The following is a 144,179-nucleotide window of genomic DNA, read 5'->3' as shown; positions in this document are numbered from 1 at the left end:
GTGGTCAGTGTAAATCTTCTCATTACATTGGTGCTTGGTGTAGAATCCCTTCATTCACACTAGTGGCCAGTGTGAATGTCGTCCTTACATTGGTGGTCAGTGTAAATCCCTATTTACATTGGTGGTTACTGTAAATCTCTCCTCACATTGGTGGTTACTGTAAATCCCTCCTTATATTGGTGATTACTGTGAATGCTCATATTACATTAGTGGTCAGTGTAAACCGAAATTACATTAATGTTCAGTATAAACCCATATTACATTGATGACCAGTGTTAAAGCTCCTCTTTATATTGGTAGTCCGTAAAAAAAAAAAAATCAGCATTGCCATTGATCCCACCCTCCCCTCCCCCCAGCACTGCCACTGGTCCCAGGAGTCCTAGGAGTTTTCTGTCTATTAATGGGTCCCCTCACCTCCGCAGTCCATGGTGTGCAGGCAGTGAGGAGATGATGTGCTGTAACCTCTAGCAACCAATCAGTAAGCAGTAATGATGTGCAGTAACTTCTAGCAACCAGTGTTGATGTACAGTAATCTCTAGCAACCAATCAACAGGCAGAAATCATGTGCTGTAACCTCTAGCAACTAATCAGTGAGCTGTAATGTGTGCTGTAACCTCTAGCAACCAGTCAGTGAGCGGTAATCATACACTGTAACCTCTGGCAACCAATCGCAATCACTGCCTGTTCTGATTCAGTAAACGGATTTTGAGTCTAGCTGCTATTTATTGTACGTCTCAGAGCAGGTGGAGAGCGAAAAACTGCAGGGAGGGGGGCCCAAGAAAGTTTTTCCCCAGGGTCCAATCAATATTAAAGACGGCCCTGGTTGCAGTGCTCCCCTCCTTCCTCCCCTCTTGTTTATATGTCACACATAGCGATCTCCCCGCTGTGTCATGGAGCTGAGTCTGAAATGTACTTCGGCCGCGCTGTGACAAGGGTCCCGCCCTCCTCCTCCTAGACCTGCCTATCACACGAGCTGGTCTAGGAGGAGGGCGGGACTTTTGTCACAGTGTGGCCGAAGTACATTTCAGACTCAGCTCCGTGATACAGCGGGGAGACCGCTGTGTGTAATACAGATACTGACTGGTGAGGCATATTGATAGGCACATTGAGGCTTATTGACGGGCACAGTGATGCTGCATTAATGGGCACAATGAGGCTTATTGATGGGCACAGTAAAGCTGCATGGACGGGCACAGTGAGGTTTACTGATGGGCACAATGAGGTTGCATGGATGGGCACAGTAAAGCTGCATGGACGAGCACAGAAAAGCTGCATGAATGAGCACAGTGAGGCTGCATGGACAGGCACATTAAGGCTGCATGGATGGGCACAGTGAGGCTTATTGATGGGCAGAATGAGGTTGCATGGTTAGGCACAGTAAAGCTGCATGGACAGGCACAGTAAAGCTGCATGAATGGGCACAGTGAGGCTGCATGGACAGGCACAGTAAGGCTGCATGGATGGGCACAGTGAGACTGCATGGACGGGCACAGTAAAGCTGCATGGATGGGCACAGTGAGGCTGCATAAATGGGTGCAGTGAGACTGCATGGACGGATGCAGTAAAGCTACATGGATGGGCACAGTGAGGCTGCATGGGTGGGCACAGTGAGGCTGCATGGACAGGCACAGTAAGACTGCATGGATGGGCACAGTAAGGCTGCATGGATGGGCACAGTAAGGCTACATGGATGGGCACAGTGAGACTGAATGGACGGGCACAGTAAAGCTGCATGGATGGGCACAGTGAGGCTGCATAAATGGGTGCAGTAAGGCTGCATGGAGGTATGCAGTAAGGCTGCATGGATGGGCACAGTGAGGCTGCATGGGTGGGCACAGTGAGGCTGCATGGAGGTATGCAGTAAGGCTGCATGGATGGGCACAGCGAGGCTGCATGGGTGGGCACAGTGAGGCTGCATGGATGGGCACAGTAAAGCCGTATGTATGGGCACAGTGAGGCTGCATGGATGGGCACAGTGAGGCTGCATGGATGGGCACAGTGAGGCTGCATGGATGGGCACAGTGAGGTTGCATGGATGGGCACAGTGAGGCTGCATGGACAGGCACAGTCAGGTAGGCTGCATTGATGGGCACAGTGATGCTACTTTGACGGGCACAGTGAGGCTGCATTGATGGGAACAGTGAGGCTGCATTTCATGGGCACAGTGAGGCTGCATTGATGGGCACAGTGAGGCTGCATTGATGGGCACAGTAAGGCTGCATTTTATGGGCACAGTGAGGCTGCATTTGATGGGCACAGTGAGGCTGCATTTGATGGGCACTGATGAGGCTGCATTGATCTCTTGTATGATGCCCACAGCTCTGACATCCCCTGTAATATGTACGCAACCTCTGACCATCTCTTGTCTTATATCATGTCTGCAGTCTGGGGGGGAGTCTGGAGAGGAGTCAAAAGTGGGAGTGCCACCAGGATGGGGGTCATGGGAGAAGTCAGACGTGTGTGGACTGTGGAGAGGAGACTATAGGATAAAACCAGAGCCACCAAGCTTAAGCCGACTGACTGAGCCCTGCATGGTGCACCTGAGAGAAGGTTAGTGATAGCGCCACGCCAAGCCAGTCTGAGGGGGGGGGGGGGTCACTGATGTTAGGAGGGGAGTGAATACAATAATGTAAGGGGCCACCGATATAAAGGTTCCTCCTCATATCAGTAACCCACCCCCCCTTACCTTAGTGTATTCTTTCTGTGGAGGGTGGTCTCTCACCAGAGTCCCCCCCCATACTCCTGGTGTCCCACTTGATGATTGCTCCACTTTTAAATGGCATTTGCTATATATAAAGCCCTATGTGCTTTCATATCTGTCTTCTCTATATATATATATATAATACACTCTTCAAATGTGCTTTAAAATGCACAGTATTCCCTTTTATGAATAAGAAAATGACATAATGATCTTGGGCTGGTATAATAATGCTATGGGGCTGGTATGAATTTTTTTCCAGTGCTGGTTTTTATTCCCAGTCCGGCCCTGCCTGCCATAATCAGACACAGCACGAGTTGTTTTGGCAGCAGATTTCAGCCAATGATTTCCTCCGAAACCTACTGTAGCCAATCACACATAGAACTTTGGATTACTGTGAACAGTGATCTGCCTGTTTCTTCTCCCTGAAAAGCAGCGCACATTACACACATTGAACATTGTTAGGCACACAATTAACTCCTTGATTGCCCCTAGAAGTTAACCCCTTCCCAGCCAGTGTCATTAGTACAGTGAATAGTATTATCACTGATCACTGTATTAGTGACTAGCGATTTCAGTGTCAGTTAGTGACCTTCCCAGCCAGTGCTTGTCGGCCACCCTATCACAGTCCCACTATAAATTGCTGATCACCACCATTACAGTATAGCGTCTATAGCTGCGTAAATTCCAGTATACTGTATATACCATAGTTTGCAGACTTTTGCGCAAAACCAATTAACATACATTTATTTATTGGGATTTGTTTTTTTACCAAGGACATGTATCAGAATATATTTTGGCCTAAATTTATGAACATTTTTTTTTGTTTTTTGTATTGGATATGTTTTATAACAGAAAGTAGAAAATATTGTTTTTTTTTCACACTTTTCTGTGTTTTTTTGTTTATATAATAAAAAAATAATCCCAGATTAATCCCAAATACCACCAAGAAAAAGCTCTATTAGAGGGGGAAAAAATTATATATATTTCATTTGGGTACAGCGTTGCATGACCGCGCAATTGCCAGTTAAAGTAGCGCAGTACTGAAAAGCAAAAAAAAATGCCTGGTCATAAAAGTGGTAAAACCTCCCAGAGGTCAAGTGGTTAATCTTCTTCATCCATCTGTAGACATTGCTCTTGTCAAAGGTGTCATCTTCGTAAACAATCTGTAGCCTTCTGTGGACGTCGGACAACCTGCACCCCTCCTTTATCAAGACCTCAATGTTGGCACATTGCTTCTGCTTGGAATCCATTATTTACATTTAATGAAACAGAAGAAGAGCTCCTAAGAATAGTTACTCTACCAACATGTGAGATTTGAATGACCTATGTAAATTAATAAAAAAGTTATGCCCACTTTTGCATTTCTTTCAGTACAGCCCTCATTGTTTTTTGTCTGGATTTTGCATATCTTCTCATATTCATCAATATTTGTAGGATCTTGGAGGAATGGATTCTCAGACACAACAAAGCAACTCCAGACATGTACCCTAAAAATGACCAGCCAGGCCAAGGTCCTGAGGAGTGCTCCACACCGTACTTCCCGTGTTACAGGAATAAAGACCTCCTACGAAACTCTACCAGATTTGGATACATCTACTCTAAATACAAGGGGATGTAATGCGCCTTTGAAGCAAGTCTTATGAGACTGGGATCTGCTCCTTGTGTGATGGGAACGAGTGTGTAACCTCAGAACCACACCAAGCTCTCATATCAAATCTGTCTAATCATTTCACTTCAAAAATCCTCCATGATTTCTTTCCAGTTCTTTCTTATTTTGTAAATCATAAACACACTCTAACTAAAGAATTACAATCATGAAAAGAAACCTACCAATACAGTCTTTATTTGAAATCACTACTTATTTGACTTTGATTGAGATACTGTGACCCCTTGAAATTTTCCACGTTTTGTTATGTTACAACCAAAAACGTAAATGTATTTAAATTGGGGTTTTATGTGATAAATCAACACAAAGTGGCACATAATTTAGAAGTGGAAGGAAAATGATAAAGGGTTTTCAATTTTTTTTTACAAATAAATATGTAAAAAGTGTGTGTATGTGTGGGGGGGCATTTGTATTCAGCCCCCTTTACTCTGATACCCCTAACTAAAATCTAGTGGAGCCAATTGCCTTCAGAAGTCACCTGATTACTAAATAAAGTCCCCCTGTGTGTAATTTAATCTCAGTATAAATACAGCTGTTCTGTGAAGCCCTCAGAGGTTTGTTAGATAACCTTAGTGAACAAACAGCACCATGAAGGCCAAGGAACACACCAGACAGGTCAGGGATAAAGTTGTGGAGAAGTTTAAAGCAGGGTTAGGTTATAACAAAATATCCCAAGTTTTGAACATCTCACGGAGCTCTGTTCAATCCATCATCGGAAAATGGAAAGAGTATGGCACAACTGCAAACCTACCAAGACATGGCCGTCCACCTAAACTGACCGGCCGGGCAAGGAGAGCATTCATCAGAGAAGCAGCCAAGAGGTCCATGGTAACTCTGGAGGAGCTGCAGAGATCCACAGCTCAGGTGGGAGAATCTGTCCACAGGACAACTATTAGTCGTGTTCTCCACAAATCTGACCTTTATGGAAGAGTGACAAGAAGAAAGACATTGGTGAAAGAAAGCCATAAGAAGTCCCGTTTGCAGTTTGCGAGAAGCCATGTGGGGGACACAGCAAACATGTGGAAGAAGTTGCTCTGGTCAGATGAGACCAAAATTGAACTTTTTGTCTAAAAGCAAAACACTATGTGTGGTGGAAAACTAACACTGCACATCACCCTGAACACACCATCCCCACCGTGGCAGCATCATGTTATGGGGATGCTTTCTTTAGCAGGGACAGGGAAGCTGGTCAGAGTTGATGGAAAAATGGATGGAGCCAAATACAGGACAATCTTAGAAGAAAACCTGTTAGAGTCTACAAAAGACTTGAGACTGGGGCGGAGGTTCACCTCCCAGCAGGACAACGACCCTAAACATACAGCCAGAGCTACAATGGAATGGTTTCAAAATTTGGACCTCTTTGAAATAGTGACAGACCTACATCTAGTTGCTTGTAAACTAATGCTAAAAAGCCAATATGAAAAAAAAAGCGTAGATTTGGATAACACCGATTGGTCAAAAGATAGCGTGAGAGAATTTAAAGCTGTATGCGATTTGACACTCCTTCTTCAGGAGAGTAATACATCTGATTTGAGTGATCAGTTAGATCTTGACAAACTTTTTGAGGAAGTAAACAAATCAACACAAAACACCACTAGTTTGTTAAAAAAAAAACCTTCTATGAGATTTCCATCTCTAAATACGAACCCAAGTGTTGCTGTGTTTCTAAAACAGACAATTAAAGACATTTGTAGGCTATCCAGCAGGAAGAACACTCCCTCCAATCTGTCAATGGAAGAAAACCAAGCTCTACAATCCCTACGTAACAATGATTACATCATAATCAAACCATTGGATAAGGCGGGTAATGTTGTCCTAATGGACAACCTGGCCTACACTCTGATGTGTAAGAAAATTCTGGATAACACAAATTGGTATCGGCCATTCCTACTAGACTCATAAATAAGTACAATCTAAACCTTTATGAGATAGTGGATCGAGCTTATGAAGGTGGGACTAAATGCAAAGATCTTTTTGAATTTATTAGAACTAAGCACCGTAGGGTGCCTACCTTTTATAGTCTACCCAAAATCCATAAAAATTCCACTACACCTACAGGTAGACCAATTATCTCCGGCAATGGAGGCATTTCAGAGAAGCTGAGTAGAGTTATTGATTCCTATTTACAGCCCCATGTCATTTCCTTGCCTTCCTTTTTTAAGGATATTATACATTTTTTACAAATAATTAACAAATGTACTATCCCAAAGGACTCTCTTCTCGTCATAATTGACGTTGAAGCTCTATACAGCTCCATTCCCCACTCTTGTGGCCTGGCAGCTGTTACAGAAAGTCCTATAGCAGGGGTCAAGACACGACAGGGCTCTAAATGAGTTCATTCTAAAAGGATTGGACTACATCCTCAATCACAATTATTTTCTCTTTGACTGTTCCCACTACCTCTAGGTGCAAGGCATAGCGATGGGGACATTTGTGCCTCATCCTACGCCAATTTGTACCTGGGGGAGTGGGAACAATATCTCTTTGGAGGTGAGGATCTTGTCGAGTACCTGGGCCACATATTTACGTGGCTCAGGTACATCGATGACATCTTCATCATATGTGAGGGATCAAAAGATACCTTGAAGGAGTTCTTCCAGAAATTCAACATTGACAAATAAAATTTAATTTTTGCAATGGCATACGACAAACAAACAATCACTTTCTTGGATGTCCAAATAATTTGTGACTCAGAAGGAAGATTAGGCAGTACTCTGTATTGAAAAAGCACTGCTGGTAACACAGTATTGCATGCTGAAAGCTTTCATCCCACCTCGCTAAAGAACTTGATCCCCTATGGACAGTACCTTCCGTTGCGAAGAAACTGTTCCAATGATGAGCTAGTTAGATAAAAAGCGGGAAACTTCAGGACAGATTACTAGCACGGGGATATAGTCGTTTGTGCCTACGGAAGAACTACAATAAGACGGTTGGTCAGTCACGTCAAAATCTCCTATTTAAACTAAAACCAAAAAAGAATCTCAATTTTGACCCCATGAGGATCATCATGCGCTATTCAAATCAACACACACAAATCAGAGTAACTATTTAAAAACATTGGTTGATTAACAGATGACCAAAGAATAGAGCAATTTATATCAATCAATCCATTGATCACCTACAGAGGAGGCTCCTTCCCTTGTGGACATGGCTCACATTGTCACCTCATTAGGAGAGAGAAATCTTTCCTACTTCTTAATTGCGAAATGTTTGATCCTAACATTCCACAACACACTACATTTGGCCGCCGTGTAAACAACCTTATATAGTGTGGGGCATGGACTTGCCCCTGAGGCATGATTGGCCAAATGCATCCTGCCTTTTGGCCAATCATAGCTCTCACAGCACATTGCGCTGTGATTGGCCAAAGCATGCAGGTCAGCCGTCAATAATTTGCAGTGAACGCCCCATATGTTCGTTTGTTCTGTGAACAAAGGAACACCCGATGTTTGAGTCAAACTTACGTTCGATACGAACATTGGCACCGTCCCTATCTCTCGCAACCTCCTTCCGAATTCCTCTTCCATGATGGCTGGTATCTGTACCTTGGATGCAGGTGGAGGTTTGGATGTCCCAGACTGCAGGAGGCATCCCACTGCTTGCCACCAATGTGACGGACCCCGGACAACCTGACTAGGTATCTCTGCCAAGAAGCTGCTTCCCAAAGCTCCAGAAAACGAGATTAGTAAATCTGATTATAGTTACCCCAAGAACTAGGCAATACCAGTTTTAGAGTAAACCAGAAGAAGAACTGTTTATTTGAACAAGAATACAGGCTTTTATACGCTTGAGAAGGACATTACCCCCCCCCTGATCCTATTACCCTAACAATACAACCTGCACATAGGAATATAATTACAACGGACATATACTATAAACATGACCTTAATTAGTCACCTGGATGATTCAGTGCCCACCCAGACTATTCAGGTCAGACTTGCCATCAGCCACACATTACAATACACATTAACATAAGTATAAACACAGCACACCTTCAGAGAATAGCAGGAGACCCCAATAGCAGACTGTTCATCTCCTACCTACAATAGTCTGAGGCAAAGCACATACAATCTTCCATCATTCTGATACAGTGGAATTAATGTATCATAGATTTCTTGAGGGATATTGTTGATAAATATTACTGTCCCATCTGCAGTAATCCAAACTGCACTCTTAGTGTCCGATAAGTAATGGTCCATTATTTGCTTGGTCACCCTGTGCCCTTAATAGACACAGGGTAACTTACACATAAGAGGGACAAAGGCATACTTGCCAACAGTCCCGATTTTCCCGGGACAATCCCGATTTTGGGACCCTCGTCCCAATTGGAGGCCGTCCCGATTAAAATCCTGGGATTTTGCTTTTGTCCCGGGAAATTAGGACAGTTTTTGGCACCGGAGCTGCTTCTGGCCCAAAAAATATGGCCACCGCTACCGCCGTGAGATTTATTTTCTGTTTCCCCCTAGCTCTCAGCTCAGATCCCAACTCCACCCCTCCAGCCCTCTACACTGCAGCTCCCCCCACTCTCCCTCACAATGTTATTCGGCCGTCTACTGCCCCGCCTCTTTCCACGCCCCCTTTTTTTACAGTGTTGTACTGAGACAGTTTTTCCCCATGAAACCTGGGGGCGTGCACGGGGGCTTGGGGCGGCCGAATAACATTGTGAGGGAGAGTGGGGGGAGCTGCAGTGCAGAGGGCTGGAGGGGCGGAGATTAGGGGTGTACTCACTTTTGTTGCCAGCAGTTTAGACATTAATGGCTAGGGTCACAGACGCCTGGGTGAAGAAATATTTCTGGCGCACCCACTATGGCAACGACTCAAACACAGAGATGCTCCCCTAAGAAGTCTTCATTACCCTGGGATCCTCCCATGATCTTTTAACAATAAAGAAAATACAGGAAGAGCGTACACTAATGAGACCTGGAGGGGAGTCTCTCTGATGCGCACAGAGAGGGCTTCTGTTAGAGAGTCTGTTAGAAAGAGCCCCCAGACATAGTACAGGACACGGTCAAAGACTGCAGACATGCTACAGGAGATGGTCAGAGAATGCAGACATAGTACAGGAGATGGTCAGAAAATGCAGACATAGTACAGGAGATGGTCAGAGACTGCAGACATACTACAGGAGATGGTCAGAGACTGCAGACATAGCACAGGAGATGGTCAGAGACTGCAGACATAGCACAGGAGATGGTCAGAGACTGCAAACATACTACATGAGATGGTCAGAGACTGCAGACATGCTACAAGAGATGGTCAGAGAATGCAGACATAGTACAGGAGATGGTCAGAAAATGCAGACATAGTACAGGAGATGGTCAGAGACTGCAGACATAGTACAGGAGATGGTCAGAGACTGCAGACATACTATAGGAGATGGTCAGAGAATGCAGACATAGTACAGGAGATGGTCAGAGACTGCAGACATACTACATGAGATGGTCAGAGACTGCAAACATACTACATGAGATGGTCAGAGACTGCAGACATGCTACAAGAGATGGTCAGAGAATGCAGACATAGTACAGGAGATGGTCAGAAAATGCAGACATAGTACAGGAGATGGTCAGAGACTGCAGACATACTACAGGAGATGGTCAGAGACTGCAGACATAGCACAGGAGATGGTCAGAGACTGCAGACATACTATAGGAGATGGTCAGAGAATGCAGACATAGTACAGGAGATGGTCAGAGACTGCAGACATACTACATGAGATGGTCAGAGACTGCAAACATACTACATGAGATGGTCAGAGACTGCAGACATGCTACAAGAGATGGTCAGAGAATGCAGACATAGTACAGGAGATGGTCAGAAAATGCAGACATATTACAGGAGATGGTCAGAGACTGCAGACATAGTACAGGAGATGGTCAGAGACTGCAGACATACTGTAATACAGGAGATGGTCAGAGACTGCAGACATAGCACAGGAGATGGTCAGAGACTGCAGACATACTACATCAGATGGTCAGAGACTGCAGACATACTATAGGAGATGGTCAGATAATGCAGACATACTACAAGAGATGGTCAGAGACTGCAGACATAGTACAGGAGATGATCAGAGACTGCAGACATACTACAAGAGATGGTCAGAGACTGCAGATATAGTACAGGAGATGATCAGAGACTGCAGACATAGTACAGGAGATGATCAGAGAATGCAGACATAATACAGGAGATGATCAGAGACTGCAGACATACTACAAGAGATGGTCAGAGACTGCAGACATGGTACAGGAGATGGTCAGAGACTGCAGATATAATACAGGAGATGGTCAGAGACTGCAGATATAGTACAGGAGATGGTCAGAGACTGCAGATATAATTCAGGAGATGGTCAGAGACTGCAGATATAATACAGGAGATGGTCAGAGACTGCAGATATAATACAGGAGATGATCAGAGACTGCAGATATAATACAGAAGATGGTCAGAGACTGCAGATATAATACAGGAGATGGTCAGAGACTGCAGATATAATACAGGAGATGGTCAGAGACTGCAGATATAATACAGGAGATGGTCAGAGACTGCAGATATAATACAGAGACCGCAGTTCCTATGGACGTTAGTAGATAATGGCCGATCGGCCCTCTCACCTGATCCAGCGATACAGCAACGGTTCCTCTGATCAGGAGTCAGCTCACTCTGAATTGCCCGTGGTGACTCGGCTGGGTAGCACTCAGATCTGTATTCTGGCAATGACTCCATTCCTTTCTCCGACAGGGAAGGCGCTAGGCTGTGTGGCTTTCCATCTGGTGGTGCAGGGCAGCGGGGTTCTCTCTCTGATGGTGTTCTCTCAGCACTGTCCTCTCCCTCTGGAGTCCTGGGTGTACTTCCCTGAAAGCTTTCCCGGGCTCTTGTCTCGCTGTCTCTCCCATTCAGCTGAGCCTGCTGTGTGGGCTGCAGTTTCCGTGTTACAGTGGGGCTGCCAGTCCTCTGGACTACATGTCCCACAATCTTCTTCTCTGCTCCTTTTTCTATTCTATTTCTTCCCTGGCTGATATGAAGGCGGGGGAAGAAACATAGTGGGCGGCTGTGCTGGCAAGCACCGCTCACTAGTACAGCAGCACATGCAAGGAGGAGAGGGAGGGGGAAAAGAAGAGCCCACAGCTGCAGTGGCATTACTAGGGTTGCTGTCACCAGGTGCGGTAAAACATTGGTGTCACCCCTCTCCACCAACTATAGTCGCCCCTTAGTACAGACCCCCCTCCAGACCCCCCTCCACTAATTATAGACCCCCCTCCGTCAGTGCAGATCCCCCACTAAGTATAAACCCCTCCCTCAGTACAGACCTTCCTCACTACAGACCCCCCTCCATCAGTATAGACCCCCCAGGACAAACCACCCCCCTCCATTAGTACAGACCCCCCCAGGACAAACCACCCCCCTCCATTAGTACAGACCCCCCTCAGGACAAACCACCCCCCTCCATTAGTACAGATCCCTCTCAGGACAAACCACCCCTCCATTAGTACAGACCCCCCTCAGGACAAACCACCCCCCTCCAGACCCCCCCAGGACAAACCACCCCCCTCCATTAGTACAGACCCCCCTCAGGACAAACCACCCCTCTCCATTAGTACAGACCCCCCTAGGACAGACCCCCCCTCCATTAGTACAGACCCCCTCAGGACAAACCCCCCCCCAAAAGGTACAGACCCCCCTCAGGACAAACCACCCCCCTCCATTAGTACAGACCCCCCCCCCAGGACAAACCACCCTCCTCCATTAGTACAGACCCCCCCTCAGGACAAACCACCCCTCCATTATTACAGACCCCCCTCAGGACAAACCACCCCCCTCCATTAGTACAGACCCCCCTCAGGACAAACCACCCCCCTCCATTAGTACAGACCCCCCAGGACAAACCACCCCCCTTCATTAGTACAGACCCCCCAGGACAAACCACCCCCCTCCATTAGTACAGATCCCCCTCAGGACAAACCACCCCTCTCCATTAGTACAGACCCACCCAGGACAAACACCCCAAAGGTACAGACCCCCCTCAGGAAAAACCACCCCCCCTCCATTAGTACAGACCCACCCAGGACAACCCCCCCAAAGGTACAGACCCCCCTCAGGACAAACCACCCCCCCTCCATTAGAACAGACCCCTCCCCAGGACAAACCACCCCCCTCCATTAGTACAGACCCCGCTAGGACAGACCCCCCTCCATTAGTACAGACCCCCAGGACAAACCCCCCCACCTCCATTAGTACAGACCCCCCTCGGTACAAACCACCCCCCCTCCATTAGTACAGACCCCCCCAGGACAAACCACCCCCCCCTCCATTAGTACAGACCCCCTCAGGACAAACCACCCCCCTCCATTAGTACAGACCCCCCCAGGACAAACCACCCCCCTCCATTAGTACAGACCCCCCAGGAAAAACCACCCCCCTCCATTAGTACAGATCCCCCTCAGGACATACCACCCCTCTCCATTAGTACAGACCCCCCCAGGACAAACCACCCCCCCTCCATTAGTACAGATCCCCCAGGACAAACCACCCCTCCATTAGTATAGACCCCCCCAGGACAAACGACCCCCCTCCATTAGTACAGACCCCCAGGACAAACTACCCCCCTCCATTAGTACAGACCCCCCAGACAAACCACCCCCTCCATTAGTACAGATCCCCCCAGAACAAACCACCCCCCCATTACTGCACACATCCCCAGAACAAACCACCCCCCATGCCATTAGTACAGACCCCCCAGGATAAACCATCCCCCCTCCATTAGTACAGACCCCCCCAGAACAAACCACCCCCCCTCCATTATACAAACCCCCCTCTGCGTTAGTACAGACCCCCCCCCAGGACAGACCCCCAGGACAAGCCCCCCCCCCTCCGGTAGTACAGACCTTTGTGAGATACCTATGTACATGGGATTTTTTTGTTTTTTTATTTTTAATAAATTTGCAAAGATTTCAAACAAACTTCTTTCACGTTGTCATTATGGGGGATTATTTGTAGAATTTTGAGGAAAATATTGAATTTAATCCATTTTGGAATAAATCTGTAACATAACAAAATGTGGAAAAAAGTGAAGCGCTGTGAATACTTTCCCACTGCTCTGTATAATTAGCAGTAATTAAGGAATGGGTGTGACCTGATTTCCCATTATGGCTGCTTGCTGACACCTCCGCCCTCACCATACCGCGGGGTGCCGCATGGTGGCTCACAGGCGACATCACATTATGATTGTGAAATGTAGCAATACCACATGAATGTTTTTATCAGAGTGAATGCATGGCACACAATGGTAGTTACTTCTTTTCTGGACCCAACACTTTGTATTTTGGCCTGATAGCTCCGCCTATTTATTCCACGTTTACTTGCTATCCTGGGGCAACGTATGGATAGGTCTACCTGTCCCTGATTCGGAGGGACTGTCCCTATATTGGAACCAAATCCCTTTGTCCCTCGATATTCCTTATAGGTCCCTCTTCCTGGTCTGAGATATAGACCTCTACAAAAAAAGAAAAGGAAAAAAGAAAAGAAAATACACTATAAAAGTGTATTTATTGAAAAAAAAAGAAAATACGCTATAGAAGTGTATTTATTGAAAAAAAAAAAAAGAATCAAAAATATACTGTGATAGTGTATTTATTGGAAAAAAAGGAAGAAAATACACAATAGAAGTGTATTTATTAAAATAAATAAATAAATAAATAAATAAATAGAAAGAAAAGAAAATACACTATAGAAGTATATTATTTATTGAAAAAAAAAGATATAGACCTCTACAAAAAAAGAAAAGGAAAAAAAGAAAAGAAAATACACTATAGAAGTGTATTTATTGAAAAAAAAGAAAAAACACTATAGAAGTGTATTTATTGAAAAAAAAAAGAACATACACTATAGAAGTGTATTTATTAAAAAAAGAAAATACACAATAGAAATGTATTAAAAAAAAAGAAGAAGAAGAAGAAGAAAAGAAAGAAAAGAAAATACATTGTAGAAGTGAATTTATTGAAAAAAAAATGAAAATACACTATGGAAGTGTATTTATTGAAAAAAAAAAAGAATCAAAAATACACTATGATAGTGTATTTATTGGGGAAAAAAAAGAAGAAAATACACCGTAGAAGTGTATTTATTGAAAATAAAAAATAAATTAAAAAAAAAAAAACACTATAGAAGTGTATTTGTTGAAAAAAGAAATACACCATAGAAGTGTATTTATTAAGAAAAAAGAAAAAGAAAAAAAATACACTATAGAAGTGTATTTACCGAAAAAAAAAGAAAAAAAAAAAGAAAATACACTACGGAAGTGTATTTATTGGGGAAAAAAGAAAGAAAATACACTATAGAAGTGTATTTATTTAAAAAATAAATAAAATAAAAGAATTGAAAATATTTTATGATGGTGTATGTATTGGAAAAAACAGAAGAAAATACACTGTAGAAGTGTATTTATTGAAAAAAAAAAGAAAATACACTATAGAAGTGTATTTATTGAAAAAAAAAAGAACATACACTATAGAAGTGTATTTATTGAAAAAAGAAAATACACAATAGAAGTGTATTTTAAAAAAAAAAATAATAAAAAGAGAAAGAAAAGCAAATACACTGTAGAAGTGAATTTATTTAAAAAAAATACACTATAGAAGTGTATTTATTGAAAAAAAATGAAAATGCACTATGGAAGTGTATTTATTGAAAAAAAAAGAATCGAAAATACACTATGATAGTGTATTTATTGGGAAAAAAAGAAGAAAATACACTGTAGAAATGTATTTACTGAAAATAAAAAAAAAATAAAAAAAAAATACACTATAGAAGTGTATTTGTTGAAAAAAGAAATACACCATAGAAGTGTATTTATTGAGAAAAAATAAAAAAAAAAATAAAATACACTATAGAAGTGTATTTATTTAAAAAAAAAAAAATAAAAGAATTGAAAATATTCTATGATAGTGTATTTATTGGACAAAATGGAAGAAAATACACTCTAGAAGTGTATTTATTGAAAAAAAATAAAAAACTCTATAGAAGTGTATTTATTGAAAAAAATAGAACATACACTATAGAAGTGTATTTATTGAAAAAAGAAAATACACAATAGAAGTGTATTTAAAAAAAAATAATAATAAAAAAAGAAAGAAAAGAAAATACACTGTAGAAGTGAATTTATTGAAAAAAAATAAAAATACACTATGGAAGTGTATTTATTAAAAAAAAAAAAAAAAAAGAATCGAAAATACACTATGATAGTGTATTTATTGGGAAAAAAAAGAAGAAAATACACCGTAGAAGTGTATTTATTGAAAATAAAAAAAAAAATAAAAAAAAAATACACTATAGAAGTGTATTTGTTGAAAAAAGAAATACACCATAGAAGTGTATTTATTGAGAAAAAAGAAAGAAAATACACTATAGAAGTGTATTTATTGATTAACAAAAAAAGCAGAGCCATTCATCCTGTGAGGAACTGCATTTCCATTCATTCTGTGTGAATGGGGACAAAATCGAAAGTGTTTAGACTATTTTCTCTCCAGTTTGAACGTTATTCATTTATAAGGAATAAAGAAAATCAGGAAGACACCTTGTTATGGCCACTAGATGGAGCTGGCGATGAGAGCAAATAGGTATTTATTTCCTCTGATCATTAGCCCCATCTAGCGACCATAGTGTGGTATTTTTCTGATTCACTCTGTTTTTATGAATAAATACCATTCAAACTGGAGAGAAAATAGTCTAATAATCAGTTTTGCCCCCATTCACACACAACAGATGTGTATGCAGTTTCACAGGATGAACAGCTCTGCAATTTGTTTTATTTTTATTTATTTATTTATTTATTTATTTATTTTATAAATACACCTCTAAGTAACTACCAAAAACCTTAGTTTGCCCCAAACCTCTTATACAACCACTAAAATAATGGATATTGTTATTATGGGTAAATATGTGTGGGTTTAACAAATTATTTTTGAAAGTAAATAAGCATTTATTTCCTGTGATCGTCATCTCCATCTAGCGACCATAATAAAGTATTTCCGTGGCTCACTCTGTTCTTTATGAATGAATAACATTTGACCTCAAGAGAATATAGTCTAATAACATTCAATTTTGTCCCCCTTCACACAGAACACATGGCCATGCAGAGGAGGTCTAGTGCTAGAATTATTGCTCTCGCTCTAACGATCACGGCGATACCTTACATGTGTGGTGTGAACACCGGTTTCATATTCAGGCACGACTTACGTATGCGTTCACTTCTGCGTGCGAGCTCGGCGGGACGGAGGCGCTTTAAAAATTTTTTAAATTATTTATTTTATTATTTATTTTCCGGTTCATCCATCGAGGATACACGTCACTACTTTGACATTAAATACTGGGGTTATGGCAGCAGCTAGTTGCTGTAACCCCGGTATTTTTTTAAACAGCGGGCGGTCCGCTTTAACATAAAAGTGGTCTCAGTGGCGGATTCACCGCGAGATCACTTTTATGGGCGGCGGGAGAGGTGCCCCCTCCACGCCTCTTTCCATTAATTTCCGCCCCTTTCCAGAGCCGTCGGTAGCGGCGGAAAGGATCTGATCCCCGGGACGGATTGGGACAAGATGGCCCCCACCTGACTCTATGCCCTTGGAGAACCGGAGCGACATCAAATGTCACTTCTGCCCTCCTGCTTTAAAGAGACATTAAAAAAAAAAAAAAAAAAAACAACATTTTTTTTTTTAATTTGTTTTATTGCTTTTAAGTGTAAATATGAGATGTGAAGTCTTTTTGACTCCAGATCTCACATTAAAGAGGTCCTGTCATGCTTTTTTTCTATTACAAGGGATGTTTACATCCCTTGTAATAGGAATAAAAGTGATAAAACATTTTTTTTTAAAAGGGATAGTGTAAAATAAAATAAAAAATATAAAGTAAAATAAATAAGAAAAAAAATTAAAAATGTAAAGCGTCCCGTGCCTCTGAGCCCGCGCACAGAAATCAAACGCATACGCCAGTCGCGTCCACATATGTAAACGGTGTTCAAACCACACATGTGAGGTATCGCCATTATCGTTAAAGCGAGAGCAATAATTCTAGCACTAGACCCCCTCTTTAACTCTAAATTGGTAACCTGTAGAAATTTTTAAATGTCGACTTATGGAGAATCCTAAGTATCAAAGTTTTGTTGCCGTTCCACGAGCGGGTGCAATTTTGAAGCATGACATATTGGGTATCAGTTTACTCTGCGTTAACATTATCTTTCACATTATAGAAAAAAATTGGGCTAACTTTACTGTTTTCTTATTTTTTAATTAAAAAAAGTATTTTTTTTTTTGTGTTTTTTTAAAATTGCGTTTGTAAGACCACTGTGCAAATACAGTGCGATAAGTATAGCAATGACCTCCATTTTATTCTCTAGGGTCTCTGTTAAAAAAAAAAAAAAAAAAAATTATATTTTATATATATATATATATATATATATATATATATATATATATATATATATATATATATATATCGCAAAAAATACTGATTTTAACTTGTAAACAACAAGTGTCAGAAATAGGCTTGGTCCTTAAGTGGTTATTTATTTATTTATTTTTTGATATTTGTTTTTTTCTATTACAAGGAATGTTTACATTCCTTGTAATAGAAATAAAAGTGATAAAAAAAATAATTAAAGGAACAATGTAAAAATAAAATAAAGCACCCCCCCAATCCCATGCTCGCTAATACAAATAAGGATGACAGGTCCTCTTTATGGAGAGATATGGGGTAAAAAAGTCCCCAAATCTCTCCTTTACCTTTAAAAGCAAAAGATAAAAATTAAAAAAAGGAACATTTTCTATCAAATATTTACCGTAATTTTCCTTTTCTGATGGGCTCCATGGTAGCATAAGTTCAGGAAGCCCCGCCCTCGCTCCTACCCCATAGGACCCCACTCCCGTAAAATTTCAGGCTGAGCTAGAGGCCGCATTCCGTGACTAGCCTACTCATGGCACTGGGAGGGAACTTCTGCTGCCATGGAGACCATCAGGAAAGAAACATTAAGGTAAGTATTTGATAGAAACTTTTCAGTTTTCCTGCCAGGCTCCATTGCAGCATACGTTCGGCAACTAACTAGCCCAAAAAACAAGGGTGGTATGCCGAAAAAAGTAAGGTTTCCAACATAACACTCATTTTGTAATCAGTGGGGCGTAGCCTTTTTGGGCTCCGCTCATGCGTTCAATTTCCTGTGGGAGGGGTCCCATGATCTGTCACCATACTTATGTCCATCGGTTGTCAAGTTAGGTTATCTCTGAGGAAGGGGGCATGACCCTCGAAACGTGTCAGCTGTCCATTTGATCCTAGGACGTACTGTATTGCATTCCAGCTGGAGCAGATCTGTGTTGCTTGATGTTTTTTACTTGCATATGCGTATCAATTTGTCTATGTGAATTAAATAAAAGTTATCTATGGTAATGCACGAGGTGGGCGTGCCTTCCTGTGTGTTTTTTGCAGTTGGTTCTAAAGATTTCCCGGCCCGGAGGAGGGCTGCACCCTTACTGGGCATTTTGGAAAGAAGTGCGATAGAAGTGTACCACTGGGTTTAACTCTAAAGTGTTTTTGGACATTTATAGATACTAACAGTATAAAGAAGCTAGCTACACCCCACAATGAGCTAGAACAGTCTCAATAGAAGAATGCCACCCCCTTACAAATATTCCTGGTGCCCTTTCACAGGGAGCCCACGAAGCCTACACACTCCTGGTTGAGTGTGTGGTGACTGCTTCTGTAGGAATCAAGCCCCAAGCTCTATAAGCCTATTGGCTAGCTGGAATGACCCATCCAGTGAAGATTCTGGATGATGTCTCCATCCCGCTGGTTCTGCTAGAGAGAGTGACAAATATGTCAAAAGCTCTGAGCAAAGCTATAGCTTGAGAGCATGCTGGAAGTATCCCAATATCCATAGCATGGAACCAGTAATCCTTGGTGGTCCTGCACATGAGAGGAACAAAACTCTTCTCGTAGGATGCCGAAGCCACCTTAGATTTCAACCCAGTATGGATATAAACACTACCGATACTAAGCAGAATGCCAACAAGGATCCCTCATGGCAAAAAGGCCCAGATTCTGGCAAACCTCTAACTGAGGAAAAAAGGGCCCTTAGAGAGGCTACCTTCATGACCAAACCTTTACTCAAATCTGGACTGAAAGAGATCTCATCTGGAGAAGAAAACTGCCATTGGATCCTAAAGATCCTGATTCTGGCAAACTTCCTGCTTGAGGATGTAGCCCTTAGAGAGACTGACATCATGGCTCAATCCTTACTCCAACTGGACTGGAGGTGATCCCATCTGGAGCTGTAAGTCACCAAAGGATCCTTCCTAGCCTAAAGCTTTGATCTTGGCAAACTTCTCAGCTGAAGAGATAGCCTTAAGACTGCATGTCTTCATAGCTCCTTCTTTACCCAAGCTGAACTGAAAAGAGATCTCATCTGGAGCTGGCAAAGAAGTCCAGAGCAAGTAGTAAACCTCACCAAGAAGGTCTTGGCTCTCCTTCGAGACTCAAATGCAACCCCCCCATCAAATTATTGGATGAGTAAGGGATAATCTACCCATAAGACATCGGATATGACAGGGACTGCAGAGGTCTGGCCTTTAGGAGAGCTATAGGATCAGTTAAAGACCAGAATGCACCTGACCAGAGGACCGAAGCAAAAGAAAACAAAGCAGTCCAAACTAAACAAGCTTTATTCAAATCCTTTTGTATGATTTATAGATATTAGCTTAGAGAAACAACAGCCAAGCCGGATCAGTCTCTTCCTGCCAGGATAAGAAACTGGAAGAGATGAACAAGGTTGGAGTATTGTAGTCTGCGACAGAAGATCTCATTCGAGAGAAAGGACTTATTTCCGATACACCAGTATCAAAGGCAGGAACCAAGGCTGTTTGGCCAATGAAGAATTACTGCAATAATTGCCATGTTTTTTTTAGCAACAGACCCCAAAAAAACGTACAGTATATGGATCAGACTGGAGGGAAAGGCTTGTGAGACCTTTCCTAGTCTGTCACAGCATCCGAACCCGGGACATGGCCTAGGCCCCTACGGAAAAGCTTTTCAGCTTGTAACAGTAAGGAGACGCTAGCAGATCTAACTCTGAAATCTTGCCCAAAGATAAAATCAACTCGGAGGAACTTGATTGTAGGAACCACTACATAAGTTCTGATTGTAGACTCAAATGAGATGATAGAGAAATTCTACTCCACCCAGATTACAGTCATCTCTACCTTTTCTCAGTGGACTGACCCTGCAGGTTCTGACCTGCCCCCAGATGTAGGACACAGTGGCAGCCCATCCATTAGGGGCACCCGGGCGCCACCCCCTCTCTCCACGCTACCCCCTATATGCAATGGATAGATTCATGCATAGCATGAATCTATCCATGGCCGCCACAGCCACTCCCTATTCATGCGTCTGGCCCCTTTCAGGGCACCGGACGCATGAATTACAGCAGCAGGGTTTTTTTTAAGCACCTGATTAGAGCCAGAGGCTCTAATAGGCTTCAAAATAGGGTGGGCTTGGGTCGCAGAGAATGGGATCCCACCCAGGTGTGTTACAACAGTGAATGAATATCCGCTGTTGAAACACTGATCCTCAATCTGGCCAATCAGAAGTCAGTGTGAGACCCGTTTTCCGATTAGCCGAAAAGAGAAGACTCCCGATCGGCAGCCGAGGAGGAGGAGGAGGAAGGAAACATAAGCTGCCGCTGCGATGACCCGTGGAGAGCAGGAGAACGGGAGGCCGCCACCACCGAGCAGGGGAAGCCGCCGGTGATGTGGTAAGTGCTACCGACCGGGAGGGTGTAACATAGTGTTTGGCGCCCTCCCAAAAAAAATTCCACCGGCTACCACTGGACACCACTGTGATGTTGTTCAGCCTCACTGAAGTCTAAAAAGCCTGCTGCCAGGTGACAAAAAGGAAAGGGAGCATAAAAGATCTGGCAAGAAAACCAGAATGTTCAAAACAAATTCCAGACAGGGAGTTCCACTGACAAAACAACTTCCTGATAAGGGGGAGTTCCACTGGCAATAACAGAAGATTTATTACTGTGCCAGCACCCGAGGCTTCATCTGCCTGTTTGTGAGACACTAATAGCTGGGTGCATGATCAACGGTGGAGAAAAAAATCTTTTCAGAGCAGGAGGGCCATTTCCATTGAGCCCACCTTAATTTAGGAACGGGAGAGACAATGGTCCTGATCATCAGGCATTGAGACGCTGACAGGTGAAGAGAGGAAAGCCAGGATTACCCAGTGTCCTACCACCAGTATGCTTTAGTGGCAAAAACAATGTATCCTGAACCATGATGGATTCGTGTTTTTTCACCTTAATGCATCACCACCATCGGTGACAGTGGTGGTGAAGGGGGTATGATCAGTGGCAGTGGTGGGGATGAGGGGAGGTGGGATCAGTGGCAGTGTCATCCTCCCCCACCACCACCTCTGCCTCTTACTGATGCCATCCCCCCACCACCACCACCACAGATCTCATCCCTATCCCCCCCAATCACCTCTACTGTACAGGTGATGGGGGGATAGGGATGGGATCTGTGGGGGTGGGCGGGGTGGGATCAGTAAGAGGCAGCTGGGGTGGAGGGTGGGATCACTTCCCCCTCAAAATTCATGTGCCTCCAGAGATGCTTCTGTGTCATGGGGTCTCCTCACAGAGGGGAGAGCTCCTCCCTCTTCACTCTATTGGTGTCAGCTGACTTTCTCTTTCAGTGTTCGCTTCTGCCTTCCTACATGGCTTCTCCCTGGTGAAGTGATAGTGCTCTGCTTAGCCTCCCCCCCAGCGACCGCCCCCCCAATGTGGTGGAGTGAAGGGCGAGCTCCACAGTTGCACAGCCAGAACAGGCAGGCGGGCCCCACACAGTAGCTTAGACAGAAGGAGTGGGAGGGCCCGACAGGCCCCCCCCACAGTGGCGGAACTCCAGGGCCCAGTTGCAAGTGCGACTGCTGCGACCCTGGTAGTTCCGCCACTGCCTTAAGGACAAGTCCAACACGTAAAGTTACCACCAGAGGACGCTACATCCCCCAAGGACACACCCAATCAACATGATTGAGTATACCCCTGAAGGGCACAACATCCCCCAATGACAACTGCATGTATATGGCTAAGTTAATGAAGGCCACGTTAACCAGACAGGTGATTCATAATGCTGGGAAAATCTCTTCTTCATAAGCGCCTAATCTAACCTCCTGCTTGGGGTTTGACCTGAGCAACCCAGTACTGCAAGGTGCTGACCACTAAGACATTCTGCTGTTCTGTTCAATTTGCACCCTTCTTCAAGAATGAGCTTCTAGCTTAAATATAATGGGGGAAAGAGGCAATGCACTCCTTTGGAAGTGCTAAAACACTTGCATTGCAGGTACCTAGGTTCCTAACAGCCTTATAAATGGGAGGTACAAAAACCTGCTTTAAGCCCAGGTTCACACTGACAGGGGGCATGAAATTGTTTAATTCCCGCATGTCAGTCCCAACTTCAGGGACCATTTCAGAGATATCTTCTGGGACTTCTGTGAATCGGTGCGGTGCCGCAAATTTGGTGTCGTGCCGATTCGGAAGGTGCCACTGCTGGAAATAGCCGCCAATTTGGCATGCAATTTGTTATGTCGAAACGCATTCCAAATCGCTGCAATGTGAACCAGGGCAAAGATCATCCTCATCTTCTTTTTTAGGAATTGTATGAACAGGGTTCAGTTGGCCAGTTGACTGTTCCTGCAAGGAAAAAAAGCTTGACATTTTCAGAGGAGGATCCTTGCACAGGGAGAGCTGTAACAGACTCCTTTAGAGTGTCTTGACCACCTGTGGCAACCTGTTGGTCGCTTTCATCTTCCTCCCTGGATGCCTGAACAAAGCAGAAAATTCATACAGGGTTTTGCCAGCCAAGGCGTGAGTAGCAAAGGCCCAGTTTACGGTGTGCAAAATAAAAGAACAAAGCCGATAACCGGCTTCTGTTACATGGACATCGGTCCCACACAGTGCCCACCAGTGCTGCCAATCGGTGCCCACGAGTACTGCCAATCAGTGCCCACCAGTGCTGCCAATCAGTGCCCATCAGTACCTAATCGGTGTCAGCTATCAGTATCACCTTTCAGTGCCTTCCAGTGAAGCCTATATTGAAGCCCATTAGAGCCACTGGCTCTAATCGGTGCTTCAAAAAAAAAACAGCCCCTCCGCACTGGAATCCATGCGCCGGTGTCCTGAAAAGGGACGGATGCATGGATAGGGGACGCGGCAATGTACAGGGGGGAGGCGGCCCCTGTGCGCCCTTAATGGACAAGCCGCCCCTGGTGAGCTCACTCACCCAAGGAAGGAGGCTCAGGCATTGTCACCTTTCCTCCACAATGTATATTCGGATTGCTGGACTTCAAAATTTCCCGCCCACACATCCCAGACACAGAAGGATATGGGCAGTAGGTGCAGATCGAGCCCTCTCTCTTTTCTCAGGTCGGTAGGGGAAAGGGGGGAATGAGCTGGCTCTGGGCAGTGTGTAGGGCCCGGGGAATCTACGTTGCAGTGGGTGATTAGTGCGTGCCCAGTGCGGATGCCTATGGGTCTGAATAATGTGTCCGGTTTTCAGGCAGTCTGAAACTCGGACACATAATTCAAAACCTGGCACATCCAGGTGAATGCAGATAATAGTGTGGCCTCTGTAGTAAAATAATGAGGTAAGCAAAGTTACATGTACCATCATCCAGGAATGAATAAATAAGCAAAATTGGGAGCCTGATCCCCAGTCAGGCGACCAAGAAATTGGGGGCGTATTGGACTATTGCGGTACAGTACACAAAACGATATAGAGAATATACCAATAATGTAAAAAGTGTAATCGATTTTATTGATGCAAAGGACAAATCATAAGTAATACATTAAAGCAAAAAAAAAGATGAATACAAATTACAAAACAATGGGGTCATGAGTTTGCAGTAAGACAATTGATCTCAGAAATATTCCTCGACTAGTTTCGCGGACAAAACCGCTTCGTCAGGAGGGAATCTGAAGATGGCAAATTCTGACTAAACAGTCTAAACCTAACAATTCAGAAAAGGTACAGTGAGATTACACAGAAAAAATATAAAATTGATAATAAGGTTGTTGCAGCATCAGAATTAAACAATGTAATAGAAATTGGGGGGGGAAAGGGACAAGTCTGCTTACCCATGTCCCAACAGACCCCGAGCGCAGAGCTCCTCCACCCAAGGTAATCTCCCACGGCGACCCGGGGGAGCTGCAAAGATGACGAGGATAATAAGAATAAAAGTAATAATAAAGTAGTTGGATATGTAAAGTTGCCAAGGGGAGCCGGTGATATAAATGGTAAGGAGGATTGATACTTAAGTGAAAGTGTACAGAGTGATAGGGTGAATTACATAATGCACAAATTAGGTGAAAATAGTGCATGGAAATGTGAAGCAACAATAAAAGAATCTGGTAAGCAGGTGGGATAGTGTTGGATAAGGTGAGGGAGGGTGAATGAAAGCAGAAGAGTGATGAAATTAAACCGGGAGTGGGAGTGAAGCGTGAGAAAGAATAGGAACCTGGGGACAGGGTAGAAAAAGGAAGGAGGGGAACAAGGGAAAGAAAAGGGGGGGGGGGAGAGGAGGGGAGGGAGGGGGGGGGAAAGGGGGAAAGGGGAAGGGAAAAAAGGAAGGAAGGAAGGAAGGAAGGAAGAAGGGAAGAAGGGAAACCAAGAGTGGTAGCAGTGAAGGGGAAGGGAGGCAGATTGTAGGGTGTGAAAGAATAAGGGCAATAATACCTGGTGCTGATGTAAACATATGGGGGTGCCAGACAAGGCACTCAAAACGGAGCCGGTATCGTGCCAGGCCAGAAAAGAGGTAGTTTGCAAAACGGGTAACAGGCGGAGGCATATTACAGCGTATTTGCCCGTGCCTGGAGTATCTAGAGGGGAAGGCAAGGTTAGGATATAACCACTGCTGGTGCCCATGGGTACAGGACTAGAGTAAAAAATAGGATAAAGAATCCCCTCTGACTTACAAAGTTTTGGCCATCATGCACGATCCCCCGGACCAAGAGCCGACCGTCAACAAACAGGCAAAGCCTGCTATATGTAGCTCCCAACCAAATGACGCTAACCACACGCCGGACGGCGCCGGCGCATGACGTCACAAGGTCAGAGGTCCCACACAGCGCGCACGCGAGGAGATCGCGCCCACGCACATGCGCACTTACCCTTAAGCAGACAGGGACGAAGTCCCTACCAGGACAAGTGCAAGAGGGGGGGGCGGCCCTGAGTCAGAGACCGACCCCTCCGCCAGGGATCTCACCGAGTCGCCGCAGAGAAGCATAGGGGGAGGGCCAAGCATCGGCTTCCAGCTAGGGAACATAAAGGGGAAGCAGAAGGTCCCAGTAAAAAAGCACTTGGAAACCAATTGATAATACAAACAGTAATAAGGCATAATGAAATGGTAGAAATGATTAAAAATGACATAATAGGACATAAGAAGGTAAATTAGGGATTGATAATACCCTAGGACGCTGATGCTGGTCACCAACATGGCATAGACCCATTTTAACCCAACAACATAATAAAATATGTGTATAAGTAACGGAGGGCCAGGGACAACAACCACAAGATTGGGTAAACCATGTGGAGAGTAAGGCGGGTAGCCAATAATTAGTGTCTAGCCGACCTAATGGGCGTCTGTCATGGAGGGATGCATCAGGGATAATTATAAAGAAGGTAGTGATATAACGCAGGTAATAATAATACGATACGATACCGGCTCCGTTTTGAGTGCCTTGTCTGGCACCCCCATATGTTTACATCAGCACCAGGTATTATTGCCCTTATTCTTTCACACCCTACAATCTGCCTCCCTTCCCCTTCACTGCTACCACTCTTGGTTTCCCTTCTTCCCTTCTTCCTTCCTTCCTTCCTTCCTTCCTTCCTTTTTTCCCTTCCCCTTTCCCCCTTTCCCCCCCCCCTCCCTCCCCTCCTCTCCCCTCCTCTCCCCCCCCCCCCTTTTCTTTCCCTTGTTCCCCTCCTTCCTTTTTCTACCCTTTCCCCAGGTTCCTATTCTTTCTCACGCTTCACTCCCACTCCCGGTTTAATTTCATCACTCTTCTGCTTTCATTCACCCTCCCTCACCTTATCCAACACTATCCCACCTGCTTACCAGATTCTTTTATTGTTGCTTCACATTTCCATGCACTATTTTCACCTAATTTGTGCATTATGTAATTCACCCTATCACTCTGTACACTTTCACTTAAGTATCAATCCTCCTTACCATTTATATCACCGGCTCCCCTTGGCAACTTTACATATCCAACTACTTTATTATTACTTTTATTCTTATTATCCTCGTCATCTTTGCAGCTCCCCTGGGTCGCCGTGGGAGACTACCTTGGGTGGAGGAGCTCTGCGCTCGGGGTCTGTTGGGACATGGGTAAGCAGACTTGTCCCTTTCCCCCCCCAATTTCTATTACATTGTTTAATTCTGATGCTGCAACAACCTTATTATCAATTTTATATTTTTTCTGTGTAATCTCACTGTACCTTTTCTGAATTGTTAGGTTTAGACTGTTTAGTCAGAATTTGCCATCTTCAGATTCCCTCCTGACGAAGCGGTTTTGTCCGCGAAACTAGTCGAGGAATATTTCTGAGATCAATTGTCTTACTGCAAACTCATGACCCCATTGTTTTGTAATTTGTATTCATCTTTTTTTTTTGCTTTAATGTATTACTTATGATTTGTCCTTTGCATCAATAAAATCGATTACACTTTTTACATTATTGGTATATTCTCTATATCGTTTTGTGTACTGTACCGCAATAGTCCAATACGCCCCCAATTTCTTGGTCGCCTGACTGGGGATCAGGCTCCCAATTTTGCTTATACATCCAGGTGAATCTCGGATGGGTGGCAACCCTAGGTCCAGGCTCGGGCAAGGTTGCAACCATATGGTTGGGATCAGCTCACATGCCTGGACTGGCACCCGGCTCAGCCTCTCAGTGAACCGCCAGTGAGCGTGGGGGAGTGGGGCGGAGCAGAGAGGCAGTGACTGACAGTCAGCAGCTCTCTGCTCAGGGAGTTCTGAGAACCGAGCGATCGGCGGTGTTTGATCCCTCAGTTCTCAGTGTTGGAGCCGCCAGGGAACCGATGCTGCATCCACCTAGGTAAGTATGATTCTGGAAAAAAAGGGATTCCTATACTTCTTTTTTAATCAGCAGCCTCAGCTCTGGGTGTCTCCATATACCTGCACAAAGAAGAAAGAACCGCCCAACATAGTGTTTTATCTTTATATTACATTTATTATATATACACACAGTGTTATAAAATAATCAACATATGGACTAAGTTATAAAATAATCAACATATGGACTAAGTTATCCCACTAGACAGCGCTAGTGTTGAGCAAAAACTTGTGGCCAACAACACATATATGGACAGTCTTAAATCAGAAAAAAGTCCTCTAAAAGAAAACCCTTATAAAGGGAAGTGATGACAAGTTCAGGGTGCGATTCAGATAATCAACAGGTGATCTTGAATAAACCTCAATCCTCCACCGATCACTGTAAGATCCACCCAGGTGACACACACTCTCCCCCTAGGGGGTTAAACTCACCAGATAAGGGGAGTAATAAAGCCTTCAGAGTCAACGCTCTTTAGAGATAGTGGGTTGCCATCATCACTCTAGATAGGGTCACAGGTTTGCAGGGCTCATAATGAATCAAAAAAACAGAAAGAAGGTGCACATAGCGTAATCCTGTTTATTGATTCAAACCCGTTGCACACAGACAGACTAAAAAACCCCCCCCTTCAATAAAATACGTACATCAAATAAAACGAATAGTGAGCAATCAATCAAAAGGCAGGTAATGTCAGTATGTGCACTTCACCCGAAAATCGTCAGCGCCGCTACACAGGAAAGGCGCGATACTTCCTGGTTGTGTAGATGACTCAGGTGGAGCGCACACCTCACTTCCGGCGTCGTGTTGGCCACGCCCTGACGCGTTTCGTCATATCCTTTGACTTCAACAGAGGGCATCCTCTGTTGAAGTCAAAGGATATGACGAAACGCGTCAGGGCGTGGCCAACACGACGCCGGAAGTGAGGTGTGCGCTCCACCTGAGTCATCTACAGAACCAGGAAGTATCGTGCCTTTCCTGTGTAGCGGCGCTGACGATTTTCGGGTGAAGTGCACATACTGACATTACCTGCCTTTTGATTGATTGCTCACTATTCGTTTTATTTGATGTACGTATTTTATTGAAGGGGGGGGTTTTTAGTCTGTCTGTGTGCAACGGGTTTGAATCAATAAACAGGATTACGCTATGTGCACCTTCTTTCTGTTTTTTTGATTCATTATGAGCCCTGCAAACCTGTGACCCTATCTAGAGTGATGATGGCAACCCACTATCTCTAAAGAGCGTTGACTCTGAAGGCTTTATTACTCCCCTTATCTGGTGAGTTTAACCCCCTAGGGGGAGAGTGTGTGTCACCTGGGTGGATCTTACAGTGATCGGTGGAGGATTGAGGTTTATTCAAGATCACCTGTTGATTATCTGAATCGCACCCTGAACTTGTCATCACTTCCCTTTATAAGGGTTTTCTTTTAGAGGACTTTTTTCTGATTTAAGACTGTCCATATATGTGTTGTTGGCCACAAGTTTTTGCTCAACACTAGCGCTGTCTAGTGGGATAACTTAGTCCATATGTTGATTATTTTATAACTTAGTCCATATGTTGATTATTTTATAACACTGTGTGTATATATATATATGTGTTTTCTTTGATTTGAGACAGCTGCTGCCCATTAGATTGTCTCTCTGCCCAGACAGACACAGGGGAGTTCAATCTGCTTTATGTTTAAATGTTATTTGCATATTGGTATGTATGTATGAATATGCATTTTTGAATATTGATTTATTCCTTTTTTAATATATCTATATCTTGGGTCTGTTTGGGAATCTGGCGCTGAGCGGTGTTTGCAGGCCTGGTGAAACACTTTTATATACTTATTACATTTATTATGACGTAAAAAACTTAGAGATGTAAAGTCACTTCTGAAGGGTGCTTCCGGCGCACCTCCCTGTATCACACATATAATGAGAATTCAACAGAATATGCAGTAACATCAATAATTCCCACCTGTGTAGTTACCACACAGTATATAGACAACCAAAAGAGTAGTTGATGCTTGTAACCAGTGGCGGCTGGTGCTAAACATTTTTGGGGGGGCTTAAAAAAAAACCCTCCAGGTCCGCACTCACCACGGTCATGGCTCCCCTGATATGGCTCCCCTCCATAGCTTCTGTGTTAACCCGGTCTTCTTTCCGGGTTCCAAATCTTCAGCCTCCAGAAGCCGGAAACCGGAAGTGACATGATGGCAAATATTGATTCGCTGTTCGCTAAAATCACAAGTGGGAGGGTTCGGGGGCGCAATGCTCTGCGCCCCAGAGGACATCCTAAAACAAGCCAATTACAGCCTCAGGTTCTAATCACATGCTTGTACAAAAATGATGGACCCAACAGAAACACATTAGGCCGGCGCCCCGCACAGTGCAGTAAGCACACACTTAGATGATAAATGATAATATGACTAACATTTTTTTAACTTTAAGATGTTACAAAAATGTTAGTCATATTCTCAGTTATTTAAAAATAAATCATTCTATGATTATGCAAAATAACTTTGGGCACTGGGGGGGGGGCCTTGGGGGGCGGCGCCCCTGCGCCCCTTATGGATCGGACGCCACTGCTTTGAACAGATTTCCAGTGGAGGGAGAGGTTCAGTCAACAGTGAGCGAATTTAAACATGCCTGGGACACACCTAGATTTCAAAATGCACCTGTAAGGAACACCTTCCATACAGGTGCATTTTGAAATCTAGGTGTGTCCCAGACATGTTTAAATCCGCTTACTGTTGACTGGTTCACTCCCTCTTCTGGAAATTTCTTCCAAGCAGCGGTGTATTTTGGTTTTGTTCTGCCCTAGGCAAGACTAAAAATCGCCCCCCCTCCCCCATTTAAATTTGTCCCACTCCAGCCACGGTATACTGTTCTTGTCTCAGGGTCTGATGGGGAAGCTGTAGCCATTCCCAGTGAACAGCTGCGGCTTCCTCATCAGACCCAGATGAGCCACACATAGAATTACTGACCATGATCTGACGTTCGCGGTGATACCTCACATGTGTGGGAGGATCGCTGTTTGCCTGCCTGCGGGATCAACACGTGCGTTTGCCTTAGCACATGGGCACCGGGGGGGGGGGGGGGGGGGGAATAGGGGCACTTTAATTATTTTTTTAAAACAATTTATTTTTTTTATTTTTTTTTTTACACTGTTGCTTTAATTTTTACATTTTTTTAGCACTTTTATTGCTGTCACAAAGTGTGTAAACATCCTTGTGACAGTAATAGGGACATAAAACATATTCCACAACCTCCATAAGTCAGAGTATACTTCGTGTTTTTTTTTTTTTTTGTGCGGACAACATGAGATCTTCCATTTTGTTGAGCCAACTTCCAACAGTGGGGGGGGGGGGGGGGGGGTGATGCGTTCTTCCATTTAAGAAGGATGCATATTTTAGCAGCATTTACCAGGTGCCGTAAGGTGGATTTTTTTATACTTTCTAGCCGGGATAGTTGTAACATGCTGTAGAAAGAAGGCTGGATCCTCTGGTATTTTGTGGTCAGTGAATTATTGCCTAGTGTTCCGTACTTCCCGACAGTAGCATTGTACCTCCCTCCTCCTGGCATCTCCAACAGCGATCTGGCGCGTCGGGATAAAATTTGTGTAGCATCTGTGGGGTATGGTGCCATCACGTCAGTATCTTAATATAATTAGTCTCTTGAATCTTAGTGCAGATAGAGGATTTTACTGAGAATCTAATCATATTTTGTTTTTGACTCTCTGTGAACTTACAGTTTATCTCCCTTTCCCATTTCTCTATCCAGGGAAGGTGTGGTATCTCTGGGGGGGGGGGGGGGGTATTTAGTAGGCTATACATCTTTGAGAGCACTTGTGGTAACGTCCCGTCTCCTGAACAGTACTCTTCAAATGTGGACAGTTGTCTGCTGAACCTGTCCGGGGGCTGTAGAGAGTGAAGAAAGTGATGTAGTTGTGGGGCACTCCAAAATGGCAGATGGAAGGAGCCTGTGGTCTCCATTAATATTAAAATAGACGGCCAGCTGTTTGGTCACCTACCTAATTTTTTTTATGTCGTCACTGGACATCCTGCTCTGTGCCGCTAAGGATGCTGCTCCGATCCGAAAAGAATGTAGAGGTAAACTTACATTTTTGCAAACCCAAAACAGCAAGATGTTTTTTTTCAAAACAGCTTCAAACTGAAATTTAGTAACTAGGGTACCATCCATATGTAACAAAAAAATGACCCGCAATATGAGGGCGCCTAGCTGTGTATTGGCGTAACGTAAAGACAGGGCAAGTAATTTCTTTAGTACAAGGCAGGAGAACTATCCACTGACCTTTACCTAATTGATCCATCTTAGATCTATTAATAAAAACCTTAATAATATTGCTATCAACTGCAATGTGCTCATTTTTAATACCAGACGAACTTAGTTTATTAACAGGCGTTAGCTCCGAAATCCTTAATGCCCCAAAAAAGGATACCACAAAAGCTGCTCTGAAAAGCAAAGCCTCATATGTAGAAAAACAAATGGAAGGGAAGGGCCCTGACAAATTTTTTCAAGCAGTTATGGGTCTCCTTTCATCCGGTGTGTATTTTTCTTTCTTATAGGCTTTTAGGCTTATAGGCTTATAGGCTTTTAAAGCCTGTCTGACCGAAAAATAACCGGTACAAGCTGGAAGCTTCTTAAGGCGAAGAAAGAAATGCCCGCTAATATTTTCACTATGTGACTCGGGTCAAATTCTGGTTCTTTAAAGATTCCAAAAAAAACAAACATGAAATTTTCCAATGGAGTTTTCGATACAATGTCATTCTTTATACAGAACTTTTCCCATTTGTCCCAAGCTTTAGAATATTCCTTCCAAATTTGAGGAACCACTGAATTCTTAATCGCTTGGGAGACCAATGTCAGATCAGGTCCCAAAGGTGAGCTGGGCAAGGATGACTCTCCAAATCGGCATTGGGAAGCAGCTCACGAAAACGACTTATTTGAATTCGAGAGAGTGAGTCAGCGATGTTGTTATCACCATCAGGAGTAAATTTCGCCTTCACCCATATGTTCCATTTCAAACATAAGAAAACGAAAGCCTTGTCAACACGATTGCATTTTCCGCAGACAAAAACCTCGGACTTTTGTCCGAAGGCGTGTGCCTGGATTTTGTCTTGCATACAAACGGCAAGGAATTGTCAGCCAACAAACACGAACGTAGTGACGTACTACGTGGTTTTACAGCTCCCTTTGGCCTCCTTCTGCTAATTTTGTGTTAGTAGAAGTTTGGTGAGTGTTGATTCGTGCTTTTCAGTTTGCACTTTTCATTTCGTGCTTTTCAGTTCGTTTCTGAACGGCTGGTCATCAGCCAGCCATGTTGTGGAATTGGAGGAGATAACGTGTTTTTTATTATTGGCCTTGGAGTAATTGCTTTGACCCAAGTCCAGTCCAGGAACAGGAAGAGTTCTAGGACCAAAAATTGGTTGCTTTATTAATTGTGACCAATTATGTACCTTTGCTGCGGGAGCTCCAGGAGAATAATCCGGATGATTTTCGGAATTATCTCTGGATGACGGACCCCTGCTTTCACCTACTCTTGGCATTGCTGATCCCCTATATTTAAGAAGCAGGACACATGCATGAGGCTTTTATTTTTTGGTTGAATAATAATGATTTGATTTGTTATATTTTCTATATTTTTGGATGCATAGAATGCACTTTTTGGTTAAGTTCTATTGGCAGATATCATGTCTAATTTTAATGAATTAAATGCCTCTGGCGAAATTGGCTAAAAGCTGATTTAATGTCAGCTTTTGCCAGTAACGCTCCCTGACCCACTGATCTTATTTTTTCAATTGTGTCTTTGAAAGATCCATACGTTACTGTACAAAGAGAATCATCTATTTCATCATTTAATGAATTTCCAGTGGGAAAACATATATGATGAATGATTCTGAATGTATTTGGTTCTTTCTTGGGAACGAGACCTAAAGGGGATATCCTAACATTTTTAAAAAAGAAGGACAAACAAATGGGCCTGCAATCCTATCTTCAGCTAGTTCTTTATGCAATTTTTCCCATACTATCTGGAGGGCCCTAGCAACAGATTTTAGATTTCTTTTTTTTTTTTATAATTTATTCTTTATTTAATTTTTTCCAATACAAAATTCAATAGCACAATAACCATTACAATCATAAAAAGGACAAGTACATCAATTATATTTTCGTACTCCAGTGTTGCAATGCATGACATACATTCTCTTCTCCCCTCCCACCCCCTCTTTTCCCAGCCCATGTTAAGCATGTAGTCTCTATATGTTTACAAATGTATTAGTTACTCTATTATTTTGTTCTATTCTCATACCTTCCCCTATCTTAAGTTTAAAAGGAAAAGTAGATATACAGTCAGGTCCATAAATATTGGGACATTGACACAATTCTAATCTTTTTGGCTCTATACACCTCCACAATGGATTTGAAATGAAATGATGTGCTTTAACTGCAGACCTTCAGCTTTAATTTGAGGGTATTTACATCCAAATCAGGTGAATGGTGTAGGAATTACAACAGTTTGTATATGTGCCTCACACTTTTTAAGGGACCAAAAGTAATGGGACAGATTAACAATCATCCATCAAACTTTCACTTTTTAATACTTGGTTGCAAATCCTTTGCAGTCAATTACAGCCTGAAGTCTGGAATGCATAGACATCACCAGACGCTGGGTTTCATCCCTGGTGATGCTCTGCCAGGCCTCTACTGCAACTGTCTTCAGTTCCTGCTTGTTCTTGGGGCAAGTATAACGTTTTTTCATAGTAATCACTAAAGATGGCCAATATTTCTGAGATACAGGAAGTAAACTCTCCTCCTGTTGCCCTAATTGTAGAGATGGTGGAGGGGGGAGAGAATTGGATTTCACCAATTGTGCCAACATTCTTCCCACCCTTTCTCCCTCTCCAAAAGCACATTGCTTCTAGAAGAGCAGTCTGTTCTCAACCTTCTTTGTAATTGCTATTTAGTAATTTTGTTGTTTATCTAACCATATTTTTTATTTTAGATTTCTAACTAAAGAACAACCCTCACCTTGAAATGAAAGTAACGGGAAACGAAAAGAAAATCCCTGAATTAAAAATCTAGCTTTCTCCTTGCTTGGGTATTTGTCCAACCACTGGAGCATAATTACCAGTTTCACCGGTAATCAGTGGCGTAGCGTGGGTTGTCAGCACCCGGGGCAAGGCAAGTAATTTGCGCCCCCTAACCTGCGGACTTTTAGCACTCCCCGAGTCCCTTCAAATACAATAGTACTGACCTACCTGATTCCTATACTGACCACTACACCAACCTAATTGATTTCAACACTGACCAACCTGATTCCTATACTGACCATTACACACTAAACTGACCACTATACTACACTGTCCACTACACTGAGAACTACACTGACCACTATACTACACTGTCCACTACACTGAGAACTACACTGACCACTATACTGTACACTACACTGACCACTACACTATACTGTCCACTACACTGACCACTATACTGACCACTACACTATACTGTCCACTACACTGACCACTATACTATACTGTCCACTACACTGACCATTATACTATACTGTCCACTACACTGAGAACTACACTGACCACTATACTGTACACTACACTGACCACTATACTATACTGTCCACTACACTGAGAACTACACTGACCACTATACTGTCCACTACACTACACTGACCACTATACTATACTGTCCACTACACTGAGAACTACACTGACCACTATACTACACTGTCCACTACACTACACTGACCACTATACTATACTGTCCACTACACTGACCACTACACTATACTGTCCACTACACTGACCACTATACTATACTGTCCACTACACTGAGAACTACACTGACCACTATACTACACTGTCCACTACACTACACTGACCACTATACTATACTGTCCACTACACTGACCACTACACTATACTGTCCACTACACTGACCATTATACTATACTGTCCACTACACTGAGAACTACACTGACCACTATACTGTCCACTACACTATACTGGATAGTAATAGCAGGTAATGTGGCGCTTACTAATAAAAAAGAAAATAATAATGACGCTTCGTGAATTAAAGCCATAAAAACGAAAAAAATAGCTAAAACGTGCAATTAATAATCTTATCACAAAATAACCTAATGTATAAAACAATTACTTGGCTATTCCAAAGGGAAGGATCCAAAATAAATAGTGTCCTTGAAATTAATCTCTCATATAAATTGTATAGCAAATGATTAACAAAGCAATGCTATAACAATACATGAATGAATGTGCAAAAACAGTAATCAGCTTTCTGAACGATGTTCAATGGTGTCCTAGGAAGATGACTAAACTCACATATATGCCAATAAATCCAATAAGTCCAAACCATGGAGGTAGGAACATCAATAAGTGAATAAGAACATGCACCAGTGGCATAAACGCATGTGCGAACTAATGTGCATCAAAGGTAAATACTGTGCAAACAATTAATTGTGCAAAGTAATTGTGCAATAAATGACAATAATCTGTGCAAATGTATAACAATATAAAGTGCAAATGGCAATGAAAATAAGGTTAAAAAAATAGTCCAAAAATAACTCCCAGTAAGGGAATAATGTGATTACACAAATAAGGAAATTTGCCATTTGCACTTTATATTGTTATACATTTGCACAGATTATTGTCATTTATTGCATTTAAGGCGCCTCTCTCTCCTGCCCCCCCCCCCCCCCCATTTCTCACCTTCAGACTCCGGAGGATAGGAGGAGGAGGAGGAGGAGAAGACAGCGGCCCCAGTGCTTGTCTCCCCTGCGCTCCGGCCTCCATGTTCAGTGTTTCCCGGCGCACTGTGATTGGGTGTATGGGGGTCATGTGCAGAGGCGGGACTTCAGGAGCAACCGCAATCGTGGACAGGCCAGCCCCACGCCGCACATGACCCTCATACGCCCAATCACAGGGCGCGGGACACTGAACACAGTGGCCGGAGCGCAGGGGACACAGGAAAATTAAATTAGGAGGAGGCAGCCAGTAGTGACACTACTGGCACGAAATTGCGCCCCCCTAAATGTCGCGCCCGGGGCCACGGCACCCACCGCACCCCCCCGTCCACGCTACACCACTGCTGGTAATACCTTTGCCTATGGACACATATGCTGCTGGCCCCCTCACAGTGCCATGAGAACGTCTGCCTCTCCTTCTCTCCTTGTTGGCCGCCCAGACATGATGGGGGGGTGCTTATTAACAAAATGTAATAAAGATGTGGAAATGTGTACGTGGATGCACTTTAGTCAACAATGGAAAATGGTGTTCGGTGCACTTTAACTTAAGTACTCACTACACAGACACACTCCACTGATACACTATAATATACTGCAGTAAAACTGCACTAATGCACTGAATTATACGGCATTAATTGTGTACTAACGCACAGAAATATACTGCGTTAAACGTGCCAAGAAAATATCCCCTACACCATTACACCACCACCACCAGCCTGAACCGGTGATACAAGGCAGGATGGATCCATGGCACCAAATTCTGACCCCACCATCTGAATGTCGGAGCTGAAATCCAGACTCATCAGACCAGGAAACATTTTTCCAATCTTCTATTGTCCAATTTTGGTGATCCTGTGCCAATTGTAGCCTCAGTTTCCTGTTCTTAGCTGACAGGAGTGACACCCAAATGTGGTCTTCTGCTGCTGTAGCCCATCCGCTTCAAGGTTGGATGTGTTGTGCGTTCAGAGATGATATTCTGATGGTATAGCTTGGGTGTAACGAGTGGTTATTTGAGTTACTGTTGCCTTTCTATCATCTGGAACCAGTCTGCCCATTCTCCTCTGACATCAACAAGGCCATTTTCCGCCACACAACCTCCGCACACTGGATATTTTCTTTTTTTCCCACCATTATCTGTAAACCCCGAGAGATGGTTGTGTGTGAAAATCCCAGAAATACTCAGACCAGCCCGTCTGGCACCAACAAACATGCCACGTTCAGAGTCACTTCAATCCCCTTTCTTCCCCATTCTGATGCTCGGTTTGAACTTCAGCAAGTCGCCTTCACCACGTCTAGATGCCTAAACGCCTTGAGTTGCTGCCATGTGATTGACTGATTAGCAATTTGTGTTACCGAGCAATTAAACAGGTGTACCGAATACAGTGGCCGGTGAGTGTATACTCAATGTCAAAAGTGTCATCAAAGTCCGCAAAAAAATTGTCAAAGAAATGAAATAATAATGAAGGTGAGTGTCTCTTTAAGTGACTTCCAAATGGCTCACATAAGCTGTGCTCTTATGAAATTAGAGCCCTCCACCAGAGGTCCTCTCACCTGAAGGGATGTGACCACACTATTATGTATGGTCAATATGTATGGTCAATATGTCAATATGGTCAATATTATGTATGGTCAATATTATGTATGGTCAATATGTATGTATGGTCAATATGGTCAATATTATGTATGGTCAATATGTCAATATGGTCAATATGTATGTATGGTCAATATGTATGTATGGTCAATATGTATGTATGGTCAATATGGTCAATATTATGAATAGTCAATATGTATGTATGGTCAATATGTCAATATGGTCAATATTATGTATGGTCAATATGCACCTCATATGATCAATATGCACCTCACTTTGAGGACTAACTTAGGAAAAACAGCACTTCTTAATTAGCAGCCTCAGCTCTGGGTGTCTCCTTATACCCACACAAAGAAGAATGAACCGCCCCACATAGTGTTTTATCTTTATATTACATTTATTATGACGTAAAAAACTTAGAGATGTAAAGTCACTTGTGAAGGGTGCTTCCAGAGCACCTCCCTGTATCACACATATAATGAGAATTCAACAGAATAATCAATAACATCAATTCTTCTCACCTGTGTAGTTCACACCTCCCAACTTTTTGAGATAGGAACAAGGGACACCTATTAGCAAAAACATGTAGGCATAGGACACGCCCCTCTGCCACGCCCCCGTAAAGGAGAATTAACCTAAAAAAAAAGATTAGTTAAACCCACAATGGCTTTTTTTTTTTTTTACCACTACTATTTCTTTATATTGGCTTTTGAAATTTACAGATGCAGCAATTTAGATTTCAGATGAAAGGTTTAGCACCGGGAAACACTTTTTGAACAATAAAAAGTGCATTTTATATACAACTATATGGATCAGACCAAAATGAGGGACAAATGAGGAGGAATGAGGGACATTTCTCCAAATCTGGGACAGTCCCTCCAAATCAGGGACAGTTGGGAGCTATGGTAGTTACCACACAGTATATAGACAACCAAAAAAAGTAGTTGATGTTTGGAACAGATTTCCCGTAGAGGGAGAGACTCAGTCAGCAGTAAGCGGATTTAAACATGCCTGGGACACACCTAGATTTCAAACTACACCTGTAAGGAACACCTTCCCTACAGGTGCATTTTGAAATCTAATACATGTTTTCCCTACAGGTGCATCTGGGTGTGTCCCGGGCATGTTTAAATCCGCTTGCTGTTGACTGGCTCACTCCCTCTTCTGGAAATTTCTTCCAAGCAGAGGTGTACTTTGGTTTTGTTCTGCCCTTGGCAAGACTAAACACCCCCCTATCTAAATTTTTCCCACCCCACCTGCGGTATACCGTTTTTGTCTCGGGGTCTGATGGGGAAGCCGCAGCCCTTCCCAGTGAACAGCTGCGGCTTCCTCATCAGACCCAGATGTGCCACATAGAGAATTAATGCCCAATATCTGACATCCGCCTTGATACCTCACATGTGTGGGGCGATCGCTGTTTGTTTATTTTTTTCAATTATTTATTTATTTTTATTTTTTTCATTTTTACATTGTTGCTTTAATTTTTTATAACTTTTTTTATCACTTTTATTGCTGTCACAAGGAATGTCAACAAATAGGGACGTGACAGGTCCTCTTTATGGAGAGATCTTAAGTCTATAAGACCCCAGATCCCTCCTCTGTCCTTAAAAGCATTCAAAACACCAAGATCCGTGTTTTTGAATGCTTTCGATTTTTTAAAACTGGCGCGGATGGTTTCCGAGGAAACCGGAAGTGACGTCATGTCATTGCTTCCGGGTTACTGTTATGAACGGCCGATCAAAGCAGATCCCGGCTTTGCTTGGCTGTCCGGCCAGCTGGTGGATGCTGCGGCTGATCGCTCGGGTGTCCCGGTGAGACAGAAGAGTCTGAGGGAGCCGTGGTAGGTGGCGGGGGGACGTCTCCTCACGTTGCTTGTAATAGCAATTGAGGGGCTAGTAAGCCGCTCTAATTGCTATTGTTAGGGTTAGAGTTAGGCGAACATCAAAAATGTCAGGGCATTTGACCGTTTGCTCGGACCGCCGAACAACCACAATGCACTGCGCCGCTGCACGGTGCATTGGAAGCCCTGATTGGCTGAAGCAATGAAAGCTTTGCCCAATCAGGGCACAGAGCACTGTCAGAGCCATGATTGGACGATGTCATGATGGCTCTATCTAATCATGGCTCATTGCTCTTAGTCCTGCCCCCACACTATAAAACTTTTCTTTCCATATCAGCCATGTGCAGTGTGATATTGGTGTGGAGAGAGATAGAAAAGGGCTCTGTTCAGTGCCGCTACGAGTTAGTGTGTTATTGTCATTCTATTGTGAGTGTAGAGTATCCGTTCACTGTGAATCTAGTAATAGTTCAGCGGGAATGTAGTGCAACCATTCATTTTTACTTTAGTGTCAGTTTATTTTGTCAGGACAGGTTTTCTGCAGTATATTGCAATGCATTGCTGCACCTTTATCGCAGTATATTGCAGTGCGTTAGTGAATGTTTACAGCTATATATTGCCGTGTGTTAGTGCACGTTTACTGCAGTATATAGCAGTGTGTTACTGCACCTTTATCGAAGTATATTGCTGTGCGTTAGTGCATGTTTACAGCTATATATTGCTGTGCGTTAGTGCACGTTTACCGCAGTATATTGTAGTGCGTAGGGATGGGCCGAACAACCCCCTGTTGAGTTCGCACCAGGACTTTAGCACATCGGAAAAGTTCGGAACCGAATAACGAACCCCATTGAAGTCTATAGGACCCGAACGTGAAAAATCAAATGTGTCCATTTTGAAGGCTTATATGCAAGTAATTGGGCAAGTAATTGGGCATACAATGGCTATGGGGGTCCAGGTATTGCCCTGGGGGACATGTATCAATGGAAAAAAGTTTGTAAAAAAAAAAAAACGTCATTTTTTTAACAACTTCCCATCCCAGCCATCGTCACATGACGTTCGCAGGAGGGATCTCCCATCCTGAGCGGGCATCATATGACGTCCTCGGCTTCCCGACCGTCTAGGGGGGGCGCGTGTGCGTGCCCGCTGCGTCACTTGGGAGCCGATGTGTGTACCTGCAATTGCCCGATAACAGAGCAGGACCGTGGATCTGTGCAAACACACAGATCCATGTTCTGTCAGGTGAGAGGAGACCGATGGTGTGTTCCCAGTACGGAGGAACACCAATCGGTCTCCTCTCTTTGAGAGTCCCCTCCCCCTACAGTTAGAATCACTCCCTAAGTAACAAATTTAACCCCTTGATCGCCCCCTAGTTAACCCCTTCCCTGCCAGTGACATTTTTACAGTAATCAGTGCATTATTATAGCTCTGATCGCTGTATAAATGTGAATGGTCCCAAAATAGTGTCAAAAGTGTCCGATCTGCCTGCCGCAATGTCACAGTCACGATAAAAAAACGCAGATCGCCGCCATTACTAGTAAAAAAAATAAAATAAATAAAAATGCCATTAATCTATCCCCTATTTTGTAGACGCTATAACCTTTGCGCAAACCAATCAATATATGCTTATTGCGATTTCTTTTTACAAAAAATATGTAGAAGAATACATATCAGCCTAAACAGAGGGAAAAAAAATTGGGATATTTATTATAGCAAAAAGTAAAAAATATTGTATTTTTTTAAAACTTGTCACTTATCTTTTGTTTATAGCGCAAAAAAATAAAAACCGCAGAGGTGATCAAATACCACCAAAAGAAATCTATTTGTGGGGGGAAAAGGATAAAAATGTCATTTGGGTACAATGTTGCATGACCGCGCAATTGTCATTCAAAGTGTTACAGCGCTGAAAACTGAAAATTGGCCTGGGCAGGTAGGGGGTGAAAATGGCTGTTATTGAAGGGGTTAAATGAGCAGTGAAACAGGTTTTTCGTTACAGGTGTATTGAAATCTGAAACAGGTTTTTCCCTACAGGTGCACTTTGAAATGTAGGCGTGTCCCAGGCATGTTTAAATCCGCTCAGGCTTGGTTCACACCTATGCAGGTTGCAGTTTGCATATTCCAGGGTGTATTTTGCCTTTTTCAATACATTTTTTTTTGATCCATTGAAGTCTATGGAACCAAAAACCAGAAAAAAGTCCCTGGCCCTTTCCATAAAATGCCCAGGTGTGAACATGACCCATAGGGAAACCATGCTAAATGGACTGTAGTGTGTTTCTGCAAAACTGAACATGCACTAAAAAATGCATAGGTGTGAACCAGGCCTTTCTGGTGACTGGCTCACTCCCTCTACTGGAAATTTGTTCCAAGTGGCGGCGTATTTTGGTTTTGTGCTGCCCTAGGCAAGACTAAAATTGGACGCCCTCCAACCCCCCCCCCCATCTAAATTTGTCCCACCCCAGCCGTGGAATATACCGTTCTTGTCTCAGGGTCTGATGGGGAAGCTGCAGCCATTCCCAGTGAACAGCTGCGGTTTCCTAATCAGACCCAGATGTGCCATAGATAGAATTACTGCCCAATATCTGACATTCGTGGTGATACCTCACATGTGTGAGACGATCGCTGTTTGCGTGCGTGCGGGATCGGCGCGTGCGTTCGCCTTTGCTTGGGAGGTACGGGGGCACTTTCATTTTTTTTTTAATTATTATTATTTTTTCAATTTTTTTTTCAATTTCTACACTGTTGCTTTAATTTTTTTTTTTTTTATCGCTTTTATTACTTTCACAAGGAATGTACACATCCCTTGTGACAGCAATAGGGATGTGACAGGTCCTCTTTATGGAGAGATCTGGGGTCTTTGAGACCCCTAAATTCCTCATCTGCACTTAAAAGCATTCAAAACGCCAAGATCTGTGTTTTTGGATGCTTTCGAAAACTGGTGCCGATGGTTCCCAAGTAAACCGGAAGTGACGTCATGTCATCGCTTCCGGGTTATTGTTCCGAACAGCCGATCAAAGCAGATCCCGGCTTTGCTTGGTTGTCCGGCCAGCCGGTAGACGCTCCAGCTGGTCATTTGGGTCTCCTGGTGGGACAGAAAAGCCTGAGAGAGCTGTGGAAGACAGCGAGAGGGGGGGATGGGACTTCCTCTCCGGCTGCTTGTAATAGCAATCAAGCGGCTGGTAAGCCGCTCTGATTGCTATTACAAGAGAGCCAATCGACAGCTCTAAAAAAACAATTACTGGGGTGATGCCTGCAGCTGCATATCATCCCGGTACAACCACCGAAAGGAAGGGAAGTGGTTAAAGAAAGAAAGACATCACCGCTCTAGGAAGGTCAATCAGGAACATACATCTCCTCCATGCTGGAAGTAACAGGTGCCGGCAATGCTTATAATGAAGTAGAGAGAAAAAGTCCTGGACAGCCGCACTCAGAATAGTGAATTACCTTTATTTAATGATGATCATAAAAGATACATGCCACAGCAGAAAATTGCAGGAAACTGACGCGTTTTACACTGTAGTCAGCGCTTAATCATAGCTATCTATGATCATCTATGATTAAGCACTGACTACAGTGTGAAACGCGTCAGTTTTCCTGCAATTTTCGGCATTATTTTGAGTGCGGCTGTCCAGAAGTGGTTAAAGAGCCGCCTCTGCCCTTCTGCCCGGGGGGAGGAGCTGCCCCCCTGAAAAATGCAGCCCTTGGCAAACGCCTTGTTTGCCTCACGGTAGATAGGCTTCTGGCTCCAAGCATCTACTACTCTTTTGGTTGTCTATATACTGTGTGGTAACTACACAGGCGAAAAGTATTGATGTTTCTGCATATTCTGTTGAATTCTCATTATATGCATGATACAGGGAGGTGCGCTGGAAGCACCCTTCACAAGTGACTTTACATCTGTAAGATTTTAACTTCATAATAAATGTAATATAAAGATAAAGCACTATGTTGGGCGGTTCTTTCTTTGTGCGGGTATATGGAGACACCCAGAGCTGAGGCTGTCGATTAAAAGAGAAGTATGGGAATCTCTTTTTTTCCAGAATCATACTTACCTAGGTGGATGCAGCATCGGTCCCCTGGAGGCTCTAAGACCCCTTTCACACTGCCGGCGCCCAGACGTCAGCGGTAAAGCGGCCCTATTTTTAGCGCCGCTTTACTGTCGTTTTAGCAGCGCTATTCGTCCGCTAGTGGGCGGTTTTAAACTCCTACTAGCGTCTGAAAAGGGGTTAAATCCACCCGCAAAATGTCACCAGAGCGGCGTTTTGCTGGCGGTATCACAGCGCTGCCCCATTGATTTTAATGGGGAGCAGCGGTGGAGGAGCGGTGAGTTCACCGCTCCAAAGAAGCTGCTGGAAGGACTTTTTCTGACGCCCTGCCAGCGCGCCGCTCCAGTGTGAAAGCCCTCAGGGCAGAAGCGGCCAGCTCAGGCTGAGCCAGGTGCTGGTCCAGGCATGTGACACTAAGAACCGAGCAATCAAATACCACCGATCACTCGGTTCTCAGAGCTCCCTGAGCAGAGAGTTGCTGACTGTCAGTCACAGACTCTCTGCTCTGCTCCCCCCCCCCGGGCTCACTGGAGCACTGGGCTGTGGAAGGGGTGGGAGCGGCTGGCTCAGGCTCTCAGTGGCTCACTGAGAGGCTGAGCCAGGTGCCGTTTCAGGCATGTGAGTGGATCCCGACCCTATGGCCGCAATCTTGCCCGTGCCTGGACCTAGGGTTGCCACTTGTCCGGGATTCACCTGGACACTCCAGGTTTTGAATCATGTGTCTGGGTTTCAGACCGCCTGACCCATAGGCATCCGCATGGGGTACAACCTAATCACCCCGTGCAATGAAGATTACCCCTGCTGCCCCACACACTGCCCCTGCCGGGCCCCACACACTGCCCAGAGCTGGCACATTCCCCCCCACAGACCTGAGAAGAGAGGGGGCTCGATCTGCACCTACTGCCCCTATCCCTCTGTGTCTGGGATGTGTGGGTGGGAAATTTGAAGCCCAGCAGTCAGAAGATACATCAGGGATGAAAGGTGCCGATGCCTGAGCTTCCATCCTTGGGTGTGTGAGCTCACCATCTGATGTCTGTGGCTTAAGTCTCCCTCCCCCCTCCCTTCCCTCTCCTGCCTCTGAGCGAGTGAGTACAGCAAGATAAGGGGGACCCAGATTTAAGGGGTGCTCTGCGGACTCTGAAGTAAGGGGTCTTTGAGAACCCTGATTTAGGGGCATTGCTGGAAACTCAGAATTAGAAAAGCACTCCTAAAGCCACATCCATATTTGAAAGTAAATATTAGAAAAAAGGGGGCCAAAAATGGCCCTAGATCAGACTTTAGAGGCAAAATGGACGAGAGTATAATAAAAATATATTTTAATGATAACAATCACAGACAGAGACAAGTATTGAAATAATTAAAAAACACACACAATTAACACACAATAGACATAAATGTATGGCGTGAACAAAATGTTGACACCATATAGACAGCCGTGAGCCCCTGTGCGTCAACGCGTTTCACTGTTTTGCTTTGTCAAGACACACTCAGGGGTTGTTGGAAGGAACAGGTCTCACAATCTATAATAAAGCACATCAAACAGACATTGTGTAATAGTAACATGTATAGATAAAAACATTAGCCGTTGTCATATCTGAGTGACATATATACAACGCACACAACTACCTTGTCAGCATAAAAATATTCACATATGGGGTATCTCCCAGATGAACGTCAAAACTCACCATGTAGATAAGGGGTCATAATCTCCCAATACTAGTAACCATATGATGAGCTGGAACAATTAACATAATAATACATATTACCATCAAAGTCAAGCCATGTTCAATACTTGCATCCAACGTCACCCAACTCCGCCCAACGCGTACTGTCAAGATCATGTGACTTCCTCAGGGGTCTTTTATTTAAATAGTGTTATTTTTTAGGATACAATTTTATATATTTTACATTACAAATTTTTCACATTTATGAAGGCACACCAATAATTGTATTTACTTTGAACATATTTATATGGGAGTGTGTATTGTGTGGGCGATTCACATATAGTTCTGCTAATTCATAGTTTATTTTGAGACACTCACCCTAGTTGCTCACCAGACATTCTATTTTCTGTACTAATTGACACTGACATCACTAGTGACACTAATATAGTGATCAGCGATAATACTGTACACTGTACTAATGATACTGGGCAGGAAGGAATTATAATCTAACCTGGTACTCACGTGGTCGGGCTCTGTGTTGGCACCGATGCAGAGCCCTGAGAGGTAGCTCCAATGAGGGTGGCCATCTCCCGGATCCCCCCCATACATTCTTCCCCCCCGCCCTGCTAATACGGTCGCTTCTCCTCTCGGCCAATCGGGTCTCAGGACACGCTTTCTGATTGGCAAGGAGGAGAAGCAGGAAGACAATAGCGAATATCAATTCGCTAATGTCACACAACTGGGTGGACTCAGGGCACAGTGCTCTGCACCCCAAGCCCACCCTTTTTTGAAGCCAATTGGAGCCTCAGCCTCATTGGAATCCATGCATCTGGCGCCATGCATATTGATTAGGGGCCGGGCACATGGATCAGGGGTGCGGCTCCCCTAATGGAGCGGCCGCCACTTCTGCAACAGCTTAAACGGTGTGAGCTGGAGTTCAGCTTTAACTTGTTAGCCAAGTCCATCTAAATTTGCTAGCACACCCACCCCCCATATTGACAATGCTGCTGTCCAAGGGTCAGAGAGGTGAACTCCATCCCTCCTCAAATAGAGACCAACATTCGCTGCATCCTTTCCTCCCTCACCGGCGTCATCCCTTTTGTAAGCAGGCTCGCCGGTACGCTTCCCTCTCCTGAAGCACCGTGACAATGTATGGGCTCCCCCACACACTGAACACTCGTGCTTGAACTTGCAGAACCTCCCAAACTTACAAGAGTCCTCATTGTACTGCCAGCACACACACACCACTTTTTCCCAGCCGGAAGTCCTGAGGAATGTGTCCCCCCCGGCCCCCCCTGAAGAACTTGAAGCGGGGCCCTCACCAATGACATAAGCCTCATCCCGAGGCTGATATCTTTAGCTCCGTGCTGTCGGAATTGCTTGTCATATCTAAGCCAAGCAGAACCGCTGTATACCCTGTGTGCCTCTCCGACAGCATCCATGTAACAGAACAACGTCGAGCAATGCTTGGGGTTCTTCTCGCCAATAACACTCGCCATAAGGGGGAACGCTTGTAGCCAATTAGCAAATGTACGTGGGATCAACCTGTACCTCCTCTTCTCCTCATCCTCCTTCTTGGAGTCATCGGGTTTCACCCTATCCAAGTTACATTTTTTCAATGGCAGTAGCAAGAAAATCTTCACATACTCGCCCTTGCAAATCTTATCCCGGACCTCCAGTTTTAAATGTGCTCCCAGTGGACCCTCGAAACACACGTACACCTCACACTTTTGCCGCGTCCGCAATCCTTACCACATCTGTCCTCCTCGCCGCCTCTGTGGCCCCCCCCCCTTTTTTTTTTCTTGCCTTTTCGGTGACAGCTCCTGACCCTGTCTGCCCGGGTGGCGGAGTCGCCAGGGACGCCGCAGCACCGGATACCCCTGCTCCCCCAACCGCTGTCCCGCTTGCTGCCCATGGGGCCACTTGTGGGGGCTGCCCCTGCCCCCGTTCAAATCTGCCTACTAAGGCCCGCAGGCCCTCCAGCAAATCCTTCAGCTGTGCCCCGGACCCTGCACTGGCGGGCCTATTCCCCGCCAGTTGCTGGTCCGGCGCTTCCCCTATTGACCGTGCCAGAGGGGCTACTGAACCCGCTTTTACAACCCCTAACAAATCATTCAATGCATCAGACAATGACAAATTATTAGTGGTCTTACTGGGAGCTCTCCCAACAGCCACCGCGCTGGTATCCCTCGCTGGTACTTGTTGTTCCTCATCCTCTGACACATCCCCTTCCGACCTCTCATCATATTCCAGGACAGGTGGTGTTGCTAGCCCGCCAGGCGTTGTGGGGCATGTCTCTCCCCCGAAGCTCCGCCCCCAGCTGCCTGGCATTGCTGTACTGAGCTGCCGGTCGCCTGGCGACCTGCTCGTGTTCTCCTCCGCCATCTTGCAGCGCTGTACACATTTCTGATAGGCCCCGCCCACTCGCGGCCTTCCTGGCCTTTCTAAATCCCACTCCTGCGGCTCTGCCCGACACTCCTGCCCTCCTCGTCTCCCCCCTCGGATCGATGTACTCAGTGGGGAATGCTGCCATTCTTATTGTCCCGCGATTCCCAGGCAGGGAAGAGGCGCCGTGCCGGCCCGTGGCCCTGCCCCCCCAAGTTAGGCTGGCGGCGTGTGGACCGCCCGGGCCCTGCTGCAGCCTGTTGCTGTACTCTTATTGCTGGAGGAACCGATTGGTCCTCCAGCGGGCTCCTGGGGAGGTGAACAGGCTGAGATTCCGGCCCTGGTGAGAAGCGTGCCGGAGACCACGACCTCTGCGCGTGAGGGGACACCTCACCTGTTGAAGACCCGCCCGCCTCGTCCTCTATGTGGTCTGTGTCGCCATTCCGGTCCCTTCGCCGATGCAGCCCTCCTCAGTCTGGCTAAAATGACGTCTAAGTCGGCCATTGTGGAGGAGCAGTGAAAAACTGCCTCCTCCTTCAGCTTCTTCCTCACACTGCCCACTTGGCTCCGCCTCTCCCTTAAATATAGCCACTCCCCCCAAACTAAACTTTTCTCTTACCTTCCCCCTTCTAACACTCCCATTACATCTTTTCCAAATTAACCCCTTATGTTTCTGCCTTAGACACACTGTCATGCCCGGCCCTATACTATTAATCCTTACAGCCTCTTCCATTCCAGGCCTCACTGGTAAAGCATCAATGTATTACATTTTTGTTTTGGGGTTTAATACCTCTCAGAAAGATAAACCAAAGAAGGTAAGATATAGGTCAAAGCTGGCATTTATGGTGTCTCCTCTTAGGTGGACTTGTAGCGTTGACTTCTGGGTAGTCACTGGTTGTCCCAGGATCTTCATAACCCATCTTGGAGTCTCTCTTGTCACTCTGCAGGTTGACAAGATGCCTCTAGTAACAAAAAGCAGGCATGGACACATAACTAATTAAATAATATAGGATAGTGTAACATTACCAGGAATTAACGCCTTGTTTTGCATTTATTGCATCATATTGAGATTACATCATTTCTTAAATGTTTTTCATCATCAAGAAGTTAATGAATGTAATAAAAAATATCAGGAAATTCAAGAATATACAATCTGTTCTAAAAAAATAGAAGCGTTCCTGTTTCAAGCCTTGCACTTCCTCTGCCGATATATAAAAGGAGAAGATGCTGAGTTGGTCATTGTCACAGGGATCCAATAACTGGTGAAGCCAAGACTTTGGTCCTTCTTCTTCCACTTTTGTATAGCTGAAGAGACATCAGTTTTGGGGTAAGGTTTTTAAAGTTTACTTATTTATCTTTTCTATGTAACACTGGCCCTTTTTCCATGTCACTTTACTGAGAACATCCAACCATTCACAACACTTTTGGTTCTCAAAGAAGCTCAGGGATGTAAGCAGGTTAAAATGCTGGTTAGTGAGACAGCTGCTGTACCGGCCGGGAGGGTTAGAGTTAAAGGGTTTGTAAACCTTTGTGTTTTTTCATCCTATGCATTAAGGAGAAAAAACTTCTGACAGTGACAGCCCCCCGTTTTACTCACCTGAGCCCTTCGCTCCCTTGGCGGAGACGTGGTCTTCCTCTCTGCCCAGGGTTCTTGGCTCTTGATTGGATAGATTGATAGCAGCGCAGCCATTGGCTCCCGCTGCTGTCAATCAAATCCAATGACGCGGGCCCCGGAGGGTGGGGCCGAGTCCGGCATTCTGTGTCTATTCACGCAAATGCTGGACTCAGGAGCGTGCCTGCAAGGTAACCCCCCGTGGGAGTGCTTCTCACAGGGGGTTAACCGATGTGAGGAGGACCCGCAAGCACCACCGGGGGCCCCCTGAAGTCGAGGCTCGGGGCCACACTGTGCAAAACTAACTGCACAGTGGAGGTAAGTATGACATGTTTGTTATTTCCAAAAAAAAAATATTAAGGTTTACAATCACTTTAACTACGTTTCCCGGTTTTTCTTGGTGGGCTTCATGGATCCGATCCATTGGCCCTGTGGGATTATAAAAGGGACAGGGGTTCCGGATCCCGGGATCCTCACTGCTGATGCTGTTGCTGGAGTCCATCCTTCCAGTCTGCTGTGTCATGCCAAGTCTGGATTTCTTGCTGATTAAAGTCTGGCTTCAAGAGCCTTCCACAGCGTAGGGGGATTGCTGGGACTTGCAGTCTGCCCTGAAGACATCAACTACTGGATTCTTCCAAGATGGACCTGAGTTTGGGACTAGGGTAGTTAAGGGAAAGACTGTACCTTGTTGGAAATTGTTATGCCAAAAATTTTCAGTAAAGCTTTTGAAGCTTTGCCTTTGCCTGAACTAAATTTACTAAGGAGGTGCAAATTGCACTGCAAGTAACCAGCACTCATATGTCTACAGCTTGGGTCAGTAAAAGCACACTGGGGTATGAAAAGAGCAAGTGGTTATCAAGGGTAATGAAGGTTTTACAAATATCAAAAAATAAAATAAGTGTAGCGCTAAGAGAAGGGGTCTGAAGATGGAGTCTATAGACTGACAGTTCCAAGTTCGTGTACTCAAAGGGACATCCTTGGAGAAAAGATAAAAAGTCCTCAGAAATGGATCTCAACAAGGGTGTAAACCATCTGTAGGGGGAGCCCACACACAACCAATGCAGGTGAAAAGGCTTACCGGACTAGGTGGACCCAACAAGGCATACGCCAGGTGGAGTCAGTTAAGCTCAGGTGGTGCTGGACTGCAGTTGGCCTGGGAGGGCAGAGTTAGTGGAGTGGCTTCCACGTGGCTACGTTCCTCGAACTTGATCAGGCCCAAAGGTATGGGGTGCAGCTCCCAAAGATCGTATTCCTCAGATCAACGGTGGAGTTGTAACTCTGAGGTACCAGTTCTGGGTTTCTCGGATCTTTTATTGTATAGGGTACATCTCCAATGTTAATAATATCACTCTGTCACTTCCCGACTCCTCCGCGACCCCAGACCTTCTGTCACCTCACCGGCTCATAAGCTACGGGGGAAGGAATAATGGAAAATTATGGCTCAGGGGCTAAGACCACACCCCACACTATATAAAGCTGCTTATACGGCGGCCGTATGTAGTGTGTTGGTGTCGAGAATTGAAGATAGATTAGGCAGGTTAGTTAGTAGATAGAGCGTGTAGTCAGTATAGTATATATAGAGGACAGACAGTGTAGAATATATATTACAGTGCAGGCAGTGTATAGTATATAATACAGTGCAGTCCGTGTACAGTATATAATGCCGTGCAGTCTGTGTACAGTATATAATACAGTGCAGGCAGTGTACAGTATATAATACAGTGCAGTTGGTGTACAGTATATAATATAGTTCAGGGGGTGTAAAGTATATAATACAGTGCAGTCCGTGTACAGTATATAATGCAGTGCAGTCAGTGTACAGTAAATAATACAGTGCAGGCAGTGTACAGTATATAATACAGTCCAGGGGGTGTAAATTATGTAATGCAGTGCAGTCCGTATACAGTATATAATGCTGTGCAGTCAGTGTACAGTAAATAATACAGTGCAGTTGGTGTACAGTATATAATACACTTCAGGGGGTGTACAGTATATAATACAGTGCAGTCCATGTACGGTATATAATGCAGTGCAGTCAGTGTACAGTATATGATACAGTGCAGGCAGTGTACAGTATATAATACAGTGCAGTTGGTGTACAGTATATAATACTGTTCAGGCGGTGTACAGTATATAATACAGTGCAGTCGGTGTACAGTATATAATACAGTGCCGGCGGTGTACAGTATATAATACAGTGCAGGCAGTGTACACAGTATATAATACAGTGTGTACAGTATATAATACACTTCAGGCAGTCTACAGTATGTAATACAGCGCAGTCGGTGTACAGCATCAAATACAGTGCATGGCACAGGTGCCAACTTTCCTTGTCTAAGGGTGGACAGGAGGTTTGTGCCATTATCACACACCACCATTCACGGCTACAGCTGGCGTGAACCACCTCTGGGCCTGCCCTTGCAAAGCTGCAAGATTCTCTGCTCCGGTGTGGTTCCTGTCCCCTAGACACACCAGCTGAAGCACTGCATGGCACCTTTTAGCCTGACTCATTGAATAGCCCCTTGAACGCTTAGGGGGTACTTGTGGTTCATAGGAAAATTCAGCAGAGGAGTGCATGGAGGAGGAGGAGACGGGGGTGGAGCTGACAAATCTTGCATCACCACTAGCTGTATGGAGACGTGGTGGCACAACAACCTACAGCACTGAGCCCTGTCCTGCATCTTTCAGAGTTACAAGCATAGTTACCCTGTGTGCTATGAATGAAATATATCATCCCTGACCATGCTTGCTGGACCACGTGTCAGCAGTAATGTGGACCTTGCGCCTGACTGCCTTGCTGAACAATGCCACAACATTGCCTCCCACGTGGTGGTACAGAGCAGGAATGGCCTTACGTGAAAAGAAAGAGCAACTTTGACATGCTTGATTTTAGATGCTGGGCATGTGGGTGGAAGTGACTGTATTTGTTTTTTCTCTGCAGCAGAGAGGGGCAGAGAAATATGCCAGCTACAGTCTACAGCTGGTGGTGTGCTGCTGGCAGACGTGCTGCAAGGACCTGTGACACCCTTTGCTATGCCATTTTCCTTGTCAGTGGAGGCATTTTCAATGGAAAATGGTGTTTGGTGCACTTTAACTTGAGTAGTCACTACACAGGCACACTCCACTGACACACTACAATATACATAATTAAAAACTGCACTAACACACTGAAATATACTATACTGAAACATACTGCATTAAACGTGCACTAATGCACTGCAGTATACTGTGTTAAACGTGCATCAACGCACTGAAATATGCTGGTGTTAAACCTGAACTAACGCACTGCAATATACTGCATTAAACGTGCAATAATGCACTAAAATATACGGCGTTAAACAAGCACTAATACACTGCAGTAAACATGCACCAACGCATTAAAATCTACTGCGTTAAATGTGCACTAACACACTGAAATATACTGCGGTAAACACGCAATAACGCATTGAAATATACTGCATTTAACGTGCACTATCCCACTGCATTATAATGCATTAAACATGCACTAACACACTGTAATATATTGTGGCAAATGCAAAATATACTGCATTCAACATGCACTAACTCACTGCATTATAATGCGTTAAACAATAATGCACTGCAATATACTGCGGTAAATATGCACCAACACACTGAAATAAACTGTGTTAAACATGCACTAGCACACTGTAATATATTATGGTAAACGTGCACCAATGCACTGAAATATACTGCCTTAAACAAGCGCCAATGCACTGAAATATACTGTGGTAAACGCACAATAACTCACTGCAATATACTGTGGTAAACGTGAAATAATGCACTAAAATCTACAGTGTTAAATCTGCACTAACGCACTGCAATATACTGGGCTAAATGTGCACCAACGCCCTGAAATATACTACGTTAAACATGTACTAACACACTGCAATAGACGGCGGTAAATTGCAATAAGGTACTGATATATATTGAGTTAAATGTGCACTAACGCAATGCAATGTACTGCGGTAAATGTACACCAATGCAGTGAAATATACCACGTTAAACGTGCACTAACGCACTGCAATATACTGCGGTAAACATGCATCAACGCACTGCAATACACTGCAGTAAACATGCAATAATGCACTGAAATATACTGCGGTAAACATGCAATAATGCACTGCAATATACTGCAGCAAACATGCACTAACGCACTGCAATTTTGCTGTGTTAAACGTGCACCAACGCACTGAAATATACTGCAGTAAATGTGCAAAAACGCACCGAAATATACTGCATTAAACATGCAGTAACGCACGGCAATATACTGACATAAACGCAGTAACGTACAGAAATATACTGCAGTAAATGTGCAATTACGCACTGCAATACATTGCTGTAAATGTGCAATAATGCACTAAAATATACTGCTTAAATGTGCACTAATGCACTGCAATATACTGTGGGAAACGTGCAATAGCGCACTGAAATATACTGCAGTAAACGTGCAGTAACACACTGCAATATACTGCGGAAAACATGCAATAACACACTGAAATATACTATGTTAAATGTGAACTACTGCGGTGAACGTGCACCAAAGCACTGAAATATACTGCGTTAAATGTGCACTGCAATATACTGCGGTATATATAAATAATGGTCAGCGCAACTTCCTATACTAAAAATATGGTGATAAATAAACTGTGATAAATAAATTAATTGTGCGAAATGTCTTTTCAACAAGTGTGTCAAAATTATACAACAATATCCTGTGACATCAATTCTTATAATAATTTATTCTAATACATTCTTGTGTTCTGTAATTCTTCTGTGCAAAATCTTCATGATTCTTGTGAACTTAAGGCTCCCAGAGCTCTTACCTCAATGAGGAGTTTAAACCGCCTTAATGATCTCCTAGGGATAGATCGAATCTCAACCTTTTAAACTCGCTCGATCACTCCAATTACTGGTGGTCCTGGACCAAGTTTGAGATCTCCAATAATATCACCGACTCCAGAACTCTCAAACGTGAGGTGGTTCCTTACTCCTCAGCCTGGATCCTGAACATATCTTCCTAAGCTGTCCTGCAGAGTAACGGATCAAAGTCACAGCCTTCTCTATGAGCTTTCTCTATGCATTAAACGTGCACCAACGCACTGAAATATACTGCAGTAAACGTGCAATAACGCATGGAAATATACTGCAGTAAACGTGCAATAACGCATGGAAATGTACTCCATTAAATGTGTAATAACTCACTGCAATATACTGCATTAAATGTGTACTAACGCACTGCAATATACTGCGTTAAACGTGCAATAATGCACTGCAATGTACTGCGGTAAATGTGTACTAACACACTGCAATATACTGTGGTAAACCTGCACCAAAGCAATGAAATATACTGCATTAAATGTGCTTCTTTAAAATGTATATGTGTGACACAGTCAGTCTATTTTCATCTGCTTTCTTTTTTTTTCAGGCAGTTTCCAATGTGTGGCCCTATGGGGCTTCCTTTGTCCGTCTGGGTTGGCACAATTTTTTTTCTAGGACTCCTACTATGATACTGGCAGTAGTGTTCTGATGGCATCATTTACTGTGATCTCTTGGAACAATAGGGGGCTAAATTCTCCTATGAAACAGTCATTGGTATTTCAATATTTGAAGTCTTATAATCCCCATATCTGCATATTTCAGGAAACCCACTTGGTGGGTAGGAAATCACTTAGTTTGAAAAAACCCTGGGTAGGGCATCACTAACATTCGAGTTACTCCAATTTTGCCAGGGAAGTGAGTATTTTGGTGCGTAAATCCTTACCTTTCTGACTGTTGCACCTGGAGTTAGACCCAGACAGACGGTGTTTGTGATACATGCTATGGAATACTTAGAGGTAGTGTTGGTGGGATTTTATATACCTCCTCCTGCTTCCCTTTGGTTGCTTCACAGATTTACAGGAATCATTGCTAAATTAACTATTGATAATGTGGTCTTTATTGGTGATTTAATATGCCCCCGACCCTGAGAAGGACAAGTTCACTTCTGCATATGGGACTTACTCTGACCTCTCAGAGTGGGCTGAAACATATGGTCTTACCGATATATGGCACTGGAAACAACCTTTCGATAGGGCTTACATGTGTCACTCAGCCATTTAAGTCTTTTTCTCATATTGTATACAGTATATGGGGGTCCAGCAGGTATATATTCTGCAGAGGGGAAGTTCAGACCATGCATCGGTATTACTTTAATTGTCCTTGTCTGGGTCTCCCTTGGATAAGAAGAAAGGTAACAACGCTCGCTGCAGGGACAACTCAATTCATACTCCAGGTCCACTCACGGGTGCCGAGGCTCGATGTGTCCCAACACACTCCAATGCAACAGTAATAAGGAGAGCCGGCAAAACTGTAATCCTTGAAGTGTCATTTATTGGTACATCAGAGTAACAATAAAACAATAAAGCTGACATGTTTCGGCAATAGCCTTAGTCGTAGCTACTGTTGCATTGGAGTGTGTTGGGACACATCGAGCCTCGGCACCTGTGAGTGGACCTGGTGTATGGATTGAGTTGTCCCTGCAGAGAGCGCTGTTACCTTTCTTCTTATCTGAGGAAGACCCAGACAAGGACAATTAAAGTAATACCGATGCATGATCTGAACTTCCCCTTGGCAGAATATATACCTGCTGGACCAACATACACTGTATACAATACGAGAAAAAGACTTAAATGGCTGAGTGACACATGTAAGCGACACTTCAAGGATTACAGTTTTGCCGGCTCTCCTTATTACTCCCTCGGATAAACTGTGGAGATTGTCCAAGTTTTGGATCTCTAATACTGAGATAGACTCGGGATATAGGCAACCTCTGCATACATACTGGAGCCTTAATCCTGACTCTGCCTCGGAACCTGTAGTGTGGGATGCCTTTAAGGATTTGGTAGGGGTCAATACCAAAGAGAGTTCGTAGAGAAATGGAAGCTGACCTGGTCAAGGCTGAGGAGGAAGCCTCTTCCCTGGAGAGACAGTATATACAGACTAAAGACCCCCAGCTTTATTAACGACTACGGGACCGTACTAGTGCTGTCCTTCTGCTCCGTATATCTCTGATTAGGAAAAGTTGCTCCAACAATCCCAAAGAATGAACAGGGGGAGCACAATGGTAGGTTACTGGCCTGGCTTGCCAGGGAGCAGTCGGACTCTATGTGTGTTCTTTGTATTGTTGATGATGCTGGGACTAAGCCAACAGACTCTGTCTAGAGCAATCACTGACTGTGTTTTGCATCCTACTATACCACACTCTATACCTCTCTCAATAAAGTCATTACGGCTCTGGTGCATCCTGATCAGTCCAGTTTTATGCCAGGCAGGGGTGTGGATATCAACAAACGCAGATTGTTTACCCATATTGATTTGGCGGAGGGGGGAAATGCTAGGGTTGTGGCCGCGTTAGATGCGGGAAAAAGCGTTTGACCACTGTGGGTCTTTTTGTGGACGGTTTTGGAATGTTTTGGATTCAGCCCTAAGTTTATCTCTTGGATGCAACTTCTGTACACAAATCCGACAGCTAGGGTTTGGGTTAATGGCATGTTGTCTGACCCATTCAATTTGTGCAGAGGGACAAGGCAGGGTTGCCCTCTTTCCCCGGGTCTTTATTTCCTGACGATAGAGCCCTGGCAATCCTTTTGCGCCAGGACCCTAGGGTGCAGACAACTCCACTTGGGCCACTTCAAGAGAAGTTATCTCTTACTTAGTTACTTCTGAGGTGACCCCAGGCACCTCCCTCTATATGCGGATGATGAATTGCTGATTCAGGGGGCTCACTGCAAGCAGCCCTGGAGATTATAGATCAATTTGGTCATTATTCTGGGATATGCACTAACTGGGACAAGGCGCTCCTTTTTTCCCTTCATCCCTTGGGTTCTGGGGTGGTTACACACACACCGCTACAATAGGTGGATGAGTTCACCTATCTGGGAGTCTGAGTTCAGGGGAATTTAACTGCCCAAGTTTCTTGATTTTTTTTAGGAACACTCCAATCCTTATTCCTGAGCTGATTTTTACCAGATTAGATAGCCTCATTGTATCTTTTTCCTGGGCAGGGAAAACCCAGAGACTCGCCAAAAAGAAGCTCCAGCTTCCTTTGTCCCAAGGGGGTTTGGCGATGCAAAATTTCCAACTCTATTACTGGGCGGCAGTCCTGGTGACTGTCCGATGGTGGTTTAGTCAACCTAGGCAGAATCCAGTGATGCAACTGGAAGCGGCTCTCTTAGAGTCATATGCAGCCTTGTCCAACCTGGTTTATACAGGCCTAAGGCTCATCCTTTAGTCACGGTCCCTATGTACACGATGATTAATGTATGCCAGCAGGTTAGGGAGATTTACAAGACGGCCTCCACTTTTTCCCCCTCATATACCCCTTCGGGGAAACCCACGGCTTCAGCACTTCTTCAGTTTGCCAGATCCCCAACTTTGGGCAGATAAAGGGATTACGTCCTTAAAACATATTTTTACGGATGGCAGATTCTCCTCTTTCTCAGGGTCGAGGGAACAATATGCTATACCTGTTTCACTGAATTTCAGATACCTCCAACTTAGTCATGCATCATGAGCCCAATTCCCTAACCTGGTGGCCCTTCAACCAGACTCAGTGGAGCGTCTGCTGACGTCAAGGGTTCTTGAGAAACCTTTGTCTTCTCTTTATCTGTGATTGGCGTCGGCACACGCTACCACCTTGGGTAAGGCACATGATAAATGGAAGGGTGACATCCCGGACTTATCTGGGGAGGATTGGGAGGACTGTGTAAGTAGTTATGTTAATTATTTCTGCTAAGGACCGTTTTACACAATTAAAAGTTTAACACAGGGCCTATTACACTCTGGAGAGACTAGCAGCGATCTACCCTGATGATAGCCCCCTATGCACCCGCTGCTGATCCTCTCATGGTACTTTCTTTTATATGGTCTGGTTGTTCCCCCATATTAGATATTCTGTGAGAAGGTTATAGCTGCTTCAGCTAGTTTTGGTGCCTGGTCCCTCAGACAGGATCCGGCCTTTGCGCTGTTGGGAAGTATGGAGGATGTTGTAGCAAATAGGCACCTAAAATTATTCCTAATTTATGCCTTGTATTATGCTAGAAGGGAAATCCTCATTAGGTGGAAACAACCTGCCCCACCGACGGTAGATACCCACAGTGAATGCTGTTCGACAGCAATAATCAATTGACTTATAAAAGCGGGCATTGTCCTAAAAAATTCAACAAGGTCTGGTCGCACTGGATTGAAGCATATTGTTCAGGAACTTGGGGAGATTTCTGAACTGTTTATTTAATTAACAGCCGATTGCACCCTCTTCCCCTTCCCTCCCAGTCTTCCCTCCCAGTCTTCCCTCCTTTCCGCCTGCCCTCTTACGCCCCACCCCCCTTAACCCTCCCCCCCTCCTTCCTCTTCCACCCCCCTTCATGTACAGTTTGGAGAGTAATATGGCTGTAATTGTTTGTTCTATCCTTTTTAACTGGATCTATATATTTGATGAGTTGCTACCCACCTGCTTGGCTTGACAACTTATCTCTTTTTTGGAACCTATATTGAGTTGTACTAACTGTGCATTGTCGTGTTATCTTGTATATTATTTGAATGAACTGTGGAGAGGCGACCCCAGGTCACGGTGTGTATTAGCACCTTCAGCCTGGTTTTTGCAAAGACAGGCATGATGATTGCACACCTGTGGGCTGGGTTTATATTCCCCTCAGGAAGGGAGCTCAGGGCTCGTACTTTGGAACAGCTCCACCCTACAGGCAGGTGGCCTGGTGTAGGAGTCGAGAGGGCTTTCAGGTGGAGACGGCTCCGCGAAAGAGAGACAGGCGGTCTCTAGGGTTCTGAGCGTGTATGTCTGCAGGAGGTAGATGTGGCCCACGACCAAGCAGTACGCAGCTGAGCAAGTAAGCTCCAGGAGGGAGTTTGACTAAGTAAGAGTGAGTGAGCCAGGAGGCTGAAGTTTTTCTGTTATACAATGATGGTGGAACCCCCTGCGGGGGAAGACTTTCTGTGAAGTTTGTTTTGTTTAAATAAAATAGGGCTGCCACGCCCTTAAAAAATACAGTCTGGACTGACCGGTGTTCCTGAAAATGCATACACCACTTGAGCATAATCACCCCAGATCGTTACAAAACTTTATATCGGTAAAAAAAGTGCAATAATGCACTGCAATATACTGCGTTAAACGTGCACCAACGCACTGGAATATACTGCGTATAGCAAGCAATATTGTACTGCAATATACTGCATTAAACGTGCACCAATGCACTGCAATATACTGTGTTAAACGTGCACCAACGCACTGCAATATACTGCGGTACACCTGTACACATGCACTGCAATATACTGCGTTAAACGTGCACCAACGCAATGCAATATACTGCTTTAAACAAGCAATAACGCACTGCAATATACTGTGTTAAACGTGCACCAACACACTGCAATATACCGTGTTAAACGTGCACCAACATGCTGCAATATACTGCAGTTCACATTCACTGCAATATACTGCGTTAAACGTGCACCAATGCACTGCACTATACTGTGTTAAACAAGCAATAACGCACTGCAATGTACTGCAGTAAACAAGCAATGATGCACTGCAATATACTGCAGTAAACAAGCAATGATGTACTGCAATAAACTGCGTTAAACATGCACCAACGCACTGCAATATACTGCGTTAAACATGCACCAATGCACTGCAATATACTGTGTTAAATGTGCACCAATGCACTGCAATATACAGCGTTAAATGTGCACCAACGCACTGCAGTAAACCTGCACCAGCGCACTGCAATATACTGTGTTAAACAAGCAATAACGCATTGCAATATACTGCAATAAACGTGCACCAATGCACTGCAATATACTGCAGTAAACAAGCAATGATGCACTGCAATATACTGCATTAAACATGCACCAACGCACTGCAATATACTGCGGTAAACCTGCACCAATGCACTGCAATATACTATGTTAAACATGCACCAATGAACTGAAATATACTGCAGGAAACCCGCCTTGACAAAATAAGCTGACACTACAATAAAAGTGAATGGTCGCTACACTCAATCTGCACTATCAATAGATTCACACTGAACTGATTTTTTACACTGACAATAGAATCACAATATCACACTGACTGTCTAGAGCCATGTTCTATCTCTCTCAGTGCCGATATCACACTACAAATGGTCGCTATGAGAAGAATATTTTTATAGTGTGGGGCAGGACTAAGAGCAATGAGCCATGATTGGATAGAGTCATCATGGCAGTGTCCAATCATGGCTCTGACAGTGCTCTGTGCCCTGATTGGGCAAAGCTTTAATTGCTTCAGCCAATCAGGGCTTCCAATGCACTGTGTGGCAGCACAGTGCATTGGGGTCGTTGGGCAGGCCGCACAGACTAATAAATGCCTGACCATTCAGATGTTCGCCAAACTTTCCGAACAGCCAATGTTCGGCCCAAACTCATGATCGGGCCGAACCGTTTGCCCTACACTAATGTTGACATATTTGCCTGACTGACATTTGTAGCAGTCACCACATTTGTCTACCTGGGCCTTAAGGCATGAGAGCAATGAATAAGTAGGGTACATTTTTTCACTTTTTTCTTAAAAAGCTGAAATTTAGGCAGATATAAAGACACAATTCAATATATACAATATATATAATTTAATGTATTTTATTCTTAATACAAGCAGTGCAAGCAGGGCTGGTTCTACCACTAGGCAAACTAGGCAGCCACCTAGGGCGCACTGCTGCCTAGGGAGACCGGCCACTGGTGTTCCTACTCTCTCTTCTCTCTGCAGCAAGCAACTAATTCTCAGCATCAGCAGGCAGCCGCTGCTCCATTCGCACATAGTGTCAGAGGCGCAGCGGTGACGGAGGACTGTGTCTGAGTCCTGGCTCCTGAATGAATGGAAGCAAGTAAACGTTCATTGATGGGCACTGGTGGGCTGCATTGATGGGCGCTGGTATGCTGCATATGATGGGCGTTGGTGGGCTACATTTGATGGGTGCTTCATTAAAAAGGTGGGTTATACATGGGCAGGGCAAATGGAGTGGAGTCAGGGGTGAAGCCAGGGGGGTGGCAAAATGAGGTTTCGCCTAGGGTGTCAAAAATCCTTGCACCAGCCCTGAGTGCAAGATCCTGAATCTGAGCTAGTATCAGCCTTTTGTAGTCCCTGTACAGCAGAGCTGGAGCGTGAGAGTAGGAAACAGCACAAGGAGACAATCACATGGCAAGAAGCATGCTGATAGGAGGAGAGAGCAGAGTGACAGGGGGAAGAGCTCATCAATTTGGTGCTTCTCCCTCACTGCCCATTTTCCTTCACTTCCTGCCCCAGAGCCACAGCAGAAAGTAAGGGAAGATCCCTCCAAAGCAAGAGGTGTCCCTTTGGGGCTATTTTTGGTTTGACCTTAGTTAGTCAATTTGTTTTACTGTTTTATAAACGTACACATTTTTTTATTTTCCACTTGCGGCCAACAGCAGGTGTCATTAACGAAGGACTTTACAATTCTGCTGAGGAATTCCAAAGCTTTGCTATGGGTAGCCTGGTGTAATTAGATTTCCTGCAGTTCAGCTTTGTGCACAACACACATACAGCCCTTTTCCCGTCTCCTGCTCATAGAGTGCTACAAGAATTTGCAGTTAGAGAGAGGCAGTCAAAAAGTGAGCAGGCAGTGCTGGATCTTTTTTGGAAATCCCAGTATTCTCTGCAAAGTGATATGGAATCACCTATGGAGCAACAAAGAGGAAACATGTGCAGGGTCTACTTGCTGAATGTACATTATCATTACCCTTTAAAGTTTAATGCATATTGCAATCCTCATATTTTACAATATCTTTCTTTTTTATTTAGACTGGAATTCTCAAACACTCCAGTCCCGCTGTTTTCCCCAGGGGTCGATTTTCCTGCAGTGAACCATGATTGTCCTCTGTGTTTTCCTCGTTCTTTGCTATAATTTGGTCCAGGGCCAGTTCCCACGGGCCTGTACCACACCTGAGACATTTCAGTCAAACACCTGTTGCCCCCTTTCAAAGGACGGCAGCCCCTGTGGCTCCAGGTCGGGTCGTGGCAAATGTCGTACCTGGGTGGTGCCTGTTGCCTTTGCATCTCTCCGAGAAGGGCTAGGCCCACGCCAATTTGATGATGACCGCTTGGACTGGCCGAAATATTACTACGACAAAACCTGCGAGTGCTTTGGAAACAACAGCGGCTACAACTGTGATGACTGTAGGTCCGGGTATTTCGGAGAAAAATGCGACCGCAACAACACCGTTATGCGCAAGGAAATTCGAGAACTTTCTTTGCTCGAAAGGAAAAGATTCTTCAGCTACTTAGCGCTGGCTAAAACCACAAAAAGTCAGGACTTTGTCATCCTCTACACCGGAGACCGCCATCACAAGGACACATACAAGTTTGTTGATGCCACCATCTATGATGTGTTTTCCTGGATCCATTACTACTCTATAAAGGGAATTCTAAAGAATGGGATCTTTGATGATAGAACCAACTACGCCCATCAAGGTCCAGCTTTTCCCGGTTGGCATCGATTGGGCCTCCTCTTCCTGGAGAGACAAATTCAGCTCTTGACAGGGGACGAAAATTTTGGCCTTCCTTATTGGGACTGGAGAGGAGACAAAAACTGCTCAATCTGCATCAATGAATACCTCGGAGATAGTGACATGCAAGGATATCTCAGTCCATACTCCCATTTTGCTTTTTGGAAGGTAAGTGGAATTACCATAATACTTTTAGGACAATTAAATTTTATTTAAGTTTATGTTTTTTATTGTTTTAGATGTATTTTTTTTTTTTGGTGGTGGGGGGAGGGGGTTAAATGTGTAGTGCTCACCCCCGAAGTTGCTGCTGAAATAGACTGGTTCTCTCACAGTAGAACAGAGGCTTCCATCCACAAGCACAGCTCCATGCACACCAACAATACAGGCTCAGTCCTGGGGATGTCTTTTTACTATTGTTTGCTGAAGAACTTGAACAGGAGAGGGGTTTAGGGTCACAGGATACTCCAAAATGATAACAGCAGTCAATGGGGGGACAGTCTTCACACTAAATCAGCCTTTCCTGGAAGTAACATGGAATGACCAGTATATTTAGGACTCTATTAGAGCAGTCCCAGTCCATATAGCATCCTCTGGTACATAGTTCCCTTCTAGCACTTGAACACCCAGCAAGGTCTTGACTCACAGGAGCTGTCTGCCACCCAGCATCCACAGGTAGATACTCAGTAAGGGAGATAAAAGATTATTTTCCAGAACAGGACTTCAGGACAGTGCCCTCCAGCAAACAATCCATTAGCCATGTCCTTCAGAACCTCAGCTCAGCTCCTGCTGAGACCTAGACTGCAATTTATTGACTCACTAACTCACTCCTAGGAGCAGCAGCCCCAGAAGAACTGGAACTCTCTCTGGAGAGGAAAGCACAATCTAGAAAAGCCTCCCAAATATTTATCACCTCCCTGACCACCTTCTGGACACATCCTTCCAGTGATTGGCTGGGAAATAATAAATATTAAACTCTGTCCTAAGCATCCCTTATACAGCAACACCTATATATGATTAATGACCCCCAAAGGCATTAGATGCCATGTACGGTTTGTCCAGTCACTTTGCCGAGACTTTATCGTACTTACTAGGGCAACCCCTATTAATATAGGTGTCTCTATGTAGCAGATTCTCTTATCTCTTCCAGTCTAATAAGAACCCTCAAGGCCAAAGATAACTGACATCCTTCAATATGTGGTGGGTTGTGAGGCATAGTGGGTGCTAAGGTGATAAAAGTCATTGGGCGCCAGACACTTCTTGGATGTAAAAGAGGTTTTATTTCTTTGAAAGTCCTTTTTATATTTTGCAAGGGAAAGAGAGTTAGGGCCAGGACACCCTTAAATAGTTGCAATTTAAACTGGCAGACTCTGAGACTTCAACAGGAGGACAGCCGTACAGGGAAAGGACCCAGCAAGGTGCCACTTCTGCACGTGCAGGATTGCTGTCTCCTATGGTAACAGTACTTAAACAGTTCCTAACTCAAAGTAACAGTTCTCTCAGCTGTACTACAACTTCTCCTTGTAGTTCTTCAGTCCCCTTGAGCTCCTGGTCTCTCACTGGACCCTCTGATCCACTACTCTGAATCCCATGGGCTCCTCGAGGCTTTTGCGGTGGTATCTCCTTCAAGCGTCACCCACACCTCCCTGCTGGGTCCCTGGCTTGGCACTTTGGATACCTTCAAGCTTCACCCCTGCTGACCGTCTCGGTCCCTAGCTTGGCACACAAGGCTGCTCTGCAAGCATCATCTCCGCTGGTTGGGTCCCTGATTTGATCACCGCCCGAAGTTTCCAGATTCTCCACCGTGCCCATTCGATGAGAATACTGCTCCGGTACTTGCCTCAGTTACTCACTGTGTTCCCTGGTAAAGATCCCTTCATGGTGACAACTTCCCTTCTACCTCTGGCCACTGACAGGTTCTCCAGCCGCCAGAACCGTCACTTCTGGTTGGACTGCAAACCGCAGTCCCAGCCCTGCGCTGCCCTCTTACTTCAGGATAGGCCCTCACACAGCCTGGCAGCCTGATAGGTCCAATCTCTGGCCTAGCAGCCCAGGGCAAACGACACACGTCCACCCAGACAGCGGTCTGGGTGGCACACAAGAACCTAGATCACCTGACCTCCCTACATATATAGGCTCTCCCAGCAGGCCAAGGGATTCACCAAATTTCCCGCTCATTAGCTGAGATATCCCATATACCCATAACCTGACCTTGAGTTGTCCTTCTCAATCTAATACCTCCAAATGCGCGGTCACCTAGTGGTAGAAGAGGAAAGTACAACCAGGCCAAACTTAGGGAGAAATCAAAAGATCCCTAGCAATTAACTACAGTAGCTACTCCTGACAAAGGACTTAGCGAGGAGCTCCCTGACCAAACCCCAGGGTGCTACCTCTATACAATGGGAGATTATTATTTATCAATTGTTTCCAGTATAAGAGTGTGAAAGAGCAAGGTTTCTTCCAATGCATAGCAATGGCTTTCCTTGCGTAGAATAATGTTGCATTAGCGAACACTTGCTCAGACGCTGTAGGAACAATAGCCTCTACCAGACCCAGCAGGAAAACAGACATTGAGACCAGTAAAGGAGCAGAGGCAATAGTATTCAATAAATCTACCACTTCCCCCCAGAAAACAGCTATATATGGGGAAGTCCAAAAAATGTGTGTAAAATCCCCTTGAGATGCTCCACACCGCCAACACTTGGAAGAGCACGCAGGATTTATCTTTTGAAGTCTATAAGGCGTAATATATGCTCTATGTACCAATTTATATTGAATCATCTCTCAGATCTCTCAAAGATACCAGAGATCGCAAAGGGAAATCCCACACACCCCTCCAGTCCTCCCTATCCAGTCCTGGTATATCTTGCATCCACCTAGCTCTGAGACCTTCTAATGGCGAAATAGAGATTAAAGTAAGATGAGAGTACAGTCTCGAGGTGGGTTTATCCAAGCACTCAACCCTGAGTACCGATTTCTAAAGAGGACTGAATAATCCTTAGACTGTCCTGTGGAAACTGTGCATGAAAAATATGGAGAAGCTGGAAATATCTAAAAGATAAGAACTAGGTAAGTTAAAGATTGAGGTATGTGTAGAAAAGGTAGAACATTTTCGATCAGTGACCACTTGAAAGAGTAATTTAATATTATATTTAGTCCATGCAATAGGCTCTGGTACTTTAAAAAAATTGAGGGAGAGTAGGATTAAACCATAGAGTGGCATTTGGAGAAATCACACCCTTTGGATAATACTCGCATCTGAGACCAGCCTCCCAAGCTCGAATAGTATTAAGCATTAAAGCAGACAACTGGTAGGGTGCCCTACGCCCCCTAAATAAGAGTACTTTAAGAGCTTCTATAGAACCAACCACTGTTGCTTCCGGCCAAGTGGAGGAGTTATATAAATCTGGGCTTAGCCACCATACGGTCGTAATCAGCTGAGTGGCCAAAAATGTTTTATATAAATCCGGAAGCGAAGCCTCCCTGTTCACAAGGGCACATCAAGGTAATTCATTTGTACCTGGGGTTCTTCAAACCCCATAAAAAAGATGAAAAAAGCTGATTTAATCTTGTAAAAAAAGGATACAGGGAGCCACTGAGGAGAATGGCTGAATAAGTACATACATTTTGGTAAAATTTTAACTTTTAAAAGATTAATACGTCCCAATGAGAACAGCTTGGTGGGAAATTACAACTCCTAAATACATGAAATTCCCTACCCACTGCCATGGAATATCATTCGAAGTCGCGCTACGGGCTTCCACATCAATTGGGAACAACAGGGACTTAGTCCTATTTACCTTCAACCCTGTAACCGTTGAAAAATAATCCAGTATCTCTAAGCCCCTTTGGAGCGAGGGTCCAGCATCATTCAAAAATAATAAAAGGTCATTTGCACACAAAGCTACCCTCTCCTCCCACCAACCAATCCGCAATCCCTTAATATTGGGGGAAGTGCGCAAAGCCTCCGCCACCGGCTCCATAGCAATAGCAAAGAGGGTCGCAGAAAAAGGGCAGCCCTGCTGAGTTCCCCTAAATAATGTAAAAGAAGATGACAACCCTCCCCCCATTTTCACTGCAGCTGTGGGATTTCTATATAAGACCTGCAACCATTTTATAAATACCATTGGAAAGCCCATTCTGCGGAGTACCTGCCACAGAAAGGTATCAAAAGCCTTCTCAATATCTAGGGAAGCAATGACTAGGGATGGGCTATCTGTTCAAGTTGAACATGAGTTCGACTCGAACATTGGCTGTTCGTCGAACAGCGAACAATTTGGGGTGTTCGCAGCAAATTCGAAAAAAGCCGCGGAACACCCTTTAAAAGTCTATGGGAGAAATCTAAAGTGCTAATTTGCTAAAGGCTAATATGCAAGTTATTGTCCTAAAAAGTGTTTGGGGACCCGGGTCCTGCCCCAGGGGACATGGATCAATGCAAAAAAAGTTTTAAAAACGGTCGTTTTTTCGGGAGCAGTGATTTTATTAATGCTTAAAGTGAAACAATAAAAGTGAAATATTCCTTTAAATTTTGTACCTGGGGGTGTCTATAGTATGCCTGTAAAGTGGCGCATGTTTCCCGTGTTTATAACAGTCCGAGCGCAAAATGACAATTCTAAAGGAAAAAAAAGTCATTTAAAAGTACTAGCGCTAGTGCCGGCTATTAACCTCCCTGGCGGTATGATTATTTCAGATTTTTGATGCTGAAAGCGGTACAATTATTTTGCAGGGAAATTTGGCGTTTTATATTGTAGGCCTGTAATTCTTAGGAATAACTCTGTCCAAACAAGAGTCTAGTAGACATCCCGGGTATGATAAAGTTTGAAAAACAAAATAAAAAATTATAATATAATAAATAACTATAAATAATTATAACAAATAATAATAATAAAAAATATTCAATAATGTAATCAAATCAAAAACACAGAAATTTGCTCAGTTGCAGAATTGTCGCTGTCATTACTTTAAGTGTTTGATGACGAATTTCCCCACCAATCACTATCGCTCAATTCTGCAAGTGATTCTAATTTATTATTATATATTATAAATATTATATTATTCGCTGTTTTCTAGCTGGTCTAAAAGCACTTTTGACGTAAACGGACATTTTTTGGTTGCTATGGACAATCTCCAGTTTCCAGGCAGAAAGAATAGTATTTATAATATAAAACTGCATGCAGGACACTGGGCAGACCACTAGGGACAAAGGGGATGTGTAATTATTTGATACAGGACTGCAATCTGTAAGATTACAGTATACTGTATCTATACTGTGTTTTTTACTTTTTGAATTTGGCGCCAAACTCCGTCCCCGTGCGTCACAACGCTCACAGGGAACGGAGCTCGGCACTGTAAATCGAGCGAGACCCGGCGGCTCACAGATCACAGCAGGGAGACATCGCAGGATCCTGGGGACAAGGTAAGTAACCTCTACATGGATCCTGCGATGCAATCCCGAGTCTGGCTCGGGGTTACTGCTTTTGGTACTGAAAATCCACCCTGAGCTAGACTCGGGAATACCGCCAGGGAGGTTAATGAATTGTCGGTTTCGACAATACACATAAAAGTCATTGAAAGTCATTGAAAAAAAAAAAATGCGTGGGGGTCATCTAAAATTCCATTACCAGGCCCTTCAGGTCTGGTATGGATATTAAGGGGAACTCTGCGCCAAAATTTAAAAGAAAGGTGTGGGGTTCCCCCAAAAATCCACACCAGACCCTTATCCGAGCACGCAAACTGGTAGGCCGCAGGAAAAGAGGGGGGGACGAGAGAGCGGGCCCCCCCCCTCCTGAACCGTACTAGGTCACATGCCCTCAACATGGGGAGGATGGCCTCATCCCCACAACCCTTGCCCGGTGGTTGTGGGGGTCTGCGGGCGGGGGGGCTTATCGGAATCTGGAAGCCCCCTTTAACAAAGGGGACACCCAGATCCCAGCCCCCCCTATGTGAATTAGTAAGGGGTACATTGTACCGCTACCATTTCACAAAAAGAAAGTGTCAAAATGTTAAAAAACCACAGGAGACGGCTTGGGACAAGTACTTTATTAAAAATAAAAAATAAAAAAAGAGATTCAAGCGAAGTAATCCAATAAATCCATGCTCCTACTCCAGCGATGTAATCCAATTCTTGATCTCCAGCGATGGATGATCTCCAGCGATTCCAGCGAGGGACACGCACAGGATCCTGCCTCCACCAGAGGCACTCAGGCAATGACGCGGTGCCAGCTTGACAGCTCTTATGTAGTTGAGGGCCGGGCCACCCGTCATGTGACCCCATCCCCCTCTGACAAGGGAAAACGCCGGAGTTTCCCAGTGACGTGTGCGGGTGACCCCACCCCCCTCTGATGCAGTGCAGGATTTCCGTTGCTTTTCCTGCGGCCTGCCAGGTTGCGTGCTCGGATAAGAGTCTGGTGTGGATTTTTGGGGGAACCCCACGTCATTTTTTTTTAAAATTTTGGCGCGGAGTTCCCCTTAATATTCATACCAGACCTAAAGAGCCTGGTAATGGAATTTTGGGGGACCCCCACGCATTTTTTTTTTTACCTTTCAATGACTTTCAATGACTTTTATGTGTATTGTCGGGACTGACAATTCATTAATAGCTGGCACTGGCGCTAGTACATTTAAATGACTTTTTTTTCCTTTAGAAATGTCATTTTGCTCTCGGACTGTTATAAACACGGGAAACATGTGCTACTTTACAGGCATACTATAGACACCCCACAGGTACGAAATTTAAAGGAATATTTCGCTTTTATTGTTTCACTTTAAGCATTATTAAAATCACTGCTCCCGAAAAAACGTCCGTTTTTAAAACTTTTTTTTGCATTGATCCATGTCCCCTGGGGCAGGACCCGGGTCCCCAAACACTTTTTATGACAATAACTTGCATATTAACCTTTACAGTTAGCGCTTTTGATTTTTCATGTTCGTTTCCCATAGACTTTAACGGTGTTCGCGTGTTCAAACTAATTTTTTGCCTGTTCGCATGTTCTGGATGCGAACCAAACAGGGGGGTGTTCGGCCCATTCCTAGATCCTATATTAAGATGTGAAGCATAAATATTATTATATAATCTCCTCAAATTCACATCAGTAGCCCTACCAGGCATGAACCCCGTCTGATCTGAATCAATAATATTAGACTTCATAGGTTGTAATCGTCAGGAGATGAGCTTGGTCAAAATTTGTGGGCCGTTGGTGATAGAAGGGATAATATTTGCTTTCACCTCTCCCCCTTTTTTTGTTTATATGCGGTGAGGTTTGACATTTGAGTGGACAAAAGGGAAGGCCTAGATTTAGGCCCAGATAAAATACTTTTTTTCTGTTAATTATTATATCCCATCAAGTTGTTGCTTTGTTGCTTTGTTAGTTTGAATTCGTATTTTGAATTGATAGTTGCTATGCAGGGTGATTGGATCTTGATATTGTTTTAATATATTTGAGGTTCAATGTGTATGATGTTTTGTTGTGTTGTGTTTTGTTTTGTCTGTCTGTTAAAGGAAAAAAAAAAGAATAAAAAAAACTCTGTCCAAGGGCAGCAGCCCCAGGACATCTTCTGGATGCTTCCTTCCAGTGATTGGCTAGGAAATAATAAATATTCAACTCTCTCCTAGGGGCAGCAGCCCAAGAGATCTGGAACCCTCTCTGGAGAGGAAAGACCACTCTAGAAAGCCCTAACAAACATTTATCACCTCCCCAACCATCTTCTGGATGCCTCCTTCCAGGGATTGGCTGGGGAATTATAAATATTCATACTGGTCGTTTGAATCTCCCTGCCCTATATTCAGGAAACTTTTTTCGGAGGCAACTGTGTGGAATCAAACAGCCAGCTTGGAAAAACCCTGACCAGACAAAATCAATAGATCACTACTCCACTGACTTCAGTTAAGCCAAAAATGAATTTTACCGAACAACCTAAGCAGAGGAGGGCGCTACACACGCTTACTGCCGGTTCACACAGGGGCAACTTGTCAGGCGACGTAGCCGCCTGACAAGTCGCCTCCCGTTCTGTACTATGGAACCGTTCTAATAGGAGCGACGCAAGTCGCTCCGACTTAGAAAAAGGTTCCTGTACTACTTTGGGGGCGACTTGAGGCGACTTGCATTGACTTCTATACAGAAGTCGTTTTGCAAGTCGCCGTGGAAGTCGTGTGCAGGTCGCCTCGGTGAGGTGACCTGCAAGTCGTGCCGCCCCTGTGTGAACCGGGGCTTAGTGTTCTGCTTCAAAAAAGCTGTGAATGTTTTTGAAATTCAGAAAATAAGCATTCATCCCTCTCTACTAGCAAGGCTAATGATGTTTCCCTCCTTTAGTCTATTTGCAGCGGTTACAATTATGATGAAGCTTACTGCCTGGGTGCTGACGACCAGAATCAGATGGAAAAACTGCATAGGAAGCCTGGCTTTAATCCTGATTCCCCTAACCTGCCCACTGCCCAAGACGTGGAGGACACTTTGAAATGGAAAGATTTTGACAGCCCTCCCTACAACAGAGCAGCAACGAGAAGCTTCCGTAATGCCTTAGAAGGTGGGCAAGCGGTATTGTAACTTTACTTACAGTGTGTATTTAGCCAACACAATGTTTTTATGTTTTTGACAGAGTAGGGAACTTTTTTTTTTGTACAATTTCCCCTCACTTCCTTTCTTGGAGATGTAACAGGAAGTGAGAGGAAATCTCTCCAAAGTGAATTAAATTAACTTCTTAGACATTACAAGTTTATTAGGTTTATGCAGGGCTTATTTTTCTCAGAGAATAGGTGCAGGAACCTCCCCCGAGTAACCCATTGTCTCCACCCCCTACGTACCTCTGTGTACTGTCCCTTGTCTCCATTTCACTAATCGCCCCTCCCCAGTACCACTTCTTTTAGAGAATACAGAACCAAGCATCATTTTGTGGTGCTAAATAATTTGTATGGAATTTGTAAAGGGTAACAACAAAAGGTAGCAAAATAGATCCCCTGCAGCCTGCAAACATGGATAGATTCCCCCAGCACAAAACACAACTCATAGTAACAAAATATGCCTACAACCAGTGGTGGCTGGTGCTCCATCGGTCGGGGGGGCGGCAGACGGACCTGACAACGGACCCCCCCCGTCACTCCAGCCTTACCCTGTGCTGCCCCTAGACTGACATGTCTAAGGGTGCCTGCCAGCGGCGGCTTCCCCCCTCGGTCTCCTCCGAGTCCCGGCCTCTGTGTCCCCCTCCATCACCAATACATCAACTCATCATAATCAGCAATACACCAACTCATAGAATACATGTCCAGGGAAGTCTGGATTCCACAATATTGGCACACACAGATGTCAGCTGTGAAATCTATATAATAATAATTAGAGCTGCACCGATACCAATTCTAGTATCGGCATCAATGCTGATACCGAGCATTTGCATGAGTATTGGTACTCATGTATCCGGGCTCAGCCTCTGAGCAGTGTGGACGGAGCACACAGCCCGCACTCTTCTCTCATCGCCCCGGAGTGCCTCTGGCAGAGTTGGAAAACCTTTTCCCAGCTCGGTGCTGCCAGCAGTCTGGCCTGTCCTTCCATCCCCCGTGTCCGCCATCCTGTCACTCTGATCACATCGTCCCCTGCATCAAGGCGGCCGCGCGTCTCCTCCATCTTCCTCCTCCTAGGCTAATGGGATCGCTTCTTCTTTTTGGCAAATCGGAAAATGGGTCTCAGTGTGACAATAGCTGATATTCATTCGCTATTATCACACAAGTGGCTGTGCTCACACAAGGATACCTTGAGCTCTGCTTAGCTTCTAAACCAATCTGACTGGTTTATTTCCAAATCAATAGGGGGAGACTTGCTTCTTGAACAACACATGGCCTTAAAATCTAACTCCATATTATGGCATAAAATCAAGAGATGGTATGTGTTGCCATGGCTATTTGTAGTGATTTTATAGCCCTGATATGGAGTTAGATTTTAAAGGCCATGTGGTGTTCAAGAAGCAAGTTTTCCCCTATTGATATGCAAATAAACCAGTTGGATTGGTTTAGGAGCTAAGCAGAGGACAGGATGTGATGTAAGCGGAAGTTGGGGGGAGGAGTTTAGGACTTTTTGAAACAAGCATGTGAGGACATAGAACAGAATTGGTTTGGAAGACAAAGAGGCAAGACATGGGTGTTGGAAGCTTGAGGATTTTGGAGACGTTTTGAGTTGCACTGAGCAAAGAACCATGACGGACATTACATCTTGATTCCATCTCTAATTTGAGTAACTGTTCAGTTTACTTATTGCATACATATTGTACATGCTTATTTTGCTAGAAAGGACAATTGGCTTGTGCGTGTTGTAGGCATATTTTGTAACTATGAATTGTGTTTTGTGCAGTTGTATGTGCGGCTTTTCTGTTTAGTAAGACAACGATACACTACAGAGGTTTAAGTTTCCTTGGCTTCTTCCGCAAGAACCTTTAAAAAAGACGCCTACGGGCAATAATAGACTCCCACCAGCAACAATAGATCCCTCTGCTGCCCGCATTAAAGTAGAAGTCCACCCTAAAACTAAAATCCCTGCATCTATAGACATCCACAATCTAACACTAACTTAACTAGCCCTGTAAAGAAAAAATCAGTATACATACCTCTTTTGAAGTTGCTCCGACCCCATCCCACGCTGAGCTGTCAGCTGCGGCTTTGCTGTGGAGGCGGGTGCAGAGGACACATCCAACATTGGAAGCCCCATAGTAACTCTATGGGTGACGTCACTCCCCATTCCTTTCACAGCCGTTACCGGCTGTGTCCTCTACAGAACTTCCGCCGCTGGAGTTCAGGTCGGATCGGCTTCAAAAAAGGTACGTATACATATTTTTTCTTTACAGGGCTAGATAGGTTAATGTTAGATTGTGGATGTCTATAGATGCAGGGATTTTTAGTTTTAGGGTGGACTCAACAGTATATCCCCCCCCCCCCAGCAGCAAAAGATCTCCAACCAGCAACAATAGATGCCCCAGTAGCCAACAACAATAGCAATAGATGCCCCTCCAAGAGTGGACCCCCAACAATAGACTTCCCTAACACTACACCCCCCCCCAGCGACAATAAATCCCCCAGCAGTCAGCAGTGGGTTTATGTCACATTCTAGATACAGATATTAATAACCATTTCTTACCATGTTTTTTTATTTTTTATTTGCCAGAGTCAAAGTTAGCTAGTCTTACCCAAGACCCAATAAGGGAAAAGAGCAGGATATGGGAGCTCGAAAGGAAATGTAATCAGATGACTGTAATATTGTATTATGATCTTCGTAGGCTTCATAAATCCTAAAGACGGGGTAACTCGACAGAACGGCATGCATAACATGGTCCATACCTACCTTGGAGGGACGATGGGTGAGGTTCCAATCTCCAGCAACGATCCTATATTTGTACTGCATCATTGTTTTATTGACAAGTAAGTTTTATCACTAAATCTGTTGCATCAGAGGCGGGCAACTTACTGGACACATGCAGAGAATGCAGACATACTACGGGTGTGATTACAGGGGACAGTCAGAGTGGGAACATGTTATATGAGACTGCTGGAGATGAATGTCATTACAGTACCTTCAAAACACAATCCTCCATCTCCTAATACTGACTGAGCCTTGCAGCAATGTAGGGGTCTGACAAAGAAACCAGCAGTGCGTTCAGCCCCCTAATCCACATGCAGGACGCCAGACGCATGGGTTCCAATGTATTTTTTTTGTTTGAAGCACATGATTAGAGCCAGAGGCTCTAATAGGTTTCAAAAAAGGGTGGGCTCGGGGCACAGAGAACTGCACCCTGAGCCCATCCACTTGTGTGACAATAGCGAATTAATATTCGCTATTGTCTTCCTCATTCTTCTCCCAGGCAATCAGGAAGCCCCTATTGGCCAGGGAGTCTTAACACTCCCTGGCCAATCATGTCTCAGGACACACTTCCTTTTTCTGTTCAGCCGGGAGGAGAATGTCTCCCTGTGTGCTCGCCGGAGCGGCCCCAGCTGTTCCTTCCCCCCTGTCTCCATAAGGTAAGGCAGCATTCACATGGCAGAGAAGGATAACAAATAATTCTGCGCTGCCAAAAAAAAGGAAAATAAGCAGCTAACACAGCCAATAGAATATGGGCATATGACAATAAAACAGAAAAATAAGTGTAGCGCTAAAATTCAATATGAAAACAATGTCCCATCAATGACGAAAAATGTCGAAGAAAAGCTTAGAATAAAGTCCACTATGTATATAAGACACATAAAATAATTGATGTAGATTCAGTGACTTCATGTGGGGAACATATTAGATGTGTGACATCTGGAGTGAACACAGAGTAGACGCACCACCACCAACAATAGGGAGGCTTACCAGATTACGTGGACCCAAGGGGGCATACGCCCGACTGAGTCACATGAAGCTTGGGTGGTGGGTGATGGTAGATGTTCCGGAGGAGTGGTATGGATGGAGATCAGAGAGCAAACCGGATTCTAGTGGGTCCCTCAGGATGATGTTGGGAAACGGATAGCAGTATTGTACAGTATACAGGAAGGAAAAAGGCCACATAGTGTAATTCCGTAAAACAAGTACAGAATTTATGAAAAAAAGAGATACACTCACATGAAATTCGTAAAATCAGCGCTGTAAAAGTATGGCGGCAGTAGGGTCCTACCCGACGCGTTTCATCCTCATAGACATCTTCTGGGGGGTCCCCCCACTGCAGCCAGGAAGATATATATAGGAACAGTGATCTAAATGATGGGAGGCCACTCCACGTTGTGTACAATAGCCACTTCCGGTTTTCCGGCAAGATAGCCGCTCGGCGTGCATTCCACGCCTCTCTGGAAAGCCGGTACCGGAAGCGAAACCAATGGGGTTGATGGAATGCCAAATACAAACAAATGAAACAGCCCAAAGAAACTATTAAAACATATAGCAGATTCCTATTATATATAGGAATCAGATGTGTGTATGGCTGTAAAGAATATGCCAGCCATGAAAGAAAGTGCGCGTTAAACCGACAATCCGTGGTACGCACGCACTGTGATCAACGCTAGTTTGTTCACAGCATAGACCAAGCGACCGAGTGTGCGCGCACCATGCGCATGCGCGCCAGTGAAATAAACATAACTGGGATATTGTATTGTTCAGACATCGGACCGCCCTCTGTTTTGGGATGGTCCCTCCTTGGAGTACGCACTCCGTGAACAAAAAGTGACCTTTCACATATGCAAAACAGCATGGTCACATGTATTTGTGTGGTGGCCCCAAGCAAAGAAAGAAAGTGGGGTCAACGTGAATGTAATGTGATAAACGAAAAATAAAACAAGAACAGAAAAAATATTTTATGTGTATGCCTGCATTTTAATATGACAAAAAATGCATATATAATGTGTGAGAGATTGTTGGTATTAAGTATAAAATTGATGCGCTTTAAATAAATAGTGCACAATATGCTGCTACGACTAAGCTTAAATCCAGGAATAAAAAATGCATACATGTGAATAAAATAGATAAATAATTATGGTGCTAATACATGTGTTAAAATTGCCAAAATAAATCTTCAAATTGGTGATGTGACGGTGAATATAAATAAAATAATAATGACACTCTGAATACAATGTCCAGGCAGAGATAAATAGTGGGGGAAAGTAAAAATAATTAAACAGTTCCTTCCCTTAATCCAGATTGATTGACTCACTGGGTTAGATCGTTTGTATCAGGATATTTAGTTTTTTTTGCATCCCACTTTAGCCATAATACTGCTGGTGATTCGGCTCTCAGGATAAAGGTTTTATGCAAAGCAAGCAAAGAAAAAATAGATCATTGTGCAGTGAACTTACTAGATAGTACATAAGCAAAACAGGGACAAGAGATACACTCACAAACTCCCGGTCTATTAGAAGCATTCAAATATGCAGATTGCAGTCAGCCGCTGTGGACGAGGTTTCCCATAGAGAAACAGCTGCTGTTAACCTTCAGGTGTATTGCAGCACTGAATGTCCTAAGCTCCTCCCACGCGTTGCATCACTGACACGTGACTTTCTCAAGGATCCTTGAGAAAGTCACGTGTCAGTGATGCAACGCGTGGGAGGAGCTTAGGACGTTCAGTGCAGCTTATCAGTGCAGCCTCATCTGTGCCCATCGGTGCAGCCTCATCAGTGCCCATATCAGTGTAGAGGAAAAAGGACTTATTTACAAAATGTTAAAACAGAAACAAGAAAAACTGTTGCTCATTTTTTGTTTGTTTAGCAAAAAAATAAAAAAAAAACCCAGTGGTGATTAAATATCACCAAAAGAAAGCTCTATTTGTGTGAAAAAAAAAATGATAAAAATGTCATATGGGTACAGTGCTACATGTCAGCGCAATTGTCTTTCAAAGTGCGACAGCACAGAATGCAGAAAATTGGCCTGGGCAGGAAGGGGGTGAAAGTGCCCGGTATTGAAGTGGTTAAAGGGATGCCGGGCCTGGGCGGGAAGTGGTTAAGTTGCAGTTTCCATGTTGACATTCAAAATTTTACAAAAAATATTATGTGTTTTTTATTCAATACGAGGGCTGTACTGAAAGTGTTGCAAAAGTTGGCCTACACTTTTTATTAACTTACATAGGTTGTTCAAATTTCACATGTTGGCAGAGTAACTTCTTCTTCTTCTTCCTTCCTTCTTCCTTCTTCCTTCTTCCTTCCTCCTTCTTCCTTCCTCCTTCCTCCTTCTTCCTTCTTCCTTCTTCTTCTTTCTTCTTCTTCTTCCTTCTTTCTTCTTCTTCCTTCTTCCTTCTTTCTTCTTCTTCCTTCTTCCTTCTTTCTTCTTCCTTTTTCCTTCTTTTTCTTTCTTCTTCTTCCTTCTTCTTTCTTCTTCTTCCTTCTTCTTCTTCCTTCTTCCTTCTTCTTCTTTCTTCTTCCTTCTTTCTTCTTTTTTCTTCTGTAAATAATGGATTGCAAGCAGAATCAACGTGCCGTCACAGAGTTCCTGACAAAGGAAGAGTGCAGTCCGTCTGACATCTACTTAAGGCTACAGAATGTTTATATGTTTTAGATGTGGTTGGTCTTCAAGGTTGGTTCCCCTTCTTTAACCTCCTGCCGATCGCTCAAACTAAATATCCTGCGATCGGGCGGCAGTTGCGGGCACGGCAACGTATATGTATGTTGCCTTCTTGCTTACGGGATTGGGGAGCAGGGAGACAAAACAACCAGATCAGTAAATAAAAGCAGCACACATTACATACATTACACATTGTAAATAAGTTTGAAAAAACCACGCTATGGAGACAATTGTAACTGAAAATGAATAACAATGCAAATATGTGCTTTGGGCTGCTGCTGAAGTGCAAGGTGAAAGTGCCCCAAGTGATGAAAAAATATAAATGTTATACTCAGCGCTGCTCCAGTAAACAATAAACACTAATACAATACAGTGGAACCTCGGATTATGAGCATAATCCCTTCCAGGAGAATGCTCGTAATCCAAAGTACTCGCATATCAAACCCCATAGAAGTCAATGGAAACTAAAATAATTTGTTCCACATTGAGTTCAATGGCATGCAATACCGCATGCGGCCAGAGGTGGGGGGGCGCCGGGGAGCCTCGGAAACGGCCGGAAAGGCCCGAGGACACCTTGACTGAGCTCGGCAAACCTCGGAAAGACTCTGTTCCTGAGGTTTGCCAAGGTCAGCCGAGCTGTACTCGGGCCTTTCCGTGCATTTCCGAACGGCGCCGAATGGCTGCGATCGTCGTGCGATCATCGCGCGCTCACCTCCGGCACCCTCCACCTCAGGCCAAACGCGATACTGCACATGGTTTGGCCTGAATCATACTCGTTTTGCGAGACAACGCTCGCAAACGGAGTTACGATTTTTAAAAATACAGTGCTCGTATTGCGAAACGCTCGTTAGCTGCGTTACTCGGAATCCGAGGTTCCATTGTATATAATAAAGCGCCTACATCAGTATAATCAATGACATGATATTGCTTAACAATATAAAGTGCTCAGTGCAATTATAGTGAAAACAAATAAAGTGCAATCATTTAAAGTCCATCCATAAAGTCATATGGTGTGTTGAACTTGTGCAAATGATGCAGTTGGTGTAGATCTTGGTAACACTACGTGCTCCCCTTCTGGCTCCCCACTCACCAGTAGGGATGGGCTATCTGTTCGAGTCGAACATGAGTTCAAGTCGAACATTGGCTGTTCGCCCGCTCGCCGAACAGCGAACAATTTGGGGTGTTCGCGGCAAATTCGAAAAGCCGCAGAACACCCCTGCCCGGTAGTTGTGGGGGTCTGCGGCCCCCAAATCCCGGCCCCCCCTGTGTAAAATGGTAATGGGGTACAAATGTACCCCTACCATTTCACAAAAAGAAAGTGTCAAAATGTTAAAAAAAACACAGGAGATGGCTTGGGGTCTTTATTAAGTCCTTTATCACATGACCCCGTCCCCCTCTGACAAGAGGAAATGCCAGGGTTTCCCAGTGATGTGTACGGGTGACCCCGCCCCCCTCTAATGCAATGCAGGATTCCCGTTGCATCAGAGGGGGGCGGGATCACCCGTACACGTCAGATTCCGATAAGCCCCCCGCCCGCAGACACCCACAACCACCGGTAAGGGTTGTGGGGATGAGGCCTTTGTCCCCATCAACATGGGGACATCCTCCCCATGTTGAGGGCATGTGGCCTGGTACAGTTCAGAAGGGGGGGTGCACTCTCTCGTCCCCTCTTTACCTGCGGTCTTCCATGTTGCGTGCTCGGATAAGGGCCTAGTGTGGATTTTTGGGGGAACCCCACGCCATTTTTTAAAAAATTTTGGCACGGAGTTCCCCTTAAAATCCATACCAGACCTGAAGGGCCTGGTAAGGGAATTTTGAGGGACCCCCCCCCCCCCTGCATTTTTATTTTTTTTAATTTTCAATGACTTTTATGTGTATTGTCAGGACCGACAATTCATTAATATCCGGCACTAGCACTAGTACTTTTAAATTACTTTTTTTTTCCTATAGAAATGTCATTTTGCTCTCGGACTGTTATAAACACGGGAAAAATGCGCTACTTTACAGGCATACTATAGGCACCCCCGGGTACGAAACTTAAAGGAATATTTCACTTTTATTGTTTCACTTTAAGCATTATTAAAATCACTACTCCCGAAAAAACGGCCGTTTTTAAAACTTTTTTTTCCATTGATACATGTCCCCTGGGGCAGGACCCGGGTCCCCAAACACTTTTCATGACAATAACTTGCATATTAACCTCTAAAATTAGCACTTTTGATTTTTCATGTTCGTGTCCCATAGACTTTAACGGTGTTCGCGTGTTCGAACAAATTTTTTGCCTGTTTGCATGTTCTGGATGCGAACTGAACAGGGGGGTGTTCGGCCCATCCCTACTCACCAGCAATAATCTTTAAATGTGCCTGTTATTAAATTTAGAATGTCTCCCGTCAAAGGCTAGGTCTGTTGGATGTGATCAGTATATGGGTGGAAATATCACCTTCCTTCCACCGATATATTAGAGACGTCTGGTATATCCTATATCCAAATATAGTTATCACCTTTCCAACTTTCCCGGTGATCGGATATCCACATTAGACGTGTGGCAATGAAGAGAAAAGGATATATAGTGTAATACTGCTAATTTTATTTAATAAAAATCCCAAATCATTACACTTACATCAAACTTTTAAAATCGCGCAGAAAAACTCCGCCTTGGCATGCAAACAACTTAAAGGGGTTGTAAAGGTAAAAATTTTTTCACCTTAATGCATTCTATGCATTAAGGTGAAAAAACTTTTGACAGTACCGCCGCCCCCTGCCCCCCCGTTTTACTTACCTGACGCCTCGAATCTTCGCTGCTCGTCCTCGTCATCTTCATTGCAGCTCAGCCTGGTCGCTGATTGGCTGCAGTGGATGGATTGAAAGCAGCGCAGCCATTGGCTCGCGCTGCTGTCAATCACATCCGATGACGCGGCGCGCCGGGGGGGCGGGGCCGAGTGATACAGCGAGCGGCTATAGCCGCCGGCTGTATCACGGGAGCGCGCCCGCAAGCACTCACCACTATGCGAGGGAGCTTACATTAAGGTGGTAAATGCTTGCGGGGAGGAGCTAAAACAGCCGCCGAGGGACCCCAGAAGACCAGGTTCGGGGCCACTCTGTGCAGAACGAGCTGCACAGTGAAGGTAAGTATAACATGTTTGTTATTTAAAAAAAAAAAAAAAATTACCTTTACAACCCCTTTAAGCTGAGGAGACCTAGTGATGGTTGTTTGCACGCCAAGGCGGCGCTTTTCGGCGCGATTATAGAAGTTTGATGTAAGTGTAATGATTTTGTATTTTTATTAAATAAAATTAGCAGTATTACAATATATATCCTTTTCTCTTCATTGCCACACGTCTAATATGGATATCCGATCACCGGGAAAGTTGGGAGGGTGATAACTATATTTGGATATAGGATAACATAAATTGAGATATAAATAAGCGAATTCCTCTAAACTGATATATATAAAGTGCAGATACACAACATAGACGATTAGAAATGTGTATCCACAGGTTGAATAATATCCAATCAATCAATACTTGTACCTGAAATTCTTAAAATTACAAAGTGCTTGTAGCATACATATAACCAGGGGTTTTTTTTTCTGGCGGAACGCCGTTCCGGCACCTATGACAGCCCCCTCTGCGCTGACCTTGTCATGCAACACACCCTAGCACTGCACACCCAGGGCTGCTGCCCTCGAGTTCTTCGGGTCCCAGCACGGCAACCATAAAGTTGCCGGTGTGGATTTAGGAGGCAGCTTCCATCCCTGCCTCTTCTCACATTGTAGCACGGAGCAGGGGAGACCTGAAACTCCGACCCCAGCTACAATTCTGATAGCTCCTTGATTGGCTGAAAAAAAAAAGGCAGAGCAAACCATATGGACTCTCGAGAGAGGGGGCGGTGCCCGCGTGCCCTTAATGGACGCACCGCCACTGGTGTGTTACACATTCACTTATTACAATTATTTGGCGCCACTGTACTCCTCTCCTCTTAGGAAGGTGTGTCTGGGGGTGGGGTTTTGGGAGTGGTTGGGGGTTTGGGTTTGGGCGTGGTTGGGGGTGAGGATTGGGCGTGGTTGGGGGTGGGGATTGGGCATGGTTGTGGGTGGAGATTTAGTTGGGGAGGGTGAGTTCCTGCACCTATTTTCTGAGAAAAAAAAGCCCTGCATATAACAAAATATAGTGACTAGTGTGTGCATGACATAAAAGCAAAGCCCAACATAAAAAGTCCTTCTAAAATGTAATTGCTTAAAGCGGAGTTCCGGCGAAAACATTATTTTTTTTTTAAAGATTCGAGCATTATTACTAATGAAATAAAAAAGGAGTATAGAAAGATCATGATCGATTTATGTAAAATATAAATTACTTACGGGAATATTCTCTTCCTCCGTTTGTGGCCGTTGCCATCATGATTGTGGGCATGTGAAGCCCAATCCAGATTGCTTCTTGGATTAGCTTTGGAGAGGTGCACACTGGGTAACCAGCATGCACCTCTCGAACTTGCGCATGCGCGATTTACTGGCCGTAGCGCCGATTGTTTATAAAGTTGCCATAACAACGGGCGGATACAGAGGAAGGTCCCGCCCCGTTGTTATGGCAACATCACAGTACTGCCCACAGACTCCTGGGAAATGATGTGTCATATTTCCCAGGAGCAGAGGCGAGGGAGGAAGTCACGAGGAGCTCCGCAGACCAGGAAGTGGCAGATTACGAGGACTACATAGCAACAGGGCATTTATGGTAAGTATAAAAACAACTCCGCTTTAAAGTGGTTGTAAACTCTCCCCGACAACTTTGTCCCATGTAAATCAGCATAAAAAACCCGAATGAACACTGCTTGTAGATATCTCCTTACTTGCTTAGTATTGTTGTAATCCTTTTTGTTCTTTAGAATGACTTCACTGAGCATGCCCAGATCTCCCCTGATTTACGGCACACTCTGTGTACTTGTCTGTCTATTATCAGATCTTCCTACAGCACAACTCTGAAATCCCACGAGACTGCATAATCACTCAGCGCTTCATACTACACCCCATGTGACCATGTGACATCACATGCAGTGTAAACTTGGGCATCGGACAGGATTACTGCAGCCTTATCAGCTGAAGCTGATAAGACTGACACAGGCAAACACTAGATAATCGGCACAAGTAAATACTATGAAATAAAACAAGTCAGCTATGTTAAACAGGGTTGCCATAGAAACGTTGGATTGAGAAGGAGGCTTGGTTAACAGTACAGGAAGTGCTCAATGTAAGGGCGGAAATACACTCTACTGTGGACTCAGAAAACAATACTTAGGATGGCGCTGCCTAACCCCTGGAAACAAGTTTTTTAAAGTTTCTTTAAACAGTAAGTAATAAGCAATTTGGGCTGGGTTACAGTGGCTATAGTTTGATAATTACTTATTATAATGGACTAAATGAAAAGCAGCATCAGAGTGGGAGAGTTTACTTCCTCTTTAATAAAGAATACTACAAATCAAATAAATATAAAAAAAAAGTCAGCTATGTAAATTTCAGAACAATGATAAATCCCTTCCCCATTAATGTCAGCGAATAAGTGATTGGTGTCTTTTCTTGACCTGGTCATGAAAGGGGTAAAACCTCCCAGAGGTCAAGTGGTTAATCTTCTGCATCCATCTGTAGACATTGCTCTTGTCAAAGGTGTCATCTTCGTAAACATTCTGTAGCCTTCTGTGGATGTCGGACAGCCTGCACCCCTCCTTCATCAAGACTTCAATGCTGGCACTTTGCTTCTTCTTGGAATACATTATTTACATTTATGAAAAAGAAGAGCTCATAAAAAGAGTTACTCTACCAACATGTGACATTTGAATGACCTATGTAAATTCATAAAAAAGTTATGCCCACTTTTGCGTATCTTTCAGTACAGCCCTCATTGTTTTTTGTCTGGATTTTGCATATCTTCACGTATTCATCAATATTTGTAGGATCTTCGAGGCATGGATTCTCAGAAACAAGGCAACTCCAGAGATGTACCCTAAAAATGACCAGCCAGGCCAAGGTCCTGAAGAGTGCTCCACTCCGTACTTCCCGTGTTACAGGAACAAAGACCTCCTACGCATCTCTACCAGATTTGGATACATCTACTCTAAATACAAAGGGTTGTAATGAGTCTTTGAGGCAAGTTTTATGTGACTGGGATCTGCTCCTTGTGTGATGGGAAAACCGATTCAAAACGAGTGTGCAACCTCAGAACCACAACAAGCTCTCATTTTTAATCTGTCCAATCGTCTCACTCCAAAAATCCAGTGTAATTTTGTAGATCATAACACACTCTGAAGAATTAAAACCATGAAAAGAAACCTACCAGCTACCAATACGGACTTTATTTGGAATCGCTACTTAGTTGACTTTGAAATTTTCCACATTTTGTCATGTTACAATGAAAAACGTTAATGTATTTTATTGGGATTTTATGTGATAAACCAACACAAAGGGGGTCATTTACTATAGCGCGAATATGCAATTGCACGGTAATTAGCGCTAAAAAAACAAATAGTGCTAATTAGCGCCCAAACGAAATTCACAATAGCGCTGGCAAACAAATACTCCCAAAATCAAATTCCCTCTAGTGCCCAGACAACAGATAGCGCCCAAACCCTTACTCTTGTTAGGACCTGGAGAATTGCACATGGAAATAATGTTTAGCGCACGATATGATCACCTAAATAGTACTGAAATATGTGGTATATTGTTTAAAGATAATCTGCTTTTAACCACTTCAGCCCCGGAAAGGATTTACCCCCTTAATGACCAGGCCATTTTTTGCAATACGGCACTGCGTCACTTTAACTGACAATGCCGCGGTTGTGCGACGCTGTACCCAAACAAAATTGAAGTTTTTTTTCCCCCCACAAATAGAGATTTTTTTTGGTGGTATTTTATCACCTCTGCAGTTTTTATTTTTTGCGCTATAAACAAAAAAAGAGCGACAATTAAAAAAAATAATATTTTTTTACTTTTTTCTATAACTATCCAAAAAAAAAAAACACCAAAAAACTCATTTCTTCATCAGTTTAGGCCAATATATATTCTTCTACATATTTTTGGTAAAAAAAAATTGCAATAAGTGTATATTGCGCAAATGGTTTGCGCAAAAGTTATAGCATCTACAAAATATGGGGATTTATTTATGCCATTTTTATTATAATTTTTTTTTTAACTAGTAATGGCGGTGATGTCTGTTTACATTGACAGATCCCCATTCTGGCTCTCTGAGGAGCGATCGCGGGTTGCCCCCTAAAGCCCTTAAAGTGCCCGCCGTACAGCTACGGCGATTCACACAGGGGAGCCAACCCCGTATAATGACGGCGGCTGGTCGGCAAGGTGTTAAAGTGTGTGGAAAAGCTATATATACACTGAAATATCTTTAAAAGTCTGAGAAGAGATAAATTCTCTTTACAACCATAAAATCTCTTTACAACCAGGTACCAGCACAACTGAGCATGCTCAGACATGCAAAATACTCTCATTTTAACTTCCATGGCTTTGTAGTAATATATTGTAAATATATTGTTAGCGCTGGGTTAAAAAGCGTTTTTGGGAGTGAAAATAAGAGTTATGTAGCCCAATGCAAGTTTCATCTATTGATTCTAATGGTACAATTGTAACTTTCCCAAATAAATACTATTCATGTTGAGATTAATGTATCTTTCTCTCAAAGAAATTATCCTTGCAACAATGTTGCTTCTTTATCATCTATTTTGTTTTTAAAAATGCTAAAATGTGGAATGTATTCATGTTTTGGTAAAATATATTTTTCTCTGTAACTTTCACTTGTTGTTGTCCATCTCACAAAAATCTTTACCCAAACTCACACAGGTGTCTTTACAAACCACAAACAATACCATTGCTGATGCAAATTAAAAAATGAGTCACAATTTTGTGTTTTTTTGTTATTTCCAAATTATCATAATTTGAGCCCAAAAAAATGTGATATGTGTATCAGTGGCGTCGCTAGGGGGTGGCTACTGGGGCTATAGCCCAGAGTCTCTAGAGCAGGGGTCGGCAACCCACAGGCCGCACCCGGCCCACCACCACTGAATACGGGCACCCGGCCCGCCACCGCTGAATATGGGCCCCTGTCCCTCCATCGCTGAATGTGGACACTCAGGCTCGCAGACATTTCCGCCGCTGTCCTCTTCATTGGACATCGGCGAGTGGACAGTATCACAGGGCTGGATGGGGGCAGGAATTGCTGACGTTAACTTTTTACATTAAACAGCAGGTGATTGGTTGCCGGGTGATCCTAGCAACCAATCACCAGCCTGTTAATGTGAAAAGTTAACTTCAGTAGTCCCATCCCCATCCAGCCCTGTGATGCCAATCTCTGATGCTCTGCTTGCTGTACACCCATGTAAGGTAAGAGAGTACCTACACCAGGGGTCTCAAAACTATGGCCCTCCAGTTGTTCAGGAACTACAATTCCCATCATGCCTAGTCATGTCTGTGAATGTCAGTTTTACAATGCCTCATGGGACATGTAGTTCTGCAACAGCTGGAGGGCTGTAGTTTGGAGATCCCTGACCTACACAGTGTGTGTTTGTGGGGTGGGGTGCTGGGGACAGAAGACACTACAGTGGGGTGGGGTGGGGTGTTGGGGACCGAAGACACTATGGTAGGACAGAGGACACTACAGTGGGGGGGTGCAGGGGACAGAGGACCCTACAGTGGGGGGGGTGCAGGGGACAGAAGACACTGAGGTGGGGGGGTGCAGGGGACAGAAGACACTACAGTGGGGGGTGCAGGGGACAAAGGATACTACAGTGGGGGTGCAGGAGACAGAGGACACTACAGTGGGGGGGGGTGCATTCCTGGGCACAGGTGAGGCTGCATTCCTGGGCACATGTGAGGTTGTATTCCTGGGCACTGGTGAGGCTGCATTGCTGGGCACTGGTAAGGCCTGGTGTTTGGCCTAAGAACAGGCCTGAATTTTTCTTTGCAGTGTGTATATTGGATTACAAATAGATATGGTTTGGAGGGGTTGTTGGGTGTGTATAGTTCCTGACCAACACCCCACTGAGACTGTTTGATAAATGCTTTTAAATCTCACATGTTAGACTTACAACTGCTATGCAATGCTTCAGATGAAAAGGAAGGTTCATGCTAATTCATTCCTGCTGTGTGTGTCAATGTAGTTTGTTCGCTGTCTTTTTGGCTTTTGTATTCATTGTTTCTGTTTTTGCTTATGATAATTCTGCCATGTAACTTTTTTGGGGTTTGGGGCGAGGACTTCTGATCACAAAAAAGGTTAGTCATGCTTGTTATTAGCTTGATTTGTATCCCTGCATTTCTAATGTGATTTGTTCAATTTGTCTAATTTTTAGTGTCTTACCTTTGTAGATTGTAAGCTCTTTTGACCAGGGCCCTTCTAACTATATTGTCAAATGCTGGAGCATCATTTCCATGCCTTTTTTTTCTTCTTGTTTGTTTTTTTGGCCCAAGTACATTAATGTACCAAATGTTTATACTAATGTTGAAATAGAAAGTTGTTTTTTGCTTTAAGTTTGATTTTTGCAAACTCAAAATACATATTTTATAAGTGCAAACAATTCTTCTTCAAATCTGTATTAAATCTAGTTGCATACAAAAGTATTTGGTTGTGCAAGTCCTTGAGTAGAAAGTGTAATTGGGGGGGAAAGAACCCTGCTCCAAAGCTGAAATTAGGGGCTCTACTAATTATTTTGAGGACTAGGTAAGCCATGAAATATGTCAACTAAATGTGAATTCTATCTAAGCACCAAAATAAGAAAAAAATACCCCAAAAACTATTGTCTACAAAAAAATTGGTGTGGGGCTCCCCCCAACATCCATACCAGGCCCTTTGGGTCTGGTATGGATTTTAAGGGGCACGCAATGTCATTTAAAATAAAAAAGATTGGCCTGAGGTCCCCCCCAAAATCCATACCAGACCCTTATCTGAGCTTGCAGCCTGGAGGTCAGGATAGGGGGGCCGGTGGTTGTTGGGGTCTGTGGGTGGGGGGCTTATCAGAATCTGGAAGCCCCCTTTAACAAGGGGGCCCCCAGATCCTGCCCACTTATGTAAATGGGTAAGGGGTACATCGTACCCCTACCCATTCACCAAAAAAAGCAATGAAATGTAAAAAAAAATACAAGTTTTTGACATGTCCTTTATTGGAAAATAGCTCTGAGCCATCTTCTCCCCGAGCCGTCTCTCCTGCTGCCATCTTTTCCTGGTGCTGTCTCTCTCGCCGCCATCTTCTGTCACCATCTTCTCCCTGCGCTGTCACACCTAGCTGTCTTCTCCCCGAGCCATCTCTCCTGCTGCCATCTTCCCCTGGTGCTGTCACTCCCGCCTGCTGTGGTCTTCTTTGCCGCCTGTTACCCCGCTAAAAACTTTTTTTAAAGGGGCGGGCTCTCTGGGTGACGTCATCGGATGGCCACGCCACATGGCTATGTAAGAGACGCCAGACAGCGGGTTACAACACAATGGAGGAAGACAGCAGTGAGAGAACACAGCAGCGGGAGAAGTAGGCGGTGGTGGGAGAGACGGCCGCAGGAGACAATGGCGACAGAAGATGGTGGCAAGAGAGACAGCACCAGGAGAAGACGGCTCAGGGAAAAGACGGCTCAGAGCTTTTTTACAATTAAGGACTTGTCAAAAACTGGCTGTTGTATTTTTTTACATTTCACTACTTTTTTTGTACCCCACCCATTCACATGGGGGGGGGGCTGGTGTGGGGGCCCCCTTGTTAAAGGGGGCTACCAGATTCTGATAAGCCCCCCACCCGCAGACCCCGACAACCACTGGCTAGGGTTGTCAGGAAGAGGCCCTTGTCCCCGCTGACAGCTGATGACTCATCAGTTGTTAAGGATATGGCAGCCGACTTCCTGGCCCCTAATCAGCAGCATATGCTGACAATAGACAAATGCCTAATAGCCAATGCCAAATGAGCAAGGTTTTTACCATAACATTAATACCTCAAATGCAAAACATTATTGTATAAAATGAAAAGAATCAAACATTAGTAATTTTATTTTCTACGTATGATTGTGCTCAGCTCCGTAGCGTAGTGGTATGACCTGCTACTTTTAAAGGTTCAAGCCATGGGTTAAAATCCCACCGATGGTATCACCTAGTGAAAACTTACATTGTACTCAGCAGAATAATTAGCCAATGCACATCAGTTTGGTTAATTCCATAATTCTAACTCTTCAAATGCATGGAATGGTATGTAAGTATTCAATAACATTATGGTGTGGAATTCCAAAAATCCAGCTATTCAAAAATGAAGATAAAAAATGGCGTGTGGTCCCCCCAGTCCATACCAGGCGTGTCGGGTCTGGTCTGGATTTTAAGGGGAACCCCATGCCAAAATATAAAAATAAAAAATGGCGTGGGGTCCTCCCCAAAATCCATACCAGACCCTTGCTTGCAGCTCGGCAGGTCAGGAAGGGGAGGGGATGAGCGAGTGCCCCTCTCCTGAACCGTACCAGGCCACATGCTCTCAACATGAGGAAGGTGCTTTGGGGTCCCCCCCAAAGCACCTTGTCCCCATGTTGACCCTACAGCACTGACCCCACAGCACTGACCCATCATGCTCCAGGCGGTGAAGTCACAAGGGGCGGGGTCTCTGAATGACATCATCCGCTCCATCGCATCATCAGAGGAGGTTAGTTTCTTCATCTTCAGCGGGTCGGCAGCAGCAGCGGAGGAAAAAGAAGAAGACCAGAGGGAGAAGAAGAAGTGGGGGAAGAAGAAGCTGGAGGAAGACTGAAGGAAGAAGGAGAAGACCAGAGGAAGAAGCGGGGAAGGAGAAGCCGGAGGAAGACCGGAGGAAGGAGGAGGAAGTAGTGGGGGGAAGAAGAAGACATTTTTAATAAATGACTTGTCAAAAACTGGCTATTGTCTTTTTTCACATTACACTACTTTTTTGGTGAATGGGTAGGGGTACGATGTACCCCAAACTTATTCACATAGGGGGAGGGGGCAGGATCTGGCCGCAGACCCTGACAACCACCTGCCAGGGTTGTCAGGAAGAGGCCCTTGTCCCCATCAACATGGGGACAAGGTGCTTTGGTGGGGACTCCAAAGCACCCTCCCCATGTTGAGGGCATGTGGTCTGGTATGGTTCAGGAGGGGGGGTGGTCGCTCATCCCCCCCTTTTCTTGACCTCCAGGCTGCATGCTCAGATAAGGGTTTGGTATGGATTTTGGGGGTACCCCTCGTAATTTTAAACAAAATTTTGGCATGGGGTTCCCCTCAAAATCCATACCAGACCCAAATGGATCTTTTTTTAATTTACATTGCCGGCAATACATTACAGCCGTGAGCACGTTTTAATGACATTTTTTCCTTTAGAAATGTCATTATTGCTGTGGCACTGTTCTAGACATCAGACAGATACGCCACTTTACAGGCAGACTAAGGAAACCCCCCAGGCACGATATTTAAATGAATTTTTCATTTTTATTGTTTCACATTAAGCATCATTAAAATCACTGCTCCTTTAAAAACGATTGTTGTAAAAACTTTTTTCTGCATTGATGCATGTCCCCCCAGGGCAGGGCCCAGGTCCCCATACACTTTTTTATGGCAAATAACTTGCATACAAGCCTTCAATGAGGACTTTTGATTTTGCAGGTTCGAGCCCCATTGACTTCAACTATTCCTGTAAATGCTGATTTGACAGACATGTTCGCCGGCAATAGCGCGATTTTCCATTTGCATGTCTGCCCAGTTGAAGTCTTAAGTGGCTTAATTGGGCAATATTATCACGTACCGCGCGATCGCATATTCCTGCTATAGTAAATGACCCCCAAAGTGGCACATAATTGTGAAGTTGAAGGAAATTGATAAATGGTTTTCAACATTTTTTACAAATAAAAAATGATGACAGTTCCATCAGCGTGTAGAGAGCAGGATGCAGCCGAAGTGAAATCGCTTGTCAGTGGTGTATTTAGGTTTTGTGCTGCCCTAGGCCTGACTAAGTTCATGCACCCCCCTAATTTAAATATGACCCACCCCTTCATGTCAATGCCACACCTTTTCCCATTTAAGACCCGCCCTGTTATCTGTAAACCACACCCCTTCCTCTTTAGGCTTCACCTCTTCCTCTCTGTATATTAAAAGGCGGTACCAAGTACAGCCTCATCATTGCCCATCAATGCAGCCTCACCAGTGCCCATCAGTGCAGCCTCATCAGTGCCCACAATGCAGCCTGATCAGTGCCCATCAATGCAGTCTCACCAGTGCCCAATAAGGGTCTCCAATTGCATTGTAATCGTATCTGACCTGGGGGTTCCCCTCGTCCTCCTCTCTCCTATCAACACAGAGCTTGGGTCGGGAGGAAGTTGTGATATGAGGAGGGGAAGCGGAGCATTAGGCAGATGCATGGCATAGGTTTACACACAGTTATGCCTCTTAGCTTTTTCCTAATAAACTTCTTAGGAACACAGTGGATGGATGGGAAGGCGTCGGCTATTGGCAGCTTTCTTCTTCTGGTTGCTGGGCTTTAAACTATCCCAGCCAAACATCCAGGGCCATCTTAATAGCATCATGGGACCCTGGGAAAAGTAATGCACTGGGGCCCCTACAAGCCTGCCATAATTTATGCACCTACTCTCGAGAATTACAACCCACTACTACTAAATGTAACCCATTCAAATAAAAGGGCCTGTGCTGCAGCATTTAGGGTTTTAATACAGGTGGTGAGAAGGCAGCATATCGCCTCCCCGCTGCCTGTCAATTGCCTCTGAAAAGAAATCTGTGTGTGGATTGCTTTTCAGAGGAGTGGCAGTCTTTTTCAATCAGAGCAGTAGCGGGGCGCATTGTCTAGTGAAGAGGTGGTGTTTAAACTTAGACCTCTTTCACACTGAGGCAGTTTTCAGGCGTTTTAGCACTAGAAATAGCCTCTAAATAACCCCTGAAAACCGCCTCCCATTCATTTCGGTGTGCCTTTTCACACTGGGGAGGTGCGCTGGCGGGACCTAATGAAAAGTTCTACAAGCAGCACCTTTCGGTGCAGTTTGGGACTGGTGTATATACCGCTCCCAAAACACTCCGGCCCATTGAAATGAATGGGCAGCGCTTTCGAAGAGCCGCAACACGGGTGCTTTTAACCCCTTTTAACAAGCGCTCTTTTTTTTTTTTTTTTTAAATATACTTTTTTTAATTAAAAAATAAGACAACAGTAAAGTTAGCCCATTTTTTTTTATATTGTGAAAGATAATGTTATGCCGAGTAAATTGATACCCAACATGTCCCTCTTCAAAATTACGCCCGCTCGTGGAATGGCGACAAACTTTTACCCTTAAAAATCTCCATAGGCGATGTTTAAAAATTTCTACAGGTTACCAGTTTTGAGTTACAGAGGAGATCTAGCACTAGAATTATTGCTATCGCTCTAACGATTGCGGCGATACCTCACATGTGTGGTTTGAACACCGCTTTCATATGCTCACGTATGCGTTCGCTTCTGCGCGTGAGCTCGTCGGGACAGGGCGCTTTAAAAGAAAATTTTTTTTCTTTTAGTTTTTTATTTTGACACAGTTTTTTTGAAATTTGGGTCACTTTGATTCCTTGTACAAGGAATGTAAAGCATGACAGGACCTCTTAAATATGAGATCTGGGGTCAAAAAGACCTCAGATCTCATATTTACACTAAAATGCAATAAAATTAAAAAAAAATTAAAATAGTTGAAAAAAAAAATTCTCCTTTAATAATATGGGCAGAAGTGACATTTTACGTTGCTTCCGCCCTGCAATGATATGGAGCCGAGCGGGGGGGGGGGGGGGGCATCTTCCCCTCAGTCGGCAGCCAGCCAAGCATGGGAGAGGGCGCGATCGTCTCCGCCGCTACCACGGGACCTCTCCTGCTGCCGATAAAAGTGATCTTGCAGCGAATCTGCCGTGGAGACCACTTTTATCCTAAGGAGAAATGCACGGTGTTCCCGAAAATACCGGGTTACCTCTGAGAAAGAAGAGCACTCAATACATTTCAGCCTGTTGCTTTTCAACACTGGCCTGTGGTGACAATGACACCTACAGACAACAATGTGAAACTACACGCAGGAAAGCCAATGCTGGAACAGAAGCTACGGTAGTTTAGCCACAGATTAAATCTTAACTACATACAGAACAGATATCCCCCTAAATTTACATACAAGCGCCTGATCAACAGGAGAAGGGCACTACATAAACCTTGAGGGGTTAACAATAATATTCGTTCCCTTTTAAAAAAATTCAAACATAAGTCTATAAGCATGCGGAAATAAAAATGTTTCATAGCCGTTTTTTTTTAATTACTAGACATATATAGTCAATTAAACATCTTTCTCAGACCCAATATTGCAGCAGGATTCTACAAAACATTAAGGAGCCCAATCCCAGATTGGATCCAGTAATGAACTGAAGCAAAACCTTCAGTTCCTCTTATCCTCTGGACCCAAGTGGAACCAGAGGGCCCCAGAACAGAACGCTTTACCTAGGCACATCGTGCCTCAGAACTTCCCCCACCCACCGCAACTTTGCAACGTATAATTATCATAAGCACATAAAAACAGTAATAAATATGCAATAAACCAATTGAGTGAAGTAAAGCCATAAAGGCAGTCACTTTAGGACTGTATCCAAAAAAAACTTTCCCACCAAAACCTTAACAACTTCTTCAAGAACGTGCATGTATTACTTGTAAAACTTTATTTTGATCATAGTTGCCTAATCTCTCAGTAACTTCGCACTAAGCATTTATAATTTGTACATTTTCTTTACCAAAATCTCATTACCAAACTTCTAGTTCAGCTCCCAATCCTAATGCCGCGTACACACGATCGGACTTTACGTCAGACTTTGCCCGACGGACTTTACGACGGACTTTCTGAATGAACGGACTTGCCTACACACGATCAACCAAAGTCCGACAGATTCGTACGTGATGACGTACGACCGGACTAAAACAAGGAAGTTCATAGCCAGTAGCCAATAGCTGCCCTAGCGTCGGTTTATGTCCATCGGACTAGCATACAGACAAGCGGACTTTTCAACCGGACTCGAGTCCGTCGGACAGATTTGAAACATGTTTCAAATCTAAGTCCGTCAAGCATTTGAGAAAAAAAAGTCCGCTGGAGCCCACACACGATCGAATTGTCCGTCAAAATCCGGTACGCCGGACCAAGTATGCCATAAAGTCCAGGTGATGTGTACGCGGCATAAGGGAATCTTTTGTAAATGTATAGGGATATTAGGCTTAATATCCAACCTTTCTTCACAAGCAATAATGGTATTTTTTCTTCTTTTCCTAGCAACATCTACGCTTATGGCCCCTACACACGATCCGAAAATTGGACGAAAAATACCTCTTTTAGACGCGATCATACAATAATCGGGTCGCTAGTACAGAGCTTTCGAGAGCCGATCACAACAGTTCATTCGATATTATTCGATCGGACAAGCGCGAAAATTTTCCTCGTACAATACCAGATCGTACGATTTTCGTTTAATCAGTATAGTTGTCGTCCGAAAATACAATACAAATACCCTACAACACATGACATCACTTCCGATTTTTTTTTTCTGTTGTATGAGAATTTTCGTGACTTTAGTAACCTATTCAATTTTTACTTGCGACTAGTAAGCGAAAAAAGACGGACGATCTGTCGTCCGATTTTCGGATCGTGTGGGCATTAGGCTGCATTCACACATCAGCGTTTCAAAGTAGCGCGTTTTTACCGTGTTTTTTCCAGCATTTTTTTACCACGATTTTGTTCAGGTCACCAATGTAAAAGGCAGAAAAACACCTGTGATCTGCCCCAAAGAATCTCATGTTCTTTTTTGAGCTTAGGGCATTTTACAGGCCTTTTGCTTCAGGTGACAAAACGCTCAGATGTGAACAGGTGCCACTGAAATGAACGGGATTTTGCTTGTTGGGTGTTTTTCAGGCGTTTTACCCAACACTGTTGTATTATTAGGCTACTTGCACACTGGGGCGTCCTTTTTGCAGCCCTTTTTGGCCACTAGCAGGGCATTTTTATGGGCAAAAAAAGGGTTAAATGTGCCAGCAAAGCGCCGCTTTGCCGGCACTTCAGCAGCGCTGCCCATTGATTTACTCACTCAGAAAGCATTTTTTTTTTGTTAACGTGACTTTACAATATATATTCTCTAGTTTAATGTATTTAATGCATTTATTAAAATAAAAAAGGGAACACTCACATGATATAAGATCGTAAACAGCTCAAATTTTATCAAACGCGGTGATCATAGGGGGTCCACCCAACATGTTTCGGCTAACGAGCCTTCATCGTTAGCCGAAACATGTTGGGTGGACCCCCTATGATCACCGCGTTTGATACAATTTGAGCTGTTTACGATCTTATATCATGTGAGTGTCCCTTTTTTATTATTTTAATAAATGCATGTTTTTTAAAATGATATCATGCCATGTGAGCTTTATTTCTCCCATGGTTTTTAAAAAAACATCCGGTTGGCCTGTTGAATCATCTGGACGGTTGAAGCTGTGACAAGATCTTCCCTTCCCCCCCATTTTGTAGTTGTGGATACCCGATGATCCATCTTGCCAGCCCTGGCGGCTAAATAAGTTTTCTGAGACTTGTAAGACGTATGTCTTTTCAAGTCCCCTGTTTCCGGTAAGTCTCCTCAGATGCTCTGGTGACGGTCCTGTCATATATTTAGACATCCCATTTCATTTGGTGCTCTACTTTTTCATCTACCAGAAGCTTTCCATTGCTGTTTTCACCAGTTAACCCTCAGAGACTTTTGGTGGTGGTTTTTGATTTTTATTAGGCACATTTTTTCTAACATTTATGGACTCTTTCGGTTGATTTTTTATCTATTTATAATTTGGTTTTGTTCACCACTTTTCACTGGTTTATTGTAATCATTATATTTTACATGTCATTTTGTAACATATAGTGCACTTTTGACTGTATTGAGTCACTTTTATTCAATTTTGAAGTATTTTTTGTTTATTTGCTGGCCATTGAGAGAAGGCTCAAGCCTAACTCACTGTTTTCATACCCTTTATTATTTATACACATAGCGCTACACTACATATTTAATGTTTCATGAAACAAAAACCTTTCCCTGGCTAAATTACAAACTGTCTTTGCTCGCTCTGTTGTTAGTTTCAGCAAGTCCTTAGTTTCCATCTTACATTATCCTCCTGATGTCATAACATAACAATGATAACCACACCTTGCGGCTATGGAGATGTCTGTAAATATAAAGGTTTTCATTAGCACTTACAAGGAAAAGAAACACATCATTTCACAAGCCACACATTCTGCTTTGGATTTTAAAAATAACAATAGATAAAGCAAAAAATACCAACAATCTGTATATAAAAATAAAGATCAGCAGCCAAATAAAGAACTATAAAACAGCTGGCTGCAGGTGGCACTGTAAAGCAAAAGCTTACTTGGATATTGCAATGGCATAACGAGTAATGATTCCCAGCACGATAGAAAGTAAGGATTGGATCCTTTTAGTGGAGGGTCTACAACAGGGGTTGCCAACCCCCGGCACTGGTTCCGCAAGCAGCACTGGAAGCCTCTTTTGCCGGCACTCGACTCCCTCCCCATCAGCAGAGCAGTGCAAGGAAGTGTCAGTGAGAAACGAATGCATTCCAATTTCAGAATTCCCCACATCTCACCTACACTGAGGGTGAGGCACTGCGCCCCCCCCCCCCCCACACACACACACATTGTAAAAGATGGGAAAAATTGTTTGGTTCTCTAACTTTGCTGTAGCTGCAATCGTCTGCTTATTTGATGGGGAAGAGATTTGATGCAGTTCTGCTGGGGGGGGGGGGTCCCTGTTTCCAGAAGGAGGAGGACTGTCATTGGCCACTGCTAAGGCCAATCACAGTCCTGCTAGCCCCACCCACCACCTGGAGGAAGATGGCTCGATTGGTGGCCACTACCAATCTCAGAAAGAAGGGATTTTACTGTGATTGAGAAAACCCCAATCAGGTGACAGTTTGTGGAATTACTGTTGAGCTTCTGGGAAATTATTCCTGGACCTTTGTGTCACTTACTACTGAACCCCGGCACTCTGTGTCCCTTTAAGATACAGCCAGTATTCAGCACAATGAAAATCACACCCAACTTTTCCTGTGGCGCAGAGCGCCACACTTTTTCTCAGCTGCGGGGGCCCAACTTATGATCCTGCACAAAGGCCCACTGCTTTCAGAAAATGCCCCTGACCTGAGCTCATCATTGCGCATCCATTCCATATGCTTGTATGTGACATCACATACGTCCAATGGCGACCCTGGGGGGGGGGGGCAGAGGGGGCCCTGACCCCCCCAACATTATGCTGGGCCCCACCATGTGCCCCCCCAAAAAAAATTGTTTTTTTTTTTTATTTTTTTTTTTTTACAAAAAGGCAATTTCTTTTTGTTTGTATTCATATCGGATGTGCTGCATCTTACTCGGGCCACCGCTGGGGTAACACAGTCTCTATTGAGAGGGAGAACGTCCCCAGTCAGCTCCTGCAGGTGATTCCTCCCCCCTCCCTCTGCTCGCTGACACTGCATAATGCAAGCGCTCACACAACCACGGCCGCCCGATCTGCTCCTTCCCCTGCATCCTCATTGGCAGGGAGAAGAGCAAGTTGCAGGATGGACTCCACCAGGACTCTCAGTTACTGAAAAAACAAACTGATTTCTCCCGTACTTAGGACAGGAGACCGAGCCTGTAAATTCCAAGTGATGCCAACCCATCGCTGTCAATAGCAGGGGCGGGACAGCAAGAGGTGGCTGGGGAACCCCACAGTGGCAGAACACCAGGGCCCGGTGGCAAGACAACCTTTGCAACCCTGATAGTTCTCCCACTGCTTTGGACCCTTATATTTTCTTGGTATGCTGGTGACATATATCTCTTGTTCTCTGTCACCCTGGGGGGGGGGGGGGGCAATACAGTAGGAAGGGAGCTCACTGCAGAACATGTGAAAGGGCCATTGTGGGATTGTAGTAAAGGGGTAAAGGGCCCCAGGATAGATAAAATATATATTTGCATTTTATATTGCCCCCCTATTTTTGTCCCTGTCCCCCCATATGAAAGCTGGAGACGCCACTGCATACGTCCCATACATCCCATACATCCCATACATCTCATACATCTCATACATCTCATACGTCCCATACATCCCATACATCTCATACATCCCATACATCTCATACATCCCATACATCCCATACATCCCATACATCCCATACATCCCATACATCCCATGCATCTCATACATCCCATACATCCCATACATCCCATACATCACTTACATCCCATACATCACTTACATCCCATACATCACATACATCACATACAAGCACGTGGGCTGGATGCGAGAGGTGGATCAGCAGAATGAGTGTGCCGGGACAGGTAGATGCGTCTCATCTCTGATTCCTTTCACGACTCCGCATATCACTCATATCATAGATGAGAAGAGGGTACAGCAATGGGGCAGATGTGCAGGGAGGTACAGTGGTGGAAGAGATGAGGAGGGGGGTTCAGTGTTGGGGAAGAGGAGAAAGGAGGTACATTGGTGGGACAGATGAGCAGGGTGTTGCAGATGTGGGGCAGAAGTTCAGGAGCTACATTGGTGGGGCAGATGAGAAAGAGGGTACATTGGTGGGGCAGATGAGCAGGGTGGTACAGTGGTGGGGCAGATGAGCAGGGTGGTACAGTGGTGGGGCAGATGAGCAGGGGGTTACATTGGTAGGGCAGATGAGCAGGGGGTTACAGTGATGGGGCAGATGAGCAGGGGGTTACATTGATGGGGCAGATGAGCAGGGGGTTACAGTGGTGTGGCAGATGTGCAGGGGGTTACAGTGGTGGGGCAGATGAGCAGGGGGTTACAGTGGTGTGGCAGATGAGCAGGGGGTTACAGTGGTGTGGCAGATGTGCAGGGTGTTACAGTGGTAGGGCAGATGAGAAAGGGGGTACATTGGTGGGGCAGATGAGAAAGGGGGTACAGTGGTAGGGCAGATGAGCAGGGTGGTACAGTGGTTGGGCAGATGAGCAGGGTGGTACAGTGGTGGGGCAGATGTAGAGGGGGTTACACTGGTGGGGCAGATGTAGATGGGGTTACAGTGGTGAGGCAGATGAGCAGGGCTTTACAGTAAAGACAGACAATTTTGAAAAAAAAATTTTTTTTACTTTCTGCTATAAAACATATCCAATAAAAAATAGAAAAAAAAAAATCGAATTTCTTCGTAAATTTAGGCCAATATGTATTCTGCTACATATTTTTTGGGAAAAAAAGACCTTGCTTTGTGCACTGGTACACAGTCATGTCCCAGATAGCAAGGATAACTTGCCACAAATTTGTGGCAGTGTTGAATTGTAAGTCTGTTAACTTGCTGCACATTTTCACTGGAAAGTTGTACACTTGCAGAGCACTTGAAGCACAACTTTTCTAATTTGTAGAAAATGTGTGTGGTAAGTCTCCAGCAAGAGCAAAGTTGTAGTAGTTAGTCTACAGCAAGAGCTCTGCAAGTCTACAGCATGAAAATTCAGCCACAGTGACCCCCTGTGGTTGGATGACTATTGCACAACATACAGTAACTAAACCAGAACTTGCAGCAGACTTGCAAAATGTTTGCAAAGAACGTTAAACTGGAGTCATACAATTTGTTGCAATTGCAATTGTAAGTTGCAATTGTGCAACAAACTTGTGAAGCCTGGCAAGTTTAGCAATAGGTTAACAAATAATTTTCAAACTTGCAGCACAATTGCTTGCTATCTGGGGTTGGATCAGGAAAGGGCCCATCCCCAAACTGTTCCCACAAAGTTGGGAGCATATAATTGTCCAAAATGTCTTGGTATGCTGACGCCTTAAGAGTTCCCTTCACTGGAACTAGGGGGCCAAGTCCAACCCCTGAAAAATAACCCCCACACCATAATCCCCCCTCCACCAAATGATTTGGACCAGTGCACAAAGCAAGGTCCATAAAGACATATATGAGCGATTTTGCGGTGGAGGAACTTGACTGGCCTGACAGAGTCCTGACCTCTACCCGATAGAACACCTTTGGGATGAATTAGAGCGGAGACTGCAAGCCAGGCCTTCTCGTCCAACATCAGTGCCTGACCTCACAAATGGGCTTCTGGAAGAATGGTCAAACATTCCCATAGACACACTCCCAAACCTTGTGGACAGCCTTCCCAGAAGAGTTGAAGCTGTTATAGCTGCAAAGGGAGGGCCAATTTAATATTGAACCCTACGGACTAAAGACTGGAATGTCATTAAAGTGGGTGTAAAGGCAGGTGTCCCAATACTTTTGACAATATAGTGTATTTCTTTACATAACTATTAAGCTTGATAACAGGTTCTCCACCTGTGACCCAACCACAGTATCCATCAGGTTATAATTAGCAGTAATTGAGGAATTGCTGTGACCTAATTTGCTCTTACGGCTGGCTGCTTACACCTCCACCCTCATAATACCCCGGGGTGCCGCATGGATGCTTTACAGGTGACATCACATTACGATTGTGCATTGTAGCAATACCACATGAATGTTTTCATTATAGTGAACGCATGGCACACAATGATAGTTACTGTCATAAATCAGCTGTGACCAGAACTGCGTGGACAACAACAGAGGAAACCCAAACGTATGGAAAGTGAGATAATGTAATTTATTTAAAGTAAGTGAATATAGATCCAACACCTCCAATATAACACAGTGCACAACAAACCAACTATCAGACAGAGACCCACAAATAACAACAATCAGACAGGTATATACAATAAAAGGAGAATACCTGGTAAACGTAGCCAGGCCAGGGTCATCAACGGGAGATCAACAGATGGGGGCAGGGAGCAAACAGGAGAGGGAGAGGCAAAGGTAAAGGTGACAGGGTACAGGTACAGGTTTCCGGTTTCAGGAACAGAGGATCGCAGGTACAGGTCAGGGCTCAAGGAAAATACCAAGGCGAGTGTGTGTGTGCTTGCCGGGTATTAATACACATCTCCTGCATTCAAGCTCAGGAAACACCCGCTAGTGGACGCCAGTACTGCGGCCCAAGGATCAGACAGTGCCACCAGCAGGTGAAACCTTTCCTGACAGTTCCAGACTGCCAGGAGACACCCGCTGGTGGACACCAGTACTACAAGCCAAAGCGCCACCAGCAGGTGGAACCTTTCCTGACAGTTACTTCTTTTCTAACCCCCCACATTAATTCCAAGTTTTCTTGCTATCCGGGGGCAATGTAAGGATAAATTTACTTCCCAATATATTGGAACCAAATCCATTTGTCCCTTGTTACTTCTCAAAAAGTCCCTCTTCCTGGTCTGAGATGTAGACGTCCACGAAATAATAATTAAAAAAAGAAAAAATACACAATAGAAATGTATTTACAGTACTAAAATTTTATATTAATATATATATATATATATATATATATAAAAATATATATATATATATATATATATATATATATATATATATATATATATATATATATATATATATATATATACACACACATACATATACACACACATACACATTATATATATATATATATATATATATATATATATATATATATATATATATATATATACATATACACATATACACATTGAGGCTTGTAAGTGGTTTATCGGGGTTATAGCTGAAGCTTTTTTTCTCCGCCGATACGCTTTCTCATGAAAGTAGTCCAAACGGCTAATTAGCCGCTGGATCGCTTTCAGAAGCAGCAGTCGGTCTGTTTATCGTGGCAACCACTGTCACCAAGAAAGAAAAAAAAAAGGGGGGGAGGGGGGGGTCCGAAATTTTAGAGTTCCCTCAGAGAAAGAGGTAAAGAGAAATTCTCCAATCAATTGACGATAAGAAAGATTTGCACTTTATTTGCACAGTTGTTTATTATTTATATGGACAATTATTTGGGAATTTTTGATAAGAAAGATTTGAATCAAATTTCCCACTTTTAACCTACATTTAGATTTATTGTCATTTTCTTTTTTTTTTTAACACTGTATTTAGGGTTATGTGAATTTACAAATAAAAACTACTATTGTAGCTTTCTTTTATTAAATATTTTTTATGTGAAAATAAAAACACAACTTAAAAAAAGCTTTTTAGATCCTTAATAACCCTAAGGGGTCTATTCATAAAAGTTGTAGTTGTATTAACGTTTTCATTCTCTTCCGGTAGATTTTTTTGTTTATTTATTTATTTAGTTTTATTATTTTTTTATTTTTTTTTAGCACCAAATTAAAGAGCTTTGGGAACCTGACCCTGAGTGCCTGGACACTTTTTCCTGGCACCTATCAAATATATAGGAAGTAATGAAAAATCTCACATATGGGGACACAGACAGAAATAGTATTAAAAGAGGCCCTCAGCCTTACTCTATTGAAAAACAAAATAAATGCTGTGGAATAATGATTCAGATGAAAATATTTCCCGAACCAGGATATAGTGTGATATAGGTGACCTAGTATGTGATAATGTCTATGACATTGCATTGTACATACGGATTTCCTTCTGAATTGCTACACATTGGGTTTCTTAACCAATATGTTCTTCCTTGTGATGTCAGCCACATTGCACACATGGGAAGGAAATAAAATCTTCTTTTCTGAATCGGATTCTAAAACAACTTCATTATGGCAAAACTTTTTTAAAAAATAAAGTATATCTAAAGTCATTTTTTTTTGTTCTTGATGTTCTTTCATTAAATAGGAAATGGTGTGAACCTCTGACAGTTTCTGTTTTCCATCTGTGTCTCTTTGGGGGAGATTTCCTTTGATTCCTGTACTGGAAACATAAGTAAGTTGATATCATACCAAAGAGAAGAAATTCCCCTTGGAGTTAAAAGCAGTTTTGTTTTTTCTAGAAAATTACTTAGAACCCCCAAACATTATACATTTTTTTTCTAACATCCTAGAGAATAAAATGGCGGTCGTTGCAATACTTTCTGTCACAATGTATTTGCGCAGATGTCTCACAAGCGCACTTTAAAAAAAAAAAAAATACACTTTTTTGAATTAAAAAATAAGACAACAGTAAAGTTAGCCCATTTTTTTTTATATTGTGACAGATAATGTTATGCCGACTAAATTGATACCCAACATGTCACGCTTCAAAATTCGTGGAATGGCGACAAACTTTTACCCTTAAAAATCTCCATAGGCGACATTTAAAAAATTCTAGCGGTTGCATGTTTTGCGTTACAGAGAAGGTCTAGGGATAGAATTATTGCTCTTGCTCTACCAATCGCGGCGATACCTCGCATGTGTGGTTTGAACACCGTTTTTCTTTTTCATTATTTTACCTTTTACTTTTTATTTTTACACTGTTTAAAAAAAAAATGTGTCACTTTTATTCCTATTACAAGGAATGTAAACATCCCTTGATATAGAAAAAAAACATGACAGGTCCTCTTAAATATGAGATCTGGGGTCAAAAAGACCTCACATCTCATATTTACACTAAAATGCAATAAAAAAAAAAATATTGTCATTTAAAAAAATAAAAAAAATAAAATGGCCCTTTAGGAGCTATGGGTGGAAGTGACGTTTTGACGTCGCTTCCACCCTGCAGCGTCATGGAGACGGGTGGGGGCCATCTTCCCCTCACTCATCTCCATGTCAGCCCAGGGGACAGACGCGATCGCCTCCACCGCTGCAGACGGTTCCGGTAAGCGGCGGGCGGCACCGGATCGCGGCGGGAGGGGGGGTGCCCTCTCCCGCCGCCGATAAAAGTGATCTCACGGCGAATCCGCCGCAGAGACCACTTTTATCTTCTACCGGACCGCCGGCCGAACACGGGGATACCGGGGCTATAGCAGCTAGCTGCTGCCGTAACAACGATATCCATCACCAAAGTAGGGACGTACATCGGCGTGCGGCAGTCCAGAAGTAGTTATGACATTTGTCAGCGGTCATTAACTACTTCAGTACCGGGCACTTGCACCCCCTTCCTGCCCAGGCCAATTTTCAGCTTTCAGCTCTGTCACACTTTGAAAGACAATTGCGCATATGACATTTTTATCATTTTCTTTCACACTAATAGCTTTCTTTTGGGGGGTATTTAATCACCACTGGGTTTTTTTTTTTATTTTTTTGCTAAATAAACAGACAGAATTTAAAAAAAAAAACTTGTTTTCTTTGTTTCTGTTATAACATTTTGCAAATAAATAATCTTTCTTCATAAATTTAGTCCAAGCTGCATTTTGCTACATATAATTAGAAGGTAAGTCCCCACATCTCCTCAAATAGAAGAGGTAATGGGAAAAGGGGATTTTAAACATGCCAAAAAAAGTGTAACACATCCATACAGTATGTTTAAAAACCACAAGTTTTGTTTGTACAAAAATATATTCATTTAAAAGAATATGTATCAACAAGACATATTTATAGCAACATTGTTAACATATAAGTAAAGGAAATTTGTAAGTTCTGTATATAATTGTATTGTATTTTGTATGTATTGCACACGGCCCTCACTGTGCACACGGCACTAATAATGTTTTCAGTACATGTTGCATTCTTTCGAGTCCTGATTAGAATTAGCCTGCCTATGTTACGCCCCTTGTTACCATAAACGTACAATTGTAACATTAATGTAATACCTACATAATCATGTGTATAAAAACCTTCAATTGCATCAAACAAATCAGAACAGTTATTTTGGAAAGATGCTGAGTGTATCTTTTTGTGTCTGTTCCCTACTGCAGTAGTTATTATTCATTTTGAACCACTATTCATTATGAGGATAGGAGTTGCCTATCCATGAAATTTCCAGAACAATATAGTATGACCATTTCGTGCAAACAATGCGTGGTCTTGATGTATAAAGATCCATAATCCTCCCCTCCACCAAATGATTTGGACCAGTGCACAAAGCAAGGTCCATAAAGAAGCGGATGAGCGAGTTTGGGGTGGAGGAACTTGACTGGCCTGCACAGAGTCCTGACCTCAACCCGATAGAACACCCTTGGGATGAATTAGAGTGGAGATTGCAAGCCAGGCTTTCTCGTCCAACATCAGTGCCTGACCAGTCAGTCAAGTTCTTCTGCTCTAATTCACCCCAAAGGTGTTCTATCAGGTTGAGGTCAGGACTCTGTGCAGGCCAGTCATGTTTCTCCACCCCAAACTCGCTCATCCATGTTTTTATGGACCTTGCTTTGTACACTGGTGCTCAGTCATGTTGGGACAGGAAGGGGCCGTCCCCAAACTGTTCCCAAAAAGTTGGGAGCATGAAATTGTCCCAAAATGTCTTGGTATGCTGACGCCTTAAGAGTTCCCTTCACTGGAACTAAAGGGCCAAACCCAACCCCTGAAAAATAACCCCACACCATAATCCCCCCTCCACCAAATTATTTGGACCAGTGCACAAAGCAAGGTCCATAAAGACATGGATGAGCGAGTTTGGGGTGGAGGAACATGACTGGCCTGCACAGAGTCCTGATCTCAACCCGATAGAACACCTTTGGGATGAACTCAATATTGGTCCCTACGGACTAAAGACTGGGATGCCATTAAAGTTCATGTAGGCGTAAAGGCAGGTGTCCCAATACTTTTGACAATATAGTGTGTTTCTCTACATGTCTATTGACTATTACAGCTGGAAAACAGGTTCTCCACCTGTGACCCAACCATAGGAATCATCAGGTTATAATTAGCAGTAATTGAGAAATTGCTGTGACCTGACTTGCCGTCACGGCTGGCTGCTGAAACCTCCACCCTCACCATATCCCGGGGGGGCTGCAGATGACATCACATTATGTAATGTGTAATGTAGCAATACCACATGAATGTTTTCACTACAGTTAATGCATGGCACACAATGATAGTTACTTCTTTTCTAGCCCCCCCTCCCCATTTATTCTACGTTTTGTTGCTATCCTGGGGCAACGTATGGTCATACCAATATATTGGAACCAAATCCTTTTGTCCCTTGTTACTCCTCAAAGGTTCCTCTTCCTGGTCTGAGATCTAGACGTCTACAAAAAAAATAATAAGAAGAAGAAAAAAGAAAATACACTATATAAATGTATTTACAGTACAAAATTTTTATATATATATATATATATATATATATATATATATATATACACACACACACACACACACACACACACACACACATTGAGGTTTGTAGGTTGTTTACCGGGTTTTTGGCTGAAGCTTTTTTTCCCCGCCAATTCTCTTTCTCATGAAAGCGGTCCAAACAGCTAATTAGCCACTGGATCGCTTTCAGAAGCAGCAGGAGGTCTGTTTATCATGGCATCCACTGTCACCAGGAGGGAAAAAAAAGGTGGGTCAAAAATTTTAGAGTTGCCCCCCAGAGAAAGAGGTAAGGAGAAATTCTCCTATCGGTTATTGATAAGAAAAATTTGCACAGTTGTTTATTATTTATATGGACATTGATTTGTGAATTTTTGATGAGATCATTCATAAAGATCTTGGGTGCATGTATCAACACGTTTCACCCAAATGAAAGGGCTTCTTCAGGATCCATGTTTCAATATTGGCCCGTTAAATTGCTGAAATAGGACTATCACCAATTCATCATGCCTAATATAGCCACAGTCAAACAGAATGGTATATGTCCACAGGCATGTCACTATTCATTAAAACCAAGGAAGAAACGCCAATAGATAACCGCCATCAATGAGTCTAATTTAAAGGTGATGAAACAGAGTGAATAAGGAAAATAGAAAAATAAGAAATGCCATCCATATTGAAATCAATATACGTTACTTGGTCATCAACGATCGAAAGGTAGGACCAAGCAGGAACCATAAAGGACACTCCAGGTTTCAGTATAGCTGGAGAGAGACCAATCCACCAGCGTCGTGATCAGACCAATGTATGGCCTAAAATGGCAGCACTTTAGACCACACATTGGTTGTATATTGGTTTCAATATGGATGGCATTTCTTATTTTTCTTTTTCCTCTTTCACTTTGTTTTATAACCTTTAAATTAGACTCACTGATGGTGGTTATCTATTGCCGTTTCTTCCTTGGTTTTAATAAGTATTGACAAGCCTGTGGACATATACCATTCGGTTTGACTGTGGCTATATTAGGCGTGATGAATTGGTGATACTTCTGTGGTTAACATTTCAGCGATTTAACTTGCCAGTATTGAAACGCGGATCCCGAAGAAGCCCTTCATTTGGGTGAAATGCGTTGATCCATACACACCAGATCTATATACATCAAGAGCACACCACTCCAGCCGCTCTGAGATTTAAGCCTGCTGGGGATGCGGGGCCAGGTTCCCGCAGGCAAATTGCTCTGCGAGCAATGCTTTTCTAGAGCCATGAGAGAGAGGGTAGAGACCAATGAGTGGAAGCACTGTTCAGAAAGGTGGTCCGTGAGTCCTTGAGTAAAGTGGATTCTGACAACTCTGCTGGCAACACGGTATCAGTCCCTACTGGGGATGATCTTGACGTGCCATTCCTCAATTGAAGCCTCAGACAGTGAGGCGGAGGTAGATGACCCTGGCGCTGGTTTTGAATTTGCCTTAGTACCACAGCTACTGTAGTCAAAGCAGTCAAAGAAGCTTTGAGATGGGAAGAGCCAGTAGAGGCACCCTCCAAACAGAGGAAATATTTCAAGCACCTCAAAAAAGAACGCCCTCATTTTCCCTTCTTGGGTGAACTGGGTGAAATAATTACTGATGAATGGGGTGGTATCGAAAGGAAGAATTCCCTGCTAAGGTATCAAAGATGTATCCGTTTAGAAGTGAAGATGAGAAACATCTGGAGTCGGCTCCTCTCATTGAGGCAGCCCTAGTGAGATTGGTGAGGCACATCACACTCCCACAGGAGGATACTGTATTCTTTAGGGATGGCCCGGAGAGGAAAATTTATACCAACCTCAAGCGGATCTATATTACAGCAGGTATGACTTGCAAACCAGCTCTGGCTCTCGCAGCCCTATCCAAAGTGATGGAGGCCTGGACAGACGACGTAGATGCATCCCTGAGGAGCATCTCGGAAAGAAATGGCCAGGTGTTCACCTATACATGAGCTAAGGTTGGCGGAGACTTTTCTGGGGGAGGCTTCCCTTGACATAATTTGCCTGGTGGCTCGGATCATGATCGTCGTCTGTCACGGCTAAGCGTACCTTGTGGCTGCGCCCGTGGGTAGCCGACCCTGCCTCCAAGCAGGCATGGTGCAGGATTCCCTTTGGGGGGTCGTCCCTCTTTGGGAACAAATTGGACAGTGACATCACCCGTGCCACAGGGGGCAAGTCGGGATTCCTTCCCCAGGATTGTCGCCTGCTAAACCAGAAGAGAACACTGCCCAGGCAAGGATCGGATTGTGCGAGGGACGCTAGCCGCTATAGACCTGGCTGACTGGATGACTGAAGAAAGACCAGCCTTCATGCCAGAGGTTTTTAAAGGGACACCTTCCAGTTGATGGGAAGCCTCTAAGTTTTTTTGATATTGTGCCTGCCCAGACAGAGTCGGGACTTACTTACTTCGCTTTCAGCACATCTGGGCAGCCTCGATCAAAGATTCTTGGGCCATAAAAACGATCTCCTCAGGCCATGCCTGGACATTCAGCAGCCCACCCATTTTTTGATTCATACCCACATCCTTGCCTTACTTGGAAGAGAAAAAGCAAATCCTCCTGTCCTACATAGACTCTCTAGTGGCTCAGGCAACACCAGTTCCAACCAATGAAAGGTTTCAAGGGGTCTACTCGCCCCTCATGGTTTTGAAGAAGAACGGCTCCTGGAGACCAGTTATAGATCTAACCCACTTGAATTCTTTCATCAAGAAAGAGAGATTAAGGTGGAGACAATACTCACAATCCGTCAGGCAATCCAGCCAGGCAATTGGCTCGTGTCTATAGATCTGAAGGACCCCTACTTCCATGTCCCGATAGCGGACGAGTTCCAGAAATTCCTTCGCTTTGCTGTAGATCAAGTCCATCTGCAATTCACCTGTCTCCCCTTCGGACATCGCCTTGTGTGTTTTCAAAACTCTTGTTGGCTGTCATGGCACTAATATCAGGACCAGAGGTATCCGTCTGTATCATTATCTGGACGACCTGCTGTTGCTATATCGGGACAGGGAGCAGTTGCTAGTCCACAGATCCCAGATCATCTACTCAAATTCGGCTGGCTACTGAACTTGGAAAAGAGCCACCTAGAACCTACACAGTCCCTGATATTCCTCGGGGCTCAATTCGATACACTCAAGAACACCATCTCCTTGCCCCTGGAAAAAATTCCAGTGATCCGGGACAGAGTTCGGCTTGCAATGTCCTCCTCTCATCTTCGAGTCTCAAAGTGCCTGAAAATCATCAGCACCATGGTAGCAACAACACACATGGTGAAGTGGGCGCAACTCAGCTTCAGGGACCCAGTTCCTCTGCCCTCCAAACCGGATCTCCTATTGCAAGGAGCAACATTACATCCATGTCCGGCCCATATACACCTGATGGTTTGGGCCAAGGCGAGCCATCTCCACATTGCTAAATGCCAGAAGAGCAGGCACCAACAGGATCTACCAGAGGATTTGGAAAAAAATTGCAGACTACACCTCCTCCACTGCAGGGTCTTGCAATAACCCAAAGATACAGGTTTCAGGAAGAAAGATGAAACACACAGATCAGTTCTCTATCAAGGAACTTTCTCTAAAAGTTGCCTTCCTGGCGGCCATAACACTGGCCAAGAAGGTCTCCGAAATCAGTCCTCTGGGATGCAAGGAGCCATTTCTAACCTTTTACCCTGATCGGGTAGTTTTGATTCCTATGCTGGGTTCAAACCCCAAAGTATCATCTGTTTTTCACGATAATCAGAAGATTGGTCTTCCGACATTCAGATCAACCAGAGATTCCAGTGTTCATCCCCTAGATGTCGGGAAAGCTCTGAGACAGTATCTAGAAGCTACAGTTTCGTTCCATCAGTCCAACCAGCTGTTTGTTTTTTTTTCATGGAAAGAATAAGGGACTGCGTGCCTCTTCCAGATCTATCACAGCATGGATTGTTCAGGCCATTCATTGGGCTTACAAAGCTAAGGGCTTGACGCCTCCAGAAGCGGTAGCAGCTCACTCGACTAGAAGTGTGTCTACATCATGGGCGGCTTCACAACATGTTGCTCCAGAAGTGATTTGCAAAGCGGCCTCATGGTCTTGAATTAACACGTTCATGGCGCACTAACGCGTAGAGCCGGCCCCTTTGTCTTCTGTTAATTTTAGTTTACATAACTTGTCTGTTGACGGTGACAATTATTTTTTCTTTTGTCCAGCACTTTGTCCGCCTGGGTGTGTATGGCTAGTTATTTCCCACACGTAGGCTGCCATGGAGTCTGTCAGGAAAACTGAAAATTTCCTATCAAATACTTACTGTCATTTTCCTTTCCTGATGGACTCCATGGCAGCAGGAGTTCACTCCCAGTGGCTGGAGTAGGCTTAAATATGGAACGTGGCCTCTGGCCCGGAACAAAGATTAAGGGAGAGGGGTCCTATGAGGTATGAGGAGGCGGGATTAACCCACACGTATGCTGCCATGGAGTCCATCAGAAAAGGAAAATTACGGTAAGTATTTGATAGGAAATTTTCTGGGTTTTTTTTTTTCATAATTTTTGTTTTTTTTAGCAAAAGATAAAAAACCCAGCAGTGATTAAATACCACCAAAAGAAAGCTCCTATTTGTGTGAAGAAAAAAAAAGAAGAAGAACATGTCATATGGGTACAGTGTAGCATGACCGCGCAATTGTCATTCAAAGATTGACAGCGCTGAAAATTGGTCTGGGCAGGAAGGGGGTTTAATTGGCCAGTAAGCAAGTGGTAAAGTGGTATTAACTACTTGATCTCCGGAAGATTTTACCCCGTTCATGACCAGGCAATGTTTCGCTATTCAGCACTAAGCTAATTTAACTGGTAATTGCGCAGTCATGCAACACTGTACCTAAATTAAGTTTTTTTCACACAAATAATGCTTTCTTTTGGTGGTATTTGATCATCACTGCATTTTTATTTTTTATTATTTAAACAAAAAAAAACAACATTTTGAAAAAAAAAAAAAAACACAATATTTTTGACTTTGTTATAAAATAAATAAATATAATAAAAAAAAAAAATTAAACATAATTTCTTCATAAGTTTCGGCAAAAATGTGTTCTGCTACATGTCCTTGGTAAAAAATAAATAAGTCTATATTGATTGGTTTGTGTTATGGCATCTACAAACTATGGTATATACACTGGGAATTATGCAGCTATGATACTATACTGTTAATGGCAGTGATCAGCGACTTATAGTGTGACTGTGTTTGGGGTGGCGGGCAATCTGGAGCTAACTGACGCTGGCTGGAAGGGACACTAACTGACACGGACATCACCAGTGACGCTAATACAGTGATCAATGATAATACTGTACACTGTCACTGTACCAATGACTCTGGCTGGGAAGGGGTTAAACATCTAAGGGCAATCAAAGGGTTAACTGAGTGTCTAACAATGTGTAATGTGTGCTGAGTTTACCCACAAATCTGGTTGTTTTTTCTCCCTGCTTTTCAGGAGGAAGAAACAACAAGATTGCTGCTTCTGTGCGCTTGTAAACACTAGACATGCGCAGTGCCGAAAAATTTGTTTGTTTTCGTTTCATTTGTTTTTTGTTTTCGTAAATTTGGAAAATTCAAAAATTCAAAAATCCGAACATAGGAAAGAAAATACAAAAAAAAATATGAACGAAAAAATGAAAATTCGAAATAATAACTACTAACTATTAAATTATAGGTATTGGAACTTCCTTTCAAATTTGGCCTGTTAGTGAACGTAACGAATATGAATTAATCCGAAGTTATGAATTATCTGAAATAACGAATGCCGCATCTAAACAAATGGAATTGAACGAATTAATAATAAATAATAAGAATAAAAAGAAATTTGTTGCGTTCCATTCATTTAGATGCGGCATTCGTTATTACGGATAATTTGTAACTTCAGATAAATTCGTATTCGTTGCGTTCACTAACAAGCCAAATTTGAAAGAAAATTCCAATACCTATAATTTATTAGTTTAGTAATTATTTAGTTATTATTAGTTAGTTATTATTTCCGATTTTCACATTTTGGGGTTTTTGAATTTCCTGATTTTCGTTCTTATTTTCGGATTTTCGTTCTTTTGAATTTTCGGATTTTCATTCTTATTTTCAGATTTTCGAATTTCCGAATTTCCAAAATTTAGAATTTTCGAACTTTCGAATATTGGAATTTCTGAATATTCTGAATATTCTGAATAATCCTTTAACTGGATTTTCGTTCATTCGGACATTTCCTGAATGAATGAATTTGTCCAAATTAGTTAAAAAACAAATTTGGAACGAAGCGAATTGCACATGTCTAGTAAACACAATGTGGGTTATTCACTAATACCGGGGAGAGCAAAATCTGGTGCAATTTTGCATTAAAAAAACAATCAGCTTCCAGGTTTTATTGCCAAAGCTTAATTGAACAAGCTGAAGTTAGAAGCTGATTGGCTCCCATGCACAGCTGAAACAGATTGTGAGTTCATCAATTTTAGTAGACATTCCCCAGAGCTCTGTCATGTGATTGGACCCAGCCAAAATCATTGGCTGAAACCTGCTGACAAACTCGTGCTGTGTCCAATCACAGCACAGGTCAGCAGGGGACACACCCCCAAACCCAGAACCCAGCACCTGCAGTATATTAATGGTGAGTGGGCCGGCAAATGGTTAAACCCAAACATTTATTAAACATTTATTATATTGCAACTCACCAATTGTTAGATGTTATGGCTGCATTAGTTTTCTTTTTTTTAGGCTTTTTTCCTTTATTTTTACCTGGTGATCCTGCCAGTAAGTCTGTTATTTTTCAAACTTCTTTTAACAAACCAAGCCGTCCAGCAAATGTCGCAGTTAGAGGGCCGGGACAAACCATTTACAGTACCGCCAATAGGGGGGGCTTACAATGATCAGCTTTTATTCATGTATGTAAAACTTTTATCCCCGAAAGGAACAAAAAACTGCAGCTGTAATGGCTTAGAAATTGTGTGAGCTGGAGTTCAGCTTTAATTTGTTAGTCAAGTCCATCTAAATCTACTAGTCCATCTTACACTCCCCCCCACCCCCACAATACTGACAATGATGCTGTCCAAGGGTGTCTCCATTACTCCAGAGTGGAGACAACCTCAGGCAGGAGGCCTGTTAGTGGCTGGATTACCAGGTGAAAATAAAGGGAAAAAAGCCTAAAAAAGAGAAAACTAATACAGCCACCACATCTAAGGGCTGGTAGAGCATCAATGTATTACATGTTTATTTTTGGGTATAATATCTCTCAGAAGGACAAACAAAACAAGCTAAGATATAGGTCATAGCTGGCATTTGTGGTGTCTCCTCTTAGGTGGACTTGTAGTGTTCACTTCCATGTGTTCACTGGTTGTCCCGGGGTCTTTGGAACTTCTAAATTTTTGCCTGAACCCGCCACGTAGTCTCTCTTCTCCCGCTGCAGGTTGGCAAGATGTCTCTAGTAACAAAAGACAGATAACTAATTAAATAGCATATGACAGTGTAACATTACCAAGAACTAACACCTTGTTCTGGCTTTCATTGAATCATGTTGGGATTGCATAATGGATTAAATGTTTGTCATCCTCAGGAACTCGGCTAATGTAATTAAAAAATATCAGGAGATTTAAGAATATACAATCTGTGCTAAAAATAGAAGAGTTCCTGTTTCGGGCCTTGCACATTCTCTGCCAATTATATATATATATATAAAAGGAGAAGATGCAGAGATAGTCATTGTCACTGGGATCCAAGAACTGAAGGAGCCAAGACGTGGGTCCTTCTCCTTCCAGCCTTGGCCTGCCGAAGAGACATCAGTTTTGGGGTAAGTTTTCTAATGTTTACGTAGTTGTCTTTTTTTATGTAACGCTGAACCTTTTTCCATTTACTGAGGACATCCAACCATTCACAACACTTTTGGTCCTCAAAGAAGCTGGTTAGTAAGACAGCAGCTGCCCCGACCGGGAGGGTAATGCCCCGTACACAGGATCGGATTTTCCGACAACAAAACCGTGGAAGGTTGTTGGCTCCAACTTGTCTTGCATACACGCGGTCACCCAAATGTTGGCCAACAATTACGAACTTAGTGACGTACAAGACGTAAGGCGAGCCGATAAAAAGGAAGTTACACAGTCATGTGATATCTCCTTTACGAGCGCTAGTTTTACAAGACTGAGCGCTACCGGCTCGTCCTTGATTCGGAGCATGCGTGGACTTTTGTGCGACGGACTTGTGTACACGCGATCGGAAAGTCCGACAACAAAAATTTGTTGGCGGAAAATTTGAGAACCTGCTAGCCAACATATGTTGGCGGAAATTCCGACAACAAATGTTGGATGGAGCATACACACGGCCGGACTTTCCGCCAACTAGCTCACATCCAACATTTGTTGTCGGAAAATCCAATCGTGTGTATGGGGCATTGGAGTTAACTACTTTTTCCGGGTTTTTCTTGACAGGCTTCTTTGTATCCGACCTACTGGCCCTGAGGGATTATAAAAAAGGGACTGAGGTCCAGATCCCAGGGTCTTCACAGCTGATGCTGTTGCTGGAGTCTGTCCTTTCAGTCTGCTGTGCCGTGCCAAGTCCAGAGTTCCAGCTGATTAAAGTCTGGCTTCAAGAGCCTTCCACAGTGTAGGGGGATTGCTGGGGACTTGCAGTTTAGCTCAAAGACACCAGCTACTGGATAATTCCAAGATGGACTTTGCTAAGTATGGACTCTTCCCTCTGAAGTTACACTGAGGCAGCCACAAGTCTGAGTTTGGGACTAGGGTAGTTGGGGAAAGACTGCACCTTGTTGGAAATGATTATGCCAAGCATCTTCCGTAAAGCTTTTGAAAGTTTGCCTTTGCCTGGTCTGAAGTTACTGAAGAGTTGCAATGCAAGTAATCAGCACTCATAATCTACTGCTTGGGTCAGTAAAAGCACAATGGGGTATGAAAACAGCACGTTGCTACTAAGTGTAATGACGGTTTTACCAACAGCCTGTTGTGAAGCGTGTGCCGCAGGCAGGTGGGGCAGCCTCTTGCAGCGAGGGAGTGGTTGTTGGCGCTCTCTCCATGAGTGGTCCCTCCTCAAGGTAGAGGAGATATGCTGGACAGGTGGAGAGGGCATCTGGACAAGGGGTGGGCGAGAGGGTAACCTTCCACAGGCGCAGTGTGTTAATGTGGAGGAGAGGGTGCCAGTGGGTTGCTGCAAGGTTAGTGTTAGCTAGCACAAACCACTTGTCCACATCTCCTGCCGGCTGTCCCTGAGTCTCCAGTGCAGCGATCGCTGACACTCTAGCAGGCCGTATCTCTCCCAGCTGGCTGCATGTATATAACAACAGTAGTGTCAGAGCACCGAGGGAAGTTTCCTGTAGACTCCTCCTCAGCTGCAACATGTCTTCCTACAGGATAGGAGGAGGAGCCTTAGAAGAAGGAGATCTCTCTGCGCTGAGGTTCTAGTGTCTGAAGTCTGTGCTGGGAGCAGGAATAAGAGGAGTTGTGCTAAATGAGGGAGAGGGAGATTTATGCTGGGAGGGATTAAGAGGATTTTTTAAGAGGAGAATCTGGAGGTGAGAGCATTTTTTTTTGGGGGGGGGGGGTTGGGGGCTTTGAGATATTTTTTTTAGGAAGGAGTTTGGGGGATTTATACTAGAAGGGGGATATGGGACGAGGATTTGTGCTCAGAGGGGGGATATGGGAGAAAAGGTTTGTGGTGGGAGGGGGGAGGGGGAGGGAAGAGTTTATGCAGGAAGGGGGTATTTGGAATCAGGATTTGTGCTGGAAGGAGGTATATGGGGGTGAGGATGAGGGGGGGCACATGACCTTGTCCCAGTAACGGTAGTGGAGTGCATTGACATGAGGCTCAACAGAAGATCAGTCGTCTATTCAAGTGTACACGGTGTAGGGCCATTTTTGGTTCAGAGGTCTGCCATAAGATTGAGTTATCCCTGAAAGAGACCTCCTCTCTGTCAAGGGGAATTGGTGAGCACATCATAAGTAAGGGTTCCCCCATATGCAGGAGAGTGACCTGTTCAAGGTGCCTAGCGTAACCCAGAATAACCCACTCCAGGGTAGGCCTCCTATGTGACCCACGCTTGGCACCCAAAGAGTAGGGGATCATGGAGGAAGTGTCACCCGCCCACCCTATGTGGACTCATGACCCTACCATGACTAACTACACAAGCTATTGGACATATTCAACCCATTCCCTCCTTCAACCTCAAGAATTAAGTGACTATGTCGTAAAAATTAAAAGCAAAATAGCAGATGTACCTGTTTAACTACCATCTCAACTTTCTTCTGAAACCACCAATTACGGAACTGTGGACCTTGCATGTGCCCTGGTATTTCCCAGCGATCTCATTGTCACCAAATGAGGTTCTAGTTTCTGCACTGTAGATGATGGCATAGCGGCTAGCAATATTCACTGTCTTCTCTCCGCAAGAATAGCTTCTCTGCCTTCCGCTGGAAAAATACAATGGCTTGGGGGGGGGATCCCCCATCAATACTGTCTGTGTTAATGGGGGAATCAAGCTAATTTATTTCATGCAACCAAGCCTTATTTTCCACTTGCAGACAGCAGCTGGTGACTTTACAGTTCTTCCGAGCAATTGCATAGCTTTGTTAGGGGTAGTCTGGTGTAGTTAGATTTCCTGCTGTTCAGCTTTGTGCACAACAAACACAGCCCTTTTCCTGTCTCCTGCTCATAGAATGCTTTAAGAATTTGCAGTTAGAGAAAGGAAGTCAAAAAGTGAGCAGGCAGTGGTGGATTTTTTTTGGAAATCCCAGTATTCTCCTCAAAGTGATATGGAATCACCCATGAAGAGGAAAAATGTCTACTTGCTGAATGTACATTATCATTACGATTTAATGTTTCATGCATTTGGCGGTCACCATACTTACAATATTTCTCTTTTTCCCTCTGTCTTCACCAGGGGTCGGTTTTTCTGCAGTGAACCATGATTGTCCTCTGTGTTTTCCTCATTCTTTGCTGTAATTTGGTCCAGGGTCAGTTCCCACGGGCCTGTACCACAACTGCCACACTTCGGAGCAAATCCTGTTGCCCCGTTTGGAAGGACGGCAGCCTCTGCGGCTCCAGCTCGGGCCGTGGCAGGTGCCGTGATCGGGTTGTCTTTACTTCCTTTGCATCTGGCCAAGTACGCCAGTATGATGATGACCGCTTGGACTGGCCAAAATATTACTACGACAAAACCTGTGAGTGCTTTGGAAATTACAGCGGCTACAACTGCGGTGGCTGTAAGGACGGATATTTCGGAGAAAAATGTGACCGCAAAAACACTGTTGTTCGCAAGGAAATTCGAGAACTTTCTTTGCTCGAAAGGAAAAGATTCTTCAGCTACTTAGTGTTGGCCAAAACCACAAAAAGTCAGGACTTTGTCATCCTCTACACCGGAGACCGCCATCACAAGGACACGTACCGCTTTGTTGATGCCTCCATCTATGATGTGTTTTCCTGGATCCATTACTACTCTACAAAGACAATTCTACAGAATGGGACCTTTGATGATACAACAAACTACGCCCATCAAGGGCCAGCTTTTCCCGGTTGGCATCGATTGGGCCTCCTCTTCCTGGAGAGACAAATTCAGCTCTTGACGGGGGATGAAAATTTTGCCCTTCCTTATTGGGACTGGAGAGGAGACAAAAACTGCTCAATCTGCACCAATGACTTCCTCGGAGATAATGACGTGCAAGGGTTTCTAAGTCAATACTCCCATTTTGCTTTTTGGAAGGTAAGTGGAAAAACGATAAGTTTTAGGACAATTACAATTTGTTTAAGTTTATGGGGTTTTTTTTTATTGTTTTTTAGGTGTATTTTTTTTTTTGTGGTGGGGGCGGGGGGTTATATGTGTAGTGCTCACCCCCGAAGGGGCCACTGAAATAGACTGGTTCTCTCACAGTAGTACAGAGGCTTCCATCCACAAGCACAGCTCCATGCACACCGACAATACAGGCTCAGTTTAGGGGATGTCTTTATACTATTTATTGCTGAAGAACTTGAACAGGAGAGGGGTTTAGGGTCAAAAGTTACTCCAAAACAATAATAGCAGTCAATGGAGGGGGGGGGGGGGCACACTCCACACTAATCTTCCTTAAACCAGCCTTTTCTGTAAGTAACATGGAATGACCAGCATATTTAGGACTCTATAAGAGCAGTCCCAGTCCATATAGCATCCCCTGGCACATAGTTCCTTGCACACCCAGCAAGGTTTTTACTCACAGGAGCTGTCTGCCACCTAACATCCTCGGGTAGATCCTCAGTAAGGGAGCTAAAAGATCCTTCTCTAGACCAGGAGTTCAGGACAGTGCCCTCCAGCAAACAATTCATTAGCAATGTCCTCCAGGCCCTCAGCCCGAGCTCCTGCTGAGATCCAAACTACAATTTCTTGTCTCACCAACTCTCCCCAAGGGGCAGCAGCCCCAAAAGAACTGGAACCCTCCCTAGAGAAGAAAGAACACTCTAGAAAGGTCTCCTAAACCTTTATCACCACCCCAAACACCTTTTGGATGCCTCCTTCCGGTGAATGGCTTGGGAATAATAGATATTTACCTCTCTCCTAGGGGCAGCAGCCCCAGGAGAACTGGAACCCTCCTTGGAGAGGAAAGAACACTCTAGAAAGGCCTCCCAAACCTTTATAACCTCCCCAACCACATTCTGGATGCTTCCTTCCAGTGATTGGCTGGGGAATAATAAATAATCAACTATCTCCTAGGGGCAGCAACCCCAGGAGAACTGGAACATTCTTCCCTGGAGAGAAAAGAACACTCTAGAAAGGCCTCCTAAACCGTCATTACCTCTCCAACCACCTTCTGGATGCCTCCTTCCAATGATTGGCTGGGAAATATTAAATATTCAACTCCCTTTTAGGGGCAGCAACCCCAGAAGAACTGGAACCCTCCATGGAGAGAAAAGAACACTCTAGAAAGGCCTCCCAAACCTTTATAACCTCCCCAACTACATTCTGGACGCTTCCTTCCAGTGATTGGCTGGGGAATAATAAATAATCAACTCTCTCCTAGGGGCAGCAGTCCCAGGAGAACTGGAACCCTCCCTGGAGAGAAAAGAACACTCTAGAAAGGCCTCCTAAACCTTCATCCCCTCCCTGACCACCTTCCAGACTTGGAACCCTTCCTGGACACTCTAAAAAGGCCTCCTAAACCTTCACCTTCCTGACCACCTTCCAGACTTGGAACCCTTCCTGAATTGGCCAGGGAATGATAAATATTCATACCAGTCATTTGAATCTCCTATACTCTGGATTCTTCTTCCGGAAGCAGATGGGAAGAATCAAACAGCCAGCTTGAAAATACTGACCAGACAAAACCAATAGATCACTAAATCCACTAACTTAAGTGAAGCCAAAATCTAAATTTAACCAAACAACCTAAATAGAGGAGGACACTACACATTTTTGGTGTTCTGCTTCAAAAAAAAAAAAAAAAGTGACTGTTTTTGAAATTCAAAAAAATAAGCATTCATCCCTCTCTACTAACAAGGTTATTGATGTTTCCCTCCTTTAGTCTATTTGCAGCGGTTACAATTATGATGAAGCTTACTGCCTGGGTGCTGACGACCAGAATCAGATGGAAAAACTGCATAGGAAGCCTGGCGTTAGTCCTGATTCCCCTAGCCTGCCCACTATTCAAGATGTGGAGGAAACTCTGAAATGGGAAGATTTTGACCGCCCTCCCTACAGCAGATCAGCAAGGAGAAGCTTCCGTAATGCTTTAGAAGGTGAGCAATCAGTATTGTAAATTTACTTTCTTACAGTGTGTATATAGCCAACATAATTTTTTGATGTTTTTGACAGAGTAGGAAACTTTTTGTTTTGTACCGTTGGAGAAATTTCCCCTTACTTCCTTTCTGGGAGAGGCAACAGGAAGTGAGAGGAAATCTCTCCAAAATGAGTTACATTAACTTCATAGACATTACAAGTTTATTAGGTTTATGCAGGGCTTTTTTTTTTGCTCTGAGAACAGGTGCAGGAACCTCCCCCGAGTAACCCATTGTCTCCACCCCCTACTTACTTCTGTTGTACTGTCCCTTGTCTTCATTTCACCACCAGCCCCCCAGTACCACTTCAGCTGACATGTTTCGAGGGTGTCCCCTCTTCTTCAGAGCTCTGAAGAGGGGACACCCTCGAAACATGTCAGTTGTATTTGGACTAAGCATCCCACCGTTGTCATTGGCCAGCTGATCTTGGTGGAGAACGTAATCAGTGGAATATATATATATATATATATATATATATATATATATATATATATATATCTTTTATGCTTGGCTCAATACTCGTTTGTGAGTATGAATTTTTATTCTATATACATTAAAGTGTTGCGAAGGTAATGCACTAGGCTGGTGAGCCCCCTGTTTGTTTTCCTTTTTAAAATGATACATCCCCCCAGTTGGACCCCCCCGAGCAACCATAGACCCCACAACAAAAATAGACCCCCAGCAGCCAGCATTAACAAACCCTCCAGCAACCAGCAACAATGGACCTCCCTCAACAGTAGATCCCTCCCAACAACAAAAGATCCCCCACCAACAACAAAAGACCCCCACAACAGCAATAGATCCCCCAGTAGCCAACAATAGGAATAGATGCCCCTCCAAGAGTAGATCCCCCACCAACAATAGACTACCCCAACAACACTATACCCCCCAGCAACAAATACCCCAGCAGTCAGCCCTGGGTTTATGTGACATTGCAGATGCAGATATTAATAACCATATGTTAGCACGTTTTTTATTTTCATTTTTTATTTGCCAAACTCAAAGTTAGCTAGTGGTGCTCAAGACCCAATTAGGGACAAGAGCAGGATTTGGGAGCTTGAAAGGAAATGTAACCAGATGATTGTAATATTGTATCTTTGTAGGCTTTATAAATCCTAAAGATGGGGTAACGCGTCAGATTGGCATGCATAACCTGGTCCATAACTTCCTTGGAGGGACGATGGGCGAAGTTCCAATCTCCAGTAACGATCCTATATTTGTACTGCACCATTGTTTTATTGACAAGTAAGTTTTATCTCTAAATCTGTTTCATTAGTGGTGGGCAACTTACTGGATACATGGGCCTTCAACCTACGGCCTATGACATCACCAAAGGGACATATATAATATTCAGTATTGGTAGAGCCACAGGAAATTGTCAGAGAAGGGAGACATACTACGGGTGTGATTGCAGGAGACAGTCGGAGAGTGGGAAAATGTTATATGAGACTACAAGAGATTAATGTGATTACAGTACCTTCACAACTCAATCCTCCATCTCCTAATACTGACTGAGCCTTGCAGCGATGTAGGGGTCTGACAAAGAAACCAGCATGTTGGTGGGCAGCCATAGGCCTCTGAAAATGAAGACTGATGGAGAGGTTTTCTGAGGCCTCAGTGCTGGAACAGAGGAGAGGTAGAAGAAAACGGGCCAGAAAGGTGAGTATACTCTATCTTATATTGCAGGGGAGCACCAGGTTGAAATCTTTGGAAACCTGATAGGGTTTCTTTAACCCCTTGCCACCCATATAATGCATATGTGCACCAACAAAGAGGGTGGGCTTTAATGACCACACACTGCACATATGGTGGCCAAGGTTTCGGGGCTTCCTCCCAGAACACCGAAGTCCCGCTCCCCCGCAATGGGAGCGCTCTGTGAAGGGCAATCACAGTGGCTTTTACCATGTGATCAGCTGTGTCCAATCACAGCTGATCCCTTGTAAACGGACTTGTTGGTTATCGGCAATCCTTTCCTCATGCACTGTGTCTGTGTGAGGAAAGTATTGCCAATAACCGACAAGACTGACAACACACTGCTCACACTGATAATCAGGACACTGATCATCAGTACAACTGCGCGCGGCTGGTTGGCAAGCGGTTAAAGACCACCAAAAGAAAGCTCTATTTGCGTGAAAAAAAAATGCTATTAATTTCATATGGGTACAGTGTTGCATGACCGCACAATTGTCATTCAAATTGTGAATGCGCTGAAACCTGAAAATTGGCCTGGGCAGGAAGGGGGTGAAAGTGTCCGGTATTAAAGTGGTTAAAGGGATGCAAGGCCTGGACGGAAAGGGGTTAAGTTGAAGTTTCCATGTGTTTTTTATTCAAAACGAGGGCTGTACCGAAAGTATTGCAAAAGTGAGCCTCATTTTTTTATTAACTTACATAGGTTGTTCAAATTGATGAGAGAGTTGATCAGTTGATAGAGTAACTCTTCCTCTATAGGAGCTCTTCTTCTTTACAGGTAAATTATGGATTGCAAGCAGAAGCAACATGCCGCCATTGAGAGTGCAGACCACCTGACATCTACGTAAAGCTACAGAATATTTATATGTTTTTAGATGTGGTTTGTCTTCAAGGTTGGTTTCCCTTTCTTTAACCTCCTGCTGACTGCTCAAAGTAATTATACTGCGATTAGACGGCAGATTAAGGCATGGCAATGTATATGTATGCTGCCGGCTTGCTCCCAGCCAGTGTCTGTTAGCACCAGATTGCTCGCCACCCTATCACAGTTATTCTAGAAGTCGCTGATCACCGCCATTATAGTATAGCATCTATAGCTGCGTAAATTCCAAGACATATACCAGGGGTCTCCAAACTTTCTAACCAAAGGGACAGTTTACTGTCCTTCAAGGTTTGGGGGGTGGGGCAGAATGTGGGAGTAGAAAATGCTTCGGCATCAGTGGGCATAAACAATACCTCGTCATTGGATTTAATGGGAGGAAGAAGGCCCCATTGTTGGTATGAATGGGAAGAATAGTGCCATCAATGATGTCAGTGGTAGGAATGGTGTCCCATCATTGGTGTCAGTTGGTGGAATAGTGCCCCAAGCGCCAGATAAAGACAAGCAAAGTGCCACATCCGGCCCCTGAGCCGTAGTTTGGAGACCACTGATATATACTATAGTTTGTAGACTCTATAACGTTCGTGCAAACCCATTAATATACATTTATTGAGATTTTTTTATTTTTTTTTACCAAAGACATGTTTTAGAATACATTTTGGCCTAAATGTATGAAGAAATTGAAAAATTTGATTTTTTTTTTTGGATATGTTTTTTAACAGAAAGTAGAAAATATTAGGGTTTTTTTTTTTTCAAAATGTTCAGCCGTTTTTAAATTTATATAGTAAAAAATAAAAAACCCAGTGGCGATGAAATACCGCCAAAAGAAAGCTCTATTTGTGTGAAAAGAATGATATAAATTTCATTTGGGTACAGTGTTACCTGACCGTGCAGTTACCAGTTAAAATAGCGTAGTGCTGAATAGCAAAAAATGGCCTGGTCTTGAAGGTGGTAAAACCTTCTGGGGGTCAAGTGGTTGAACGTCTTCAGCCATCTGTACACATTGCTCTTGTCAATGGTGTCATCTCCGTAAACATTCTGTAGTTTTCTGTGGATGTCAGACAGCCTGCACCTCTCCAAGAACTCAATGATGGCTTCTGCTTTATCTACATTCCATGAAAAAGAAGAAGAAAAGCTCCTATAAATGAATAGTTACTTCACCAACATCTGACATTTGAATGACCTATGTAAATTAATAAAAAGGTTATGCCCACTTTTGCATTTCTTTCGGTACAGCCCTCATTGGTTTTTGTATGGATTTTGCATATCTTCACATATTCATCAATATTTGTAGGATCTTCGAGGAATGGCTTTGCAAACACAATGCAACTTCAAACATGTACCCTGAAAATGACCAACCAGGTCAAGGTCCTAACGAGTGCTCCACTCCATATCTCCCGTGTATCAGGAACAAAGACCTCCTACGCAACTCTACGAACTTTGGATACATCTACTCGAAATACCAGGGGCTGTAATGCACCAATAAAGCAAGCCTTATGAGACTGGGATCTGTTCTTTGTGTGATTGGAGTGTGCAACCTCAGAACCACAACAAGCTCTCATATCAAATCTGTCCAATCATCTCACTTCATAAATCCCCAATGATGAATTTGCAATGTAATTTTGTAGATCATAACACACTCTAACTAAAGAATTCAAATCAGGAAAGGAAACCTACCACGATTGACATTATTTAAAATGTTACTTATTTAACGGTGATTGTGATCCAATTGCTTCAACAACAGCTGAGTCGCTAGCCTCAAAGAAGCATGGAGGTCAGACGTTCAGTTTTTCTTGCTACATAATTGTTTTAACGATTTTTAGATGCTCTGCAGAACTAAAGGTTCATTTTATTTTTGAGAACCAGGGCCCCTGCTTTGGTGATCTCTTATGAATAAGAAATGGGACCCTAGGCTGCTCAACTCTTGAAGGTACAAAACAGGGTACTGGTTCTTCAGCCTGGAAGCTTTTGTGTGTGTGAGTAGTTCCTGAGCATAGAATCATACACATTAAAGATGGGATTTTTTTGTATTCACCGTAAAATCCGCTTCTCTTAGCTCACTGAAGGGCACAGTATAGATCTTGATCTTTGACCATCTCTGACCATTGGCACCTTCAGCAGTAGGACGCTAGGTAAAAAAAAACAAGAGCACAACTTGAGGCAAACTCATCCATTTGCGAAAGGCAATTCTAAATACCAGGGGATGTAATCCTCCATTGAAGCAAGTCTTATGGGACTGGGGTCAGCTCTTTATGTGGGCAAACCCTTCAAATGACCATGTGACCTCAAGACAACAACAAGCTTTCAAAACAAATCTGTCTATTCATCTCATGTAAAAATTTTCATTGTAATTTTGGACACAGTAGAGAACTTGATCTCTGATTGGGATGCCCCAAAACAGTGCATATTGAGGGTGGGAAAACCGAAAAAAAAAAGAAATCCCTGCACAAAGGAAACAGATTCCCAGGTCATTACTCCTTGACACTAGGCTAAGAGCTGAGATTCTTTTTGCAGATGTGGGAGTTTTTTCACTATCAGCCCCTAGGCTGTGCTCTTGTTTTTTTGCCTAGTGTCCTTCTTCAAAAGGTGGCACCAAAATCCAATGGTGATCGATCATGATCTTTGCTGTGTCCTTCAATGACTGCAAGAGAAAATTTGATTCCAGACTTTATTGAGAATAAGAATAGAGCCAATGCATTTTGGGGAATTAATACTCCCCACTTCTTCTGATGATTCTTTACTCAACGCGGACCTCAACGCATATACACCAAAGCATTCTTATTTTAGGTCATTGTCACAATAGTTTTTTCTCTTATTACATCGCTTTGACTAATCATTTGACCCTATCACTTAGCACATGTTAGTGGAATCCATGTTTCACTTTTAATTCATGTATGGTCAAACTGACCATATATTTTATACACCTGTAGAACGTCAATCAAAATCTGCTCATTGTTTCTATTGTAAATTACTGTATTATTAAAGGATATTGTCCTCACTGCTTTGTAACCTTTTCTTGAATCTTCCAAATAAAACTTTTGTAAACGAAAAAAAAGGTTTATTTTAATAATATCAAATAAAAATGTATTTGGTAAAACATTTGTACAGTATTCATTCCACCTATCAACTATCATATCCTTTTTCTATACACAGAAAAATACAATAATGAATAGTTATAATTATAAATTCAGGATTTTCATCATAAATTAATAATTAGTGTAGCATTCTCTAGTGTGTTCTACTACTGTGAGAGTAGACAAACTTTATCCTGACTCATGATTAATCTCGTGAGTGTGTAATTGGGTCAGGGAAATTCGAGAAATGTATTTAATGGAAAGGAAAAGGTTCTTCAGCTACTTGGCGCTGGTCAAAACTTTGATGTCTTGTTCATCACAAAGATACATACAGCTTTGTTGATGCTTCATCTATGATATCTTTCCCTGGAACCTGTCAAGTCTGCCAGGAGATTCCAACCATCACTCCGGTTTTCCTGTCTTTTTATCCCAGTATCAGGTGGAGGGATGGTTGAGATCCTGCAGCCTGTATAAAGGGACCGCAATAGATGGTGCAAACAGCCTAACAAGGAACCACCAGCAAAAAACTCATGGCTAGTAGAGGCCGAAGACAGGAACCCGGTGAGTGAAAGGACAATCCAAGACAGCGGACCAAGGCAGAAGTACACAGGGGTCAACCAGAAGGCAGTGTCGGAAACAGGCAAGGTCGGCAACGAGATCAGCGTAAATCCAAGGGGTAATCCAAGAATCAGAGTCAGGAACAAGCAAAGTCAGCAACCAGAATCAAATAGCATCCACCAAACTAGCACGAACAGGAACCTATACTAGGGCAAGGATAGGAAGGGAAAGTGAAGATTTATAGGGTCACTGATCAGATGACTACCAACAGCTGGTCCCAGGGTGGAGCCAACATCCAAACTCATGGAGAGAACATAACAAGGATTCTACCAACAAGCAAGCTCCCTGGTGGTTCAGGCAATAGAAAACCATCTGCGAACACCAGGCCCCAGGATCAAATCCCAGACACGGTGTGACAGTACCCCCCACACAAAGATGCTCCAAACCTATTTGGGTTTGGATGGGTGCCTATCGTGGAAAGACTTCACCAGCTGTGGGGCATGAACATCACAAGCAGGCACCCAAGTCCTCTCTGCAATGGAGTAGCCCTTCCAGTCCACTAGATATTGTAATTGCATACCCCTACATCAGGAATCCAGAATTTTGCTAACTTCATACTCTCCACAGAGACTGGAGAAGGACGTCTAGAGGGTAGAGAGAACCTATTCTTAACAAAGGGTTTAAGCAAGGATACATGAAATGTATTGGGGATACGAAGTTGAGGGGGCTAGCGAAGTTTATAAGCCACTGGATTGACTTGCTGAAGGATGCGAAAAGGTCCAATAAATCTAGGACCCAATTTGGGAGAGGGCTGCCGCAGCTTAATATTCTTGGTGGATAACCATACCAGCTGATTAAGATGAAAGCGGGGAGCAAGTTTACTCAGAAGGTCCGCAAACCCCTTGTATCAGTGTACAGACTGAAGCAGAACCTTTCTTATGTTCCTCCAGTGCTTCGTTAATCTAGACACCATGTTGGCTGCTGCAGGTACCTCTACCAGAGAAGACTGGAAGGGAAGAACCCTGGGTTGATACCCAAAGGCAGCTTGGAAAGGGGAACATCTTAGGGAAGAGTGCCATTGCGAATTGTGCACCAATTCAGCTAGAGGTAACATCCCGCACCAGTTGTTATGTTCAGCATTGATATAAGCCCATAGGAAGATCTCCAACTCTTGATTGACCCTTTCGATTTGGCCATTAGATTGGGGGTGATATCCCGAAGACAGAGAATTCTTGATTCCCAGATGTTTGCAAACGGCCCTCCAAAACAAAGAAATTAATTGAGGGCCTCTGTCACTAACAATATCGACAGGTATGTCGTGTAAACGGATGACATTTTCAAGGAAGGATAGGGCCATGCTGGGGGTAGAAGGTAATGCGGGCACAGGAATGAAGTGGGCTAACTTAGCAAATTGGTCAACTACAACCCAAATTACGGTATTCCCACTGGAGGAGGGCAAGTCCACGATAAAGTCCATGCTAATATGAGTCCAGGGAGCACGAGGAACAGGTAATGGTTGTAGTAGACCTTGAGGAACAGAATAATGCATTTTGATGGCCGCACAAACCGAACAGGCACTAACAAAGGCTATAACATCCTTTTTTAGAGTAGGCCACCAAACCAGGGACTTCAAGAGTAGGAATGTTTGATTGATACCAGGGTTTCCGGATACCTTCTGGCCATAGGCCCATTGTAACACTTCTCTCCGTAATTCAAGAGGAACAAACAGGGTATTGGGCGGAACTGAGAGATTAGAAAGTGCCTGAGACTGCGCAGCCAAGTTCCTTTGTAGAACAGTGTCCAGTTGTGCAATAATTCGTTCAGGGGGAACAATATTATCAAGAGGTATTTGCAGATTCTCACAAGGGAATTGCCGAGACAGGGCATTGGCCTTGGTGTTCTTGGTGCCAGGAATGTACGTTACTACAAATTTGAACCGGGGGCAAAAAAGTGCCCAGCGAGTTTGTCTGGAATTCAGTCTTTGAGCTTTCTCCAGGTAGATCGGGTTCTTATGGTCAGTCTGAACCACAACCTTCTAAAAGGTGTCTCCATTCGGAGAATGCTAGCTTAATAGCCAAAAGCTCTCTATTCCCTATGTCATAGTTTTGTTCTGCGACTGAGAATTTCTTGGAGAAGAAGGCGACCGGGTGAAGCTTGTTGGAAGTAGGTTCTCATTGAGATAACACAGCTCCAGCGCCTACTTTGGAGGCATCAACCTCCAAGAAAAATTGAGCAGATGGCTGAAGAAGGCAGAGTACAGAAGCAGAGCAGAAAGCAGACTTTAGATGACTGAACGCCTCCAGAGCTTCCAGAGGCCACACAGAACAGTTGGTCCCTTTCTTAGTGAGAGCAGTGATGGGAACCAGAATCTTGGAAAAATTCTTGATAATAATTACAGAACCCAATGAAACGCTGAATTTCCTTTAAAGTGTTAGGTCTGGGCCATAGTAAGATGGCATCGAGCTTCCTGGAATCCAGCTGGAATTCTTCAGACGAAATTATGTAACCCAGGAAGGGTATTTCAGGTAGTTCAAAGGAGCACTTGGAAAGTTTGGCATACAACCCGTGATCCCTTAAACGTTGAAGAACAGTGCGTACATGGCAACGATGATGCCGTATATCCTTAGAGTGAATGAGTATATCATCCAAGTATATGACAACAAAAGTGTCGAGAAGGTCTCTGAAAATTACGTTTACGAACTCCTGGAATACAGCGGGGGCATTGCAAAGGCCAAATGGCATCACGCGACACTCATAATGCCCTCTACGAGTATTGAAAGCGGTCTTCCATACGTCTCCTGCTTTGATTCAAACAGATCAGTAATTAAAGGGAGAGGGTATCAATTTTTTACAGTAATTCGATTACAGTAATTCGTCCTCCATCTTTCTTCTCCACAAAAAAGAAACTATCTCCCACGGGAGAGGTGGAAGGGCGAATGAAACTCTTCCTTAGACTGTCTTCGATGTACTCTTCCATTACCTTAGTTTCCATGAGGCTGAGCGAATAGGTTCTCCCCTTGGGTAAGGGAGCTCTAGGTAGCAAATCTTTAGCGCAGTCGTAAGGGCGGTGGGGAGGGAGAACCTCCGCTTCCTTTTCAGAAAACACATCAGAAAAATCTGCATAGGCCTCAGGCAATTCAAGGGCAGAAGTCAGCATATGAACGGACACATCATCAAGTACTACCTTTTGGAGACAGTTGACATGGCAGGATGTGCTCCAGGCAGAAATTTGACCAGAGGACCAGTCAATAGACGAATTGTGTTTACGTAACCAAGGGAAACTGAGAATTACTGGATACTTAGGAAACAGAATGATATCAAACGATAACACTTCAAAATGCAGAGCACCCAACAGGACTGAAAGAGGCTTGGATTCGAGAGTGATAAGTCCATCACCAAGAGGGTCTCCACCAAGAGTAATCACACAGAGCGGTGGATCTTTAGGAACAGTCAGAATCTGAAGACTATTAACGAGCGCTGCATCGAGAAATATCCCACCAGCACCACAATCAATAAAGGCAACTGTGGAACAGCACTTATCATCCCAAGACAAGGATATAGGGACTACTAATCTCTCTTGAGGAGGATTCAAAACAGCATGGCCTAATAGGGCTCCTCCATCACCCATTAAGCCCGGAAGTTTTCCGGCCACACCGGACAAGAACGCAGGAGGTGACCCGGCTTACCACAATATAGACAGAGGCCTAGAGTCCTTCGTTTGGTACATTAATTGTCAGACAAATGCACAGCCCCTACATCCATGGGTTCTCTCTCAAACCCGACAGTAGAAGGGACAGAAGGGGCTAGTAATTGCTGAGGGGAAGATTTAGCATCAAATCTATGAGGAAAAAATTGTCTCTGGCGCCCTCTCTCTGACTGGTGTTCAGAGAAGCGAGTGTCCACCTGGATACACAAATTGATGAAATCCTCCACGGCCACTGGGACCTCACAGTAGGTTAATTCGTCCTTAATGCATTCCGCTAGACCTCTGCGGAAGGCAGCCTTAAGGGCGCAATTATCCCAGGTAGTCTCTGCCGCAAGTGTGCGAAATTCAGTGGCATAAGATGCTACCATGCGTTTACCCTGATGTAAATCGAGAATACAAGCCTCAGCTGCAGCTACTCTGCCAGGAACGTCAAATATTTCCTCAAAGGTTTTCATAAATGTGGGGTAGTCGGCAAGTATAAGGGCATCTTTCTCAAGAGGATGTGACACCCAGGACAAAGCTCTGCCCTTTAGTAATTAAATAATAAATGTCACCTTGGCTTGAACAGAGGCAAACACAGAAGGTTGATTTCTAAAATGCAACCGGCAATGGTTGAGAAATCCCCTGCAATCCAATGGTTCCCATCATACCTATCGGGGAGAGGTATCTTTGGAGCGGGAGAACCCTGGGGCTTAGACATGACTACAGGTTCCCCAGCCCCAGACTCATGGTTGTTAGAAGTAGTAGGACAAGCACCATGTGCAGTAGACAAAGAGGATAACATAGTTGTGATAGCATCCAATTTCTCCTCCAATGACTGTACATGATTGGCCTGCTCACCCAACAACTGACCCTGTACAGAGACTGCCTGCACCAGCTCGCTGAGGTCCATCTGGCCCTAGTATAATGTCAGGTCTGCCAGGAGATTCCAACCATCACTCCGGTTTCCTGACCAGCAGTCTTGTTATCCCAGTATTAGGTGGAGGGACGGTTAAGATCCTGCAGCCAGTATAAAGGGAGGACAATAGATGGTGCAAACAGCCTAACAAGGAACCACCAGCAAATAACTCATGGTTAGTAGAGGCCGAAGACAGAAACCCGGTGGGTGAAAGGACAATCCAAGACAGCGGACCAAGGCAGAAGTACACAGGGATCAACCAGAAGGCAGTGTCGGAAACAGGCAAGGTCGGCAACGAGATCAGTGTAAATCCAAGGGGTAATCCAAGAATCAGAGTCGGTAACCAGCAAAGTCAGCAACAGAAGATCAGCGTAAATCCTAGGGCAAGGACAGGAAGGGGAAGTGAATATTTATAGGGTCACTGATCAGGTGACTACCAACAGCTGGTCCCAGGGTGGAGCCAACACCCAAACTCATGGAGAGATAGAAGGCAATAGAAAACCGTCTGTGAACACCAGGCCCCAGGATCAAATCCTAGACACAGCGTGACAGAACCATTACTACTCTATAAAGCCACTTCTGTTAAATGGGACCTTTTGTTGAGTCCAGAAACTATGCCCATCAAATCCTGGCTTTTTCCATTTGGCATCGGCTGGGCCTCCTCTTCCTGGAGAGACATTCAGCTCTTGACGGGGGATAAACATTTTGCCCTTCCTTATTATGACTGGCGAGGAGAAAAAAAAATGCTCAATCTGCACCGATGACTTCCTCAGGGACAATGACGTGCAAGGGTTTCTCAGTGACTACTCCCATTTTGCTTCTTGGAAGGTAAGTGGGAAGCTGTCAGGTTTGTTCGCTCTTGAGGGTTTTGTTCGGAATTTCTCCCCGCTCTGTTGGGGCACGTAGTTTAGCCTGGATGCATACCATCTCCTTATTGGGTGTTCTGAGGTTGCAAATAGGACTTGTTACTGTACTTACCTCGGGTTTAGGTGCTTTAATCAACCTACCACTAATGCCCCCAATACTACCCTCTGGAATTTGCTCCACACTGACTATTGCTACCTCTGGACCCTCCCCCCCGTCGCCTAGTTTAAAAGCCCCTCTAACTTGTCATCCATCTTCTCTTCCAGCCGACTTCTTTGACTTTTCACTGGGGTTATGTTGAAAGGTTATGAAAGAACTTACAGCAAGCATACGAGAAAGCCATTGGAACATGCCTCAACCAGAGAGTTACAGAACAAAAATAATTTTGGCTTAAAAGTGAGAGTACAGGATTTGCAGCCTTAAGATCGTGTGTTAATGAAGAGCTTGGGGATACCAGGAAAACATAAGCTGGCTGACCGATGGCGATCACAACCTTATGTCATCTGTAAACAGCTTCCTGGGCTACCGGTTTATCAAATCAGACCTGAGGGACAACAAGGGCCCTTGAAGATGTGGCATCAAAATCGTTTGCTTCCATTGTCTGATGCAGTCAGGGTGCCTCCAGTGCCCCCTTCACCTCAGAAACCAACTACACCCAGGACTCGCTCACATCGACGAGCTCTTGCTTCCACTGTGTCGCCAGAGGAAGAGGGAGAGGAAGATAGCGAGGAGGAGGAAATAGTGCCTTATTGGATTTGGCTTACAGAAACAGAGACCGATGCAAACACTATGGGAGAGAGCAGAGGAGGAGGGCTGACTAAAACAATACGAAGACCACCTAGTCTAGATCCACACTGCTCAATGGGGAACTTTTTTTTATCCCCATTTTTGGGCTGACTGCAGCACTCAGGGTGTTGTTTATCTTATGACATGCAAATGTGGGGCATTTTATGTTGGTAAGACCATCCGCCAACTACGTCAAAGAATAAACGATCACATTTATTAGTCCACAAATGGCAAGATGTTGACTCCCATAAGCAGACATTTAGATCTATATCATAGATTTAATACATTGTTGGTCACCTTCCTGGTCCTAGCAGTTATACAGCAGGACCCTAAGGGAGGTGACTGAAACAAAAGAATATTGCAACGGGAAACCAAATGGATAAAACACTTAAACTCTACTTATCCACCTGGAATTAATGAGTTAAAATCTTACAAACCATTTCTGTAAAGGTATACAGGTTTTTCCATAAATCGTAAATGCTCTATTTGTCTTGCTTGCTATTTAATTTTGTTATTTTCGTTCTGTGCCAAAAATTGCTGAAATTATGTTTAATTGATAGCCTTCTAAATGGGTACTCCTTGCCTGAATGCACGCAATGCTAATCTTAATCTGATATGTATAATATTGTAAATGTATTTGTATATAGTAACTAAACAATTTTTATTATACTTGTTTCTTATATTTTTCTGTTTTTTTTTTCAGCTTACATGTCTCTTGGTGAGCGGAGGATTACCTGACTGTGTCGACGAGCTAACGTTTCACAGCGTACTAGCGTTGCGGGCTTTATGAGTGGCCAGTAAGCCGCAGCCCCTTTTCCACATCGTGGGACGGTTCTGCGGCTTATGTGGGGTCTAGGCTGGGTCCACTCCTCTAGTTGTCACCCCTGGCTTGCTGCTATTTAATCATTCAGCCTTAGGTCATTTCCACTCTGGACTATGCAATGCATACATCTGTTGCATCAATTGCATGGCCTTGAGGTGCCACTGGGGGGAGCCCTTAGCCTTTTTTCTCCCACTGGGATGCTCGCCCCGCTCGATCAAGCTTGTTGACGGCTGCCACTGAGGGCCACGCATGCGCGGCCGGGCGGTGATGCGCGCGCACCCTATCACGGCCCGAGTCAAGTGATGCGGAACTCCCTTACTGCACACCTGACTGGGGTGTGTATATAAGGCACCAGCTGCAGCCTTACATCACGGCAACTACCTCCAGTTTTTGGATCCCTATATCCGGACAAATTTTTACTCTATAATACAACTTGGTTAGGTATGTACTTATTGTCTTTATTCAGCGGCTGGTGGTGTAATTAGGATCATTTGGATTTACTTACCGTAGACATTCCTATTTTTACAGATGGTGTGGATCTGACCTTCTTTGCGCTTTTTGTGCTTTAAGTTTTAGCGATATGCTTAAAAAGACTCCTATATGATGCAAATCTCCCTGGTTTTAGTACTTTTCCAGCCTTATTGATACTGGTATTACTTTTATTTACCGAGTTTAGCTATCAGGTGAGACTATATCCTATTAGATACACACTGCGAGTTTCCTTCCCCCTTTTTTCCCCCCACCCCCCCCTTTTTTTTTTCTCCCCCTCTTCCTTTTTCAACCCCTTCACCCCCCCATCCCTCCCCCTTTTCTCCCCCCCATCCCTCCCCCTTTTCTCCCCCCCCTTCCACAGATTTTTCTATCTGGCACGCCCCCCACATATCGCTCGTTGCGCACCTAGCATGCTGTGTGTCAATTTGTTTGCTCCTGGGCGCAGTCTTGGTGCTCTCTGCATACTATGCTAAATTTGAGACTATTTATTTACTTATATCATAGATAGTTTTATTGGGATATATTTATTGATTGTCTTTTTCTCTCCTTAGAATATATAGAAATCTCCTGAAGAAGCCATTTTCGCGAAACATGTAGAGCTTATTTTATTGCTACATTATAGTCTAGTCATACATGTCTATTATGACATGTTTTTGACATCCATGACCAATATTGGAGAGGTCTAGCTGCTACTGTAGCAATACTGCAGTATTTTAATGTGTTTTTTTTATAAGAAAATTTCTATATATTAATTGTTCATAAAAATGTATTGTTTATTTCTTATGATTGGTGCCTAGAAAGTCAATTTTTTCACTTACAATATTTTACCTAGTCCAGAAGTTGAAATCCTACCATCATTTAGAGAAGCGGATCGGATCAAGGTTGAAAGTACCAGTTCCACTTCTGAGAGAGAGAGACAGAGACTTGATCAGTTTTACTGATGAGCCTCTGATGTTGCCTGAACCAGACTGCCCCTCAGAGGCTGAAGCTCCCCGTATGGGTGGAAAAAAACAGAGAATTTCAAATGCCCATCTCTGAGCTCATTGAGGAAGTAAATCTCTTCCCTCCGCAGCTGACCTCTAAGCCTTCGGTTACGGACTTCCCTTTGGAGCCATGTGGTCCTGTTCACGCCGGAAGTCCAGCAGAGAACTTTGTTCAACCTTCTGAGAAGTGCTCTCCTATTCGGCTAAAGTGGAATATACATCCTCCTAAGAGACTCACTTATGATACTTTAGGAGAGAGCTCAGATGAACTGATTCCTACCATCAAAAGGCAAGTTCCCATGCCTGATCTCTCTACTGTTAATTGGGTAGGGGGCGACTCTGCTCTGACCAGTAGTGTATTTAGGTTTTGTGCTGCCCTAGGCCTGACTAAACTCGTGTACCCCCTAATTTAAATATGACCCATCCCTTCCTGTCAAGGCCACACCCCTTGCTGTTTAAGACCTGCCCTGAAGTTTTTCAAGTGAGGACACTAGTTCTGAGGGCGCAGGGGCGCAATGGATTCCCTTAATTTGCATAGATTTCCTCTCAATTCCTATTTGGCTATGGGGCAGGAAGTGAAATCTTTGCAATGGGACAGGGTTGGTAAAAAATAAACTGACAGGGGCTATAACCCTCCCTTACTCTATCCAAAATGAAAAAAAAAAGTGTTGCCTATAGTTCTGCTTTAAGCACAAATTTCTAATAATTTTATGGAGAGGACTAAGAAGATATAACAATGTTAATTGTGCAGCAGAAAACATAGCACAGTGAGGAAGGTTTGTGGTCCAGAATAGTACCACTGGATTGGCGCAGGGCGAACGTGGTGCCTATATTTAAAAAGGGATCAAAGTCTTTACCAAGTAACTATAGACCTGTTAGTTTAACTTCTATAGTCAGGAAGATACTGGAGCATTTAATAAAAGACCACATAGACGAGTTCTTGCTGGAAAAAAGCATTTTAAGCAACAGACAGCATGGGTTCATGAAGAGGTAAGTAAAACCTTGGACAGAGGGGTGGCTGTGGACGTGGTATACTTGGATTTTGCAAAAGCGTTCGATACAGTTCCATACACATGGCTCATGTGTAAGATAAAGTCTACAGGCTTGGAAATATCAGTTTGTAAATGGATAGAAAACTGGCTAAAAGACAGAATTCAGAGAGTAGTGGTTAATGATTCTTACTCTGAATGGTCTAAGGTTATCAGTGGTGTACCACAAGGTTCAGTGCTGGGACCCTTACTCTTTAATATCTTTATAAATGATATTGGGTCTGGGATCAAAAGTAACATTTCTGTCTTTGCAGATGACACCAAGCCATGCAGTGGAATAACGTCCTTACAGGATGTCTCCAATTTACAAGCCGACCTCAATGCACTGTCTAATTGGGCGTTTATGTGGCAGATGAGGTTTAATGTTGATAAATGTAAAGTTATGCACTTGGGGGCTATGAATATGCATCATACATGCTAGGGGGAGTACAACTGGGGGAATCCATAGTGGAGAAGGATCTGGGGGTTTTGGTAGATCATAAGCTCAATAATAGCATGCAATACCAAGCTGCGGTTTCCAAAGCGAGCAAAGTCCTTTCTTGTATTAAGAGAGTTATGGACTCCAGAGAGAGAGATATCATTTTGCCCCCCCTGTACAAATCATTAGTAAGTCCTCATCTGGAATATGCAGTTCAGTTTTGGGCACCAGTTCTCAAATAGGATATCGGGGAACTGGAGAAAGTGCAGAGAAGGTCAACCAAACTGATAAGAGGCATGGGGGAGCTCAGCTTTGAGGAAAGATTAGAGGAACTGAATTTGTTCACTCAAGAGGAGAATAAGGGGGGATATGATCAACATGTTCAAATATAAAAGGGGTCCATATAGTGAACTTGGTGTTGAGTTATTCACTATACAGTCAACACAGAGGACAAGGGGGCACTCTTTGCTTTAAGAAAGGCCTGGATACTTTCCTAAATGTACATAATATAACTGGGTACTGACATTCATAGGTAAAGTTGATCCAGGTAAAATCCGATTGCCTCTTGGGGGATCAGGAAGGAATTTTTTCCCCTGCTGTAGCAAATTGGAGCATGCTCTGCTGGGTTTTTTTGCCTTCCTCTGGATCAACTGTGGGTATAGTATTGGGTATATTGGATTGTACGATATTTTTTTTTTGTTTTTTGTTTTTTGTTTTTTTTTATGTTGAACTGGATGGACTTGTGTCTTTTTTCAACCTGACTAACTATGTAACTATGTAAGAATGATAGGATAGTCAAAATTAGAAGCGGCGCCCTCCCCCCCACAGTTGCCGGCCGCCCGTATACCGGAAGCAGTGTGGCCGCTTTATGGGGGCGCTAGACTAATTTGCCTCTCAGACAGTCCACACCATAAGACTGGCGCTAACAGTGTAGCGCAAGCCAGCGGGGACTCTTTCCGTGCTGCCCTAGGCCTGTGCCTTGTCGGCTTAGGCCAGGATACAGCGTTGCTCTGACCACTGATGAGTAGGACACGGCAATTGTCCTGGCCTGATCAAAAACTGATTTTGAGTTGACTGAAGGTGTGTATAAATGGTTTCAGCAAAATCCAGATGTGTGTCAATATTTGCTGAGTTTAGATTGTGGTTAATGTTATTATAGACCTGTTAATAACTCTTTCCTTTCATAACGTTTGAGTAGTTTAATGTCTCCGCCTCTTTGGGGACCAAAGAATTCGAGTGGGGGGAGAATGTAGCCAGAAGCTGGCTATTATGCCAGCAATTCAGGGACAGTGTTCAGTGTTATTAATGTGGAGATGTCTCCCTTTAGTGTTGGTTTGGACTCCATGTGTCATTTTCTTCTAGACAAAACTTCAGAATACTGTGGCTTCAATTTCGGCAGGTCTGATTTGAACTACCATTACCAGATTGCAACAGGGGAGGAGAACAGAATGCTGGGAGAGGATATAAAAGGGCTGGTCAAGGCCTACATCACTCTCTTGGGGCACTGGCTTGGATCTGCCAGCAGGAGTTCTGTGTCAGTGTGAGCTGCTGCCGAGTTGTGGCCTGCACAGCGGGGAGTCACACAGCTGCATCCAGAGGGACCTCTGCGGACAGCATCGCTTCTCACCTACAGCGCACCGGAGACTGTTCCAGATCCTCCAGCGACGCCTGCATTTCAGATCCGGGTAGGCCGTGGTGTGATGGGGTCAGATGCCATTCCCAGAGCCAGGATTCAGAGGGAGTTCCTGAAAGAGGTCTTCATCATCACCTGCATCGCTGCCAGCAGCTTCTGTAACCAGTGCGGTGAGCAGGCATTTGCCCATTTAGATTCTTTAAGACACATCATATAGACATCCTTCATTCAACCCAGCTTTGTAGTACTTGTGGTGCCACTGGAAGTTAGTTCACATACTCTAACGAACACTGTATGCAGACATCTATCTATTTTAGCTATATTTTATTTTATATTTTATCTATATCTTGTGCACATCTTCACCACCAGAAATCTCATTGGATACAATATTCTTCCAGCCATATAGGAAGATTGTGAAGTCAAATAAAGATACACCACAGATCACCCAAATTCGCTATGCCCTATCATCAAGAATTACTCTGTTCCTAATACTTCAAGGCTAGCCTGAAGATTTGCCAGATTCCAAGGAGTAACACTTCAACCCTCTTCATCCTCTCTTTCCTTGTCAAAAGAAGTTTATTGAGTATACAATGTTATAAAGATACATAAAGTAAGTTTACAAGGATCTATAAAGTAAGCTCATTGTTTTACAGTAGGGTTTATATAGGTAAATATCATGAAATTTCAAATATTAAACATCGGGTTCACGTAAACCTAAATTAAAGATATATATTATTTCCTTAGTTACTTTTGTAGGTATTTAAATGATTTATACCTACTATTATTATTGTTTACAAGTAGAGTGTATATAGGTCAAATAAATTCTGATAATGAGCTTTAATCATAAGGTGGAGAAAAGGAAAGAGAAAGAAGAAAAAGGGTTGAAAGGTAGAGGTATGGTCCACAAGGTTGTCCCGCTCGTCAGTTTATTATTCTTTTTAGTTCTCTTTGAAGCCTTAGAATGGGTGTCTCTGTAAGTCATTTAATCTGTTACCATGGCAACAGGACAGAGTCATTGAAGTTTGACAGGAACTGTTGTTTTATCCAAGGATGCCAAAGTTTTTCAAATTTTGGAATTTGGTTTTGATCGATGGCTACCATCTTAGCATGGGACATTGTATTATTCATTCTGTGAATTGTTTCTGCTAGTACCAATGTAGGAGATTTCCATGCCTTGGCCACTGTTTGTTTTGCAGCCGTTATTAGTTGGATCATAAGTTTGAATTGAGAGAGTGTTAACCATTCCGGTTTTAGATTAAGTAAAGTTAAATATGGATCTGGTTGTATTATTTTTTTAAATATTTTAGATGCAATCACGAAGACTTCCTTCCAGAAGGTTTGGATTACTGGGCACGTCCACCATATGTGTAAATATGTGCCTATTTCTGGGCATCCTCGAAAACAAAGAGCTGAGGTATTAGGTGAATATTTTGCCACTCTAGCGGGTACAGGGTACCAGCGAGTTAGGACTTTATAATTTGTCTCCAGTGCTAAGATGTTGGGTGAAGATGACTTAGATGTGAGCCATATGTTAGACCAGTCCGTGTCTTCTAAAGTTCGTCCCAGGTCCTCCTCCCACCTCTGAACGTAAGAGGGTCTATTAAGATTTACTACTCCATATAATTGATTATAAAGTGATGAAATTGTACCTTTAGCAAATGGATCTTTTGTACAGATTGATTCAAAAATGGATAATTGGGATAATGGTGTATCCCCCTTTAGGAATGGTGTATAGAAATTTTTGATTTGGAGATATTTAAATATCTCAGAGTTTGGTAGATCATATTTTTCTCTAAGCGATGGGAATGAAAGGAATGATTTAGATGCTGTGAAGTCATTTAGTGTCTGAATGCCTGATGTTGTCCAAGCTTTAAAAGAATTTGGGTAGATCCATGCCGGGTAAAAGGCCGGATTTCTGATAAAAGAAAGGAGAGGATTGTGTGGAGATTGTAACTGATATTTGGTTTTTAGTTTATCCCAGAGAGATAAGAAGTGTTTAGTTATGGGATTATGAATTTTAAAGCGGTCTTTAGGATCAAGCCATAATAAATTTGATATTAATAGAGGGTCATTTTCTGAAGCCTATATAAATACCCATAATGGGATTTCCTGTTTTGCATGGTATTTGGACAGACTGGCCAAATGTGCTGCTCTGTAGTAGTTAGTAAAATTAGGGTATCCCAGGCCTCCTTTATTTTTGGGAAGATGTAGTGTGTGTATAGGTATACGTGGTTTAGAAGAGCCCCATATAAACGAAGTTGCTCTTTTTTGTACTATTCTCAAAAAATAGGAAGGAATTGGAATAGGGAGAACTCTGAATAGATAAAGCAATTTGGGTAGAATAGTCATTTTGATTGCATTAATCTTCCCTATCCAGGATAAAGGAAGTTGCGACCATTGTTTTATTAGATTTGTGATCTGCCTTAATACAGGAGGATAATTGGTTGAGAATAAGTCAGAATGAGATGCTGTTAAATGAATTCCAAGATATGGGATTGATTTTTCTGCCCATGTGAATGGGAGTGCAGCCCTAGCCGGGATCAATTCCATGTTTGTGAGTGAAATATTAAGCACTAGGCATTTCTTAGGATTAATCATAAGGCCGGATAGGGCTGCAAATCCATCAAGAGCTGGTATTAAGTTAGGACCAGAGACCTGTGGTGATGATAGAAAAAGTAATATATCGTCTGCAAATATACATAATTTGTGTGTAATACCTCCTACTTCAATGCCAGTTATAGTTTGGTTTGTTCTGATGTATTGGGCCATGGGTTCGAGTATAAGGGCAAATAATAAGGGAGATAATGGGCAACCCTGTCGGGTACCTCTTTCGATATTAAAGGCTTCAGATTTGTATCCAGCATATTTTATATAGGCTTTGGGTTTATTATATAATGCTTTGATCCATGTTAAAAAGTGGGGTCCAAAACCCCATTTTTGTAATGAATATTGCATATATTGCCAGGATACTGTGTCAAATGCTCTCTTAATATCGAGAGATAGAAAACATAAAGGGATTTTCCGTTTTTTAGCAATATGTGCCAATAACACTGCCCTGCGTATATTATCGCCTGCCTGTCTATTTGGCATGAAGCCTACTTGATCTCTATGTATTAATTTTCCTATAATGCTATTGAGGCGTTTTGCTATTATTTTTGCTAATAATTTAATATCGAGGTTTAACAGAGAGATAGGCCGATAATTCACACAGGAAGTATCATCAGAAAGGGGTTTTGGGATCATACAAACAATTGCCATTAGTGTTTCTTGTCCATCTAGAAGATTGTTGAAAGTTTCAGTGAGAATGGGAGAGAGTATTTCTGAGAATGTTTTATAGTATAAAGCCGAGTAGCCGTCTGGGCCTGGTCTTTTGTTAAGTTTTAGGTCTTTTATGGCGTTAGCAACTTCATCTATAGTTATAGGCTCATCCAAACTGCTTTTTTGATTCTGAGATAATTCAGGTAAGGTTATTTTTGAGAAGAAGGATTCAGCCTCTGTAGGATTAAATTCATTGTTTGTCTTGTATAAAGTTGCGAGATGTGAGTGAAATTTATGGACTATTTTAACTGGATTACAAGTGTAAACATTTTTTGATAATTTCAAACGTATTGGTTTGAAAGATTTGTTAGTTGAATTTAATGCCCGAGCCAAATATGTACCTGGTTTGTTTGTATTCATGTAGAAATTGTGTTTGGAGCATTTGAGGGATTTATCAACTGACTCCGTGAGAAATAGATCGTATTCCAATCTAGATTTTTCCAGATGAGATTTTGTACTCTGAGATGGATTATCTTGAAATGATATGTAGGCTGCATTAAAATTGAGTTCTAGTTTTTTTGCTAGATTTTTGCGTTCCCGTTTAAATAGTGCCATTTGTCTTTGTATTGTACCACGCAAGACAGGCTTATGAGCTTCCCACAGTGTTATTGGGGAGATGTCTGTTGTATTATTAATTGATATGTATTCCTTTAAAGATTGTTCAATGGCCATCTGATGTAGTGGGTGTTTGAGCATTATGTCCAGTAAGTACCACGTTGGGTCATGCGCTTTTGGTATGGCTGAGGCTATAGTAGTGTATACTGCATTATGGTCAGACCACGGAATCGGAATTATATCTGATGCAATAATTTCTGGTATCATTCCTATTGTTAGAAAAATATGATCTATTCTGGTGAAGGTTTGATGAGGGTGCGAGAAATAAGTGAATTTCTTTTTCATTGGGTTACTTTCTCTCCATGAATCTACCAGATTGTATTTGGAAAGAAGTTGAGAAAAAGGTAATCTAGAGGTTATTTTGGATGGTGTAAAAGGTGATTTATCTAGAAATGGGAGGAGGACCTGGTTCGAATCCCCACACATTATCACTGTTCCTATTTGTGTGTATTAATCACTTGTAATATATGTGAGAGGAATGGTGTAGGTTGTTTGTTAGGAGCGTAGTAGGAAATCACCGTGATTGCTGTATCCATTATATAACCCATGAGTATCAGGTATCTACCTTCTGGGTCTTTAATTTCTGATGATAAGGTGAATGGTGTGGATCGGTGAAATGCAATTAGAGTTCCCCTTTGCTTGGTACAGGCAGAAGCCGTGTAAATTTGTTGATAAAAAGGAGAAATATATTTTGGAGTAGAATCTTTGGTGAAGTGTGTTTCTTGGAGGCATACTATGTGAGCCTTCTTGTTGTGGAAAGTACGGAAGGCTTTGGTCCTTTTTTGAGGAACATTTATTCCCTGAACATTCAGGGAAAGTATATTTAGTGGTGCCATGGCAATAGATCAAATAGTTTTGACTTACTTTTTGTTATGCAGAGCTGACTGCGCAGATCAACCTGTGTGGACTGAAGAGATGAAAAGATAGAAAAGAAACCAGTGAATTCTGGAGTAAAGAGTAAACAAAAAACATATGAGATTAGATGATACATTGTATAAATTATTTTTTGCAAGTAATCACAATTTACCCGTGAAAGAGAATAAATATCTCTCTCAGGGGAATAAGTGCCTTCGTCACACTCCCACATAATATGGTTGGGAGAATGAGGAGGGCTAATGGGGGTACACGGATCTTCCGCTTACAGGAGAGAAGTGCTATGTCAAAAGACATCAAAATGATGTTTCATTAATTGGAGTGCAGAATATAGTTTTTGTTGAAATTATTTATTCCAGGGTGGTTGTATATGGTTAGTCTTGCCCTAGGCTAAATAATTCAGTTAGAAAGGTACTGTTAATAACTTTGGTATTGATGAAGATAGTTTGAATTATTTTGGGATTTTAACCCTTTTAGAGTAAACAATTACATATTTTATTCATATGTAACTGTTTAGATATGTTAACTCATAAAATTGAGGTTGTATTGCTTCAGATTAGAATAAACAAAAACATAATTCTAGGAACTAGTTAGGTAATAATATATTTGTTTTAAGAAAAGAAAGAAAAAGCTTCCATTACTTCTGGATTATTGAACATATTTGTCCTAAAAAGTAATAAATCTATTGTTATTACCTGATAATATATAACTGAACAAGAATTTCCTTATTTCACTTATATATTCTAAGGCTATATGAATCAGAAGTAATAAGAAATATAACTGGAATGTAACATGATCCCACACAGTGTGTGACTATCAGAATGCAGTTACATTCAGTTATAAATACAGGTTTTTTATAGAGAACCATCTCTTAGTATAATAAATGAAGAGATATCAGGAATTAGGATGTCAGTCCATTGAATCTTCTTGGTCCATGGATGATGTGGCATAACGGCCTCTTTTGTGAGAATGATGATTCCCATTTTGTTCTGGAATTTTCTGGGTGCTGCCTGAAGGTGAAGATGATGCCATTCTTCTGCGTGTGGGAGAGTTGCTGCTTGTGGGTTCTGTCAGATTTAATTTTAAAAGGGTTTGTTGTAGTTCATCTGCTGATCTGCTTCTGTAAATTGTACCTTGGTGGTTAAATCTGACTGAAAAGGGGAAGCCCCATTGATACATAATGTTGTGGCGTTGCAGTTCCATTAGTTGGGGTTTCATGGATCGTCTTTTAGTAATAGTAAGTTGGGATAGGTCAGCAAAAATTTGATAATTGTGTCCTTGAAAATTAAGTTCCTTTTTTTCTCTTGCAGCAATTAGTATTTGTTCTTTCATTCTGTAATAATGAAATTTTGTGATTATATCACGTGGGGGGTCCATCTTTCTTTTTGGCTGTGAGGGCTCTGTGTACTCTGTCCAGTTCTAAACGTTCAATAGGGATATCTGGCTTTAGTTCTTGTAATAGAGCAGTAATAGTAGATTGCAGGTCTGTCACAGTTTCAGGTATTCCCCTTATGCGCAAGTTTGAACGTCTGGCTCTATTTTCGTAATCTTCGAGCTTAGTTTGAAGTATTAAATTCTCTTCTTTTAATTGTTCCAATTCTGTTATATTTTCTTGGGTTGTAATTTCAATTTCATCCATTTTTATTTCTAAGGCTGCGGTGCGGTTTCCCAGCTCTCTTATTTCTTTGGTTAGGCTGTTTGTTATTTGGTCTGAGGTTTGTTTTAAAGCCTTATGAAGCATCTT

At 43.5% G+C, this 144,179-nt stretch overlaps 3 protein-coding genes across 3 annotated transcripts in view; all 3 read left to right on the top strand.

The window, feature by feature from the left end:
- LOC141117753 (tyrosinase-like) overlaps window positions 1-4,368 on the top strand; it is a 13,496-nt gene extending 9,128 nt beyond the window's left edge. The window contains exon 4 of the mRNA XM_073610768.1: window positions 4,136-4,368. Coding sequence (XP_073466869.1) covers window positions 4,136-4,319 — 184 coding nt within the window. The 3' untranslated portion in view covers window positions 4,320-4,368. The remainder of the gene's footprint in view (window positions 1-4,135) is intronic.
- A 44,628-nt stretch (window positions 4,369-48,996) lies between these two features.
- LOC141117398 (tyrosinase-like) lies at window positions 48,997-84,251 on the top strand. The gene is made up of 5 exons (XM_073610248.1): window positions 48,997-49,152; window positions 62,303-63,174; window positions 71,313-71,526; window positions 74,257-74,398; window positions 83,937-84,251. The coding sequence occupies exons 2-5, from the start codon at window positions 62,368-62,370 to the stop codon at window positions 84,115-84,117; spliced, it is 1,344 nt and encodes a 447-aa protein (XP_073466349.1). The 5' UTR covers window positions 48,997-49,152; window positions 62,303-62,367; the 3' UTR covers window positions 84,118-84,251.
- A 29,484-nt stretch (window positions 84,252-113,735) lies between these two features.
- On the top strand, window positions 113,736-125,413 carry LOC141117794 (tyrosinase-like). Its single transcript, XM_073610825.1, has 5 exons — window positions 113,736-113,822; window positions 116,919-117,737; window positions 119,527-119,740; window positions 120,883-121,024; window positions 123,640-125,413. Exons 2-5 carry the CDS (start codon window positions 116,943-116,945, stop codon window positions 123,818-123,820), a joined length of 1,332 nt encoding a protein of 443 aa, XP_073466926.1. The 5' UTR covers window positions 113,736-113,822; window positions 116,919-116,942; the 3' UTR covers window positions 123,821-125,413.
- The last annotated feature ends 18,766 nt before the right edge of the window (window positions 125,414-144,179 follow it).

This window comes from Aquarana catesbeiana, linkage group LG13 (assembly GCF_042186555.1).
Source record: "Aquarana catesbeiana isolate 2022-GZ linkage group LG13, ASM4218655v1, whole genome shotgun sequence".
Lineage (NCBI taxonomy): Eukaryota > Metazoa > Chordata > Amphibia > Anura > Ranidae > Aquarana > Aquarana catesbeiana.
This window is presented reverse-complemented; position numbering and strand designations above follow the sequence as displayed.

What these genes read in the sequence shown, in the direction of transcription:
- LOC141117794 (XM_073610825.1), top strand. Translation starts at nt 116,943, where the DNA reads ATGATTGTCCTCTGTGTTTTCCTCATTCTTTGCTGTAATTTGGTCCAG. An exon ending in CCCATTTTGCTTTTTGGAAG is followed by an intron (nt 117,738 to 119,526) that starts GTAAGTGGAAAA and finishes TCCCTCCTTTAG; the next exon opens with TCTATTTGCAGCGGTTACAA. An exon ending in CACCATTGTTTTATTGACAA is followed by an intron (nt 121,025 to 123,639) that starts GTAAGTTTTATC and finishes CAATATTTGTAG; the next exon opens with GATCTTCGAGGAATGGCTTT.
- LOC141117398 (XM_073610248.1), top strand. Translation starts at nt 62,368, where the DNA reads ATGATTGTCCTCTGTGTTTTCCTCGTTCTTTGCTATAATTTGGTCCAG. An exon ending in CCCATTTTGCTTTTTGGAAG is followed by an intron (nt 63,175 to 71,312) that starts GTAAGTGGAATT and finishes TCCCTCCTTTAG; the next exon opens with TCTATTTGCAGCGGTTACAA. An exon ending in CTTCCGTAATGCCTTAGAAG is followed by an intron (nt 71,527 to 74,256) that starts GTGGGCAAGCGG and finishes TGATCTTCGTAG; the next exon opens with GCTTCATAAATCCTAAAGAC.